At 43.3% G+C, this 144,179-nt stretch overlaps 3 protein-coding genes, 1 long non-coding RNA gene and 1 other non-coding gene across 8 annotated transcripts; 1 reads left to right on the top strand and 4 right to left on the bottom strand.

Moving 5' to 3' along the window:
• Positions 1 to 21,805: 21,805 nt before the first annotated feature.
• On the bottom strand, positions 21,806 to 32,680 carry LOC132210239 (ral guanine nucleotide dissociation stimulator-like). Its single transcript, XM_059649661.1, has 5 exons — positions 32,641 to 32,680; positions 30,668 to 30,883; positions 27,756 to 27,870; positions 24,899 to 25,013; positions 21,806 to 22,086 (listed from the first exon to the last, which is right to left on the bottom strand). The coding sequence occupies exons 1-4, from the start codon at positions 32,677 to 32,679 to the stop codon at positions 24,901 to 24,903; spliced, it is 483 nt and encodes a 160-aa protein (XP_059505644.1). The 5' UTR covers position 32,680; the 3' UTR covers positions 21,806 to 22,086; positions 24,899 to 24,900.
• Positions 32,681 to 32,714: 34 nt separating this feature from the next.
• LOC132210173 (ral guanine nucleotide dissociation stimulator-like 1) lies at positions 32,715 to 45,725 on the bottom strand. 3 transcript variants are annotated; one of them, XM_059649594.1, is made up of 9 exons: positions 45,670 to 45,725; positions 45,283 to 45,472; positions 43,155 to 43,258; positions 42,289 to 42,367; positions 39,664 to 39,750; positions 39,070 to 39,102; positions 35,568 to 35,820; positions 35,299 to 35,358; positions 32,715 to 32,815 (listed from the first exon to the last, which is right to left on the bottom strand). In XM_059649594.1, the coding sequence occupies exons 1-7, from the start codon at positions 45,687 to 45,689 to the stop codon at positions 35,758 to 35,760; spliced, it is 576 nt and encodes a 191-aa protein (XP_059505577.1). In that variant the 5' UTR covers positions 45,690 to 45,725; the 3' UTR covers positions 32,715 to 32,815; positions 35,299 to 35,358; positions 35,568 to 35,757. The 3 variants fall into 3 exon arrangements, with proteins under 3 accessions (XP_059505577.1, XP_059505575.1, XP_059505576.1); XM_059649592.1 differs by lacking the exon at positions 45,670 to 45,725 and having other exon boundaries at positions 35,644 to 35,820; positions 45,283 to 45,607; XM_059649593.1 differs by lacking the exons at positions 35,568 to 35,820; positions 45,670 to 45,725 and having other exon boundaries at positions 45,283 to 45,607.
• Positions 45,726 to 46,339: 614 nt separating this feature from the next.
• Positions 46,340 to 82,487, bottom strand: LOC132210172 (uncharacterized). The gene is made up of 15 exons (XM_059649590.1): positions 82,433 to 82,487; positions 81,001 to 81,074; positions 76,965 to 77,164; positions 73,487 to 73,549; positions 72,003 to 72,083; positions 69,580 to 69,657; positions 67,220 to 67,297; positions 62,786 to 62,848; positions 61,307 to 61,387; positions 58,873 to 58,950; positions 56,515 to 56,592; positions 53,727 to 53,804; positions 48,393 to 48,586; positions 47,643 to 47,770; positions 46,340 to 46,452 (listed from the first exon to the last, which is right to left on the bottom strand). Exons 2-15 carry the CDS (start codon positions 81,001 to 81,003, stop codon positions 46,408 to 46,410), a joined length of 1,248 nt encoding a protein of 415 aa, XP_059505573.1. The 5' UTR covers positions 81,004 to 81,074; positions 82,433 to 82,487; the 3' UTR covers positions 46,340 to 46,407.
• An 8,885-nt stretch (positions 82,488 to 91,372) lies between these two features.
• On the top strand, positions 91,373 to 107,333 carry LOC132210174 (uncharacterized). 2 transcript variants are annotated; one of them, XR_009446411.1, is made up of 4 exons: positions 91,373 to 91,746; positions 95,388 to 95,429; positions 100,517 to 100,613; positions 106,457 to 107,333. It is a non-coding gene; the product is annotated as an uncharacterized LOC132210174 (long non-coding RNA). The 2 variants fall into 2 exon arrangements; XR_009446412.1 differs by lacking the exon at positions 91,373 to 91,746 and having other exon boundaries at positions 95,429 to 95,541.
• A 3,209-nt stretch (positions 107,334 to 110,542) lies between these two features.
• On the bottom strand, positions 110,543 to 110,734 carry LOC132210289 (U2 spliceosomal RNA). Its single transcript, XR_009446516.1, has one exon. It is a non-coding gene; the product is annotated as a U2 spliceosomal RNA (small nuclear RNA).
• Between the last annotated feature and the right edge of the window lie 33,445 nt (positions 110,735 to 144,179).

Raw genomic sequence — 144,179 nt, forward strand, 5'->3', positions numbered from 1 at the left:
AATGAAGGACAACATACCATTTACTTCCCTTGTTGCTGATACTCCGATATGTACTATTTTTGGCAACTTATGATGAAGGACAGGCAGGTCTTTTGGGACAACAACACTTCCCAACCTTGCACCATTTAATCAACGCAAAATGAGATGTACGCTATTGCTGGCCACATCCAAGTTGTTTGAATGCCTTCCAAATTCCTGTGATCCAAACACTGGCACATGTTATGTACGAAAAGTAGCAGCGTTCAGTCTGGAAACGGGCTTGACTCTCTGTATGGTCTCAACGAAACAATTCTCAGTCCATGTAGTGTATTTCCACCTACCCCTCGACTCCAACTTTTGTCACACACCTATGTGCGACCATGTCAAAAGTGTTCTGTAAATTCAAATACACCACTCCCACTGGTTCTCATTAGTGGATGCTTCAACTGTTATATACATATTACTCAGTCGTACATGCACTGGGCAAAGGATCACAACACACAGGAATTGCCAAAACAAATAGGAAAGTATATTTACTTCTGTCGATAATATTGTTTTCTCTACTTTTACATCTCATCATCCATGTGCTCTCTCACTTTTTCCCTCGCTCATAAATGCATTACAGATATTGAGTTAATAAATACTCCATTCTTTCTCCATATATTAGCTCTTAAACCTCCATCTTTCAGTTTAAATATATTGCTCATGTTTGGATGTGACACAATTATAATTGAGAACTAAAACTACAAAGACATGAGGGAGGAACTAATCAAAGTTAACAGGAATACAACCTTAGCAGGGAAGACTGTGAAGCAGCAATGGAAGATATTTCTGCGGATAATTTGGACGCAGATCCGAAATCTGTGGATACTTTAATTAACACAGGTTTACCAAAGATGATTTCCTTTTTCTGAATCTAAGTTGATTCTGGCAAGTCATCTTATGATTCCCCAAGTGTCTAGTTTTCACAGCCCTCATAAAAGATTCCGATATTTTCCTAATAACTGGCATCAAGTCGTCCAAATTTTAGTTTTTTTTTGTTTCCCTCCCATTCCAGATTTTATCTGGGTTACAATAGCTATTTTCCATTCTGCTGGAAACAGAAAATCCACAATCTTAAGAATTGTGAATGGTTGCCAATAATTCTTTCTCGTAGCTACAAGTTTTTAATGACATTTGGACAAGGAAGTGAACAGGAGACAGTGGGAGAGATATGGGCCAAACCCAGGCAGGTGGGACTAGGATAGTTTGGGATTATGTTTGGCATGGACTGGTTGGACTGAAGAGCTGTATGACCTGGTAGCTCTTTCACTCGCTCTATTGCCACGTCCATGTCTACTCTGGAACATAGCACAGAAACGTACCAAGCTTCAGTTCAATTAGCTTTAAGTAATTCCTCTTTATTTATTTCAATCTCCCACAGTTACTCATTTTTACATTCACTCTGCCCTGTGGAATTTCTGGAAGATTTTCTGTATCTTCTTCTGTGAACACAGAGTAATGTATCCCACTCAGCAGTGGGTCAGTGGGGGTGAGGTGAAGAGACAAGGCCTCTGTCACCAAGTGAATACACTGGAGCACTGCACTTAGGAGATGACGGACATGGCACCCACTCCTGCTCGGAGAGTTCTAGAGTCTAAACAGTTCAGTGAAACTGTTATTTGATGGCCATTTACGGGTTATGCTGAAACCAGTGACACAAAGCTGTAACCACCTCATTTTAGAATCAAACTGGCTTCACACTTTGCAACTGGCATAGGTCCAGGTAGAGACAAAAATAAGTACACAATCAAAATATTAGTAACTGCAAGTGTGGCCAGAAGAGAACTGCAACTGGAAAGAAGCAGATTATAGTTTATTCAGAAACAGCGCTGAGGCAGAAATGAAAGCTGGGAATATTATGGGTGATAAAGGGAATATTATGATATAAATCAGCTCAGGACAAAATGGGCCAATTTGTTTGTTTTCCCTCCCACTCCAGCTTTTATTTGGGTCATAACAGTTATTTTCCACTGTGTAGGAAAGTTATGAACACTTATGAACACTTCCTCCTCAGATCTTTGTTAATTGAAGGTGAAAAAAAGCCACGGAATAAGAATTGAGTTTGTTATTGAAAGTGAATATGAAAGTTTCTATCTTTGCCAAATACAGAACTTAGAAATTGAGATGTTGTTCACAAAGTTTTACAGAATAAATGAATGGACAGAGATAGAAAGGCTTACCAGGAACACCAACAAAAGTGAGGATGGGATAGTAACCCGCTTGAATAATCATCAGTACATATTCTATCCGCCATGTTAACCGTATCCAATCGATAGAAAGCCAGTAGAGGCCATCGGATAAACTCCTGTCCATTGTTGGAACATTCCAATCTATTCCTCTCTGATTCTTGTACATTGTTGTAAAGTTCTCACATTCTGATCCATGATTGGAATATCCCAATCTGCTGGTCACAGATTCTGATCTCTCCCTCTCTCTGGAGTTGCTGATCCCAATCGTGTCGAGGATGACACAGCCACTGATACTATGGGATAACGTATTGGAAGAAAGCCCTTATTAACAGAAGAGGGAAATCGTCCAGCGACACAGTTGGAATCCATGGTGACTGTCATTAATTTGAGTCACAGAACAAACAGCTCCAGTTAACCCCTTTCACTCTGACACTTTTAATGTAACAACACTACCTGGTCTGGGTGGGAAGCTGACATTGCCTGCTATTGGTCTTAGTGCCCATCTCCAATTACTCTCACAGTGAGAGAAGAAAAGGAGAAAGGTGATGCTGTCTCTGCACAGGCTCGGTGATTCTGCTGTGTCATCCACATGCGATGCCATATGTAACCGTTTACCTCAGAGCCAATGGACAGTTTGTTACTGCACTGAGCTCTCCTCCACCACAACAACTGCCAATCTAAACACTGTCTCTGGCCACAACTGCCTGGAGAAGGACAGGGTTTTGCTGAACTTTCCTCTCTCTGCTCTGAGAAGGCAACATTTTATCTTTAACACAATACTTTCAATAATTTGCTTCTAAAGTCGCAAAAGTCTTTTTTTTTGCAGGTTATACAGCTTTTGTTTCCTGATTTTTTTGGCCTTAGCCCAAAAGTAAATATTACATTTCCAATTGCTTTGCTTACTGGGAGTAAAGGGTCAGAGACAATATCTATGTGATTGATTAAGGAACAGTAAGGAAGAGGAGACAGTGTGTGTGCAGACTGGGCAGGACTAACGTGATATCGCCCAGTAGGCAATTTCCTCTTCATAGACGGAAAAGAATAAAATGCAGAGAAAGAAACAGAACAAATTTGGCTGAAGGAATGGGGACTGACAGTGCAAACAAAACACAATAGTTTGAAATGGAATGGAGGAGAAATGATTTTATATACACTGTTTAATCAGTGTGCGTGTGCAGATAGATAACATGCATAGATAAATGTTCACATTTGTGCAAGACATTCAGAGTTATTAATGGAGACGTGGTTAATACAATATGATGCAGATGAGATAACAAGGTGTAGAGCTGGATGAACACAGCAGGCCAAACAGCATCAGAGGAGCAGGGAAACTGATGTTTTGGGCTGAGACATTTCATCAGAAATGGAGGAGGGGAAGGTGTCTCTGAAATAAATAGGGAGAGGGGGGAGTTTGATCAAAGATGGATAGAGGAGAAGATAGGTGGAGAGGAGACAGATGAGGCGGGGATGGGGCTAGTAAAGATGAGTGTAGGTAGAGGGGTAGGGAGGGGATAGGTCAGCCCAGGTAGGACGGACAGGTCAAGGGGGCGGGATGAGGTTAGTAGGGAGGGAATGGGGGTGCGGCTTGAGGTGGGAGGAGGGGATAGGAGAGAGGAAGAACAGGTTAGGGAGGCGGGGATGAGCTGGGCTGGTTTTGTGATGCACATGGGGGGAGGGGAGATTTTGAAGCTTGTGATGTCCACGTTGATATCATTGGGCTGCAGCGTTGCCAAGCGGAATATGAATTGCTGTTCCTGCAACCTTCGGGTGGCATCGTTGTGGCACTGCGGGAGGACCAGGATGGACATGTCATCTGTGGAATGCGATGGGGGGGGGGTTGAAATGGTTCACGACTGGGAGGTGCAGTTGTTTATTGCGAACCAAGTGTAGGTGTTCTACAAAGTGGTCCCCAAGCCTCCACTTGATTTCCCTGATGTCAAGGAGGCCACAATGGGTACAGGGGATGCAGTATACCACATTAGCAGATGTACAGGTGGACATCTGCTTGATGCGAAAAGTCTTCTTGGGTGCTGGTGCGGGGGTGAGGGAGAAGGTTTGCGAGCAGTTGTAGCACTTCCTGCGGTTACAGGGAAAAGTGCCGGGTGTGGTTGGGCTGGAGGGGAGCGTGGAGTGGGAAAGGGAGTCACAGAGAGAGTAGTCCCTACAAAAGCAGACAAAGGTGGGGAGGGAAAATTGTCTTTGGTGGTGGGGTCAGATGGCAGATGACAGAAGTGTCGGAAGATGATGCATTGGATCCAGAGATTGGCGGGGTGGTATGTGAGGATGAGGGGGATTCTTTTTTGTTGCAATTGTTGGGACGGGGTGTGAGGGATGAGTTGCAGGAAATGCGGGAGGCGTGGTTGAGGGTGTTCCCGACCACTGCAGGGGGATGTTGCGGTTCTTGAAAAACGAGGACATCTGAGATGTGCAGGAGTGGAATGCATCATCCTGGGAGCAGATGAGGCAGAGGCGAAGGAATTGGGAAAAGGGGATGGCATTTTTGCAGAAGGTGGGTGAGAGGAGGTGTATTCTAACTAGCTGTGGGAGTCAGCAGGCTTGAGATGGATATTGGTTCCTAGGTGGTTGCTGGAGATGGAGACAGAGAGGTGCAGGAGGGTGAGAGAGGTGTTAGAAATCGTCCAGGTTAACTTAAGGTTGGGGTGGAAGGTGTTGGTGAAGTGGATGAGCTGTTCGAGCTAAGCTTAGGAGCATGAGGCAGCTCTGATACAGGCATCAATGTAACAGAGGAAGACGTGGGGTTGAGGGCCAGTGTAGGTATGTAAAAGAGATTGTTCCACATAACCTACAAAGAGACAGGCATAGCTTGGACCCATGCGGGTACCCATGGCCACCCCCTTTGTCTGTAGGAAGTGAGAGGAATTGAAAGAGAAGTTGTTTAGGGTGAGGACGAATTTGGCGAGGCGGATGAGGGTGTTGGTGGAGGGGGACTGGTCAGGCCTGTGGGACAGGATGAAGCGGAGGGCCTTTAGGCCATCTGCATGGGGAATGCAGGTGTGTGGGGACTGGATATCCATGGTGAAAATGAGCTGTTGGGGGCTGGAGAATTGGAAGTTCTAGAGGAGGTGGAGGGTGTGTGTGGTTTCATGGACGTTGGTGGGGAGTTCCTGGACCAAAGGAGAGAAAATGGAGTCCAGGTAGGTGGAGAAACGTTTGGTGGGGCAGGGGCAATTGGAGACAATAGGTCCACCAGGGCAGTCAGGTTTGTGGATGTGGGAAGGAGATAGAAGCAGGCAGCTCGGGGTTGGTGAACAATGAGGTTGGAGGCTGTGTGTGGGAGGTTGTGCATGGTTTTGGAGATGATGTTTTGGTGCTCTGGGGTGGGATCATGATCCAGGGAGCGGTAGGAGGAGGTGTCAGGGAGTCGGTGTCTGGCCTCTGTGATGTCGAGGTCAGTGAGCCATACTAAAACCGCACCTCCTTTGTCCGTGGGTTTTGTGGTGAGTTTGGGGTTGGAGCGGAGGGAGCGGAGGGCTGCCTGTTCTGCAGGGAAGAGGTTGGAGTGGGTGAGAGGGGTGGAGAAGTTGAGGCAACTGATGTCTTGATGGCAACTGGAGATGAAGAGTTCAAGGGAGGGGAGGAACCCTGGAGTGGTGCCCAGGATAGGGGCTTGTGTTGGATGTGGGAGAAGGGGTCAGTAGAGGGAGGGTTAGGTTCACAGTTAAAGAAGTAAGTGTGGAGGTGGAGGCAGCGGAAAATCTGCTCAATGCCCAAACGTAACCGGTATTCATTGATGTGCGGGTGGAGGGGGACATAGTTGAGCCCTGTACTGAGGATTGAACGTTCATCCTCCGTACGGGGAAGGTCTACAGGGATGGTGAAGACTCAACAGGGCTTTGGGTTGTTGTCTCCTCTGGAGCTGCTGTCTGTCGAGGTTGTGGCGGAGCGATGTTGGCTTCGGCTGTGGGCGGATTTGCGTCGGTGGTGGTGGGCAGAGTTGCGTCGGCGTCAGCTGTGGGCGGAGTTGCCTCCACGCCACCGCCCTCACTGCCATCCCAGGCCCCAAGAGGACGTTCCACATCAAGCAGACGTTCAGCTGCACATCTGCCAATGTGGGATACGACATCCGCTGGACCCATTGTGGCTTCCTCTACATTGGGGAAACCAAGCGGAGGCTTGGGGACCGCTTTGCAGAACACCTCCGCTCAGTTCGCAATAATCAACTGCACCTCCCAGTCGCGAACCATTTCAACACCGCCCCCCTTCCATTCCGCAGACGACATGACCGTCCTGGGCCTCCTGCAGTGCCACAACAATGCTACCCGAAGGCTGCAGGAACAGCATCTCATATTCCGCTTGGGAATGCTGCAGCCCAATGGTATCAATGTGGATTTCACAAGCTTCAAAATCTACCCCCGACCACATCGCAAAACCAGCCCAGCTCATCCACGCCTCGCTAAGCTGCTCCTCTCTCACTTATACTCTCCTCCCACCTCAAGCCACATCCCCATTTCCTACCTCCTAACCTCATCCCGCCTCCTTGACTTGTCCATCGTCCCTGGACTGACCTATCTCCTCCCTGCCTCCCCACCTACACTGGCTCCTTCCCCACCTCTTTGACCTGTCTGTCTCCTCTCCACCTATCTTCTCCTCGATCCATCTTCAATCCACCCCCCTCCATCTATTTCAGAACCCCCTTCGCCTCCCCCATTTTTGATGAAGTGTCGAAGCCCGAAACATCAGCTTTTCTGCTCCAAAGATGCTGCTTGGCCTGCTGTGTTCATCCAGCTCTACACCTTGTTATCTCAGATTCTCCAGCATCTGCAGCTCCTGTTGTTTGTGATGCAGACAATGTGGCCTTGTCTTGTTAGTGTCTTGTTAACATTGCACTCAATAGAGAGAACCCATCTCCCTCATTCACACCTTTATTTATTCCCATTGTACATCTGCTTCTCTTTCACCTGAACTAAAAGCCCATTTGTATTTTGCACTGCTCCCCTCACACCCTCTGTTTTCTATCACCCCTCCTCCAGCTCTGTCAAGTTATTAAAAAGTTTGTTTTCAAACCCTTTTCAGACTGAAGAAGGGTCTCGCTGGACTTGAAACTTTAACTCTGTTTCTCCATCTCCACAGATGCATCTAGACGTGCTGAGTTTCTCCAGAAATGAATCGGCACTAATTGAATTTTCAACAAAACAAAGCACCGTGCGTGCTGGAAATCTGAAACAAGAAGCAAAATTGCTGCAGAAACTGGGAGCTTTGAAAAGGCATCACTGGGTCCAACAGATTAACTTTGCTTTCACTCTACAGATGCTGCCAGACCTGCTGAGTTTCTTCAGCAATTTGTGTTTTTGAATAAATTCCAAAAATGTGTGTCAAAGTTTCTCAAAAGCCCTGTCCAACATGGATCACCATACATTGAGAAGTGAGTGACAGCGCAAGGTGCACAAATTAATTGGTTCTGAAACTACATAACGCTGGCATCACTGACAATACAGAGCTCTTAATCATGGCCAGGGAGAGAAACATTCACTTTAAAAACCTTCCTATGGTTTGGTAACAAGTCCTCCAGCCTAACAAGCCCACACCGACCCTCAGAGCATCCCATCCAGACCCAGCCCCCTATTACCCACCTAATCTACACATCGCTCAACACAATGGGCAATTTATCATGGCCGATTCAACTCGTCTGCACATCTTAGGACTGTGGGTGGAAACCGGGCCACCTGGAGGAAACCCACACACAGACACTGGGAGAATATGCAAACTCCACACAGACAGACACCTGCAGGTGGAATTCAGCCTGCATCCTGGGCGCTGTGAAGCAGCAGTGCTAACCACTGAGTCACCGTGCCACCCAAAGATGCCTCTACTGGAGGGGTAAACGTTCAGATGAATATGTTAAAGGGTTTTGAGGAATGTGACAAATTGGTGGTGTGTTATCATGGAGAGAAGAATGAGAATATTAAAATGCAAGTGTTACCACATCAGAAAACAGAGTAGGTCACTGTGTACAATGGGGACTCAGTCTGAACTGGGGGACATTACGTTGCACTTATTGCAGCTCAAAACTGGGCATCCATGTGGTGATGGAAACCACAGCAGCAGCAGCAGCAGCAGAATTGTATTCCACCAGAATCTGTGACTCTTTGTCCCGGATAATCCCTCAGTCTATGATTCCCATGAAGCTGATCAATGGCTCAGTGACGAGTACAGGCAAACATGCCGGGGTCAGAACCATGTGTACCTGAAACTGATGGCAACTGTTATAGATACTGCATTCGACTGCTTGCATTACAGACAGCAGAACGGACACATTACAGACAGGATGGAATGATTGCAAGATCAACAGACCAACTATCCTGCTACAACCAGTCATGAATGGTGATGGGGGCAGCAGGAACTGCCGATGCTGGAGTCTGAGTTAAAATGGTGTGGAATTGGATGAACACAGCAGGCCAGGCAGCATCGGAGGAGCAGGAAAGCTGACATTTCGGGTCTAGATCCTTCTTCAGAAAGGAGGGGAAGAGAGCTCTGAAATAAATAGAGAGAGGGGGAGGTGGCGACAGAATGGAATCAGTGGAGGAGATAGGTGGAGAGAGGACGGGCAGGTCAAGGAGGCGGGGATGAAGCCAGTAAAGGTGAGTGTAGGTGGGGAGGTGTGACGTGGGTTGGTCAGTGAGGAGGAGGGGGCGGGTAGGTGGGAGGGAACATGGACAGGTCAGGGTGGCGGGGATGAGGCTAGTAGAGGTGAGGTGAGTGTCGGTAGGAAATGGGGGTCGGGGTTGGTCAATGAGGGGGGAGCGTAGGTGCTTCACAAAGCAGTCTCCAAGCATCCTTTTGGTTTTCCCGATGTACAGGAGGCCACACCGGGAACAGCGGATACAATAAACCACATTAGCGGATGTACAGGTGAATATCTGTTTAATGTGGAAGGTTTTCTTGGGTCTGGGATAAAGGTGATGGGGGAGGTGTAAGGGCAGGTGTAGCACTTCCCGTGGCTGCAGGGAAAGGTCCCAATGGTGGTCGGGCGAGTGGGGAGTGTGGAGCAGACGAGGGAATCATGGAGAGCGCGGCCCCTCCGCAAGGGAGAAAAGGACGGGGAGGGAAATATATCCTTGGGTGTAGGATCAGATTGTAGATGGTTGAAGTGGTGGAAAATGATGCATCGGATCTGGAATTTGATGGGGTGATACGTGAGGACAAGGGGAATTCTGTCTTTGTTTTTATTGCATGGAGGGGGTGTGAGGGCTGAGGTGTGGGAAACACAAGAGATGTGGTTGAGGTCATTTTCAACCACTGTGGGGGTGAAATTGCACTCCTTGAGAAACAAAGACATCCGGGATGCCCGGGATTGGAACGCCTCATCTTGGGAGCAGATGTGGTGGAGGTGAAGGAATTGGGAATAGGGGATAGCATTCTTGCAGGAAGGCAGGTGAAAAGCAGAATATTATAGGGAGCTGTGGGAGTCGGTGGGCTTAAAATAGATATCAGTTTCCAGGCACTTACCAGATGCAGACAGAGAGGCCCAGGAAGGAGAGAGAGGTATCAGAGATGGTTCAGGTGAGCTTAATGTTGGGTGAGAGGTGTTAGTAAAGTGGATGAACATTTCAATCTCCTTGTGGGAGCACGAGGCAGCGCTAATACAGGCATCGATGTAATGGAGGAATTGGTGGGAATGGGGCCAGTGTAGCTGTGGAAGAGGGACTGTTCCATGTATTCCACAAAGTCGCAGGCATAGCTTGAGTCCATACGGGTACCTATGGCCACCCCTTTCATCCGTAGGAAGTGTGAGGAGTTGAAGGAGAATTTGTTAAGGGTAAGGACAAGTTTGGTTAGGTAGATAACTGGTTGGGCCAGCGGGAGAGGATGAAGCGGAGGGCTTTTAGCCCATCTGCATGGTCAGTTATACAACTCCCTGGAGGAGAGGGTTCCAGAAATATCCCCATCCTAAATAATGGAACAGCCCTGCACATCAGTGCAACTTCAAGGACGTAGTATCCCCACTTTCCTCAGCCAGAAGTATCGAGTTGATGATTCACCTCACCGGCATCATGACGTCCACAAAATCACAGAAGCCAGTCTTCAAACAATTAGATTCGCGGCACATGATACCAAGAGAAAAGATAATGATAAAGTAAAGACACGAAGAAGATAACTGGCCCTGTTGCCGTTCCTGCAATGGGACTGAAGGCTTGTGCTGCACAACAAGCCGTGCCCCTGGGGAAGCTGCTTCATTCCAGCCCCAACTCTGACACCTACCTGGCAATGTGGACAATTACTCAGCTGTGCCCAGTCCCCTAAGAGGAGAATAGTTACAATCTGACCAACTGCCACACCCTCAGTCTCATCAGGGCGGTCGAATTGTTGGAAGTTGTTTTTGACAGAGCTGTCAGGCAGCACAGAAATAACCTGCCCAGTGTGGTTTCTGATAGTTCCCCATGTGGAGATGGTGCTGTTGTGGAAATATCCCTGGATTTCTAATCCAGACCAGGCTAATGCTTTGGTAGCTGGGGGATGTTAAAAACAATTAACAAAATATCTAAATCTCAAATCTGGTGTCAGTAAAAGTGACCTTGAAGCCAATATCGATTGGAAACATCAATTTGCTTCACCAACACACTTTCAGGATGCAAATCTACCACGTTGTGCTAATCTGGCCGAAAAGCCTCTCCAGACACACAGACATGTGATGAACACTTCAATGTTCTCTGGAACAGCCAAGCAAGGGACTCAATTGCATCAAACTGCTCTGATGCCTTAAAGGATAAAATCGGATGGAACACCCAGCCGCGGCATCGGAAAAGGGACAAAGAAACACTGTTGTGTTGAACATACACAGGCCTCCTTCCTGATATCTGACAGCTTGTGAGAACATTTAAAGAGCTTTCCCATGGGTGGCACAGAAATATCGGGAAAGGACAAGGCCATTCAACCCATTTAGTGTTCCACAATCTAGTACATGTCTGAACATCTCTTCAATGCACTTCTCTCACACAGTACACATATCCCTCACTGTGATTAATCATTGGGGAAAAAATATTAATTAGGAACTGTAGTAATTCCTTCATTCGATTGATTTTCCTCCACCACTCAACATAATGACGCTGATACTCTTTCTCATACTTCTGTTCTCTGCCATTTAGTGTCTAGAAATCCATATTTATATTCAGTGCCTGGCTTCTACAGCCTTGTGTGACAGAGTGTTCCCAAAGTTCACCAGTTTCTTTATGTAGACATTAATGCTTATCTTGTTGTACAGTGGCCTGCCTGTACCTAATACTGTGGCCCCTTATTTTAGACGTCCCAGCCAAGGGCATTATTCTCCCTGCTTCCAAACTGTCTCACTCTGAGAGAACTTAATGCATTACACTGAGATGTTCACTCATTTTCCTAAACTTCATGGAATTTCGGCTGATTTGACTCGAACTCAGCTCAAACAATGAGCCTGTCATCCCATAGATCGGTCTGGTCATCCTTCGCTGTGCTCCCTCAATATAAGGTTTATCCTTAATGAGGCAAGGAGACCAAAACTGCACACAACACTGCACAATGTTTGAGATATGGTTTCATCAAGGGCCTGATCTCCAGTAATATAAACAGCCTTCTCACACCATCCCCTGTCTCCTGCCATTAAGACAATTTTGAATGTGACTTGCCAAATTACCATTGATACCATTGCGTTTTACTTTCTTTATCAGTTTCCCTTGTGGGGCTTTGTCAAAAGGCCTTGCTGAAAAACCATATAAGTGATCATCTTGAAAGAAATCAATGAAATTTGTTAGGCATGACTTCCCGCTAATAAAGTCATCCTGACTATCCCTGATCAAACCTTGTCTCTCTAAATGCAGAACATTTTTTTTTTGCTTTCCTATTTTCTCCCACTGTTTCCCTAACACTGATCTGATACTCGCTGGTCTATTATTGCCCAGTCTATCTCTGCACACCTTCCTGTAAAGAGGTACTAGCTGTTCTCCAATCCTCTGATGCCTCCCTGCGGCGATTCTTATAAATCTGGGATAATAAAATGTGAGGCTGGATGAACACAGCAGGCCAAGCAGCATCTCAGGAGCACATGAGATGCTGCTTGGCCTGCTGTGTTCATCCAGCCTCACATTTTATTATCTTGGAATTCTCCAGCATCTGCAGTTCCCATTATCTCTTATAAGTCTGGATCGGGGTTTCCCTCTCCTGTCTTTGACAGCTTCCTCTGTTGCAAATCAGCCAGGTTTGGGGATTTGTACAATTTTGTACCTGCCAAAACCATCAATCACTGCTTGCATCATATATCCATCTGCTAAAGGGCTTCACAGTTCATCTTCTTGAATTCTGTCCCTGAATCCTCCTTCTCCCAATTAAAACAGGTGTGAAATTGTCATCTATCATTGTTCTCCAGCTTCACACACTGATTTTCCCTTTGTTTCTGGTGGGCCCTATTTGTTCCCTGATTATTCCATTCCACTTGATGTGCATGTGGAATATTTTCGGATTCTCCCTCATCTCACCTGCTTGCTGTTCTCCATGCCCCTGTGTTAGTCAGTCCCGTCTGTGTGAATTTTCTCAGTTTCACTGTGATCACTCTCACTCTTTTAAACTTGGAAAACACAGAATGAGTTTTCTGATCAGACAATTTTGCCATCTGTGGGAGTAATCTCGAGAATACCCACTGCATTTCCTCATTGTTCAGTATATTCTTTCTCAGAAAACTGGAACAATACTTCAAGTACCGTCTCACCAACATTCTATGGAACTGCTGCAAGACATCATTATTGCTGTATTCCAATATCCTGCAAATGAAGGGAAACCTAACTTTCACTTTTCAGTTTGCATATGTTCCTCCCTACACCCTTTGCTTCAATTTCCTAACTCACTGTGCGATCTCTTGGAAAATCCTTCTGAATATCCATATGTACCACATCCACTAGTTCTCCATTACCTATGCCTATCAGAGAAATATCTTCAAACAGTTTGAAATGGAAAGCTCATCAATTGTAATTTTCATTTCAGAACTGTCTAATATTGCTGCCTGCGACTTCTTAGTGTTTGCATTAAATTTACAGCTGGAATTTTTGGCTTCCCAGTCAAATTAGGTTTAAATGTATTTTTAAAGAACTGATCATATTGATTTTGAAAATTTCCTATTTCCAGTTTCCCCTCTCTTACAAACTGCAAGAGTTCCCCTCCTGTGATTACATCAATTCCGGCTTTGGAACATTGACAGGCAAAACACAGTTTGAACTGCATTGCAACTTCGAAATGCAGGCATTAAAATAGCTCTGACATATGACCGTAGGTCAATTTCCAAGGATTAACTAGTTGCATTGTACACAAAGTCACTGAGAAACTTTACATTTTCACAAGTTCGTGATTAATCCCAAAGTGCACAATCCCTTCAAGTTTAAGATGATTTGTTTTATTGTTGTGCCTTTAGCTACTTATATTGTCGATCAGAAAGTGAAACCATGGTGGTAGTGTCCTGAATTCTGAGCCTGGAGTACTGCGTTCAAACCCCACCTGCTCCAGAACTGTGTTATGACTTCCCTGAACATTTTAGTTAGGTTTATCAAGAAGTAAGTGGATATCAATATGGTGTCGGAGAAGGACTGAGGTTTGATTCCAGCCTCAGGTGACTGTGTGAAGTTTGCACATTCTCCTCCTGTCTGTGTGGGTTTCCTCTGGGTGCTCCAGTTTCCCCCAAAGATATGCAAGTTAGGTGGTGTGGACATGGGCAACGCAGGTGGTTCAGGGATCTTCAGAATGTCGGTGTACATTCGATGGGCCGAATAGCCTACTTCCAAACTGTATTGAGTTACCTGGTTCACTTGAAGCTTTCTCTGACCAGCCAACACTACAGACCATTAACTGTTTCATTCTGCCAAATTTTCATTGCAAGACTTTACCCGTACAATATTTTAATAGTCTGATGTCATTTTTTATGAGGTGGTGCCATTCCCAAAGGGATTGAAACAGGCTGGGGTTGTTGAACTGGAAAGTTGGAGAGTTGTGGCTTTCCTAGTGGTTGTACATGTGATTCCATTTGTATCCACATCAAATAGACAGAACACTGATCTTCTTAGGACTGGCTCTGGTATATGGCATCGAAAGGTTGCATAAAACCAACACAGATTTACTTATATCTGTCACAAAGAGCCACAGTGTAGTATATACACACAGCCATTTGAAGTTGGATTACTTTTATATTAATGCTTCTAAGTGAAGTTGAGAAGGGAATCTGAATGGGATTTGGACAGTTTATGTGACTTGGTAAGGACACGGCAATTGGAATGTAATGTGAAATTTTCCACTTTGGAATGATGGAAAATGAAAGACAGAGTCTTTCTTAAATAGTGAAAGGTTGAGAAGTGTTGCTGTCTATAAGGACCTGGCTATCTTGAGCCTCACAGTTAGCAGCAGGTACAGCAAGCTGTTGGGAAGATAAACCATTGGCCCTCATCACAATGGGATTTAAGCACAGGACTTGAGGCATCTTGCTGCAACTGTTTCGGGCATTGGTGAGACTGTAGTGTGCACAGTTTTGGGCTCCTTCTCCAACAAAGGATAAGTAGAGACAGTGCAATGAAGGATCAGCAGACTAATTCTTGTGATGGTGTGTGTGTCTTATGAGGATAGATTGAGGAAGCTGACCTCCCTGGGGGAGGTGAAGGCCTAGTGGGTATTATTGCTGAACTATTAACCAACAGTCCCAGGTAATGTTCTGGGGGGCCCAGTTCAAATCCTACCATGCGCCATGGCAGATGGTGGAACTTGATTTCGATAAAAATCTTGAATTGAGGATCTAATGATGTCTACGAATCCATTGTTAATTGTTGGGAAAATGATTCTGGCTCACTAATGTCCTTTGGGGAAGGAAACTGCCATCCTTACCTGGTCTGGCCTTCACGTGACTCCAGACCCACAGCAATGTGGTTGACTCTTTATTGTCCTCTGGACAATTTGGGATGGGCAATAAATGCTGGTCTCACCAGCGATGTCCTCATCCCGTGAATGACCAAAAATAAATATTCTCTCGTGTTTCGATGAATGCTTGGAGATCTCATTGAAACGAATACAAATCTCATGGAGATTGTCAGCATGCATGCAGATAAAATGTTTCTTCTAGCTGGCAAGGCTAAAGGCAGAGGATATAATCTCAGAATAAGAGATGGGCCATTTAAGACCACGGTATGAAGAATTTCTTCACTCAAAGCTTGCTGAATTTTTAGAATTCTATACCACAGTGTGTTACGGAAGCTCAGACATTAAGCACACTCAAGACAAAAATGGAAAGATGTTTGTACACTGATGGCATCAAGGGATAATGGATCTTTACGGTAGACGATGAAACATGCTCTAATTGAATGACAGAGCAGGCTTAGGGGTCTGACTAGCTCACTCGTGTTCCTACATTCTGTTAGAAACTGAAAAGATGTATTTTCCAGTTCTCAGTCTAGTTGACAGTACCACAATTCCCACAGGACCAATTTGGGATTCTAAAGGTAAACATCAGGAGGTCATCCAGGAAACTAAACTGTTTAGAACATGCTGCAGACTCCTGGACTATTAGTTTTTTTTTCCATGCAGTATATTTCAATAGCAACTAACTGTGGACAGGACAGAGACAAACATCGAGGGCCGAAGGGCCTGTACTGTGCTGTAATGTTCCATGTTCTATGTAAACCATGTGGAGCCTGACTTAGCTGCATCGAATCCTATTTACGTTTCAAGCCTTCATCATAAAATATGTTGTTTGCTGCTCCAACTGTTTTAGCTATCTCTGCGGAAATGTACAATATGTGCTGCTACAATGCAATCCTCTTCCAAATTACTTTTGGTTTTCAATTCTCATTCACTACACATAATCACTATAGGGGCCAAACCAACCCTGTGTGAAGAACTGAATATTCTGCTTGTTGTGAATTGCATATTTCAACAGAAATTTAACAGGGATGAAGAATGGCTGTTTCAATAGTTAAGGGTCTGCTGTTGAAAGACTAATGTTTTCCAAGCTGTTTGATCCTACTGGGACAGTATTTTTGTTAATATGTAAAAGTTAATCATGTATTTCACAGGCTAACTCAACCTAAATGAAATTAAAGCAAAATACTACAGAAGCAGGAAATCAGAATGTGGGGAAATTGGGGAAAACAGAAAATGCTGGAAATACTCAGACAACATCTGTGAAGCGACAAAACGAACATTTCAGCTAACATTTCCTTCGCCCTGCTTTGGTCCTAGATGCATTTTCCGATAAAACAGCCTCACCACCTCAGAGCTCAGTCACTGCAAAAATAAACATGCAGCTTTCCTTTTTAGAAAAGGGAATAAGCAATGAGCATCAAACAACATTTTGATGAAAATCTTGTGAGCAAAGCATCATGACCAGGGATTTAGCTAATGCTCTAAACAGAGGTCAGTATGCAGAAGTTATAAGATGCGGAATTCCACCACTAACCTTGAAGAATAATTTCCACTTTATATAAAATATTAAAGTGGTACGGACAGGGAGCCTTGCTGAGTAATTCAGTAATGAGCAGAAACTGGTTGAGTAACATTATCAAACATATTGTGATCATCTGATTTGATAAATACCACAATTTACGTTAATGAACCTGCCATTTGTGTTCTGAAACTATGCTGATGACTGCCAAGCGTGATGCAGCTGAGATTATATCAATACTCTCATGTTGGAACTATTGAGAAAATCCCCCATATCAGCTGCCATGGGTCATCTTCACAACGTAAGCAATTACCTGGTTTCCCTGCAGAACAGGACACATCACATTTGCCACTGCAGCCAAGTTAAATCTTTTGGTGAGGATGTCTGAGCTCAGATTTTTGCAAACATCTATATCAGGCCATGGGAAACATACATTACTGAAAGCAAGTTTGCTTTTAATATTTTCACTTCAGGATTGCACGAAAATCTACTAGTTCCAATAATGAAACGTAGTAATATAAACATTCAACTTAGAGCATTTATGAGAGTCACAGAGTTATACAGCATAGAAATAGACCCTACAGTCCAACTTGTCCGTGCCGACCAAGTTTCCCAAACTGTACTATCCTCATTTGCCTTTATCCCCCTCTGAAGCTTTCCTCTTTGGGTAACTGTCCAAATGTCTTACAAATGTAGAAGCAGAATTCAGCTGTAGTTGTCTGTACCACTTCCTCTGGCAGTTCATTCCACATGCAATCCACCCTCTGTATGAAAATATTGCCCCTCAGGTCCCTGCTGCTTCCCTCATGCAAGTAATATGTTTAGACTTTCAGAAAGCATCAGTAAGATTTTATAAAAAGGATTAAATAGGTTAATACTCAAAATTAGACCTCCGGATTGGGGTTAAATATTGGCACATATTGGGAATTTATTAAAGGGCTTAAATTTGACAGCAGGATTAAACAGTATTGTTTGTTTGGGAGGAAAGAGAGGAGGGGGAATGGGGGAATGGCTCTCTGATGAAGGGTCTAGCCCCGAAACGTCAGCTTTTGTGCTCCTGAGATGCTGCTTGGCCTGCTGTGTTCATCCAGCCTCACATTTTATTATATGGGGGAATGGTGATTTTGGTTTGGGATAACATTATGGCTGTACTTAGCGAGTACTTACGGAGGATTTCTGGGAGTTTGCCCAAGGAAATTATTTGGGTTGAACTATGAAATAAGAAAGGGGTGACCATCTTGTTGGGATTGTACAAAAGTCACCCCCAGTCATCAACGAGAAATTGAGAATATCGAAGGAATTCTCAGATATCTGTGAGAATAATAGGTTTGTAATGGTTGCGGATTTTAACTTTCCAAACATAGGCTGGGCCTGGCACAGTGTTAAGAGGTGGGATGGGAAGGAACTTATTGCATGTGTGAAAGAAAACTTTCTTATTCACGATGTGGATGGATGTACAAGAGGAGAAAAACTTGACCTATTGGGAATAAGGCAGGTGAAATGATTGAGGTCACAGTAAGGGAGTACTTTGGGAAAGTGATCATAATTCTATAGTTTTAAAATAGTTCTGGAAAAGGACAGATTGATCAAAAAATTAAATTGGAAAAAGCCCTATCTTGATGGAATTAGGCAGGAACTTTCAAAAGTTACGAAAACAGAAATCGCTGGTAAAGTTCAGCAGGTGTTGCAGCATCTGTTGAGAGAAATCAGAGTTAACGTTTCAGGTCGAGTGACCCTTCCTAGACTCTGAAGGAGTGTCACTCGATCCGAAACGCAAACACCGCTTTCTCTCCACAGATTCTGTCAGACTTTTCCAGCAATTTCAGCTTTTGTTTCCAATTTAAACATCCGCAGTTTCTTCAGGGTTTTTACTTTCAAAATTTGACTGGGAGAGATTATTTGCAGGTAAAGATTGGGAATCAGGACTCCTTTAAAAAATAGTTAAGGAGAGTCCAGAGACAGTTTGTTGATGGTAATGTGAAGGGTCGGGCTGGGAGGTGCCAGGAATGCCGAATGAATAGAGAAATTGAGGGTCCGGTTAAGAAAAATGAGCCATATATTGGGTTTGGACAGCTGGGATTGAGTGACTCCCTGAACAAGCATAGGGGCAATAAGTATATATTTAGGAGGGAAACCACGAGTGCAAAAAAGGGACATGGAATGGCTTTGGCAAGTGCAGTTAAAGAGCATCCAAAGAGATTCTATAACAATAATAAGGGCAAAACAGTAACGAGGGAGATAGTAGAGTCCTTTAAAGATCAAAAAGGCCGTCTGTGTGTGAAACTGCAGGAGGTGGGTGAGATGCTAAATGAATATTTCACATCAGTATTTCCCCTGGAGAAGGACGTGGAAGCTAGGGAACCTGGGGAAATAAAGAGTGATTTCCTGAAAACAGTCCATATTACAGAGGAAGTGCCGGAGGTTTTAAAATGTATAAAGGTGGATAAGTCCCTGGGACCTATCAAGTGTAACCCAGAACATTGTGGGAAGCTCGGGTAAATTACTGGGCCCTTTGCTGAGGTATTCGTATCATCAAAAACCATGTGCGAGTTGCCAGCAGACTGGAGGTTGGCTAACGCAGTGCCGTTATTTCAGACAGGTGGTAAGAAAAAGCCAGGGAACTATAGACCGGCGAGCCTGACTCCAGTGGTGGAAGTGGGTACAATGACAGTTAAAAGGAATGCGGATGCGTATATAAATAGGAAGGGTTTGGAGGGATATGGGCCAAATGCTGACAAATCGGACTAGATCAGTTTAGGATATTTGGTTGGCAGGGACAATTGGACCAAACGGTCTGTTTCTGTGCTGTAGAGCTCGATGACTCCATGAATACCAGAGACTCTTAAGTCTCAGAACAAATTCCTCCTCGCCTGAGTCTTAGGCTGAGGAGTAGGACCTGTCAACTCTGTCCATTTCTTTTCTGTTTTGTTTTCCCTATTTTGGCTTCTTTCTTCTCGGTGATGCCCTGAATGTCCAGCCTCAGTGTAGGCCTGGCAAGGTGATCCATTGGCTGACATGCCCTCAGCATGGGCCTCTGGCCTTGAGGTGATTCCAGAGCAGTCTCCCGGCCTCGAGAGGCTCAAAGTGAAGCCTGGCATGGTCAGGAGTTAAGGCTCAGACTGGAGGCTCGGTGCCAGCATGAACTGGGTTAAAAGGACTGACATTCTGAAATTTTTACTAATATTTTAAAATTTATTCCTGTGAACTATCACGGTGAATTTCTTGCTTATTGTTCTCCCTTATTCCTCTGATCTATAATCCTGGAACTTTTCTTTCTTTATTTTTCTAATTGTCAATCTGACCAAGAATTTGTACTTAAGAATCTTAACCTGGGTACCTCTGTACCTGAAATGGCCCGATCTGTGACATTTGAGTATATAGGACAATAAAGCTACTTCTCAGATTCAATTCTAACATGGCACCTTTTATTTGGGGACTACGCCCTCTGGACATATAGTCTCCCATGAAGGAAACATCCTTTCCACATTTACCCTGTCAAGCCTCTTAAGAATCCTGTACGATTCACTGAAATCACATGCTCATTTTTTAAAAAGTTCCAGACAGTAGAGTCCCAATCTGTTTAGCCTTTGCTCATAAGGTCATCCCATCACGTTGGAGATCATGTAGTGAACCTTCTTTGAGCTGCCTCCAGTAAAATGATATCCTTTAAATAAGGGAGGAAAAACTGCTGACATAGTCCAAATGTGTCCCACCAGCAAACCTCCCTCATTTTAAGTGGTTGGAATGTAAGACAAGGGCCAACATTCGATTAGTCTTCGTGTTTACCTGCTGCATCTGTGTGCCAACTTCTTGTGTTTTGTGCACAAGGACCTCAACTGCCTTTATTGCAGATTTCTGCTGTTTTTTGCTCCATTTGAATAAAACAACTCTTTTGTTCTTCCTTCCAAAATTAACAACTTTGCATTTTCCCACATTATACTGCATTTGCTTTTTGTCTATTCAGAAATCAATATTTCATTGTGAAATGTGTGTACATCTCTCACAACCCACTTTTCTACTTTTTTTTTTACATTTTCTGCAAATTCGGCCCAGGTACTTACACTTCATTGCCCCAAGTTATTTATATTTTTTGTCAACAGTTGCCGTCCCAGTACTGATCCCTGTGAAACTCCACTGGTCGCAGGTCACCAAGTTGGAAAAGAACCTCTAATCCCTGTTCACTGCTTCCTGGCTGTTAGCCAATTCTCCATCCATGTCAACTTATCACCTCCAACACCATGGTTTTTACTGTAAGGCTTAACCTTTTGTGAGGTACCTTGATGAACGCCTGCTCGAATTCCAAATATAACACATGTACTGGTTCCCCCCTAACTGCTCTGGTTCAGCATTCTTCACAAAACTAATAGTCAGACATGATTTCTCTTTCATGGAGTCATGATGACTCTGTTTAATTAGGTTATTGCTTTCCAAATGCACTGTTATTATTTCCTTAATGATTGATCCCAACACGTTTTCAACGTTAAATGCTTGGCCTAAAGTTACCTGCCTTTTGCCTCCCTCTCTTTTTGAATAGGGGTGTCACATTGGCAGTTTTCCAGATACTTCCCCAGAATCCAAAGATGAGGAAAACTACAACAGTACACTCGCTATTCCTGGAGCTAACTCTTCTATCTGTACCACCAATGCTTGTGCCAGCACGAGTTGCCCCACAGCACTGATGTGACAGTCACTGCAAACACCATTATACAACAGTCTTGCACAGAAACTCTTTGAAAGTGCATCAAGGCAATGTGGCCTTTGCACTGAAGCTTGCATTTTACAAATGGCATGGGGTCAGTGATGCAAGTGAGTAGACGGATATCAGAGGCCATGTTTAATGGAGGCACCTTTCCCACATATTGCAAACAAAGTGTTCCAATCCTGGCAGAGCCATTACTTGTTCAACCAGTTTCTCCATCAGCTAACCCCCAGTGGAGATTTCCTGCGTGGTGACAAGGTACCTGCCTTGCTCTCTAGGATTATGGCTGTCAATTGCCCCAGATACCTGGTTCGTGGAGGTGAGCTCTCAACACAAATTGCTGATAGGAGCTTATATTTAGTGAGGCAGCACTAATTAGATATGAAGTATACTCCATCAGCCCAGAATTTGTCTTCTACTTCAAAAGAATGAAACAAAAGATAGCAATTTAAGTTTTTTAATTTAAAACAAATGTAAGAACATCAAAAACATTTACTGAACACTATTTTTAGAAACGAAACTTAGACAAAGAACTCAGATGATTTCCTCTTTTATCTGTGGCTGGTATTGTTGGCAAAGCCTCGATGTTGAACCATTTTAGTTTTAAAGTGGTTATGTGTAAATGTCGAATTAGTGAATCCTATATCGAGCACCAAGCGATTTGCAGGAGGAGAAGGAAATAAAATACATACAACCTCTCAAAAATCAGGGCAGTGAGCTCTCTAAAGCCCTTCCTCACCAGAGCTCACTTATTCACATCGGGAAGGAGGTTCGAACATTGCCTGTGGAAGAAAGGAATGCCAGAAATGTTAAAGTGCTTGTTGTTCCTGGTGTTAATTTACACATAGTGCAACTGTGAATTTAACAGAGTCTCAAATATTGTTAAAAATTCCTGATATTTTGCTACTTTGAATGGATTATTGTTTTGGATCCATTTGAAAAGTGAATATACATAACCAACGCTGTCCTGCATGTGAGATGTGATTGCATGAAGATGAAAAGGTCAATGAGTGAGTTTCAGATTAGGCTGTTAACCAATGAGACCCACTTGAAACAATGACAGATCTGAGTAATGGAACATGAGCAGATAAACTGGGAACAACAAGTGTATTACAGTATTCATGTCTGAGGTGATCTGGTCCCCTGTGCATCTTTTAAATACCTTTTATCACCAGAACAGTTTGCACTTTACAAATATATATTCTCTTACACATGCGCGCACATCTCACAATATAACAATTCAAAATAAATTCATTATAAAGCTGAGCATTAATTAAAGTCTCAAACAAGTGCGATACCACTGGCAAGAATAAACAATGCTGTTATTTCTTGCATTTGCAGTCAGTTAAAAACATTTCAGTGGGTTTTTAATCCAGAATTAGTTAAAACCACTGGAAACAAAAGGTTGGCTGGAGACTTTAAAGGCCGAGCCAAACAGTCCGGCTGAAGTACTCATCATCCCACCTCACGTTCTGGATAAATGGTTAGTTTGTTAGTTTTGTTTTTCCCTGAGATGGTATGCTTTTTAAAGATATATCCACTCATACACACACTCCCTCACTCTTACACTCTGACAGTTTCATTCGCAGTCTCACACTTACACACACAATTTCTCACTCAGCCTGTTATAGTCACTCACACACACTCAGTCAGTCTGACTCACACTTCACGCAGCCTCACTCACACTCAGTTTCACTCACAAATAATTGACTCATTCACAGACATGGACTGACTCACTTCCGACACACTCTCACACAGTCTCATTCACACTCAGTCTCACACAGTATCACAAGCACAATCTCAGACACTCTCACTCATACAGTGTCACGCTGATTTTGCAGTTTTACTCACAACCTCACAGTCTCACGCACACACATCAGTCTCACACACAGCCTCACTCTGACTTTTTCACTCACACATGGTCTCAGTCTCACACATACAGTCCCATACTGACTTTGCACAGTCTCATTCTCACTTCACACAGTCTCACACACGTAGTTTGACTCACTCCCATACAGACACTCACTCACTGTGTCACACGCACAAACTCAGGCTCAATCACACACATGCTCAATCTTGACTCACACACCAACTCAGTCTCAATCACACAGGCTGTCTCTGACACCGTAGTCAGTCTCATTTTGAGTGCGCAGTCTCACTCGCAGGCAGTCTCACCCTGAGGTTCACACACACAGTATTGCCTGACTTCCCACAATTTCAGTCTCACGCACATTGCCTCTCACACTCACATAGTCTCACTCATACACAATCTCACTCTGAGTTCACAATCTCACTCACACATGGTCTTGTTCAAACTCACTCAATTACACATGCTCTCTCACTCATACATTCTCACACAATCTTATTCAGAGTCCCAACCACACACAGCCCCACCCACACACAGCCCCACTCAGACTCTCTCACTCACACACACATTCTTAGTCACACACATGGTCTCACTCTCACAAATGCATGGTCTCATTCACATACAAATTCCTACTCGCCCTCTCTCTTATCTAACTCTGACTCTCTCTCTCACAGTCTCACTCACACATATGGTCCCACTCACGCACATGCTTTCACTCACAGTCTCACTGACTTCATACAGTCCTACTCTCTCACACGCACTCACAGTATCACTCACACAGTCTCACACTGACTGTCATTCAGTCTGACTCACACACGGTCTTACTCTAACTTCACACAGTCTCACTCTTACACATCAGCTCACTCTGACTCGCACTCAGACGGTCTCACTAATGCATACTGTCTCACTCTGATTTCCCACAGTCTCACACACTCACTCACACACAGTTTCACTCACTCTCACTGACTTGGCACTCACTCACACACATGGTCTGACTCGTACTCTCACAATCTCACTCACATAATCTCACTCTCACACACTTGGTCTCGCTACGTAGCCCGTATAATAATTTTATATTAAATTTCTGTAAAATTGAACATTAAGTAAAAACAGTTAAGGTCTCAAACAAGTGCAATATCACTGGTAGTAATAAACAACTCTATTATTTCTTGTAGTTGCCCTTTGTTGAAGGCATATCAATGGCATTCTCTCCAAATTAGTTTAAACCACAGGAGAAATAAAAATATTGAAGGCAGGAGTGGAGTGCTGAAGAGTTTAAAGGCCAAACCAAACACTTCAGTTGAAGTATTCATCATCCTGCCATTGGCTGAACAAATGGCTGGTTTGCTTTTTAACCAAACAACCATTGAGGAAACCAGGCAACTTCAAACACAATTGGTCAACAAGATTGATACATAAAAGATTCCTTTTCTCATCCAACCAATTGAAACATGACTGTGATGTTCATAGAAGACAGGTGGCAGGGTTCAATATTCCAGCCTTCCAGAAAAAATAGCTGATGTGCAAGATGTTTGAAAAGCACAAACAAGCACTGGACTCAAAAGTTAATGTTAAGTAATTGTCTGAAGTCAAGTCACTCTCTCCAAATTGTCCAATAATTTAAAGTAGAAAACTGCCAAAGTAATTTATTCATATATTGCAGGGTTTTTGATACTGAGCAGAGATTTTAGATCCAATAGAGTCTCATGAAACATTATGTTCCTTACAGCTAAAACTTGCATAGACATGAAGATCTTCTTTCGGTGAATCTCAGGATGAAGTCGTGACTCACTTCCTTGTTCATTGCGTAATACAGGATGGCATGGGCCGGAAGTATGAGCACTGAAAAAGCAGAGGGAAAGCATATTATTATTCAGACGTGTTTTCATCATATTGATTGTGACCAGGTCCAACTGCTTCCTGGATATGGAAATATCAATGGCTGGGAGGAACAGAACGAATGTACTGCAAGGATTCAGAATATATTACAAAACACAAGAGAAAATCTTGGAGTTATACCATCCTTAGGTAAACTCAATAACTGAAAACCATTATACCTGAGACCCATTCTCAGGATGAGCATTGTTGGCCAAGAATAAAATCCATTTCAAACCCCTCGCTGTCCAATGGCACATGCCTTCTTCATGACAGTTTGTACAATTGAGTGGCTTTATTCGGCCACATATGAGGCTGTGAAGAGTCAGCATACAGTAGCCCAGGTAAAGATGTCAGATTTTTCTTACTACAGAACAATGCAAAACCCCAATTGATTCACGAATGACCCAGCAGCTACATGTCACTTCTGCTGGATACCAGCATCAAACACAAAAAGGTGCAGTGTGATCAATGCGAAAACTCTGAGAAAAGCTATCCTCTCCTTCAGCATTAGATTGGACTCTTGGAACTAACACCACCGAGGGCACCTGAATCAAACACGAGTTAGTGACACAGCCTATGACCATTTTCTGAGGGCTATGATGGATGCAGAATATATTCCAGCTTTGTCAGTGAGGCTTGCATCCAGGGGATTGATTTTTCTTTTCTGTGAAAACTGAGAGGGATAGCATGCTGCAGAGGCATTGGGACCTTTCATTTTCATCAGGCATTCTGCTCAACACAGCCTGGATGGCACGTTTTAAACCACAGCAGAATTAAACCCATGAGTCCTCATTTCTACTTTTCACCAGGAAATTGTGGGGGGAGGGTTGCTACAGATTAGCAACTTGGCAGCAGCGACCCCACCCATATTTCTGGTCTCTCAGCCACAGGCCAAAAGAGGGGAAGAACTGATTAATTTCAGCAACAGAAAACAGTTATTTTGGAATAACCAGTTAAAATAAGAATGAACAAAGCAATGTGAGTAATTCAGGATTTAATGCCACAAACAACTCCTATGTGCATTTTTCACTCAATATTTGAGTAGCTTTGAAAAAGGGCTACTGGACTCGAAACACTAACCCTGATTTCTCTCTACAAGTGCTGTGACACCTGCTGTGCTTTTCCAGCAGTTTCTGATTTCCAGCATTTGCGGTTCTTTGCTCTGATTTGGCTTTGGGGAATCAGATGGAATAATTTGTTTTTATTAGGTGCAGATATTAGTTGTTTATTGGCTTTATATTCCTCAGAGTTGAATCCTGCTGAACACAGTTGGGTATGTTCAATTCTACAAATTTAGATATCTTCAGCTTTTTGGTGAAATCAGAAGAAAATATCAATTCCCTTACAGTGGTTATGCCATTCAGAAACTGATTTAACTTAAATTGAAGATAACAGAGTGTGAAGCTGGATGAACACAGCAGGCCCAGCAGCATCTCAGGAGCACAAAAGCTGACGTTTTGGGCCTCGACCCTTCATCAGAGAGGGGGATGCGGTAAAGGTTCTGGAATAAATAGGGAGCGGGGGGAGGCGGACTGAAGATGGAGAGAAAAGAAGACGGGGGAGAGGAGAGTATAGGTGGGCAGGTAGGGAGGGGATAGGTCAGTCCAGGGAAGACGGACAGGTCAAGGAGGTGGGATAAAGTTAGTAGGTAGGAAATGGAGGTGTGGCTTGGGGTGGGAGGAAGGGATGGCTGAGACAGGCTGGGCTGGTATTGGGATGCAGTGGAGGGAGGGGAAGAGCTGGGCTGGTTTTGTGATGCAGTGGGGGTAGGGGACAAACTGGGCTGGTTTTGGGATGCGGTGGGGGAAGGGGAGATTTTGAAGCTGGTGAAGTCCACATTGATACCATTGGGCTGCAGGGTTCCCAAGCGGAATATGAGTTGCTGTTCCTGCAACCTTCAGGTGGCATCATTGTGGCACTGCAGGAGGCCTATGATGGACATGTCATTTAAAGAATGGGAGGGGGAGTTGAAATGGTTCGCGACTGGGAGGTGCAGTTGTTTATTGCGAACCGAGCGGAGGTGTTCTGCAAAGTGGTCCCCAAGCCTCCGCTTGGTTTCCCCAATGTAGAGGGAGCCACACCGGGTACAATGGATACAGTATACCACCCGAAGGTTGCAGGAACAGCAACTCATATCCCGCTTGGGAACCCTGCAGTCCAATGGTATCAATGTGGACTTCACCTGCTTCAAAATCTCCCCTTCCCCCACCGCATCCCAAAACCAGCCCAGTTCGTCCCATCCCCCCACTGCATCACACAACCAGTACAGCTCTTCCCCTCCCCCACTGCATCCCAAAACGAGCCCAGCCTGTCTCTGCCTCCCTAACCTGTTCTTCCTCTCACCCATCCCTTCCTCCCACCCCAAGCCGCACCTCCATTTCCTACCTACTAACCTCATATCACCTCCTTGACCTGTACGTCTTCCCTGGACTGACCTATCCCCTCCCTACCTATACTCTCCTCTCCACCTATCTTCTTTTCTTTCCATCTTCGGTCCGCCTCCCCCCTCTCCCTATTTATTCCAGAACCCTCACCCCATCCCCGTCTCTGATGAAGGGTCTAGGCCCGAAACGTCAGCACTTGTGCTCCTGAGATGCTGCTTGGCCTGCCTTGTTCATCCAGCTTCACACTTTATTATCTTGGATTCTCCAGCATCTACAGTTCCCATTATCTCTAACTTAAATTGAAGCAATTTCCACTGCTCACCTTTATTTGATTCAATGATCTGTGCGAGATCAAAGTCCTGAGGACGCTCGGGTTCAAATTTGAGCACGGTCATGGCTTTGTGGAAGATTTCGGAAACCCGATCTTGATTAGTCACCTAATTAAAGCAATATTCACTTTTCATTAATGCATTAGACACACACACACACACACACACACACACACACACACACGCACACACGCACACACCACACACGCACACACGCACACAATGTAAAGCCTCAATTTCCAAAGGGCTTCTCAACACAGCTGCTTTCACCCAGAAGACTAATCGGAACATTACACCAAAATCTGTAAAAGTTACATTAACAAAATAATAACTGGAAGGACAGTTGTTGTTAAACCTGCTGTCGATGCTCCATAACGCATAAACTGTGAACAGTAAAGGTTGGAATTTGATTGGAAACAGAGCCCAATGCTCAAGTTTACCTATACAGTCAGTTTGAAGCAAGTAACTCGTTACGAAATTCATAATTTAAATAAGCCAATTCCAACCCCTCCCACCCAAAACCCCCATCCCATTTGCCTGCTTTTAACATTTATTGTCATTACAGCAAATGGCTCAATGTTGTTTATGAAGTCTGACATTTCCTAATGCTGTGCTTATTCGTATAAAATGATTCATAAAATTGTTTTCACAGTTTGGGACATTTAGCAATTTGCGATTCAAAGACAGTGCAAAAAAATAATATTCAATCAATTTAAACTGTGCAGGAATAATATTTGATAGGCAGGACATTGAAAAGACACATTTTGGGCAATTGTCTGCTTTTGTTGAATTCTATGTTAAATTTGGAGATTACTTTTCTCAACTCAAGTTTGAGCAATGACCTGGAAATTGAAATAAACTAGAAAATTTGCTGTTTCTTCTGGAGAACTGCAACGTTTTCTGGTTGAGTAGACTCAAACTTAATTCTGCTTTAATTGCATTATAGTTCATGGCTAAAAAAATTACTTTTGCCATGCACTCAAAAGCAAAGACCATAATTAATATATTAATGAACAACAAATCTGAAAAATATAACAGAAGTTGTGGAAGTAACTTCCTGAAGAAATGGCAGATGTAGGCACAATTACAATGTTTAAATGACATTTGGATAAGTACATAAATAGGAAAAGTTTGGAGGGATATTTTGTTCCGTATGTCTCTACAATTCTGTAAGTGGCAGAGTCAAATATTACACAATTAGAGATTACATTAACTACATTATTTTTCTGAAGAAGGGTCTAGGCCCGAAACATCAGCCTTCCTGCTCCTCTGACGCTGCTTGGCCTGCTGTGTTCATCCAGCTCTACACCTTGTTATTTTACATTAACTAACATCCCCTGAAGTGATCTTTTTTGAATAACCAATACCTTTCCCACTCAGTACGCTCACACTGTAAATGATTAATCAATGATTTTAGTGATTAGTTGGTAATACACTGGATTTTCTATGTTTGATGAAGTGACACACAAGTGTGCAAGCAAAATGGAAGCCTGTGGAATGAAACGGGCAGTGGCGGTATGGACACAAAATTGGGTCAGGATGAGAATACAGAATCATGAAGAACAGTCATTTGCTCAGGCTATCTAAAGTAAATGGTGGAAACTGTTTACTGGTCCTTCTGACACTATGTACCAAGGACAAAATCTAAGGTCATTGGTGGGGAGCAAAAGCAAAAAAAAAGAATTCTGCTTTTTCCAACCACAATATCCGAATAGGTGGTTAAAGCAGATTAAATTATATTCATAAGACGACTGAATAATTACATGGAGCAAAATTTGCAGGGCAGGGGTAAAAAGGGCAATGGTGGTGGTGGTGGTGGTGGTGGGGGAGGTGGGTGGCAAATTTAGCTCCTTATTATTGAGATTTAGCACAGACACAATCAGCCAAAGTTTTTTTTTTGCTTTGTAATAACATTCCACAATTCTCTAGTTGGCCTCTCATGACTGTGTTTGTTGGCAAAAATTTGTTGCACTTTCATCAGGAGACATTTTCGTCATTTTGGTTGAGAATTTAGTTTTCTGTGTTTCATAGATGTCCAATTTAAATAGCCTGTTTGCCATTTGCTTATCCAAATTCTACCTCAGATCTTAGGCTGGTTCTGCCCCATCTCCAACTCACTTACAAGCTAACAAATATTCTCTTTACCAGAGTAAAGAGGCACTGTTTGTTTAACAATATTTAAGTACCAGAAGCAATTTCTCACACATTACCCTGACATCTGTGGAGCCACAGTCAAAGAGTATGACTGATCCTTTGAAGGAAAATAAATGATCAAACAAAACAATCGATGTGCTTTCCAATTTGGCCAACATTCCTTTGGCTTTCCTGAACTCGCCAGCAGGTAATTATTCTATTTTGGATTGCACTCTTCTCTATCCCATTTTTGATGTGCTTTCTTCCATGCACCAGGCTTTTAAATTTCACATGAGCCAAAGTCAGGAAAGAAATATTCAATGGCTCTGCTAATATTACTCGATTCGTTGACAGATGGACCAAAGTGCCTGTGGTCAGCTAACTGAAGATCTGGTACCTCCTTGCTGATTTATTGTACAGTTAATGACGCACATTAATTTGTGATTTTTCCTCTTCAATAGTTATCAGCCAGTCCCCAAAATGGGGCAACAGAGTGCTGCACCTTGCCATGTACACTTAAAGGAGAAATGCAAGGAAAATGTGTTCAGGCCTAAAACCTAAACATTGCTAGTGCATTACAAAACAGGATCAAAATGATGGTCAAAGCACTCCTATTGACCAAAAAAGACTTCAGCAATGTGGAAAATGCACACTGAATATGACTGCATGGCAACAAATAATTGGGATAAAAAAATCCTCTTGCGATACTGACAGAAAGCAATGGCAATTATTTGGACCGAGCATGACGAGAGCAACCAGTCCAGGGACTTACCAAAATCGTTTTGAATTCTTGTGCTCTGTCCTCCTTTAATCTGACTCGGATGAGGCAGCTTTTCTCATTCTGGCGGTTGTCCCTCTGACGTGTTGCACACCAGCAGCTGCCCAAACCCGCACGCCTACGAGACTTGGCTATGTCGTAATTTGTTTTTGCAGGTGCACCACTGTTGGATAAACCTCCAGAGGAGGCAGTATCCACGGATTTTAATGACTGTGGAATAATTATTTTGTTTAAGAAGACGTTTGTCAATTGTTGCATATTAGAAACTTCCCCCTTTCCAGTTATATTTATTATTACACAAAATATGCTGTCCTGCTGCCCACAAAGGTGAAGGCATTCTGCGCAGGACAGCTTAATTGCAAGAACATGATGTTGTACATGAATTCTGGGTCGTTGCTGTCTTGTGAAATATTTTACTTGCAGTTCTTTCCTCTACCACTCTCGAACACTTCTGAGGAATTATACTCCCGTTTGTGTTTACTAGCTGTTCAGTCAACGTCAACAATTCAGTACTTAGCATGCCCATAAATTACTAATTAGTTTCCTTCAGCACAATAACATTGTGGTCATTTCACTTGACCATGTAAACTGGTGCTTCAATTCGAGGTTTGTCAGATAAACCCTTTGGGGTTTCAGTTTGCACTCAGTATGTGAACATGCCTACATAAATATTTATTTGCCCACTTCACCCTGCTATGCACAGAAATCTTGAATCCAACTACACTGTTTGAAGTTAAAACACATTTATGAAGTGTGGGTGACTGCGAATGGGCCAACCAGTGCATTGTGCAGGTCAGAATGTGTGCGGCACAGCACCACTGGCAGAAAGAAAGACAGACAGCAACAGCAAACCACATACAGCAGAGAACTAAAGAAACCAGAAGTGAAATCATCCAAGTCACTGCAGCTCTCAGTTTATGATTAATAGACAGGAAGTCACAACACTAAACAGGAGAATCCATAAAAAGGAAGAGGGTATTTTGAAACAAAAAAATACCACTCCAAAACACCCAAATGTGACCTAATAATACTTAGCCCAATTCTTAGAGAAATACATTATGAAAATATCCCTGGGACAAGTCCTAGACATATTCTATAAACAATAACCATAACACAATTTTGATAATCTCCCAAGATACAATGGTCTTCAGCAGAGAACGTACTAATCAACAGCTCAAAGCCCGAATATTGATGAAAAACAAAACGTGCAGTCACGAGGACTCCATGCAGAGACTTGCATTACTTTGTTGCAATTGCTGGATCAAGACCTGTCCAACATACTCTAAATACTGTTTTTGTGGACTGGGCGCTTCAAGCTGCAACAGATGTACCCCATGCACTAAAATTTACTGTGTAGAAATTAAAGATGCTGTGAACAATTAAAGATGAAATATTTTGGCTATTAGTATAAAATCATATAAAATATCTAAGCAAAACAAAGCCAACAGCACAACGAAAAAAAAACCAAAAAAATCAGCTCTCACTTTGTGAACGAATAATATCTTTTCTGGAATCAAATGCTTCAGTAACCAGCACAAAGGTTGAATTTTGATGGGAGAGGCACAGCTGTCTTGCCTTCGTTCTGAAAGCAAGTGACCCAACTTTGGCAAGTGGGACCTGGGATGGAAAATTGCTGGCAGCAGCCAGTTATGAAGATGCTTGGTGGAACGGCATTCACGTTAAGGATTTCAGTCTGGCTGAAACATCAAAATGGCTATTCGGCTAATAGCTCTTAAAAGAAAGGCGAAGGAGATTGGCTAGGCAGCCATCCAGCTCCAGTGGCTGGGACGGTATCACTGAGTACCCTTGTATCCTCTTGACTGCCAAAGTGTAGTCAGGATAATAGACGGCAGGAAGGCAGAAGAAAGGAAGGAAAGAAAGAAGAAAAAAAGTGTCTGGACATTATTAGACAAACCAGAGTCTCCGAGAACAACATATTTTACGTGATGAGTGCCTCACTGTCTCACCTTTTCTGACGCTTTTTGCGAAGTGCTCGGCTCTTCCATTTCCAAGTGGCTGGAATCGGATAAAATGCTGGCTTCGGTAATGCTGTCGTCCGAATCCTCATTCTGAAGGGTTGCTCGCTGCTCAGAGCTTTTAGTTGGAGCGCTGTGTACTTTAACACCACTCCTTGAAAACAGGCTGCACAAGGGAAAGGGGACACAACAAAAATATGGAAATGTCATTGCATTCTAGACAAACTGTCAAAAAAATTAAACTAGAATGAAGGTATATTGATGATGAGAGTACCAGGAGTTTGATGTGTGCCACATTTGACCTGTGAGAAATTAATAGTGGCACACTCATACCGAGAGCTCGCATTACTAGTATTGAACATTGTTACATTGCCGAATAGTTAGGGAGTATATGAATAGGTTATAATGTTTGCATATTTGAATGGCACAAGAATCTGGGCTTTTTGCAATGTTATTCAACCTGCTATCAACCTCAATCTTATGAAAGGCAAAATGTGGATTTGAATACCCACAGGGTGGAAAATTTCCCCCAACCTGGCCACATGCTAATGTGTATATAATTTCTTCCTGAAAGCTGCAGTTTATTAAAAATAAAACGTAAAACAAAATAACACCATTGATAATTGATAGAAAACTGTGCACAACACTTTGTAAGGTACGACAGTGAACTCTGAATGTGGCCTTCAGTATATTGGTACTGCAAACGTTAGGATTTCTATCCAGCAATTTGCATTTATATTGCATGATTAACATAGAAAATTTTCCAAAACTCCCAAAAGAAGTACAGCAGATGGCATGATAAAAAATTCCCACACTGAAAATCCTGATTGTTGGTATATTAGGCATTAAATAGTACAGGGAGCAAGAGCAGATGGCTGCTGAAATGTGAGATTGCACACTAATGCTGCAATGTTGAATGCCTGCACTTCGAGAATCACAATTAAACCACGGAAGCCTAAATCACATCCATGTAACATCCACACTCATGTAAAGAGAAGATATCCCAGGAAGTGAATAAGTGTTTCCCTTCTCTTTCTTGGTTTCTATATAACAATAATCACATGTCACACTCCAGATCACTGCAAGGCACAACACAGCAACAAGGCACGGTTTTTTCTCTGAAACTCTATTTGGGTAGGTGGGGGAAAAATCTGACTTTGCTGAGTTCTGGTCAGTCCTTACCTATTGAACAGAAATATAAGATAATATCCCCAACTCAGGAAAAATTACCAAAAACAACTTTGAAGTCTTTACACATGTATGCACGACAACAAACACATACTTTCATGTCAACTTCCACATGGAAATATATTTGAGTTTTATAGACAATAGACAATAGGTGCTCGAGTCGGCCATTCGGCCCTTTGAGCCAGCACCACCATTCATTATGATCATGGCTGATCATCCACAATCAATATCCTGTTCCTGCCTTATCCCCATAACCCTTGATTTCACTATCTTTAAGAGCTCTGTCTATCTCTTTCTTGAAAGCATCCAGAGAGGTGGCCTCCACTGCCTTCTGGGGCAGGGCATTCCATATATCCACCACTCTCTGGGTGAAGAAGTTTTTCCTCAACTCTGTTCTAAATGGCCTTCCCCTTATTTTTAAACTATGTCCTCTGGTCCTGGAAACACCCATCAGCGGAAACATGCTTCCCGCCTCCACAGTGTCCAATCCCTTAATAATCTTATACGTCTCAATCAGATCCCCTCTCATCCTTCTAAACTCAAGTGTACACAAGTCCAGTCGCTCCAATCTTTCAACGTATGATAGTCCCGCCATTCCGGGAATTGATCTTGTGAACCTACGCTGCACTCCCTCAATAGCCAGAATGTCCTTCCTCAAATTGGGAGACCAAAACTGCACACAATACTCCAGGTGCGGTCTCACCAGGGCCCTGTACAGCTGCAGAAGGACCTCTTTGCTCTTATACTCAATTCCTCTTGTGATGAAGGCCAGCATGCTATTAGCTTTCTTCACTGCCTGCTGTACCTACATGCTTGCTTTCATTGTCTGACGTACAAGAACACCTAGATCTCGTTGTGCTTCCCCTTTACCTAACTTGACTCCACTGAGATAGAAATTTTGAGGTGGAGCTTCAAATGTGAGAAGCACGGCTGATAATTTTTCAACAGAAGATATTTCTGCTGCCTGCTGACCCACAAAGTGGAACACAAATCTGATTTTTCACTCAAAATTGTTAAACCTTGCTAGTTTTCATTATGCAGGCCCACAAATATGCAAATTTAATTCACTGTAACACCTTTTTGGCTTACTTGTCTCTCAAACAAATTTATTCCGGCGAAATTTAGCCATGGTGCAGAAACTTCTCAGTGGATAAATGAGAATCGCTAGGCAATACCAAGCTCATCACAGGTCCACATTCTACAATCATGGTCATAGCAAAGAATCTCTATCAATCAGTCTACACGAGACACATGCACAAGGTGAGAATAACAGCACTACTCCTTGCATCGTCTCAAATTACTCAACCAGTTACTAAAAAATCTCACTCCAATGAAGCAATAATGACCACACATCAGATGTCTCTATTTGTCAAGGAACAGATGTACTTATCTTTCTGTCCATTCATCCAGGTAATAAAGGAAATAATGAGATATTTGCGGTGCTTAACATGGGATACTTACCAGCTGAGGCGTTTAAACACACTCTTTTTGGGCTTTGGCGGTTTCTCGAGTTCAGAGGAGCTGCAGGGTGGCAGATAAACATTTTCAGACAAGATTCATTTAAAAAGAATCAGATGCCTTTGTTCAATATTTTTATTATTAATGGCAAAATCAATCATTTACATAGAATTGAAATTGCATGAATGATAATTTTGTTTGCAAAAGGCACGTGTTTTCAGGCAGGAGAACACTGAACATTACTTTGACTAATGAGCGACAAAAGTTCTCACTGTAGGCACATCGATCTTTTCTGCTTTTTGAACAGGAGATCAAGACAATAAGAGTTCTGAAGAAATGTCACCAGACCTGAAAGAAAACTCTGCTTTCTTTTCACAGATGCTGCCAGACCCGCTGAATTTTTTCAGCAATTTCTCTTTGTGTTTTTGATTCCCAGCATCTGCGATTCCTTTGGGTAATTTTTTACCAAGACGATAACCCCCTCTTTTTGCAGAACACGTGGAATTGAACAAAATGCTCGAACTTCTACAGCAGGTACAGAAAAAATTAACAAGGACTGGGCTTGAAAAAAGTCAACTGGAAAACATGAGAATCAAACTTCCAGTGCCGAAGGTGATACAATAGGATGTAAAGTTATACAGGAGTTTCTCCGGGCCTCATCCACACTGTCATGTGAATGTACAGGCAATGTCAAGCAATGAAGGGTGGTCATGAATCAGTCACTTCAGGTGACTAAAACAGCACATGCCACATCTCGGAGATAGTAAAATGAAGGAGTATATCTCTTGACCAGACTTTCTGTTGCTGATATTTTCAGACAATCTGTCCGAAAATCAACCATACTATCCCAGACGTCCAAAAGAACTTTAAATATAACTTATGATCCATGGAAACTGAATTTTGGTAACATTTTGTAATTACTGTTACAATAAATACCATGTTTGAAGTTGGCCCAATACTGACTGTGCCACTGATTGAATTGACGATAATGCCAGGTGCTTGCTGCACATGGTCATCCGTAGCCTGAGGATGGGCTTAATCGTGAGCTTTGTTTTTCAAAGCAGGAATGTAAATTGATACAACAGGTACATTTTAAATAATTACTTCTGCCCACCAATTTATGAAGAAGCCAACTGTTTTCAAAAAATGTAATTATTACAAAGCCTGCTCTGTCAAAACAAAAAATTAGTTTCAGTGATCTATAATCTGGTTCCTTCATCAACTCTGGTCCAGCAATGGCAAAGTGGTTTTTTTTCAGTTGGAGATTATTTTTGGTTGCATTATTAAAAATATACTGTGGCTATTTTGAGATGAGGGAATGATGTTTTTAGGCAACCATTGAAAGATACTTTAAAATGCTGACCAATTGTGTAGGGTTATTGTTAATTTTATGTTAGTAATAGGATTATGTATTTGAAAAGAAATTGGAAGGAAATGAAACATTTCTCAAAACTGGTACAATTTACATCTGGATTTGTAGATGCACTCACAATAGGAGCTCTTGGACATGTTGCTAAAATTGGTCACTCATCAAGTTTTTTGCATTTTCCTGCAATCATTGGCTTAGTGGTAGTATACTCTGCACTATTATATACCAATGAAACGCATTTTGATGCAACACAACAGAATTGATTCATTGAGCAACTGACTTTATCCTCATAGGTCAGAATTCATTGTCAAAACTTTGAAACCAAGGAAAAGGAAGACAATAAACAATCTGGCAGCTCACTAGCATTAAACAGCAATTATAACTAGAGAAGATTTCACACACAACCCTTAACTGTTTTACCTGCACACTCCTACAATACCAGTTACGTACTCGCTATCCTCACTTAAGTATTGTTGCATAAAGAACAAGTCTAGAAAATTCTCGTTTGGACGAAGGGTGTATGATGAGCAAGCAAACTGCAGGGATTTGATACCCAAAATTATTTCATATTCCTGAAAGAACATAAATAAATAATGAGCTGTTAAGGCAAGTTTAAACTGCTATAATTGTTCCTGCTAAATCCGAGTCCATGGTATTTTGAACAGCATCAATAACTTTATTCAAAGTGCACAGTACATCATGTCACAAAAATATTTCTGCTTTGGAAATAAATGACACAAATGTGACTTTTCAAGGATAAATTTCTGTACAGATTATCCTGGATGGTTTCAGGACACTAATTCCCAAAACAGTGCTTCAAAGATGGATTATTTTTAAAAAAGATTCACTTAAGAACCATAAGCTGATTGAGGGTGAAGACAAGAAATGTTATGAAAGATCATTCATCCAAGCAAAAGGAAGTCTGCCAAGTACAAAATAAGTGGCTGATCTATAGTAACTGATACCAAGACAGACGGTGAAAATGTTGAGTTAATTTTTCAAGGTTGCACCACCATGAAATTGAATGGACCATGAGCAGCTCGAAGTTACTGGACTATTTTCTTTCAACCACAGTGGCTTCTTGGTTGAATCTTGTCACAATTTGACATGTAAAAAGGGGCAGACCTTTCTAAGTCAAACGCTGACAACATGTTACTGCCAAGTTGTAAAGTGCCAGCCAGTTTTCAACAGGTCAGTGAAAAGAAACACTTCGCTACATCCACATCAGCCACGACAAATGGCGGGCCATTTGACAGATTGCATTCCGAGCTGGTGAATTGGAGTCACACAGCGTTGGATGCCTATTTTGCCACCCAGCTGATTTTACATCACATGGCCCAGTTTGGCAAATTCAGCATCAGCTGATTCTGATCGGAACCAATTCTATTCATAGGGACCTCAAGTTACAGCTCTGTAAGCAAGAATTCATTGTTTGCCATAAGGTCAAATTCCTCTCAAATTCATATTGTCAGGTTGCCTGCTGAATGTTGCAGTACAAGGTGAAAATAGAATCTGAGTGGGTTTCCTCTGGGTGCTCTGGTTTCCTCCCAAGGTCCAAAGATGTTAGGTGGATTGCCCATGCTAAATTGCCCGTAGTGCCCAGGGATATTTAGCTTCAGTGAGTTAGACATGGGGAATGGGTCTGGGTGGGACCCTCTTCAGAGTGGCCCTATGAACTTGTTGGGCTGCATGGTCTGTTTCCACACTATAGGGATTTGATGATACCCTCAACAGTAGCCATGACAACAGGGATGTTTGAGAATTTGGTATTACCAAATTCAGAGATACGGAGCAAAACATACTGCCCAGTCAGTGAAAATCCAAACAGGTGCACTCCCTCAATTTCTGACATCCCATGACGAAATGATGCCTTTCATATGAAGGAAAATACTAATATGGAGAGATTGTTTATCCAGTGTCTTCAATAATGAAATAACTTCCATGACACTAAGATTATTTGAACAACATCTTCATTCACATAACGCCTAGCAAATCCTGTACATGGCTGTGACTGTTCAAAGGTAAATTGCAGCACATTAGCAGCGCAAAAGCAGGCTATTTGACTGAACTGCTCCATGCTGATCTATACACCTCTCCCACCTTGCTTCAAACTCTAAATATGCCGTTGTGTCCTTTCTGACATCTAACTTTCTCTCAAATACATCTGTGCTCATCCTCTCAACGAGTCCTGGTAGCAGCAGCTTCTGCATTCTGGCTGCTCTGAGCAACAAAGCATCTCCTTAATTCTTTATTGGATTTATTAGTGACCATATACATTTAGGATGCTGTTGGGGACTCCCCCTACACCCCCATCAAGCAAATAAAGCAGCACAAGATTGAAAAGCATGCTTTTCCCCTTTCATACAATTCCAAACATTTTGTACAGTGCAATTTTCAGTACTAACTTTTTGTCTCTTGTCAAAGTTGATCAAGCCATTCTGTAAGAGATAGACAAGGACAAAGAAAATTAATTCAAATGTACAAAGGTCAAACAGTACTACAAGATTATGAAATTTAAAAGATCAGAAGTAAAATACAAGCTCTGTAAACTTGGTTCCATTTTAGTATATCGTCAAAGGCCAATCACAAATGATCTGTCATACCACCAGGTCATATCTTGGCCGCTACATAGAGCCCTTTGCTCCAGTCAAGTAGATCAGTACCAAGCTGAAGACATTCTCAGCTGTTCAACTGCTCAATAGGCAGTGACATCCAGGTAACCAATTTACCTGTACAGAATAAAAATGATGTGCAATTTATCCAACCTTTTGAAAAACTAAACCCGTATTCAATTAACTGCAAAGTGATTTGCATGTTCCTTTGTTTACAAGTTGTTTGATTCACAGCACAAAGCATCAAATTATTCTGATTGGGATTATTAATCAAACTCATTCATTTTTTTATTGCTTTGATTCTCATCTACAAGCAGCTTGCAATGAAACCATAATAATAGCGCTCATCAGCAAATAAGGAATCCAAATCTTGTAAGAGAGACTTACTGAATGGTAATTCGGGAAAGCCGAATCCAGCGCTGAAAATTCTGTCAAGAAAGTTCCCAGGTACGGCACAATTCCCTGAACGATATCCTACAAAAAGAGAGGTGAATTTGTTTAATCCATTGTGAACTCATTGTCCTATTTCTCAAAATTACTACTCCATGTCTTATTTATTCCCTTGATCATACAACTAAATCTATTTAGAATCAAAATTTAGGACTCAAAATTTTAGACAGTTATACAGTGGAATGCAAAGTTAGATCTATAAAGGCCAGGCAAGTTCAACGTTTGATCCCTCATCTGTGAACTGGAAACCAAACTCAATATTTGTGTAACCTCATCATTTGGAGATTGGAAATTTTCTACGTAATGTGCAATTTCGCTTGAAGATAAAAACAATTTACCTCACCAGATCTCCAAAACTTTGTCTCAACAAGTTTAAACGTCATTTTTTTCTAAACTCAAGAATATAATTCTTCTCAATGTCTTTTCATTACACACCTCTCTTACCCGAAGAAATAATTTAATGGTCTCAGATGGTGGGTTGGTTCAGAACCTAAGAGCCTAGGAGATACATCGAATTGGCAAATTGGAGCCAAAATTGGGTTTGTGGCAGGAAGTAAATGTGATTTTTGAAGGGCTTTTCGGTAACTTGATGCTTTCATCCAGCAGCATACCACAGGGTACAGTAATAGTTCTTACTGTGCGTACATTAATGTTGAAGACACGAAAGCTCCAAGTATGAACAGCCGGTTCACAGATGACACAAGAATTGGACGGTTGTAAACAGCAAAAAGCCTTAGTCTCTCGGGTTACACATATGGGCTGGTTAGAAGGCTTGAACAGAGGCAAATAGAATTCAATCCAGAAATGTGTGAGGTGAAGCATTTTGGGGGTCTAATAGGTCAGGAGAATATATGTTCAATGAGATAATAAGGTGTGGAGCTGGATGAACACAGCAGGCCAGGCAGCTTCAGAGGAGCAGGAAAGTTGATGTTTTGGGTCTGGATGACAGAGGATCAGAAGGACTTTGGTGTGTGCATAAACATATTCTTGAAGGCAGGAGGACCTGTGGATAAGTTGGTAAAATATTGGATACTTGCCTGAATATAACAGCAAAGGGGTAATGATGGAACTGTAAATAACATTAGTTGAGCCACAGCTGGAACAATGTGTGCCTCAAAACGAAGGCATTTTGCTACTTACTACCGCTCCAATTCTTGTGTCATCTGTGAACCTGCTGTTCACACTTGGAGCTTTTGTGTCTTGAACATTAATGTACACACAGCAAGAACTATTACGGTGCCCTGCACCACTGCCAAAGCACATTTGTGTAAGATGCTGAAAGATTCGCAAACCATGCACTGTAATTCACTGCATAATCTGGGAGAAAGCTTTATGGAAGTTATACAACTGTCCAATCATGAACTCACATTTTCCCCTGTATACTTACAGAATTTTGCACCACAAAAACAATCATCATGCAGAGCACACATTTTTGATTATAAAAGCAAACCTACTTTTAGATTCAATCTAGATCAGAAAAATATGTTGAAATTCTGTACAGTGCACCAATCACAACACACAATAAACAAAGTGTGACAGCAGGGCAGTAGAAATTCTGGGGCAAACATCTGGAAAGCAATGTAAAAAGATCGTTCACTGCAACTAGAACATTGAGCAGTTTGAAAAATGGAGTGTCTGTCAAACTGACAACATGCTAGCATGATTACTGCATTTCTCCCTCTTCAAATACCAGCTTAAAAGTGTTTCAATTCCATCTAAGAATGATTTAGAGAATAAGAAAACGTTGACTATTTTCTGAGCTGGACAACTAGTTTGGTAAAGTGGCACCAAAATATTTATATCTGACCAATTATTTTGTTATTTTGTCAAATTCAGGAGCAAAATGAGTGGACAAAGAGCACGATAAAAGGAGTGAGGAGGAATGGCTAGAAACTTGTCAGTTTTCGTCCAAGCTAGTTGAAACTAGATAGTTGATGTCTGAAATACTGAACAAAGAGATATGAATATCTCTCCATTCCTACGCAGCAAATAGTTCTTACTGCAGAGAACAATAAAAGGAAGACATGGTAATTGAGCAAAAAACACTTATGAGAACCAGTTAAATCTCTTAGTGTTTTGCCTTGGCTTTTATTAATTACAAGGCCCTTGAAGTGTACAAAGCAAAAGATAAAGAAATTGGCACATATCGCACTTTAGACATTGCTTCAGTTCAAATTTCCAAGATAATGAACACTGAGAAAGGTAATCTATGAAGGCTGCATCATTGCATCATAGACATTGCTTCAGTTCAAATTTCCAAGATAATGAACACTGAGAAAGATAATCTATGAAGGCTGCATCACTGCAATATAACCAAATTAGATGTCGATTAAAATGTTAACTCCAATATCATCAGCAATTATAAGAATCATGACAAAACAATCTTGGAAGACTTGAGCCAAGCCAGACCACCTGGATTGCAATACATATACTCCTGTTGCAGTATTGATTGACAGAATCTGTATGCATTCAGTCACCAACTGAGTTCATTGCAGATATTTTACTAGAAACTATTGATCATGCCCTGAATATAGTCACACTGGGCCAAGTGCAACACCTTACCTCCATCAGCAGCTCTCTACTTGCAATAAAGTTATCTTCTTCATTGTTTGAAAGGTCTTCAAATGTTATCTTACTGCTCCTAGTCAAGAGAATGAGACAAATTACTCTTGACAGAATAGAGTCAAGATAACAAACAGCTGATACGGAATCTGACAAATGAGCAAGTAATACAGAGAGTGAACGGCAGTGAAGCATTTTTACAATAAGTACAGGTATTTTCACCAAATTGTTCAGAAATGTTTTGGCAATCTCTGGGGCAGGTAGAACTTGAACCCTGATTGTTTCAACCCAGGGATGGGGATACTGCCATTGTGCCGCAAAAGCTCTTGAGTGCAGTCGTTTTCGTGAATCTCATTGCAGCAAGAGAGATTTCATTCCCAAGCTGCCTACAAAAAACAACCATGATCAAATGGTCTGAGGCACACGAACATAAACTACAGGTGTGCACTTCAAAGTGTTATAGAGTGCTTTCTTGGGAGATTAAAATAATTGTTGTCTTTGTATTTTAGCATCCCATACAAACCTCCGCCTTATATCACCCCATCACAGCATATCCACAGGAAACTGTGTTACGTTACATCCAACAGCAGATCAGTTTTGGAACACGATAGTTAAATATTTCAAGTTGCCAAACAGTTTTCTTTTTCCACTTAAACAAATTAACTCTTCGCTCCTTCGTGAAAGAATGAAAGATTCTGCCAATTAGCCAATTGTTAGGATTGCACTGTAGTGCCTCTGGTAATCCTGTTAATGCACCGAGCGTGTGAAGATCACTTGTGCAAGTAAACCTGGAGGTCAAACCTGCAATTTCCTACCTCATATTTATTAAATAAATATTAGAAGGCTCTTTCTGAACAATGACTTACTTTGACACGGCTGCCCAAGTCTTCTTCAAATTGAACACACTATTCGATTGCAATGCCGTGGTAATTGCATGCACTGACGAGAAATTCTGCAAAGTCCTACATTCCTGTCAGAGTAAAAAAGCCGTGAGTTCTGTGGAAAAAGCAGTGACTCCCCATTACCCAACGCCTCAGACTTTTTAAAAAGGTTCTATCAGAAAAATGTTAGCTGAGAAAATAACAGCATTAACAAACAAACTTTTTGAGGGAAAGAATTCCATGATTCTTGGCAACTCAAACCTTGATATTAGTTTTGTATCCCTCTGAGACAACCTTTTCAGTTCACTTGCTGACAGCCTGTGACTGATTAGATATGATTACTGACACCAAAGGGGAGCTTAAAATGAGTAGGATTGAGACATGGACATCTGAGTGGTAGAAGTAGCGAAGGTAGGGGGCTGGACGCGGGGTAATCATCTTTGTTATATCCATCACATTTAGCTCATAAATGAATGATAGGTTGTATTATCTGACAGAATAGGAGGGCAGGACCAGTCACGTGAGATACTCATTCGAGGGAAAACAGACAAATCAGGAAATTGGGTCTACTTTTATGAATCACTACGTTATTGATACTGAGTTAACTAATCTTACCTAGATTAGCAGCTGAATGTCCTTCATCTGTTTCCACCCCCCCCCCCCCGCCAACCTGTTGGAGGCAGGGAGAAAACTGGATCAAATCAAACCTCCCAAATGTGTACTTTGGGGTGTGGTGGAGATGAGGAGGAAGCCTGCGAGTGTTTGTTATCAGGTCTCAAAGCCACTTCTGCTTGGGGAGGAAGGCCAGGGAGGGGCAGGGTGATCACACCATTTGGGATTTCTTTGAAGGTGCGTCAATTGGCATAATCATAAGAGCCTTATCTGATTAAGGCCAGCAGGTAGGTTCTCCAGCCCAGAGTCTTCCGGCTTCAGGGAAATAAAGCTGCTGCAGTAAAATGGAAGTAACGGAGGGCACTTCAACATGGAAGCCACTCCTTGCCAACTATTGTAAAAACGCAAAATCAGAACTAGAAAAGTCAGCCAAGTGATCAAAGTAAGGTGGTGATTCCTCTTCAGAATAGCCTTTGATAGCACCAGTGTATATGTCAGCAACTCTTTCATCCATGTCTACTACTGGGAGTCAACCTACATTCGGTTGAACTGCTCCATATTGTAAAACTGGAGACAGACTTTCAAATCCCCATCAAGGTCCCATTAATGCCTCAAGACTCTAAACGAGTCAAAACTGATGCAGGCAGTGTTGCCAAGACCCAAACCAGACTTCTCTAAATTAGCTGGCAACAGAATTATTGTGAACTTTCATTTCAAACCTTACGAATGAATGAATATTTTGTTGTCACGTGTATACGGGAAAATACATTGAAAGTACAGTTTTGTTGCAAAATCCAGTGCAATTTTGGATTATAAAATCAGTAAGAATCAATTACTTCCTTTACTTAATTAGTTAATTACTCGGTTCCTATCCTGATCCTTTCCAAATATACGAGTGGGAATGCCACATGTTGGCGACAAGTACAAACCTGGCATCAGATCTGACAGCCCTTCCTCACTCTTGTCCCGATTGCTGACTAACATGCTGAGACAAATTCCTTTGGCAAACACATAAGAAACAGACAACCAGGCAAGTTACTGGAGGGCCATCATGTGGGCACACAGAATGCAGAACATTGGGAATAAAATGTACACTGTTTCGTAAACTGACTACAGCTTGGAAGGGAGGCAAATAACACTATGTAATGCCCAATAACTAACTTCATTTTTGAAGGGCCAGTAAAAATCTGAAATCAGTTTGCCTTTTTTATCCACATAAATATTTTTGATTAGAAAAAATACATTAATATTTCAATGCAACTGTAAACTGAGGCAAGAACTATTAGCAGCCAGCACTACAGAAATTATGAATGCTAGGATTTTCCATGAAGCATTCAACTCTTATTCAGAAAAGTATTCTGCTCGCCAATTCAAGAGGCTTTCAAACCTTGGACATATCAACACATAGTGTTCATGGCTTGCTCTCTTCCACCATGGTTGTTTCATGCACTGTGGACTTTAACATGTCACAAAGGCTAAAAACCAATAATGAATAGTGTACCTGGGCAACATCAACCCATTTCTCAATGATTTTAGCCGTGTGCCGTGGTTTCAGCTGTTGAGGTCTTAATATGGTGCTGGTGACACATTTTGTAACATTATTGAACTGTGTAATGGTGGCCTGGACGGTTGATACCAGATGCTGTTTTGCTTCCTTCCCTCGTTGAGACCAGATGGACCCTAAACATTGGCTGGGCACAAGTTTCCGAAAAAGATCCCGATCAAAAATAAAAAGGAAACAAAGGTTAAAGGTGTCAGTCATGCCATGTTTTAAGCAATGAACGACAAACAAGATTTGTCCATCCATGGGTACATTCGTCCTGCTAGTTTGCAATTGTACATTAAAACTGCATGCTATATTGTCAACGACTGGCTACATAATACTCACATTGATGCACAAGGGCACATTGGCTATTCAGACAGATCAAAACCCTCGAATTTTCAGTCATCTGCTTCCTATTTGTAGGTTAGATTTAAAATCACCAGTTATCTCCACCCAACTCCGACTGTTGGCTCCACGCACACCATCAATGCACGGCTCTGCTGGCAATAGTCACTGCTACAGATGCTCAGCCCTGGTGGCCCACAGGCTAGACAGGCTGGGCATCAGTATAGCGGCCCTGCATCATGTCTACTTCTCGCACCAAGGCAGGTTGACAGAACACAATGGCAGCCTGGCCCTCTGTTGGTTCAACAGATCTCAATGTCGACACTTCCCCACTGTTGGTTTCATGCTGAACACGAATATTGCCAAACGTCCAAGCTTGTCAACTGGCCATTCAGGTTGCATAATGTCCTTCTGTCTCCCTCTTCAAGATGAGCAACTCCCATCAACAATTATGCCCCAACAGTGAAAGTCAACACAACCGGCAAATAGTTCCTTCAGATCCCCGTAAACTCATTCAGAATGGAGAAATTTGTCAGTCTCATCACTTTCAAAGCCAGAGTTGGCTGTGACAGGTTGGAATAGAATGGAATGCTCAGAAACCATCCAGTGGGAAACTGTTGCATGTTTCTGCAAGCATGGTGGGCTCTCACTTTTAACAGTCTGATCACGTCACAATGATGTCATCGATCATTTTCGGCAAGGAATAGCTTAGGCTAACCCTGCTGCCTCGACAGTAAACTACAAAATAAAACTCCTGCTGTTTAATGCTTCAGCCCCCTGGACCTGTGCGGTAAAGGAAAAAAAAAGAACTGGCAATGAGGATCAAAAAAACCGCTTTGAGATTCATCAGGTCAAACCACTGATTTGAAAAAAGACTCACAGCCCTCACTGCAGATCTCTATGATTCAACAAAAGAAAAGCAGCTATATTCCTCGACAGACACCCAATGAGGTTGCTTCCCACCAAAAATGGCTGTTGTCATCATTATGTCACATGATTAGACTCTAAGTGCCAGTCGGTATATACATACACATATGCAACAGAAACTGCAGTGAAAACAGACAGTTACCTTTGGAACTCTGTGCAGAAAAGCAGCTGCCCCTTAACAAACTGAGATAACAAAGTGTGGAGCTGGAGGAACACAGCAGGCCAAGCAGCATCTTAGGAGCAACTGTGCTCACCCAGCTCTGCACTTTGTTATCTCGGGTTCTTCAGCATCTGCAGTTCCCATTACCTCTTATCCCATAACCAAAACCTACTTTTGACAAAGTGGTCACTTCCAGATGAGATCGCTGCACCCCTGTTCTGAACACTAACATATGCTTGGGATTTTTGAGACCTAGAGGACTACTTACATTCTAGAGTCACACCCAATGCTGACATACAGACCACTGAACTTCCACTTCAAGCCTAAGCCTATGATCAGACTTTGACATAACTCAAATTTTGATTCAGCAACTACGAGTCTCATTTTTTAGAGGTAGACATCAAGCCACCTTGCAGACGAGACTGGAATACCCCGTGGCTGATTCCACTCCAGAAGATTCTGGGAAAACAACAAAATTGCCATACTGGATACTTCAAACAAAATCAGTGGACTCTTGAAGAAACAGTGACTGTTATGATGAAACAATTAAACTTTTACCCTGAAATACTATTCATTTTGTAAAGGTTCAACACGAAGTTACAAAGGATTTTCAGTGCTCTCTCGGGTCACTTATTTCACATGACGTTCATTCAAAACAAATGACAAGTGCTGAAGTTTTAGTTGGCAGGTATTTCAAGCGAGATACTGAAGTTACACGTCAAACAACACATTTTAACATCTTGGAAGACTGCATTTTGAAGGGAATTCAGTTATAACGACTGGTGGAGCAGTAATAGCATTAAACAATACAGAGAGATTCAGATGCCTACTGCTGACTGAAATATCTTATTCAGAATGACTGGGCCCCAGATTCCTGTTTACTCACAGCATCCATAAAAGTTAGCTGCTCTGCAATGAAGCGTGATGGGTAGGACAGGAGCTTTTCATCAACTTGTTCGATGGTTTGGTCGTGTTCTTCTCCAATATAGAATCTAACTCTTCTACGGTAGCCTTCTGTGCAAGTGAAGATAGACATTTATTTTGTGCCCAAAGTTCACATTGCTCTAAAATATCTCACAAACTTCTGACTAGAAGTCATGCATTGGTTTACAATAGTTATCTAATATTCATACTTCTAAATCTAGATTTGGTGAAATTAAATATTGCACTGAAATCCTCTTGTTGGGTGCATCTCAATTGCAAAAGAAATCGTATTTAATGACAGATTCCCATCCCAATTTCTAGCTTTAGGAAATCTTCCGAATCACAATCTATTGTTTCACAATAACTTGCAAACTTATTACATCAGATTATAAAATAAAATGTCATTGACGGCAACAGTTCAAAAGGAAATTGTCCAGAAAGTCGCATTACATGCTGCTGGGTCTTATCGGACCATATTAAAGTATCAATTCTATGCAGAATTTGGTCTTGTACATCATGTAGTACAGGGGTAATCACTGAGCAATAATTTTAATTAACTTCGTTTACCCAAAAATTTGGAAGTAATTTTGAAGCTTGTCAAAGGAAACTAAAATGAACTAAATCCTGAGACAGAGGGGCAAGCCGCACACAAACTTGTAAGGAGGCACCCTGAATTAAAACCACATTTTTGCAACATAATTATAAATCTTACTGAACATCTCTTTCTCTGCTGTTTCCTCCGCCAAAAACCGACTCAGGAGTTTCTGGGCCCGATGTTCAGCATCTGACCCCGGCACTGTCTGGTTCAAGTAGGAAAGTACCTTCCGGAGACAAGAGTAAGTTGGAACTTGACGAAAGTCTTCGGCAGACTCCTCCAGCCAGATTTCGAGAATTTCAGGTATAGCACTGGAAATAAAGTCAGAGTTTATATCTGTTCATCGGGGAAGCAAAACATGTGGAAAAAAAGCTTCTAATTCTACAAATGTAAATGCAATAGATTAAAGTTGGAATACGGGGTCATCGAGCTCACACAGGAGATGAGCTGCCATCTTGAACTGCTGCAGTGCACATGACAATGGTGATCCTGCTGTGCCATCAGAGGGGGGCTGTGTGGCACTTTGACCCAATGATGAAGAAATGACTGTCCAAGTTCGAATTACGCTGGCCACGGATGGAAACTGCAAGTTGGCCATGTTTCCAAGTTTTCTTCTATGTAGATTGCACAAGTAAGCTTAAGGCTCACGTATAAAGTGATTTCACATGTGTCTGAGGTTACTTATTACACCAGCAGGACCTCTTGGTGTTTAGAGTTTGCTAGTAAAGAGAAAGTGAGCTTTAACAAAAAATCTTCTTTATAAAAGTCAAATGGGACAAATCAGATGAACAAAGAAAAACACAAGGATAATGATGATTTGTTTGTCTTTGTTCTGGGAGTTGCATTGCCAGTACTTGGATACCTCGGTAACATGGATAAATTGGGTCCAGCTGAGGATGAATAATGAAATACTCCAACATAGTCAGCTTTCAATTCACTTATTTTAACTGCCTGGCTAATACTGAGAGGCCACGTAGCATTATTTCACAGGTAAATCAATGGTTACTTTTTTGCAACAAGATGTCAGAGGCACAGCGAAGTCATCACACCACTGAAATCAAACCCTTTGCACAGAAAAACTCTCCAGGGCACCTCACAGCAGATTAACCAGACAAAAACTGACAAAGGAGGAGATATTCAAACAGGTGTCCAAACATTTGGTCACAGTGACTCTTCATGAGTTTCTTAAAGGCGAGAGATGGTGATGTCTCGAGGAAGGAACTATACATCTGCAGGAAGTAGCACTAACGGTGGTGGGCTGATGAAAAAAATAAGAAGTACACAGCACACTGGACGTGGCAAAACAGAAATGTACCAGGCAAAGTTTGGGACCTAAAATAATTCCAGACAAAAGCAAAATAAGAAAATGAAAGGATGTGAACACAAGAATTGAAAGTTTTTTTTGAAAAAAAATCTAAAGTTCAGACATTAGGCAACCGAGAGACAACGTGGGCCAGCAAACATCAGAATGATGAGTCTTGTTGTGAATTGGGAGATGGACTGAGTTGCAGCTATGGTCTATGATGCAATAGGCAGAAGAAACCTTTGACGTTCCAAAGACTCCAAAAAGTAAACAGTTGTTTGATTAGCATCCCCAATTTACATGGAATATTTTACACTGAAAGTGCTGTTCTAGTTTTTAATTTGGAATTTCCTTATCTGCAGCCCTACACTGAAACAGTTGATCACTTATTTGAGTCCGTTCATAATAGATCATTACTGCACAGAAATTATATGATGTGAAACATTACACACAGACATTGGGGCTTCACTCAGACCTTACCAGCTCCATTCCTGTTAAACAGTGGTTGGTGTAGGAAGTGCTAGGCAGCCATAGTGCCATATGCAGCCTCTTGTTGTTTGAGAAAGATATACAACTTAGAAATAGTTTACACTGGAGGGGCTATTTTGACTTCATCTGCTTTCAGGTCAGTTGACACAGGTCATACTCTTTTGCAATGATTCAAAAACACAGCTGGCCCACACTGTTAAGGTGCTGAATGATATTAACTAGTGAACATGGCAAATTATGAAATGAAGTGACTCATTTTTGGAAATGTCAAGAGATTGTTTTTCAGTGAGGTCAGAAGAATTATGAAAAGCTTGATAAAAGGTGAAGTTTTTAATCAGCTTTTTAAAAAATGGAGAAATACTGTGCATTTCAGATTTTAGAGTCTAAACAGCTGAAGCCATAGCTGGTAACAACAGGACAAACATAATCTGGGATAGGCAAAAAAGTGAAACTGGACAGGAAAAAAGAGAAACGTCTGAAGTGGACACAAGGAAATTGCAGAGATGGAGAGACAAGGCTGTGGAAATGTTCTTTGTTATGTCACCTCTCGGAAACAGTGACTAACTGAAACACACTGGTAACGTGACCTAAGGAATTTGCCTGGGCTCATTTGGTCCTGAATCTTTCAGAAATGCTTCGATCACATTACAAACACTCGAACAGTAACCCTCCAAAAATATATAGAAAGAAAAATCAATTCAAAAGATCACAAAACCAAAAAATTCCATATCCTACTGAAAGCCTTCGTGGCTGGGAAATAAGTTGCTGAGCTAAAGAGCCTCCACCCTGCTGACAAGATGGTAGAACTTAATTAGTACTGTGCAGAGTCCACAATTTGTCCCAAAACACTTTTCTGTCGTCCCACTAGAATTAAAGTCTCTGTTTCCAATAGATTCATTAACAAGTTACTACATCCCGACCGAGTAATCTGAAACCTCTAATCAGCTGCAGTGTACAACATCATTTCATTTAATTACTCATTATCATCCTTCCACCATCTAAAAGGATCATTTCCTAAAGCGAGCACAACATAAACTTAGATTGCAATGGCACTGGAGAGAAGTGTATTCTTAAAGTATTAGAGTATTCCAGAATTTAAATAATTATGTACAGGTGCACTTTTGTCTTTCTTTTCAATTCTGGCCACTTGCGCATCTGAGATTAATTGTTTCATCGATGACAACTTCACTGGATATATTCCTGCCTCTTCTGCCCTCACTCAAGATGTTCCTTTAAAACCATGTTTTGACCATGCTCTTACTCAACCTCCGAAATATCTGTGTTTTCTTCAATGTCAAACTGACAGGTTGTAAGCTGCTATCCTGTAGAAAACAAAAATGATAATTTTCTACTTTACTCAACCCAAAAAACTTGAATTCAAAAGGAGATTAACATACCAAATAACATGCCAAACCAGCACATTACTTTCATGAGGATTACACTGTCCTCAATCGGGGATCAGGATAATTTAGGTTCCTTCATACACTTCATCCCTATATGTTTCTTCAGACATTAGTACAGGAATATTGTGAAATTAATCAGGACCAATTTGGTATCCACATTTAGCTGTGTTCATCCAAACATGAATAGCTAGGTGTTGGAGAAAAATGTCCAGACAACCACTAATCCCTGTGGCTTAGATTTCTAAAACTTTGTTTCATTTACCCAAAAAGACAACTGCGTGGGTTAGAGTGAATAGCAATGCACAAGGCATCCCAACTGTGTTCTGAGTTAGTAGGTACTGCTGATGCTGGAGTCTGAAGATAACAAGGTGTGGAACTGGATGAACATAGCAGGCTAGGGGCTCAGGAAAGCTGGCATTTCAGGTCTGGAACGTTCTTTAGAAAATTTCTGGTGGAGGGCCCAGACCCGAAACATCTGTTTTCCTGCTCCTCTGATGCTGCCTGGCCAACTGTGTCCTATTTGTTTGATTAACAAGAGGGATTTTTCCTTTGCTGCATTTTTCATAAATTGTTTGAGCTTTCTTTCAAACTTCAGTGCAGCCCAGTTGTGAACGCTTGCTATTGCATCTGAAGTAAAAATATTCCCTGAAAATCCTCACTCCCTCAAATTGACCATTTTTCTCAATGCAATACTGCAAAAAATTGCCTTTGTATTTGCTCACAAGTAATTTATCTGTGCTGGGCCCTTCAGGCATTGGCTTTCTTGATTATAAAAATGACAAACAATATCAACTCAAGAAAACAAAATAAATGAATAAGCAAACCATGTACAAAAGAAAATAAATCACTGTATATATAAAGATAAGAATTTCAAACTTTAAAGTCCCAAAGTCCAGTCCAGCACTCAAATCTATTGGATAAATGTTCTTTCGTCTTAATCAAAAAGCACAGAGTTTAATCGAATGGCCAGACAAACCAGAATAATCCCATCTTTAACCCCATGCTGCCAAAGTGACATGCAGGGCAGCATGGTGGCTCAGTGGTTAGCACTGCCACCTCACAGCTTCAGGGTCCCGGGTTTGATTCCAGCCTTGGGTGACTGTCTGTGAGGAGTTTGCACATTCTCCCCATGTCTGAGTGAGTTTCCTCCAAGTGATCCAGTTTCTTCCCACAGTCCAAAGATGTGCAGGCTGGGTGGATCAGCCGTGTGCTAAATTGCCCTTCGTGTTCGGGGAATGGGTCTGAGTGGGATGCTTCAAGGGACAGTGTGGACCTGTTGGGCCGAAGGGCCTGTTTACACACTGTAGGTAATCTAATCTTATTCAGAGCAGTAAAACAACCTCAGCAATCTGGTATAGCTCAAAAATAACTAGAATTCCAGCTAGAGATGCATTTATGCGATGCTTTCTACAGTCAAATATCTTTGAAAGCACTTAGTTGACAAACTTCAAACATGAAAAATGATTTCACGAGATTATTTGGATTTCATAGATTCAGGAAGTATTAATTCAAGGTCGATTATGTGCAAAACGTACAACAGCAGCATGGAGTCGGAGGGCTACCAAAGTCAGGACACCACAAACAAACCACTTGCCAAGTATCTTACTGCTCTAGATAGCGGTATAATTCGGTTTCAACTATTCACAGGAAGTTTGCAGGATAACTTCTAATAAAGTGGTGTGAAGAGGAAAACCATTCCTGCAATAATGCATCATTATCACAAACTAGACTAATGACAATCTGAGATAAACAACCACAAAAGCGTGATAATGTAGGACAAACAATTCCAAAAGACAAAGAATTTTGGATGATTTACACTGACAAATATTTACAAGCCAATCTCTAGGAATAATGCAATCATTGGACATGCAAGACAAGCAGCTTCTTTAATGCAAAAACAGAGTTAACATTTTGGGTCCAGCGACCCTCCCTCAGAACTGGAAGGGTCACCCAGACCTGAAACATTAACTCCGTTCTTACCTTCACAGATGTTGCCAGAAATGCTGAGCTTTTCCAACAACTTTGTTTTTGTCCCTGAACTGCAGTGTCCGTGATTCTTTCAGTAATTGTTTAGCTTCTTGAATGTCATTGTTATGGGTTGGAGTGCTGTTTGCCATCCTGTTCTGGGTGCCTCATATCTTCATGACAAAGGCTCTACATTATTTTACAGGTCTTTCTGGCTCTCCAGCAATTCTTCTCACATTCTTAAATTTCACATTGAAAATACAATTTCACTACATGTCAAATCAAACTTACATTTTCATTAGTGTTTCCTTTTCTGCAGGACTGAAATTATATTCTTCTAGAAAGTTTGATCTGTTGAAGTCTATGCTTCTGCAATTGATCATAAACCACAAAAGAAAAAGCAAATTAAAATGGTGTTTAGGTCTACAATTGGTTGCCAGCCGTAAAATAAAAAAATGAAGTCTCAAAATTCAGCATCCCAAGCTGTGATCAGCTAACTTTATGAAACAAGGTCACACTCTAAATGTAAAACTGCATCAAATAGTGAATACGTTCTTTAAATTTCCTCAGGAAGTTTACCAGAAATGCCCTTGAGGGCCAAAGCAGCTCGCCAGCAGTGGTGGTGGCTGGTGGTAACAGGGGAAAGGAGCAGGTGCAAGGAGTGAAGCCACTTCTTCAATAGCTTACATTTGCTATTAGTCCATAAATTTCAGTCTGAGATAAACTCAACACCTTCACATGCAACTGCTGCTTGTGCTTTGTATTGCTTGTTCCTCAGAATTAGGGAGAGAATATGCAAAGAACTCAGAAGCTGTTTCTTCATCAATGTGCCATGATCTGGAATGATATCCGTGTTTTTGTTTCTGTGGTATGTCTGACAGAGTCATACAGCATGGAAACATCTCTGCCTTCATGAAGAGATTTCTGATTATCCAACCTATGGCCACCAGCTCTCCAGCCATTCCCTTTACACACTACTGTATTGCAAATGAAGCATAACATGGTCACATTTTGGATCAAATTCACTTCTTGACTGTCGCTCCCTTCTCCGGTGAACTGAAATTCTGAATTTCATCAGAATTCGGAGTGTTCAGACTCGACGCTTTCACAGCTGCAACTGAACATGAAGAACAATTTAAAATACCTCAAGCAAACCCTTTCATCTTCGGTTAAATCCATTAATATACCCATGAAAATTGAAGATTCCTAATTACAAGCCTCCATCAGATGGCTTTATTAAACAGGTTACACACCAGATGGTGAAGATTTCTGAGTCAGCATAAAATGTGAGCCCATATGCTCCCCAAGTATTCTTGCTTGAGACTGGGATTACAGTTCCAGTGATGCTGTCCCACCAATAAAATGAATCTAGTTGCTGGATTTATCCACACACTTTTGAACATAAACATAGTACATGTTGTAATCCTCCAGTCCTCTGATACCACCCCTGCATTCAAACAGCATTAGGTTGTTGTGCAAAGTGCCACTGCAGCCTCAAGCTATTTTTTTCTTTCTCAGTATCCTCAGTTGTCTACAATTCACTTCCTTCTGAGTTACCAGCACCAAGGACAACCAGCCATTCTAATCAAAGCAGAAATTGCTGTAAAAGCTCAGTGGCTCAAATTACTCAAAAATGTTAACTCTGCTTTCTCGCCACAGATGCTGCCAGACTTGCTTAGCTTTTCCAGCAATTTCCATTTTCGTTTCAGTTTTCCAGCATCTGCAGTTGTTTTATTTTCACATTTCTAAAATGCTGTCCAACCTCAGCTCATCCTTGTCTCAACTATTTACTTTTCATCGTGAATTGGACATCAACTTCTTCTGAATAGTATCTCAGCCAGGCCCTTACATCTGTGAAGATTAAACAGTGGATTTATGATCATTAGCCCCACTTTTGCGACCCTTTCACTGCTCACAATGGAGGACGACATTCGGATTCCCTGTTAACATTAGCTGCCAGCATCATTTAGTTCAACACTTCCCTTCTGAACTACTTATAATTAACTCGGTACACATTGGGGTCATCAATAATCCTCATCATTTGTACCATTTGCCACTCTTTCCTGCTTGTGGGAACATTCTGACACTGTCACTAAACAACATCCTGCTGTAAGACAGACTATTGTTTCATTGCATTTTTCCCTGAACTTGTGTTCAAACTTACTTGCTGCAAACGCCTTCTTGTTCCTTTTGAAGTTGGACCTCCTCCAAATCAAAATTATTCTGGATTGTTCCTTCCTCTTTTCTGGAGCCAAAATAAATATCTTATGATATGGTGCTTCCTGAAATGATCCATGTCTGATATTTGATCGATAGTGTGTGTGTATGTGTGTGCACAATAATTATAGAAGTGGTAGTGCAGGTTGAAGATATCATCAGGATTCTGAACTTTAAAAATTGGAGCATTGTATGAAAAACAAATATGTTCTGACTAATCATGATTAAACAAAAGCCTCCTGATTTCCCCTCAACTCTGGTATTTACCAACCACACTTCAGGAAGGATTTGAGAGGGTGCACAAAACATTCACAAAAAATATTACCAGAGATGACAAACTAGACAGCCCTGTGGAGAGGCTGAAGAAGCTCGGGCTGCTCTTGGAGAAGACTAAGAAGTGATTTTAAAAGTGTTCAAAATTATAAGGGATTTGGTTGGAATGGATAAGAACAAAATCGGTTCCTTGTGACAGAAGGTTTAAGAAGAAAAGGACACTGATTTAAGATGATCAGCAAAAAGAACCAATGGTGACAAGGATTTTTTTTAAAAATAGCATCATTAGAAACTGGAAAGCTCTGCCTAATAGTGTGGTGGATGCAGCTTCAATTGAGGTCTTCAAAAGTGAACTACAATTTTCGAAAGGAGAGGTTTCGCAGTATTACACAGTAAAAGGACTTAGGAGTGAACGTAGGCAAGTCGCTCTTTGAGAGCTGGTACAAACATTATCAAATCATTGTCTCTGGGCTATTACCATTTGATGGCTGTACAACACTGCACAAACTGCTAGCTCCCCAGCTATTTCCTACCGCTTTGTCATATTCTGAATAATGATTCACTTTGTCATGCATGCAGTTAAACTTACTTAGCAATTATTTCGCTGGATCCTGAAGAACCACAACTTCCATTTTCCTCACCATTTGCACTGTCAACATTTCCAGAACTGCAATTGATCAAAGAGGACAAATTAAGTCATTTAGAATAGGCAAACTCATCCAGAATTAAATCCAACTCAATTCAACACAAAAAAATCACAGTCTTGAGAGAGGGTTCTTTTGACTTCCACAGGATGCCCACAGGTCTTCATATTGAGGCAGTGCTGGGGTGGGGGTTGGAAGAGACAGAGCAGGGCGATAAGGAGAGAAAACCATTTCTTCAGGATTTCACCCTTGTTGAAAGCCGTTCCTGCGCTGTGCAAGAACTTGATACTGAAAGACAAGGAAAATTCAATCTACCATTGAAAAGCTTTGAAAGCTTTATGCTAATTCAACATTATCCCATCTCTCAAAGTAAGCCAAACATTGCAGAAGCAGTCAAGCAGTTGCTTCATGTGATTGCTATTGTCTGGATTGGTGCTCACTGCACTGCCAATTGGGGTATCTTCCTGAGGCAACCCTGACATAATCTTACAGCAAATCCCAACAGTTTCCTTTCACAGTATTAGATCCCAAATACCATACAACAGGATTAATCTGACGTCACATCAAATTTACTTGTCAATTACTCTTTCAGTTTCTGACAAACTTAGGTTTCTACCCACCACACAGTGTGACATGTCAACATTTTCACAGCTGCAACTGGTCACAAAACACCAAATAAATCATTTTACTTGTGCATATTATCATAATGTTAATTTCTGGCACTCTTATCAACATTGGGATTTTTGGCTGAGAGGGGGAATGAGTCGGTAGATGAGGTGTAAAGATGTCAAATAAAGAACCTCTGCACTGGGACAGACAATAAACATCCCAAAAGAGAGGATTTAAGTTTAACTTCCTCATCTCTGAAAAAGAAACACAAGCTCTTTACAGACTATTGACAATTCAACTCTCACAAGCACAGCTTGTAACTCAAAGTTTGATTCGGAGCACTCATGTAGGAATTTGTCATTGCTCAAATTCACTGAAGCTTAATGTCAGATTAGTCACCAGTGGCTGTTTTGCTGAAAAAAAAATCATTTTTCTATCCTGCCCCTTTAACAGTTCTGAGTTTAGTTAAAGATCTGGACAGAATAAGCTCAGGATTAATTCCAGGTCTCTGACTTGGGAAAGTGCCTGACTCCATGAATGCACATGGCAAATGGCCAAATTAGATAATTCAAAATGCAAATTATTCAATGGCAATATTGTATGGGAGAAATACCAAGGCTCGGACACGGGGAGCAGGTCACATTCTTAATTGACGACATATTTCTTCAAATGTTACGGACATTTGGAGGACACTTCAATGAACTTGGAGGAAGTTTGTGGTGAGGGTGCAGCTGAAGCAGGAAGGAGGAACACAGAGAAGTGCTGAGGTGGGGTAGAGGAGATTAACTCATTTCATTAGCATTTTTACCAGAGCCACATTGTCCAGAAATATAACCTCAATATTGATCTGAAAACAATTTCCCACCTAAGTGTTTTGGATGCTTCAATGGTGATGCTATCATTTCAGACAACTGTCTCTGTTATAAATTATCGAGGGAGGCAGCCCAGCAGACACTTTATTATGACTGCTATCGTCTGGAGTGGCACTCATCATATTGCACTAAAAATTTTGAAGAAATCAATGGTTCCCCATCATTCTCTTTTCACACTGCTGCATTCCAAATGAAGCAGAATTAAAACACATCAAAATTATTTCCGATCAACCTTGCTTCCTCATGGTTACACAGATGCCTGGCAAACTTTGATTCCCACCCACCCGACAATCTATACGGCCAAAATATCCGCAGCTGCACGTGCTCATGAAGCACAAATTAAGAAAAGGATTTGCATCTACAACTGACTTATAAACACTGAAAATAAATTTTGAAGCCCAAAATGCTCAGTATTTCAAGTCCTCATTCGGTTAAAGTCCAGATGAATGACTACACTGGATGGTTTGCTTTCCAAATTTTCAGAGAAAATATGTAGGTCACTCCAGTTACATAGGCTGGTGCATTTGAGGGGAGGTGGGAGGTTTCGCAGTTTAGCATTGTTGCAAGTTAGACCACCAAGGTCTGGATGTTGAGGGCCAATCAAATTTTCACTGAACATTTTTGAATGTTTTCTATAGATCAAAGGCTGAAATGTGTCATTGATTTAATTACTGGCAATGGCCTCAGAGGGAATAAAGCTGTTTCTTTAATGTGATTTTTATCGTCTCGAATGGCGACATAATCTTTCAAGAGCTACTATATTCACAGCAGTTTCTTTTCATGTTATGTATTACAAATGAAGCACAGAAGGATGAAACTTACTTTGAAATTTCTGCAGTCGCTTTCGGTGAACTTGGTTCTCCAACTTTATCAGAGTTTGGGCTGTCAAAGGTTTTGGACCTGCAATTCATTAAGACCATAAGACCATCAGACATTGGAGCAGAAATTAGGCCATTCGGCCCATTGAGTCAGTTCTGCCATTCAGTCATGGGTGATAAGTTCCTCAACACCATTCTCCTGCTTTCTCCCCATAACCCTTAATCCCCTCGATAATCTGTCTCAGTTTTAAATGTACTCAATGACCTCGCCCCCACAGCCTTCTGTGGCAGTGACTTTCACAGATTCAACACTCTCTGGCTGAAAAAGTTTCTCCAAATCTCCATTTGAAAAGATCTCCTCTTTATTCTAAATGTGGGCCCTTGGGTCCTAGTCTCTCCTAACAATGAAAGCATCTTCCCAACATCCACTCTGTCCAGGCCATTCAGTATTCTGAAAGTTTCAATTAGATACCCCTCATCCATCTAATCTCCAATGAGTGTAGTCTCACAGTCCTCAAACGTTCCTCATATTTTAAGCTTTCCATTCCCTGGACCTTTCTCATGAACCTCCTCTGAACCCGTTCCAGGGACAGTGCATACTTCCTGAGATACGGGGCCCAAGTCTGTACACAGTACTCCAAGTATGGCCTGACCAGAGCCTCATAAAGCCTCAGAGGTACAGCCCTGCTGTTACATTCAAGTCCTTTCAAAATAAATGCCAACATTACATTTGCCTTCCTGACTGTATAAGGCAAAAATTAAAGACATTGTAAACAAGCACTTGCACCCAGAAAAGGCTTCCTTACAAAACGAACATTGAAAAATTTCATGTGGAATCCATAAGACCGTAAGTTTTGGGGGCAGGAAAAGCTCATTCGGCCTACTGAGTCTGTTTTGCCATTTGATTCTGGCTGAGATCTTTCTCAAGCCCAATTTCCAGCCTTCTTCTCGAAACTTTGATCCTCTTATTAATCAAGAACGCTTCTCTCTCTCTATCTTAAATAGACCTAATGACTTGGCCTCCATGGCTTTCTGCAATGTTTTCCTCAGATTAGCCACTCCTTGACTGAAGAAATTCTTTCTGACCTGAGTTCTAATGGTTGGTCTCTTCACTCCATGACTGTGCCCGCATGTCCTAATCTCTCCTACTCGTGGAAGCATCTTCTCCGTTCCACGTGCAATCCTTCCAGGCCTCTCAGTATGCTGTAATTTTCAATGAAATTCCCTCCCATCCTTCTAAACTCCATCCTGTACAGAACCAAAACCCTCAACCACTCTTCAAATGAGAAGCCCTCTCAAGTTTTCAAGTACTTATCAACTGGATTTGTTAAACAGGCAACATTTCTGATGTGTATAACTACAATAGATCGTGATTTGTTTTTCCCCTCCAAGCTTTAACTGGTGGTATACAAGTGATTGTGACTGAGTCTGGAAGAGTAGCTGGGGGGAAGCTGCAAGGAAGAAGGAATTTCACCTTTCACACAAGTTTTCAGAACACCACGGTCTGTTTATTTTTGGGCAATGGGGGGAGGTGGGGCATGTAATAACACTGGAAAGCAGAGAGTTAGAGAGTCAAGTTTTTCAATACGTTTACCTGCATTGCATAGTCCAATGTTTGGAAAAGAAACATTCCATTAAAGATCGTGTGTAATGCATGCCCAATTATTCACTGGCAATTAAATTGGAGGTGAGAGGATTAGGAAAATGGCAGGGAGGGGGTTTGCCACCAACACATTGCAAAGCTATATTGACATGGGCCAGTTCTCTTTGACACCTGGACTCTCCTTGACTTCTAAGGACTGCCTCCCTCATTTCCCTGATGGCGCCCACCTACACAACCTCAGTGACAATCAGCATTAACAGTTGGGCTGAGAAAGATGCTGATCTGCCATCCCTTTCTCTGGACCAGCAGCTGTCAAAACTGAGCCAAACCGTCAACTGGTGAGTAACGCCGGCAGCAATCTCTGTATTGGTTCCCGCTGGAATCGGCCAAGGCCTCCAGGTTTCAGATCCAGCAGAAGGCCTGCAGCATGAACCACAAGCTTCCATCTAAAATTTCTTTTTACAACACTAGGAACAGAGCAAATATTAGAACAACAGCCAACTGTTTCTTTAATGTAAAAGAACAAACTACGGACGCAGACAATCTGAAAGAAAGGCAGAAGTTGCTGGAGAAACTCTACAGGTTTTGCAGCATCTGCAGACAGAAAACAGAGTTCAAGTTGAGCCAAGCGACACTTCTTCAGAGATGCAAAGTTCTCAACAGGGGAACCTCAACTCAAAGCGCCCACTCTGCTTTCTCTCCACAGATGCTGCTCAGTTTTGGGAGATAGCCTCTCCGTAATGTTCCTGAAAATGCCAGACCTCCAGCAGTTGCCCTTCACATAGTTGTGTTCTGATTAAAGCATCATTTCCTCACACATTGGATCAATACTTACTTTCTGATCTCTGCAACTGTCTCTGGAGGAATTGGATTTTCAAGCTCCTCACAGCTCGGAATGTTAGCATTGTTCCCACTGCTGAAATTAGTTGTGAAGAATGTCATTTTAAATAAATCCTTGTACCCAGTAATTCTTAGCTCATCGGCAGTTTCCTTTGTATTCCTTGTACTCTGAAGAAAGCAAAACCTTAACCACTTATTGTATTCAAATTTACTCTTTCATGACAGATTTTAGAGTGCACGGTCTCCCAACTACCTTGTAGTTTGCACTGTCAGGTGATCTGCAAATGGTCCTAAAAGGGTTTTCAAGTAAATTTGAGCAAACATCCACATCAACAAGAAAATTATCTTCATACACCTGAAAGACATTGAGTCGGCATTTCGTGCCATTGACAGCTAATTTTCGAACAACGGGTCAAGACGCAACTACAGAATATGGTGATTGGTCTCCCCGAAACCCTCAACGATAGTTTGCAGGATAAGACCGTGAGACTGGAGTGTGGAAGTAAAGAGAGAGAGAGAGAGAGAGAGGGATGCAACAAATCCATTTCTTCAACATTTTATATTTGTTGCAAAGTCTAAAAATATCTCAAACAAAGAGCTCCAGGCCCAAATATAGAAAGGCAACCAACTTTCCAGTGAAGAACTTCAGACAGCGTCTCTACATACAGGACTGAATGTCCCAAGTCAACTGGCCTTGGCCTGAGACATGACATTCTTGGCAAAGTGCAGGGGAATTCAGGAGGAAAGCTGAACTCTCTTTTGCACCATTATACTGTATTGTCAGCGGTGGGCAAAGTAGCTGGTTTCATGACTCACTGGGCATGAATCACGTCACCAGCTGACAGCCACTTGTGTCTGTCTGTCTCTCTGGTAAATATTAGAGTTCCTCAGCTCCTGCAGTGGACATTGGCCTGCAAATCTCTTTTGTATAAGCTCGGCAATGCCAACTGTAATGACAGCAAAGAAAAGATTGCAGCTCTGCCTCTATTTCATCCTTTTGTCAACTGTTTTTATGAAAAAGATCACCCTCCAGGTTTAGTGTGTTCATGGACAGCAGTAGGTTTTTCTTCAAAACCTTCACAGGAGATTTGAAAGACAGCACAGGCAGACTGAGGGGAGGGGAGGAGGTCGGAACCTCAATTCTTCGACATGTTGTATCCTTAATTTAGAGTTCAGCTATCTAAATGTTTGGCGACAAATGGAGATCTGAATAGTGAATGGATACGCAATTTTTCACTGAACACTTCTGGATCTTTTCTGTTGATACAACTTTTCTTTTTAAATAAACAAAATCTGTGTAGATTTTTGATACAATCAAACAACTTTGTTCATGTGACTGCTGCTGTCTAGTGTTTGCTGCATTGCTGTGGGAGGAAGGCCCTCCACAGATCTTACAGGAAGTGCCAGCAGGTTTTTTAACATTGTTGTATTTTGGATGAAACTTAATTAAGTCACACATTAGACTAAAGCTTACTTTGTGCTCACTGAATCGATTACTGGAATCTCTTCTGCCTCTGAGGTGTCAAAGCTTCCATATCTGCAATTGGTCAGACAGCACAAACTAAGTGATTTTAAACAAGCTTGAATCTGCAATTTGCATTCAGCCGCTGAAAAACATCTGAACTTTCACGGTTTCGGCATTTGAAGCCTTGATTACCAAGTTTGTTAAAACTTTGCATTGAAACTCCAATTTGGCATTTTACAGCATACCTGCCTCATCCCCTGCCACAGAGAAGAGTAAAACATTCAATGTGGTTTTGTCTCATCTGATCGTAATTTCAAATCTACATTCCTGCCTCTCCTAATGACCTTTCACCCCTTCTCTCTCAACAAGTATCTGTTTATCTTTGCATTTACAATATTCCAGTGCTCTGCTTTTACCATCATTACAGGAAGAAAACTTAAAAGAATATCCACATTTTGAGATTTTTTAAAAATCACTGTTTTAAATTGACAACCACTGAATTTTAGACACTCACCCTTCATTCTAGGCTCTTCTGTAAAAGGAAACATTGTCTCCATATCTACCCTGTACAAATGCTCAGGTTTTTTTCTTTCAATCACATTGTACCTTCCTCCCTAAACATCGACTGATGCAAGACTTGCCTATGCAAATTTTCCTTGTGAGGCAAGTCACTTAGTCTCTTTATTATTCTGATAAACCTGTTCTGAACTGCCTCTCATATATTTACGTCCATCCTTAAAAAAGACTGACCAATACAAAGAATATCATTCACGATATGGGCTCACCAGTGATCCCTACTTTAGTGCTGAAATTCCTTCATGATAACATGAAAACATTTATTTGCTTTCCTAATTACTTAATGTATCTGTACATAAGCAATTTGTGATTCATGCATGAGGATACCCAGAATCCACTCTAAATCAGAGCTATGCAATCTCCTTCAATAATAAAAACTGCTATTCTTCCTTCCAAAATGGACTTCAAATTTCCCCATGTACTATTGTCTTTTGTCAGATCTTTGACTACTTGCTCAACCTCTCTTTCTCTGCAGTATTCCAACCTTCTCTGAGGTTATTTTTTTAATGCATCTTTGTCTCTTCAGCAAATCTGTCAGTCATAAATTCATTCCTTCGTAAGTCATCGACTGTTTGTCAATACTTGGAAAACTTGGGCAGAAACAGATTATTAAAATTATATTGAAATTATGTGATCCAAACAATTTTGAGCTCCAGTTAATTCTCTGTCTCAAATAAACACCTAAGTAAATGAGAACACTCATGCAAAAAGGGATGAATTCCTTGGATCGAATTACAGAAAACCAAAATAACTGTAGCATTGAGTCAGCCTGTTTCTCCCTTTCACTACGGATATAGGAAAATCCTGAAATGTGGGTTGTGTGTAAGGTGAATGGATACTATTAGCATCCATTGAATTATGATGATCTTTTAGCCGAATTAAAATGGTTGACTCACACACTAATCTTAAACACAACATCTGTCCAATTGGTAAAATGGATTTGAACTTTCAAATGGCATGGAAGCCATTTTGTTGTTGACTTTTTAAAAACTCCAAGAATCTCCCTGCAGATGGAGACTTTCACCAAAAGACAATGGACAAGTTAGAGATCTAAGCAGCCAAAGTAATAAACAGCTACACTGTGAAAGGAGGAGTTAGTAAATATAACAGATGATTGTCTTAACCAGAGCTATCTCACAGTTTAATGAGAACCAACCTCCTCAAATTTCAACAAACCACATTTTGCTGAGATTCCTTGGTTTTACAAATTTTTTGCTTGACCTTTAAAAGAATACCATCATCAAAGATGACTACAGGCACAGCACAAAAGCAAATAAGAAAGTAATAACCTGCAAAGAATCTTTATGCACTATTGAACCTCTGAGAGATAATGTGAGACACATGAGTGAGCTGTCATGTTTAAAATTCGAGGGCAAGTATGGGTCATCTTTTTCTTTAAAATTCAAAAGCTTATTGGTGGAATTATTCTGCTGGAACATTTATTTACTTGGGCAAAGAAAGAGAATATTTTGGCCACAGGCAAAAAGAGAAACCCAAATTCCCTTTTGAAAGGTCCAGCTGGATCGATTTCTGGAATCCACTGGGTTCATGAAAGCCAGCTCATTAGCTTACTGCTTTGAAGAAAAATCTAATCACCGCTGGTTATTTGCTGATCTTCTCAAATTTTATAAGCATAGCGCATTTGTGAAACTTTTCATCCCTGGAGTGTTCCTGTAATGTCAGAGGCACATCAATAGAAGGTCAACAGTGGTGAGAATCGCTTTGTTCCTGAACTAAGTTTTGATCAGTTACCCCCAAAAAAATTTGTGAATTGCATAAACTGTTAAATACTCACCAACATTTAGAAAAATAATGTATTAAAAAAAACTGAGGTGACAAGAGGTGACATCTTCTAATGCCATTTGAAAAACATTTCACCCACTATTACAGAATTGCGGTACTCCTGCATATTTCAGTTGTAAACAGACATTCATTTGACCAACATTTCAGTTTTGCAAAAAGGCTCCTCATACTGCATTCAGCTTCCAAACTTTGATTGTTTTGCCCAACACAGACTGACAGAAATTGACAGACTTTTTTCAATGACAATAACAATTTTCCATTCACTGCATGCAGTAACTTATACATCCCAAACATTGTTTCAGGAAGCTCCAAACTACATAAAAAGTATGGAAGGAAGTCAACATCACTGTTTATCTTTAATACCAAAGTCTAGTCGTCATCCTAACTCATTCACCGCATTTTTTAAACTTTGTGTTGTACTGGATCAAAATCACTTCATTATTGCGAAAAATTAATCAGAAATACGTGGCCACCTTCTTCTGCATGATGTTTTGTGAGTATGTTTTATTCACTTCTGTCCCAAACCACTAGCGGGGTGCTCAATCATGATTTGTGCCACCATTTGGGATCAGGGATATTGGAAGGGGATAGGGGCACAAAACAAGAGAACCGAAGGACTGCTTTGCCTTGTCGTAAACAAACAAGTTCATCACAGGATGTTGTCAAGGATTCCTGCAGGAAATGGGGGGGCTCAAAATAGTTAGAAGTTCATCTTCGAGAAAATAAAATCTAATGTAAATGTCGGGGAAGCAGAATGAACGTCACACACTGGGATTTCCACAACTCTTTTTTCATTTTGAAAATTAGAACAGTTGTGTATTGCCCGTGAAATCATTCTGACTGCATTAATATGGCACATTTTTTTGTGGGAACTTTAAATCTCTTACACATGCAAATCCACATTTAGCAAGAGATTACTGAATGCTGCAAGGCACCTGAAAATGTTTGCCAGTCTCCTTTCCTTCCACACTTCCCTTCTGAAGTACCTATATTTAACTCTGTACACATTGGGGTCATCAATAATCCTCATCATTTGTACCATTTGCTACTCTCTCCTGCTTGTGGGAACATTCTGAGACTGTCACTAAACAACCTCCTGCTGTAAGACAGACTGCTGTTTCATGTCAGTAAATGCCTGAACTTGTGTTCAAATTTACTTGCAGCAAACACCTTGCTCCTTTTGAAGTTGGACCTCCTCCAAATCAAAATTATTCTGGATTGTTCCTTCCTCTCTTCTGGAGCCAAAATAAATATCTTATGACATGGTGCTTCCTGAAATGATCCATGTCTGATATTCGATATATAGTGTGTGTGTATGTGTGCGCTCGAATTATAGAAGTGGTAGTGCAGGTTGAAGATATCATCAGGATTCTGAACTTTAAAAATTGGAGCATTGTATGAAAAACAAATAAGTTCTGACAAATGTTTATTTAAAAATACTCCCGATTTGCCTTCAACTCTGGTATTTACCAACCACACCTCAGGAAGGGATTTGAGAGGATGCACAAAACATTCACAAAAAATATTACCATAGATGACAAACTAGACAGCCCTGTGGAGAGCCTGAAGAAGCACAGGCTGCTCTTGGAGAAGACTAAAAAGTGGTTTTAAAAGTGTTCAAAATCATGAGGGATTTGGTTAGAATGGATAAGAACAATTGGTTCCTTGTGACAGAAGGCTTAAGAAGAAAAGGACACTGATTTAAGATGATCAGCAAGAAGAACCAATGGTGACAAGGATTTTTTTATTAAATAGCCTATTTAGGAACTGGAAAGCTCTACCTAATAGTGTGGTGGATGCAGCTTCAAATGGGGTCTTCAAAAGTGAGCTACAAATTTCGAAAGGAGACGTTTCACAGTGTTACACAGTAAAGGGATTTAGGACTGAACATCGGCAAGTCCCTCTTTGAGAGCTGGTACAAACATTATCAAATCATTGTCTCTGGGCTATAACCATTCGATGGCTGTACAACACTGCACAAACCGCTAGCTCCCCAGCTATTTCCTACCGCTTTGTCATATTCTGAATAATGATTCACTTTGTCATGCATGCAATTAAACTTACTCAGCAATTATTTCACTGGATCCTGAAGAACCACAACTTCCATTTTCCTCACCATTTGCACTGTCAACATTTCCAGAACTGCAATTGATCAAAGAGGACAAATTAAGTCATTTGGAATAGGCAAACTCATCCAGAATTAAATCCAACCCAATTCAACACAAAAAGTCACAGTCTTGAGAGATGGATTGTTTTGACTTCCACAGGATGCCCACAGGTCTTCATATTGAGGCAGTGCTGGGGTGGGGGTTGGAAGAGACAGAGCAGGGCAAAAACGAGAGAAAGCCATTTCTTCAGTATTTCACCCTTGTTGAAAGTTGTTTCTGGGCTATGCAAGAACTAAATACTGAAAGACAAGCAAAATTCAATCTACCACTGAAAAGCTTTGAAAGCCTTATGCTAATTCAACATTATCTCACCTCCCAAAATAAGCCAAACATTGCAGAAGCAGTCAAGCAGTTGCTTCATGTGATTGCTATTGTCTGGACTGGTGCTCACTGCACTGCCAATTGGGGTATCTTCCTGAAGCAACCCTGACATAATCTTACAGCAAATCCCAACAGTTTCCTTTCACAGTATTAGATCCCAAATACTGTACAACAGGTTTAATCTGACGTCACATCAAATTTACTTGTCAATTACTCTTTCAGTTTCTGACAAACGTAGGATTCCACCCACTACACAGTGTGACATGTCAACATTTTCACAGCTGCAACTGGTCACAAAACGCCAAATAAATCATTTTAATTGTGCATGTGATCACAATTTTAATTTCTGGCACTCTTATCAACATTGGGGTTTTTGGCTGTGAGGGGGAGCCAGTGGGTAGATGAGGTGTAAAGATGTCAAATAAAGAACCTCTGCACTGGGACAGACAATAAACATCCCAAAAGAGAGGATTTAAGTTGAACTTCCTCATCTCTGACAAAGAAACTCAAGCTCTTTACAGACTATTGACAATTCAACCCTCACAAGCACAGCTTGTAACTCAAAGTTTGATTCGGAGCACTGATGTAGGAATTTGTCATTGCTCAAATTCACTGAAGCTTAATGTCAGATTAGTCACCATTGGCTGTTTTGCTGAAAAATTAATTTTATTCATTTTTCTTTCCTGCTCCTTTAATAATTCTGAGTTTAGTTAAAGATTTGGACAGAATAAGCTCAGGATTAATTCCAGGTCTCTGACTTAGGAAAGTGCCTGACTCCATGGATACACATGGCAGATGGCCAGATTAGATAATTAAAAACACAAATTATTCAATGGCAATATTGTATGGGAGAAATACCAAGGCTCGGACACCGGGAGCAGGTCACATTCTTAATTGTAGGAATATTTATTCAAATGTCACGGAAGTTTGGACGACACTTCAATGAACTTGGAGGAAGTTTGTGGGGAGGGTGCAGCTGAAGCAGGACGGAGGAACACAGAGAAGTGCTGAGGTGGGGTAGAGGAGATTAACCCATTTCTTTAGTATTTTTACCAGAGCCACGTTGTCCAGAAATATAACCTCAATATTGATCTGAAAACAATTTCCCATCTCAGTGTTTTGGATGCTTCAGCGGTGATGCTATCATTTAAGGCAACTGTCTCTGTTATAAATTTTCCAGGGAGGCAGTCCAGCAGACACTTTATATGACTGCTATAGTCTGCAGTGGCATTCATTACATTGCAACAAAAAATTTGAAATCAATGATTCGCCATAATTCCCTTTTCACACTGCTGCATTCCAAATGAAGCAGAATTAAAACACATCAAAATTATTTCCGATCAACCTTGCTTCCTCATGGTTACACAGATGCCTGGCAAACTTTGATTCCCACCCACCCGACAATCGATATGGCCAAAATATCTGCAGCTGCAAGTGCTCATGAAGCACAAATTAAGGAAAGGATTTGCATCTACAACTGACTTATAAACATTGAAAATAAATACTGAATCCCAAAATGCTCTGTATTTCAAGTCCCCATTTGGTCAAAGTCCAGACGAATGACTACACTAGATGGTTTGCTTTCCAAATTTTCAGAGAAAATATGTAGGTCACTCCAGCTACATAGGCTGGTGCATTTGAGGGGAGGTGGGTGGTTTCACAGTTTAGCATTGTTGCAAGTTAGACCACCAAGATCTGGATGTTGAGGGCCAACCAATTTTTCACTGAACATTTTTGAGTGTTTTCTGTGGATCAAAGGCTGAAATGTGTCATTGATTTAATTACTGGCAATGGCCGCAGAGGGAGTAAAGCTGTTTCTTTAATGTGATTTTTATCATCTCGAATGGTGACATAATCTTTCAGGAGCTACTATATTCACAGCAATTTCTTTTCATATTATGTATTATGAATGAAGCACAGAAGGATGAAACTTACTTTGAGATTTCTGCAGTCGCTTTTGGTGAACTTGGTTCTTCATCTTTCTCAGAGTTTGGGCCATCAAAGGTTTTGGACCTGCAATTCATTAAGACCATAAGACCATCAGACATAGGAGCAGAAATTAGGCCATTCAGCCCATTGAATCTGTTCTGCCATTCAGTCATGGGTGATAAGTTCCTCAACATCATTCTCCTGCTTTCTCCCCATAGCCCTTGATCCCCTTGATAATCAGGAACCTATCTGTCTCAGTTTTAAATGTCCTGGCCTCCACAGCCTTCTGTGGCAGTGAATTTCAGAGATTCAACACTCTCTGGCTGAAGATGTTTCTCCAAATCTCCAATTGAAAAGGTCTCCTCTTTATTCTAAGGCCGTGCCCTCGGGTCTTCGTCTCTCCTATCAATGGAAGCATCTTCCCAACATCCACTCTGTCCAGGCCATTCAGTATTCTGAAAGTTTCAATTAGATCACCCCTCATCCTTCTAAACTCCAATGAATATAGTTCTGGATTCCTCAAACATTGCCTATATGTTTCGCTTTCCATTCCTGGGACAACTGTCGTGAATCTCCTCTGAACCCATTCCAGGGACAGTACATCCTTCCTGAGATATAGGACACAAATCTGCACGCAGCACTCCAAGTATGACCTGACCAGAGCCTTACAAAGCCTCAGAGGTACAGCCCTGTTTTTACATTCAAAATAAATGCCAACATTGCATTTGCCTTCCTGACTATATAAGGCAAAAATTGAAGACATTGTAAACAAGCACTTGCTCCCAGAAATGGCTTACTCCCAAAATGAACATTGAAGTATTTAGTGTGGATCCATAAGACTATAAGATATAGGGGCAGAATTAGCTCATTCGACCTGCTGAGTCTGCGTTGCCATTCAATTCTGACTGTGATGTTTCTCAAGCCCAATTGCCAGCCTTCTTCTGGTACCCTTGATCCTCTTATTAATCAAGAACCCTTCTCTCTAGATATCTTAAATAGACCTAATGACTTGGCCTCGATGGCTTTCTGCAATGTTTTCCACAGATGAGCAACTCCCTGACTGAAGAAATTCTTTCTTACCTTAGTTCTAAAGGTTGGTCTCTTCACTGTGCGACTGCGCCGGCATGTCCTAATCTCTCCTACTAGTGGAAATATCTTCTCCATTCCATATGCAATCCTTCCAGGTCTCTCAGTATTCTGAAAGTTTCAATGACATTCCCTCCCATCCTTCTAAACTCCATCCTAAACTGAACCAAAACCCTCAACCACTCTTCAGATGACAAGCTCTCCCAAGTTCTCAAGTGCTTATCAACTGGGTTTGTTAAACAGGCAACATTTCTGATGTATGTAACTACAACAGATCGAGATTTGTTTTTCACCTCCAAGCATTAAAAGGTGGTTTGCAAGTGACAGGACTTGAGTCTGGAATAGAAGCTGGGGAAGTTGCAAGGAAGAAGGAATTTCAACTTTCACACATGTTTTCAAAATACCACGGTCTGTATTTTTTTGGGCGATGGGGGGAGGTGTTGCATGTAATAACATTGGAAATAGAGTTAGAGAGTCAAATTTGTCAATATATTTACCGGCAGTGCACAGTCCAATGTTTGGAAAAGAAATATTCCATTAAAGACTGTGTGTTAATGCATGCCCAATCATTCGCTGGCATTTAAATGGGAGGCGGGAGGATTAGGAAAATGGCAGGGAGGGAGTTTGCCACCTACACATTGCAAAGCTATGTGACATGGACCAGTTCTCTTTGACACCTGGACTCTCCTTGACTTCGAAGGACTGCCTCCCTCATTTCCCTGATGGCGTCCACATACACAACCTCAGTGAAAATCAGCATTAACAGTTGGGCTGAGAAAGATGCTGATCTGCCATCTCCTTCTCTGGACCAGCAGCTGTCAAAACTGAGCCAAACCGTCAACTGGTGAGTAACGCCAGCAGCAATCTCTGTATTGGTTCCCGCTGGAATCGGCCAAGGCCTCCAGGTTTCAGATCCAGCAGAAGGCCTGCAGCAAGAACCACAAGCTTCCATCTAAAATTTCTTTTTACAACACTAAGAACAGAGCAAGTATTAGAACAACAGCCAACTGTTTCTTTAATGTCAAAAAAAACAAACTACGGACGCAGACAATCTGAAAGAAAGGCAGATGTTTCTGGAGAAAGTCTACAGGTTTTGCAGCATCTGCAGACAGAAAACAGAGTTCAAGTTGAGCCAAGCGACACTTCTTCAGAGATGTGAAGTTCTGATCAGGGGAACCTCAACTCAAAGCGTCCACTCTGCTTTCTCTCCCCAGATGCTGCTAAGTTTCAGGAGAAAGTCTCTAAATAATGCTCCTGAAAATGGTGTCCCTCCAGCAGTTGCCCTTCACATTTTTGTATTCTGATTAAAGCATCATTTCCTCACACATTGGATCAATACTTACTTTCTGATCTCTGTAACTGTCTCTGTAGGCACTGGATTTTCAAGCTCCTCACAGCTCGGAATGTTATCATTGTTTCCGCTGCTGAAATTAGTTGTGAAGAATGTCATTTTAAACAAACATTTGCACCCAGTAATTGTTCACACATCGGCAGTTTCCTTTGTATTCCTTGTACTCTGAATAAAGCAAAACCTTAACTGCTTGTTGTATTCAAATTTATTCTTTCATGATAGATTTTAGAGTGCATGGTTTCCCATCTACCTTGTTGTTTGCACTGTCAGATATTCTGCAAATGGTCATAAAAGCGCTATCAAGTAAATTTAAGCGAACATCTACATCCACAATAAAATTATCGTCATACACCTGAAAGACATTGAGTCCGTAATTTGAGCCATTGACAGCTAATTTTGTAACAACAGGTCTAGACGCAACTACAGAATATGGTGATTTGTCTCCACAAAGCCCTTAACTGCAGTTTGCAGGATAAGACCGTGAGACTGGGGTGTGGCAGTAAAGAAAGAGAGAGAGAGAGAGAGAGAAGGAGAGAGAGACAGACGGATGTATCAGATCCATTTCTTCATCATTTTATATTTGTTGCAAAGTCGAATAATATCTCAAACAAAGAGCTCCAGGCCCAAATATAGAAAGGCAACCAACTTTCCGATGAAATACTTCAGATAGTGTCTCGACATACAGGGCTGCATTTCCCAAGTCAACTGGCCTTGGCCTGAGACATGACATTCTTGGTAAAGTGGAGGGGAGTTCATGTGGAAAGCTGAATTTCTCTTCTGCACCATTATACTGTATTGTCAGCGGTGGGCAAAGTAGCTGGTTTCATGACTCACTGGGCATGAAGTAAGTCACCAGCTAAAAGCCACTTGTGTCTGTCTGTCTTGCAAATATGAGAGTTCCACAACTCCCACAGTGGACATTGGCCTGCAAATCTCTTTTGTGTAAGCTCAGCAATACCAACCTTAATGACAGCAAAGAAAAGATTGCAGCTCTGCCTCTATTTCATTCTTTGGTCAACTGTTTTTATAAAATAGATCACCCTCCAGATGTACTGGGAGTAGGTTTTTCTTCAAAACCTTCACAGGAGATTTGAAAGACAGCACAGGCAGACTGAGGGGAGGGGAGGAGGTAGGAACCTAAATTCTTCAACATGTTGTATCCTTAATTCAGAGTTCAGCTATCTAAATGTTTGGCGACAAATAGAGATCTGAATAGTGAATGGATGAGCAATTTTTCACTGAACACTTTTGGATCTTTTCTGTTGATACAACTTTTCTTTTTAAACAAACAAAATCTGTGTAGATTTTTGATACAATCAAGCAACTTTGTTAGTGTGACTGCTGCTGTCTAGTGTTTGCTGCATTCCTGTGGGAGGAAGGCCCTCCACAGATCTTACAGGAAGTGCCAGCAGGTTTTTTAACATAGTTGTATTTTGGATGAAATTTAATTAAGTCACACATTAGACTAAAGCTTACTTTGTGCTCACTGAATCGATTACTGGAATCTCTTCTGCCTCTGAGGTGCCAAAGCTTCCATATCTGCAATTGGTCAGACAGCACAAACTAAGTGATTTTAAACAAGCTTGAATCTACAATTTGCATTCAGCCACTGAAAAACATCTGAAGGGTCAGGATTTCGGCATTTGAAGCCTTGATTACCGAGTTTGTTAATACTTTGCATTGAAACTCCAATTTGGCACTTTACAGCATACCTGCCTCATCCCCTGCCACAGAGAAGAGTAAAGCATTCAATGTGGTTCAATGTTTTTTTAAAAAATCACTGTTTTAAATTAACAACCACTGCCCTTTAGACACTCGCCCTTCATTCTAGTCTCTTCTACAGGAGGAAACATTGTCTCCTTGTCTACCCTGTCCAAATCGTCAGGTTTTTTTTGTTTCAAACACATTGCCTCTTCCTTCCCTAAACACCAACTGATGCAAGCCTTGCCTGTGCAAATTTTCCTTGTAAGACAAGTCACTTAGTCTTGGTGTTATTCTGGGAAACCTGCTCTGAACTGTGTCTAATATATTTACTTGCATCCTTGAAATACACTGACCAGTACAAAGAAAATCATTCAAGATATTGGATAACCAGTGATCCCTAATTTTGTGCTTAAATTCCCTCATGATAATATGAAAACATTTAATTGTTTTCCAAATTACTTAATGTGTCTGTACATGATCATTTTGTGATTCATGCACGAGGATACCCAGATTCCACTCTATCTCAGAGCAATGCAATCTCCCTCAATAAAAACAAAACTGCTATTCTTTCTGCCAAAATGGACTTCAAATTTACCCATATACAACTCTATTTGTCAGATCGTTGACTACTTGCTAAACTTATATTTCTCTGCAGTATTCCAAAGTCCTCTAAGGTTAATTTTTTAGCCCATCTTTGTCACGTCACCAAATCTGTCAGTCATAAATTCATTCCTTCAGAAGTCATGGACTGGTCGTCAACACTTGGAAAACTTGGGCAGGAACAGATTTTTTAAATTATACTCATACGATACGATCCTAACCATTTTGAACTCAAGTTAATTCTCACGTATAAAAGCACACGTAAAAAGGGATGAATTCCCTGGATCTAATTACAGAACACCAAAATAACTGTAGCAACTAGTCAGACTGTTTCTCCCTTTCACCACGGATAAAGGAAAATTTTGAAATGTAGGGTGCCTGTAAGGTGAACGGATGCTATAAACATCCGTTGAATTATGATGATCTTTTAGCCAAATTAAAATGGTTGGCTCAAACACTGATCTTCAACACAAAATCTGTCCAGTTGGTAAAATGGGTTTGAACTTTTGAATGGCATGGAAGCCACTTTGTTGTTGACTTTTTAAAAACTCCAAGAATCTCCCTGCAGATGGAGACTTTCACCAATAGACAATGGACAAGTTAGAGATCTAAGCAGCCAAAGTAATAAACAGCTACATTGTGAAAGGAGGAGACAGTAAATATAACAGATGATTGTCTTAACCACAGCTACCTTAGAGTTTAATGAGAACCAAACTCCTCAAATTTCAACAAGTTTGCTGAGATTCCTTGGTTTTATGAAATCTTCACTTTACCTTTAAAAGAATACCATCATCTAAGATGACCACCGGCCTAACACAAAAGCAAATAAGAAAGGAATAACCTGCGAAGAATCGTTGTCCACTATCTCACCTCGGAGAGATAACGTGAGACACATAAGTGAGCTGTGATGTTTCAAATTCTACGGCAAGTATGGGTCATCTTTTTTTAAAAACTCAGAAGCTTAATGCTGGAATTATTCTGCTGGAACATTTATTTACTTGGGCAAAGAAAGAGAATATTTTGGCAACAGGCAAAAAGAGAAACCCAAATTCCCTTTTGAAAGGTCCAGCTGGGTCGATTTCTGCAACCCATTGGGTTCATGAAAGCCAGCTCATTAGCTGACTGCTTTGAAGAAAAATCTAATAATCTCTGGTTATTTGCTGATTTTCTCCAATTTTTTAACCACAGCACATTTGGGAAACTTTTCCTACCCAGGGATATCCCTCTAATGTCAGAGGTACATCAATTGAAGGTCAGCAGTGATGAGAATCGCTTTGTCTCCGAACTGAGTTTTTATAAGTTACCCCAAAACACCATTTGTGAAGTACATAAACTGTTCAATCCTCACCCAACATGCAAAAAACTAATGTATAAAAACTGAGGTGACAAGAGAAACCATCACTGATGTCATTTGAAAAACATTTCACCTATTATTACAGAATTGCGGTATTCCTGCATATTTCAGTTGGAAGCAGACATTCATTTGACCAACATTTCAGTTTTGCAATGAAGGTTCCTCACCTTGAACTCAGCTTCCAAACTTTGATTGTTATGCCCAACACAGACTTACAGACAATTGATCAGAGATAATGGGAACTGCAGATGCTGGAGAATCCGAGATAACAAAGTGTGGAGCTGGATGAACACAGCAGGCCAAGCAGCATCTTCGAGCACAAAAGCTGGGTCTAGGCCTGACATGTCAGCGTGTGTGCTCCTAAGATGCTGCTTAGCCTGCTGTGTTCATCCAGCTCCACACTTTGTTATTACAGACAATTGATAGGCTTCTTTCAATTAAAATAACATTTTTCCATTCACTACATGCAGAAACTTAAACATTCCAAACATAGTTGTAGGAAGCTCCAAACTACATAAAAAGCATTGAAGGAAGTCAACGTCACTGTTTATCTTTAATACCAAGGTCTAGACATTGTCCTAACACATTCACCACACTTTTTAATCGTTGTATTGTACTGGTTCTCGATCGCTTCATTATTGCGAAAAAATAATCAAAAATACATTGGCACCTGTCTCAGCATTATGTTTTGTGAGTATGTTTTATTCACTTCTGTCCCAAATCACGAATGCGGAGCTTAAACATGATTTGTGCCACCATTTGGGATCAGGGATATTGGAAGGGGATGGGGGCACAAAAAAGGAGAACTGAAGGACTGCTTTGCCTTGTTGTAAACAAACAAGCTCATCAGTCCCACTGCAGACTCTCTTTATGAAGGACTTCAAGTCTAATTACTTTTAATCAAGTTATTCAAACTTATTATGACACATGACATAGGAGATAGAATTTGAATCTGGACCTTTTAGGCAGAAGGTGTAGGATAAAACCATCTGTGTGGAGGATAAAATCCTCCAGAACACTTTAAAAAATGTGGACTTTTCTGATGAAACTGGATGAAAGTTGAAGCCCAAATTTGCAGAGCTTAACGTCCAAGGGATTGGGGTGCAGGTAAGTTCGTGTCTTCAATGAACAAAAAATCGTCTCCCTTACTGAGGGTTGGATGGAGATTCTCAGTTTTACATATGGCTAGTTTCAGCGATTCATTGCCAGAAGGATTAATAACAAAAATTACTCGCAGAACATACTTTTCTATCATTACCATTAAACAAAGGAGATGCTCATTAGATTTATGCTCACTTGTCCAGGAGGATGTACAACACACTTTCAGCAGTGGTATATGCTTTGTATGTCGAAAAGAATGTGCGGATGTAGAAACGCTCCTTGTTCATGAGAGCGATTACAAAATTTTCGACGAGTCTTTTTGAGGTCTCAGAGTTAAGAATTTGAACGTTGGAGGTATCGACAGTGAGATGGGATGGAAGCTCATCTCCTGATGCCTACAGAGAATACAAATTTAAAAAGTAAATGTGATGCAGGAACAACGTTTATTTGTATCGATCTCTGACATGGTAGAAATATTTCAAAATGCTTCACATTTACATAATCATTTAAAAATCGCTCCAAGATTCATGAAGCTAAAACTAGGGCAGGTCACCAAAAGCTTGGTCAGAAAGATTGGTTTTGAGGACAAAGAGGAGATGTTTTGGAACAGTGTCCCAGAACTGGGTAGCTGAACACACCAATGACAGAATAAAGAAGATCAAGCATGCAGGCAAGATCAAAGTGGCCGGAATTAGAAGTGCAAAGATATGAGCATTGAAGGGTTGGAGGGGAATACCATTGATGGGGAGATACAATATGTTCAATCCAATGATAAAGCAGCTGGTCACTTCATGTATTGCTTGAACCATTCAAAAAAAACACAAAGTTAAAGTCAAAACATCACAGAAACATTGCCAGCTAGATTCATGCAAAACAGCAATTTGAGCCTTGGAGTTATTTTGTATCGATCTCAAGAATATTAAACCATCATTTTAAGTAAATAAACATTTAATATTAAATCCCTTCAGCTGACTACCCACTATTTCTCAATTTCTACTTTAATCCAGTCATCAGACGGGCCAGAAAGTTTCCACAACAGACTAAATGTGGAATTATGTGCAGCAACTTCTGTCTACAGCTCGAGGCCACAGCAAGCAACAGGAAACATGACAGTCTGGCTTCAATCCTGTTTGAATTCTCTGCTAACAATATCACTGACTTCACATTTCTGAACAATATTGTTTTGAGGAATCTAATTACTCTTGAAAGCAAGCTTACATAACTGGAAGGAAAGCAGAGAGGTGTAAAATGTTTGCTGACTTGGCGGAAAATAGAAGGAGGGAGAAACTGAAGAAAAAGGAAATCTCTGTTTTATTTTGTTCCACAACTCGTGCCATGCAAGGTTTCTTCCAATGTGCTGCCTAAGGGTTATCATACTTGATGCTGTGGAGTGTGCAAAAGAAATTAAGAACTCTCACAAAGAACTTCATAGTTCAAATCACATCAAGCACCCCTATATCAAATTCAGTTTCCTTCATGTCAGCAGATGAATATACCTTTGGGATTGGGCAGGGGTCAGGGTGGAGCATGTCAGCAAAGGAGGGAATTGGAGCACTCTTGAAGAAGCCTGATTTGAAATTTGAAATCCAATGTGAACCTCTCAACTTTGCCAGAGTAGCTGGCCGGTTCTGTCAGAATTATGAATCGTCTGTATTCACAGGAAATGTATTTCCAAGACTTGTTCCAAGTAATAGAAAATTGTACAAAATGTGTTTCAATTAAATGAAGTTGCCGTTTTAAGAACTTTACCCCACACAAGTATAAAAAAGTATGACTGCAGAAAAGCATAACCTTCAAACAAAGATAACAAAGTGTGGAACTGGATGAACACAGCAGGCCAGGCAGCATCTTTGGAGCACAAAAGCTGACGTTTCGGGCCTAGACCCTCCATCAGAAAAGGGGGAGGGGGAGAGGGTTCTGAAATAAATGGGGAGAGAGGGGGAGGCGGATCAAAGATGGGTAGATGAGAATATAGGTGGAGAGGAGACAGACAAGTTTCGAGGCAGGAATGGAGCCAGTAGAGGTGATTGTAGGTGGGGAGGTAGGGAGGGGATAGGTCAGGCTGGGGAGGTCGAATAGGTCAAGGGGGTGGGATGAGGTTAGACAGAAGAAAATGGGTGTGTTGCTTGGGGTGGGAGGAGGGGATAGGTGAGAGGAAGAACAGGTTAGGGAGGCGGGGACCAGGTGGGCTGGTATTGGGATGCGGTAGGGGAAGGGGAGATTTTGAAGCTCAAATTGTTTATGTGTCATCATATTTTGATCCAGTAAGACAAATAACATTAAAAATAAATTGATGTTTTATGACCATGATGACAATCTCAGTAAGAGAAATTATGTAATGTCCATCTTTAAATATTAAAAGAGCAAAACTATTGAATGTTTGCAATACATGACTAAAATAAAGGCTACCAGCTGTCAATACATTGCCTTCAGCATTTTTAATGGTGAAATTTCTGTTCCTTTCTCTCACCCGACTACTCATTCCTTCCATCTGTTCTGCTGTTGTGGTAAAAGGCTATCAGCTCCCCGACTCAAATTTACTTCATAATCATTCTTCCCGCTCCTTTCCTTCCCATTCATTGCACGGTGTAACAGAAGAAAGGGCAGGATATCTATGGAAGGATGTGCCCTCCAGTGTTCTAAGTTTTCACAATGCCAGCAAAAAGCAAACAAAAATACTATCGAGCGCAGTAAATCACGGTCCCTCAACGCACAGTTTTTGCGGCAATAAATCAAAACTGGTGTGTTTTCTCAGTATATTGTACACATGCAGTCAGCAAGCAATCAACAGGCATGGAGGAAATCTCTCAAGCAGATATTAATATATCAATAAAAGCAGGATGGAAGAGTTGAAGTTAATTATGCAGCGGAGAGAATCAACTGAAATGTGCACATTCAGGTTTCAAATATTAAGTGGAGTTCCACATGAACATTGTTTTATTTTCCTCTCGTAGTCAAAATGCCACAACACACTAGCTTGCCTGACAGATGACATGTTCTTTTCTTGTTTCGAATTCAGGAATTGGTTTGCAAATCTGGTTCAAATTTGGACTTTGTTCACTGAAGGTTGCCAGGCACAGCATGTGGCAGAGCAGTGGAAAGTGGCCAGTGATTGAAACACCATCTAATGCCCACTCTTAACCCCTATTAACACACTCCAGTTTGTGGCTATAAGTTAGTTCTAGTCATGATGATTGTTAATAATTTATGAAAAACATGACAGTTATTTTCACCACCCCCACTACACTACATCAAGGGACACAATTCCTCTTCATGACTATATCGTTGCTCTATGTTCATCATGGATGTAAATTGGGTGACTATTCTATCTCAGTCTTAAATTGAAAAGAAGAATTTGCACATGTCGCTTCCTTAATTAATACCAATTAGAAAAGTTTGAACAGATCTCTATCCTAGTACACAGCATACTTTTGTTACTCCATTTGTCTTACAGTTTGCTTGCTGAATATCTCAGAACTTAAACTATATTTTGAGAATTCACAGGAATAAGGTCTCTTGAGCTTGCTCCATTGTATCACATCATGATGCATTTCTCTCTTAACTCCATTTATCCATTTACCGTGAATACACTAGCATAACATAAATGGCAGTCTTGAAGTTGTGAATGAACCCAACAGAGTCCAACTTCAGAACCTCCAATGGACAACATTTTTTGGAAAAACGTCTGTCGCCAGATTTCACACCCATCGGACGTAGCTCGGATTTGAAAAGTGCAGCAATAGATATTTCCTGACATAAACAGTCAGTGATTATCACAAAAAAACCCAGCTTGTCTGTTCCAAAGTGACCCACCTTCGAAAAAATAGTCACCATTATCACACCACATCATTGGGCTGTGCTCACATGAGCAAGAGAGAGAGAGACAGCTGGTGATTGTTTAACCAGCATGTCAGGCACGGGGAGAAGTTGATAAGGACAAACCCTCATGGTCAACACAAATGTTTATTTACTCTTTCAATATCACCTTGCTCTTCCTTAGAACAATTGAAACTTTAAAAGGCCAAGTGAGCAGATGAGAGCATCAGCCTTCAAACATTTCAGCTCCCTCAAAATAAAACGGGACAAATCTGTGACCAAATATATAAAACATCTTGCACATCGTGGAAGAATGTGCGAGTGAGTGAGTGTTGGATGGTACATAGGAATATGAAGAATAAGTAATCAGGGGATTGGAATTTGTTGTGTGTGAAAAAGCAAGGATAGTACATACCATTTTTATTCTGAGTAGTATGACGGAAATCTGACTGCTTCGGCAAGCTGACTGACCGGAAACAACAGTCAAATCTATAAGATAAATGAAAACATCATGAGAGACCAAACCAAATTCAACATGTAAAGAGAAAGACTGCCATAAAAAAATTAAATACTGGACCAAAAAAGATAAAATGCTGACTTCAGTGTAGTTACATGTGTCCATGATCTGTTTGATCTTCTGATATCATGTTGCTCTTGCTCAGAAAACACAACTTTAAAATCCTAACTGAGCCAACATGGACGTCAGGATTCAGACTTTTTAGGCCACTCAAAATAAAAATTAACAAAGCTTTCACATCAATTATGAATAAAAATCACTCTACACACCCTGGAAGCACTGTCTCAGAATCTAAAGGGAGTAACCCAGAGTCAAAGCAAGGGAGGCTGCCTTCATGCAGGATAGGTTCACCAAGAGCAGTCTCTGGCATTAATACAGGGTAATGGGCTCTGCCAGATGGACACCCAAGGCAGTCAGCTTCTCAGAGTCCACACATCTGCAGTCCAGTGAGTGGGACACAGTCAGCCCAGTGGGAGACCGAACCCGGTGTGGGGAGTGGGGAGAAAACAGCTGGGAAACTGTAGAGACATCAGTTAGATGTCGGGTCACCTATTGCTCAGTCTGTCAAGGTCGCAAAAGGGGGCTGCCACATCAGTCCTCATTGTGCTCAGTGATATTACACTGAGAACTGTCTGACTCCAGGGTCAGGCTGCTGTCATTGATGCAAGGCTGACAACTACTACTTTTCACAGGTGTCATGGGCCGCTGCTGTTTTAATCTCGTCGGATACGGGAGGCACGGTGGCTCAGCGATTAGCACTGCAGCCTCACAGTGCCAGGAACCCGGGCTCGATTCCAGGCTCAGGCTGACTGTGTGGAGTTTGCATATTCTCCCCGTGTCTGCATGGGTTTCGCCTGCGTGCTCCCACAGTCCAAAGATGTGTCGGCTAGGTGGATTGGCCATGCTAATTTGCCCGTAGTGTTGAGGGGTGTGTGGGTGAATGGAAGATGGGTCTGGGTGGGATGCTTCAAGGGGCGGTTTGGACTTGTTGGGCTGAAGGGCCTGTTTCCACACCGTAGGGAATGTAATCTAATTTAATATGTCACTGATGAATATGAGCAAATGGAACAAAGCAGCAGGAATATTTCCAAGATAACAAAGTGTGGGGCTGGATGAACACAGCAGGCCAAGCTGCTGCAGTTCCCTGCTGTGTTCATCCAGCTCCACACTTTGTTATCCTGGATTCTCCAGCATCTGCAGTTCCCATTGTCTCTAAAGGCAAATTTCCATGTGAGGTCTGGAATAAGTGAGTCGATGCCTGACTGAACACAGGGAGACAAGGAACTGGATTGAAGCTTGTGCTTTGTGAAAAATTAATGATAACTCATACCTTTCAGAATCAAAGTGGGTTGGAGTCTGAGGAATGAGAAAGGTGAAGTATCGTCAAACCTAAAAGACAAATGAAAACACCATAAAAGTAAAAACCAAATTCAACATGAAAAGAGAAAGTACAATCACACTTAAATACTAGACCAAAAAATATGCTGACTTCAGCCTCATTACATATGTCAAATATTCATTTGCGCCTTCACTGTCTACTTGGTCTTCCTTCAACAATTTAACATTTTAACTTGTCAACTGAGCAGCCAGGACATCACCCTTCAGATACTTCAGTTCAAAATGAAACTCAACAAAGCTTTTCTCTAATCCAACACCTTGAACATCTGGAATGATTTCCCAAAGGGCCTTTTTCATCTAAATACTATTTTTTGGCTGCTGTAATGTAGGAAAGGCACTGGTTAATGTGCAGAAAGCACGTTTTCATGAATAACAATTGGTAATGATTAGCTTTTCCATTGAAACAACATTCACTGAGGGATAAATAGTAGATGATTTATACGGGAGAATTCCATTCTTGTTTTTTTTGCGAATTGTTGTGATAATGGGATCTTGTGGTCATCCGAGATGAACATTTTTCCTGCTAATATCACCTTCAGCAAAGACCAGAAGAAACATTTTGCTCCATCAAAGAGCGGACACAAAAATGTGGCCAATATAATTTTGGTTTTGGCAAGTACTGGAACCATTGCGACCCACAACATACACGCATTAATTCAATCGGGTTACCCCAAATTCACATCGTTTTTCCAGTTTTCCCGTCTTTGAAATTCGTACTAAAATCCAATTTCTTTACAAATAGTGCCCAGTATATATTGAATTCAAATTACCTCAAAACTCTTCTCACAACCAACAGTGATACCACGAAGGTATTGCTCCTTTCCCTCCGCTTCAATTAGTGTTAGTTCTAATTACACTGATGAGGGAAAGAAAAGAAATAAGCGATGCGCACTTGAAACTGCAGAGCTACAATACTGCAATGTTCACCTCACGTTGTCTCAACATGAAGTGAGGACACACAGCAGTTACTGTTTATTCTTGTTTGTGTTTATGACATCACAGGCAAACCATTGTGATGTCAGTGGGCTTATTCTTTTTTAAAGAAAACCTTCCTGAGAAAGAACACAAAACCTGTTCGAGCAGTTACCTGCTGTTTTCCACTTCATCTCCATGTGCGCGGTTGTCATGTCGGGAGGGCTTGTTTGTAAACGCGGGCATCATGTCATGGATGCAGTTTCCCATCTCCGCCATCTTCCCTGAACAGCCTTCCTGGTATATTGCCCATGGAGGTGAAGGCACCAGGAGGCCTGCCCACATGTGACCAATATGTCTATTAATTTATTTGGTGGCCAGACTGGCTGGTCAGCTGTCAAGAGGATGGATGGTCTCATCTGTCCTGAAAGTCCATGAAAAACATCCCTGAGGTTAACTTAACCTTTATATTCACCTTCGAATCCTTTGCACTCCTCTCATCACAGTCACAACAACACTTACTGTTATGTCCTGCATGTTCACCAACTCTCTATTCATGCTCATACATTACCTTCAGTTCCAGAGCCCTTATCTTATCTATTAGCCACCAGTGTGACACCCTACAAAATGCCTCTTGGGAATCCAAGTGTTATGCAGCTGTTGGTTTCCTCTTTGCGACCTCACTTGTTTGACTATCAAAAAGGAATGAAATTGTCAAACATGCATGGCCCCAGGGTGACCTTGAACTTACCTGCAACTGCCCTGTCTCCATCATGGAATGTCTTCTTCTGGATTGACCATGTTGATTTAATCAGATGATACGATTTTTGTTTTAAAAGCATTGCTGAAACATACTTAATGAAGAGACATTATTAAGCACTTTCCCAACTGATTGAAGTAATGTTAACTGGCTTTATTCCTTATTTTTGTTCCTCCTTCTTTCTTACATAGCAGCGTTACAACTGCTAATTTCTACTGAACTCAGACTTTTCCAGAATCCAGGATGTTTTGGTAAATCAGAAACCAAAATATCTACGATGTCTGAAGCTGGGCTCCAGGGGTATTCAGTTTCTTGGAAGGACTGACAAGAAGGAGGAGGTAGGTCAGCATTGCTGGTTACGGAATAAAATTAATATGGTAATGACAATGGATATTAGTTCTGGTGAAATGGAGTCTGGGTACAGTTTAGAAACATCAAGGGACAGAAATTGACAGTGGTCGATGTATATACACCCCAGTTAACTCGTGTGGTAATTTTAGCAGAAGGCACTAAACAGGAAATTGAAGACACCAGCAGAAAGGGAGAGCTCTAACTATGATGAAAGGTCACTGACTTCAAGAGTCAGGTGACTTCAGTCTGCATAAAGATTGGGCAAAGCAAATCAGTTATCATTGCATACAGGAGGAATTCCTGACGTACTTTTTAAATTCATTCACGGGATGAGGGCATCACTGGCTAGGGTAATATTTATTACACATTCCTAAATGTCCAGAGAGCAGTTAAGAGTCAACCACATTGCTGTGGGTCAGGAGTTACATGTAAGCAAGAATGGCAGTTTACTTCCCTTAAAGGACAACAGATTCATGCTCATCATTAGACGCTTAATTCCAGGTTTGTATTGAATTCAAATTCCGCCGTCTGCTGCAACGGGATTCAAACACAAGTCCCCAAAGTACTATCTGGGTCTCTGGATTAAGTGTCCAGTGATAACAACCTCAGGCCATTGTCTCCCCAATGAAGTGTGTGCTGTGCGGGTTTCTGGGTCAACACTTTGAGGAACCAACAAGCAAAACTGAAGTTTGAGGTGGGAAGACTGTGTCCATGCCCCCTCGGGGAAGTGACCCTCATTTTCACCCACAGAAGGAAACTAACAAGGACACCTTCCACCGAGAGTGCCAGAGGCTTTCGGAGAGAGCAACCCCCAGAAAGCAGAAGTTCACTCACTTGGCTCTATTGTCCCATTCCAGACTCCAAAACTAGAACCTATTCACAGCAACAAATGGAAGTATTTGATGGATGCCCTGGGTTTGTGCTCCTCCCCCATTGCTCACCTACAGTTTTCCTGCTTCACCTTGTACTTCCAGCCAAACATCACTGATGTCAGCTGCTTCCTGCCATTCCAAATGCTGCTCCTCAAGTGGAAGGACAAACAGCAATGTGGAAATTCAAACATATTTCCGGCCTGTGGAGGAAATGATACTGTTATAATTTCAGATAATTTTTAAAGGGCTCTTTTTGACCATTGAAGCAGGGGATGCACAAACACTATCACAGGCTCGAACTCACAACCACTTGTTTCTGAGACCAGTGCTCTGACCACTGAGCTGTGGGGCCAGGCACAGAGACAGGGAAAGAGGGTCTCATGTATTGGAAATAACAAAAGAATAGATAACTGGAGACTGTTATATATCAAGACGTAACAAAACCGAAACAGAGCAGAGGGGCATCATGTGCAGAAGGTTGGGAGAATGCAAGGCCGAATCAGACAGTGTCCTGAGTGCCATAAACTGATCTTTCCTGCTGGTCCAGAGATTACGATTCAGTGCCTTTACTGTCGTAGCCTGTTCATGGTTATCATTTAAAGTAATAAATCTGAAATACTGACTGATCTTGAGAAGGAGAATTATGTCATTGATCAGTCAAAATCGATTCACTCCATGTTACAGTTCCACAGCAGCAATGCCAGCTGAAACTGCCTGATGTGCAATCAGTTTAAAACAAGAATAGAGGGGAGGTCAGGAAAAGTGAAGTGCCATGGTAGTTTGTGAGAGGTGACTGGAGGCCAAGTGGAGCCAGGTTCAATGTGGGTGTTGAAGACCAGTCTTCACTGTTACCCTGGCATACAGATCACATTGGATCAATCACACAAGGATCCTCCTTTGTGTGTTGTCCTTTGCACATCACAACTCGGGTCAGTGCCTTGAGGGGCTCGGATAATTTTAATTTTGAACATCAGCCGGCAGCAAAATGACATGACAAACTTTCCCTAATATCAGTACACCCGGATAATGAAGGCCATCAGTTTAACTGGGACAACATAACCGTAGTAGTGCAATCCAAACATAGCCACACATGGGAATTCCTAGAGGCATGGTTCTCAATCCATAATGCAGTCGGCAAACAAATAGAATTGGACCCCATATGCAACCCATACAGAACAGAATGCGAAATGACAGAAGTTGCCGGAACAGACCGGGCAGTATAAATTTCAAGTGGAGGAGAACAACATCGCTTCTTCGGAAGTCTCACTCATGACGTTACCTTGCGTGGTGACGAAAAGTCTGAACGAAAACAAGCCAGCTGGGCGAGCAAGTTTACAACTTTACTTGTTATCTTTACCGTTTGATGTGTGGCTCAGTGTCAGTCTTATACACACAGTGTTCTAGCCGCTTCTCCTGCTGTACACAAGGTTTCCCAGCAAAAGGCAGCTTTGTGTGGAACACATGCAGTTTCTCCTGACAATGGGTACTGTTGCCATGAGCTGGGATATGAAATATACAATGAGCTGAAGTAGCCCCACACTCAAGTTACTCATTTACCTTTAAATTTCAATTTTCAATTTCCAAAACCCAGCAATCCATTCACTTAAGCTGCTGGGAACCTGACAAAAACAGCGTTGGCCAGACATTCCTCTTCGGGAGTGTCTGTCAATTTGCAAGGGTAGAAAAGCTGTCAACTTCACTCGAGTGAGAGAGGATACAATATTCCAAACTTCCAATTCAAAATCAGATGCCGTATCAATTACACCACTGGCTCCACACGTCTTGCTGCAGCTTTCATCCTGTCGATTGCGATGTAATCAGGGATACTGGCGGAAAACCCATTTGCAAGGTGAATATCCTGCAAAATAATCACCGTCACTGCTGCACTTCAACGTTCTCCACTTTGTGAAGTGGTGAATGTCACTGGCAAACGAAACACATTAGCCCTCACATGCCTGCTTCACTGTCACCTGTTTCTTTGCCACCTGTTTCTCTGCTGGAACTTGCCATTGCTTTGTTCACAGCCACTGCAAAGTTCTGCCTTGCATTTTTTAAAATTAAATTATCTCCTCCCAACTTAGAAACATCCCCTAGTCTTGAAATCTCCCATCCTTGGGAAATGACGACCACAATTCATACTATCTACATGTCTCATTATTTTATGAACTTCTAACAGGCCGCCTCTCAACCTCCTAAGCACCAGCAAGAAAAGTCAAAGTCTATCCAACCTTTCTTTATAAATCAAAGATTCCATACCAGGCAACATCCTGGTAAACCTCTTCTTAACGCTCGCCAGCTTCATGATATGCCTCCTGTAATTGTGTGACAGAAACCGCACATTGTATTCCAGAAGAGGTCTCATCAACATCCTGTGCAACCTCAATATGACTTCCCAACTCCTAAACTGAAACAATTGAGCAATGAAGGCTGCCGTGCCAAAAGACTGTTTAACCACTGTCTAAATGGGATGGAAACTTCAAATAATCATGTACCTGGATCCCCTAAGTCCATGAGTAGGCACCTTAACAGTGAGAGAAAGTCTGAGGGAGGATGAGGAATAGTTTTGAATTTCTTTGACCTCACATCTGAAGAAATTTATTGTACACATGCAGCTGAATAAGTTCAACAATTCATACTCCGTGAAGAACTATAAATGAACCTGAAGATTTTTCAATTAAAAAGTAAAGTTAGACCCTCTCGAGTCAGAAGGAAGCCATCGCTGTTCTGTTTCTGAACTTCTCTCACCCAACAGGTTCTGCAACATGTCCATATGAAGATGGATAAGGGAGAACCAGTGGATGTAGTGTACCTGGACTTTCAGAAAGCCTTTGATAAAGTCCCACATAGGAGATTGGTGAATAAAATTAGGGCACATGGTACTGGGGGCAAAATACTGAGTTGGATTGAAAATTGGCTGGCTGACAGGAAGCAAAATGTAGTGATAAACGCGTCCCTTTCAGAATGGCAGGCAGTGACCAGTGGGGTACCACAAGGTTCAGTGCTGGGACCGCAGCTGTTTACGATATATATTAATGATATAGACGAAGGCATTAGAAGTAATATTAGCAAATTTGCTGATGACACAAAATTGGGTGGCAGTGTGAAATGTGAGGAGGATGTTATGAGAATACAGGGTGAGTTGGACAAGCTAGGTGAGTGGACGGATACGTGGCAGATGCAGTTTAATGTGGATAAACGTGTGGTTATACACTTTGGTGGCAAGAACAGGAAGGCAGATTACTATCTCAATGCAGTCAAGTTCGGTAAAAGGGAAGTACAACGAGATCTAGGTGTTCTTGTACATCAGTCAATGAAAGCAAGCATGCACATACAGCAAGCAGTGAAGAAAGCTAATAGCATGCTGGCCTCATAACAAGAGGAATTGAATACAGGAGCAAAGAGGACCTTCTGCAGCTGTACAGGGCCCTGGTGAGACCGCACCTGGAGTATTGTGTGCTGCTTTGGTCTCCAAATTTGAGGAAGGACATTCTGGCTATTCAGGGAGTGCAGCGTAGGTTCACGAGGTCAATTCCTGGAATGGCGTCCGGGACTATCATATGTTGAAAGATTGGAGCGACTGGGCTTGTATACACTTGAGTTTAGAAGGATGAGAGGGGATCTGATTGAGGCGTATAAGATTATTAAGGGATTGGACACTCTGGAGGCAGGAAGCATGTTTCCGCTGATGGGTGAGTCCAGAACAGAAGACACAGTTTAAAAATAAGGGGTAGGCTATTTAGAGCAGAGTTGAGGAAAAACTTCTTCACCCAGAGAGCGATGGATATATGGAATGCACTGCCCCAGAAGGCAGTGGAGGCCAACTCTCTGGATACTTTCAAGAAAGAGATAGATAGAGCACTTAAAGATAGTGGAATCAAGGGTTATGAGGATAAGGCAGGAACAGGATACTGATTGTGGATGATCAGCCATGAAAGTAATGAATGGTGGTGCTGGCTCGAAGGGTCGAATGGCCTACTCCAGCACCTATTGTCTATTCATTCACCATATCCAGATACACGAACGTTGGATCACTCTCCAAAGGTATCAGTAACTATTGCCAATCCTCAGTTACATCTGGAGAACTTGATGTTTGACCTTTCTGAACCAGTGCAGGTCATGTGGTGAAGTCGCACTTGCAATGCTATTAGGTAAGGAGTTACCAAATGATCGTGAAGGATTAGTGATGTTTTCCAAAAGAACAATTTAAATGTTTTCACATTTTTGATTCAATCCAATGATCTGACATATTACACAAGGTTGTCACAAAACAATATTTGATACCAGGTACTTATTAGGACAAGTGACCCAAAACTGGCCAAAGAAGTAGGTTTCAAGGAATATCCTGAACAAACAAGGGGACTTTGAAAACCAGGGATGTTTAGGGAGTAAATTCAAGAGCTTGTGGCCTTAGGAACTGAAAACATAAAAAAGGTGGGAGTTAAAACCAGAAATCCACAGGAGGTTGGAAGTCAGGGAGAACAAATGTCTTGAAGGAAAAAGCAAAAGGACAGTAGATGCTTGAAAGTTGTAACACAAGCAGAAATTGATGTAAAACTCAGCTTATCTGGCAGTGCTTGTGGAGAGAGAGAGCAGCATTACTGTTTTGTGTCCAGTGACCCTTCTTCAGATATATCTCAGAGGGGTTTGCAGCTGGACGGACTATCAAACGAAAAAGTGGTGTGATACCAAAATTTCAAAATAAGGATATGAATTTCAAAACCTTGGTGCTTTGCCACTGAGAAAATGTTTATGTTAGTGAGCACAGAATGGCAAAACTTGAAGATGTTAAAATCGGTGAAAATAAACACATGGGCAGCAGATTTTTGGATCAGTTCAAGATTTCAGGGAAGTAGTATTAAGAAGCCGGCCGGGAGTGTGTTTGGGGAGTTAAGTCGAGAGGTAGCAAAGGAATGGATGAGAGTTTCAGCAGCAGATGACCTGAGATGCTGTTGAGGTTGAAATTGTATGTGGTCTTTGTGATAATGAGTGTGGGGGTGAGTAATGTGGTTAGAAGCTCATCTTGGGGTGAAATATTGCACCCTGACTGTGACCAGTGTGTTACCTGCCAGTTACCAGGGGCAGGGATGGAGTCAGTGGCGAGGGAGTAGAATTTTGCTCCCAGCCTGGATTGACATTTTTCATTGTCTATTTAAATGTGATCTATACCCCTTTTCAAACAAGAACGGACTTGGCAGCAGAACTAATTGGTGAACCAACTGTCAGCTTTATTGAGACAAAGTGTGGAGTTTATCTGTTATGAAGTAAACTACAGTGACAAACTCAGACAGCTACTTACAGTTGAATGTGGATTATACTGCTTAAGTCAATAACTAGGCAGTAGAGCAGTGAAACAACTTATTGGAGTTTCTGCAGCCGCGGTCTTCAAACTTTTTCTTGTGTTGGGCTTTTATCTTCTGATTCTCGTTGCTTTCCATTGCACAGACCTTTCTTGAGAATCTCTTTTCTGCTTGTTCTTTTTTGATTAACCTCCCTCTCTGCCCAATCACAGTTCATATGAACAACACTCACCCCACTTCACCACGTGGTGTTCTTCATATTCATAATTATTCTCTTTACATCTTACCTGAGGACTGCTAGACCTGTATTTATTACCCTTATTTCACCGCTATTTCTCTATTGGCTGACAGAGCGGTATCAAGAGTATCTTTAGCTTTGAGCTGCCGGAAGCCTTTTCAATCGCGACTTATTAAAAAATAACAAAAGAACTGGGATGTTGTCAATCAGGAACAAAAACAAAGTTGCTCGAAAAGCTCAGCAGGTCTGGCAGCATCTGTGAAGGTAAAAAGACAGATCCAGTTTTCAGTCTCATTCGTCTCAAAATGCAACATTGCGACGACGTTCATTTGCTTCCAACAATAACACAAAGCACTGCGCATGCTCCAGCTCACAGTGAAGTCTGGCTGATTGATGTCAGTGCGCGACCAATAGGAGTACAGGTGTATAGAGATAATGGGAACTGCAGATGCTGGAGATTCCAAGATAATAAAATGTGAGGCTGGATGAACACAGCAGGCCAAGCAGCATCTCAGGAGCACAAAAGCTGACGTTTCGGGCCTAGACCCTTCATCAGAGAGTACAGGTGTGCCGTGCATGACCGGACGGATGTCGCCCAATCGGAATGAAGGGAGGGCGGGATCAGTGAAAACCACGTGATCATCCACGAGTGCGGTGCAGAGTCGCTGAGATAACCGGAACTGCAGATGCTGGAGAATCCGAGATAACACGGTGTGCAGCTGGATGTACACAGCAGGTCAAGCAGCATCAGAGGAGCAGGAAAGCTGATGTTTCGGGCCTAGATCCTTCGCTGAGACCAAGATTTGTGCAATTGAGGTAAGAGCAGGCCACAGTAAAGAAAGCAAAACGGTAGAAAGCTGGAGGGAAGTGATATTCGTATGGGTTTGGAAGTTTTACAAACAGTTAGTGCACGTCGGAAAACACACCCATTTGAAACTCCCAGACTCACGTTTGCAGAAAACAAATCAACGCCTCAGATGGCGATAGGCCCGTGTGACCGTCACCATCTTTATTGGGGGCAGTGATCCGCTGGGCGCATGCGCGACAGCTTTGAAACTTTAAAAGGGCCGGGGGTGAAGCTGGAGGAACACAACAGGACAGGCAGCATCAGAGAAACAGGAAAACTGACGTATTCGGGCCCACACCCTTCAGAAATGGGGGAGGGGAAGGGGATGCTGAAACAAACAGGGAGAGAGTGGGAGACAAGTGGAGAGGAGACAGACAAGTTAAAGAGGTGGGGATGGAGCAGGTAAAGGTGAGTGTAGGTGGGGAGGGGATGGGTCAGTCTATGGAGGACCAACAAGTCAAAGGGGTGGGATGAGGTTAGCAAGTAGGAAATGGGGGTGTGGCTTGAGATGGGAGGAGGGGATAGGTGAGAGGAAGAGCAGGTTAGGGAGGTGGGGATGAGTAATTGTTTATTGCGAACTGAGTGTAGGTGTTCTGTAAAGTGGTCCCCAAGCCTCTGCTTGGTTTCCCTGATGTAGAGGAGGCCAGAACGGGTGCAGCGGTGCAGTATACCACATTAGCACCTGCCTACCCCATACAGATGGCCTCAAAGCCCTACGCTATTTCCTGTCCTGCAGGTCTGACCAGTTCCCCTCCACTGACCCCATTATGTGCTTCGGTGAACTCGTCCCACTGCCTACAGACAAAGGGGGTGGCCATGGGTACCTGCATGGGCCCAAGCTTTGCCTGCCTCTTTGTTGGAACAATCCCTCTTCCGTACCTCTTCCTCCAGTACATGGATGACTGTATCGGCGCTGCCTCGTGCTCCTATGAGGAGCTCGAACAGTTCGCCCACTTCACCAACACCTTCCACCCCAACGTTAAGTTCACCTGGACCATCTCTAACCACCTCTCTCACCTTCCTGGTCCTCTATTTCCATCTTGGGGAACAATCTCAAAACCGATATATATTTCAAGCCCACTGACTCCCACAGCTACCTAGAATACACCTCCTCCCACCTGTCAAGTTTGTTTTCGGAGACCCTCACGGACGTGCTGCAATAACAAGACACTGACCTGTTTAGAAAAACGCCAATCATTTTCTTACCAAGCAAGTACAAGCTGTGAAGAATCACTGTACTCAACCCGGCACACAGTGCAAAGTCTCACAAGGAGTTCTCCCCGGACAGTCCCTGCTTTTTATACTTTACAAAAGACATGATACAGAAAACGATTTCACAACCTCCAATGACATGATACATAAAACAATTACTACAACAGACAAAAACAGGATACCAAGCAATTATTACATCGACAACATAAAAGACCAGGATATAGTATCGATTGCTTGTGAAGTAGCTGCTCATAGCAGGTGGTGATTTTGAGTTGTTGTCCGGGACAGATTGTGATTTCAAGTTGCCAGTGTGTCTGGCTAGGACAAAGTCAGTGCCCTGGCCCCTTAGTCAGCGACAGAAGTTACATGCTTTAGAGGTTTCACACCTTTACAAAATTTCCCCACCTAACCCTATTTGATACAGATTGATTCTAATTTCAGTTCAGTCAGGAAACTTAAGACAGTGTCTGCATGCCGATGTGTGAGAAGATAAGGAGTTACAAAAGCTTTACACTGAATTCCTAGCTGGGCAGGAAGCTTCAGGGCAGTGTCTGCATACCGATGTGAGTAGATAAAAGACTTTACTTCTATAAATCAAAGTCTCTGTATAGGAATCAAATGCAGATGAAAGACTTTGATTTCTATACTTCTTTAAATTAATGGGATGTTATCACATTAACATCTCACACCCACCCACCGTCCTGCAAAAATGCCATCTCCTATTCCCAATTGCTTCACCTCTGCTGCATCTGCTCCCAGGATTCCACTCCCGTACATCTATGATGTCCTTGTTTTTCAAGGACCGCAACTCCACTCCCCACCTCCCCACCGGAGTGGTCAAGAACACCCTTGACCGTGTCTCCTGCATTTTTCTACAACTCCTCCCTCGCACCCTGTCCCTGCAATAACAACTGAAAAAGAATCCCCCTCATCCTCACATACCACTCCACCAATCTCCGGATCGAACACGTCATCCTCTGACACTTCCGCCATCAGCAATCCGACCTCACCATCAAAGACATTTTTCCCTCCCCACCCTTGCTTGCCTTCCGGAGAGACCAGTCTCTCCGTGACTCCCTTGTCCGCTCCACACTGCCCTCCAACCCCACTACTCCCAGCACCTTCCCCTGCAACCAAAGGAAGTGCTACACTTGCCTCCACACCTCCTATCTCTTCTACCCCCGCCCCCCCCATCCCAGGCCCCAAGAAGACTTTCTACATCGAGCAGATGTTCACCTGCACATCTGCTAATGTGGTATACTGCATCCCCTCTACCCGTTGTGGCCTCCTCTACATTGCAGAAACCAAGCGGAGGCTTGGGGACTGCTTTGCAGAACACCTACGCTCAGTTCGCAAGAAACAACTGCACCTCCCGGTCGCGAACCATTTCAACTCCCCATCCCATTCCTCAGATGACATGTCCATCCTGGGCCACCTGCAGTGCCACAATGATGCCACCCAAGGGTTGCAGGAACAGCAACACATATTCTGCCTGGGAACCCTGCAGCCCAATGGTGTCCATGTGGATTTCAGAAGCCTCAAAATCTCCCCTCCCCCCAACTGCATCCCAAAACTAGCCCAGCTTGTCCCTGCCTCCCTAACCTGTTCTTCCTCTCTCCTATCGCCTCCTCCCACCTCAAGCTGCACCCCTATTTCCTGCTTACTAACTTCATCCCACCCCCTTGACCTGTCTGTCCTGCCTGGACTGACCTATCACCTCCCTACCTCCCCACCTCTCCTCATCTTTACCTGCTCCATGCCCGCCTCTTTAACTTGTCTGTCTCCTCTCCAAATATCTTTTCTCTCCATTTTTGATCTGTCTCCCCCTCTCTCCCTATTTCGTTCAGAATCCTCTTCCCCTCCCCCATTTCTGATGAAGTGTCCAGGCCCAAAACGTCAGCTTTCCTGCTCCGAAGATGCTCCTTGGCCTGCTGTGTTCATCCAGCTCCACACCTTGTTATCTTGGATTCTCCAGCATCTGCAGTTCCTATTATCTCTTATCCAAGAGAAATGTTTGTTTCTTATGGATTTTTTTTCCCAGACTGTTGGATCATAGCAGCTCACACTGCTCTTGCTCACTTCTGTGCTCCCTGATCACCTTTGTTGGTGTCTAATCTCTTCAGTCTGTAATGATGGATAGATTTGATCTCTGTAGTATTTTACTGTAATTTCCTTGTACCTTTTTTGTAAATAAATTTTCCACTGCTGCCCACCCCCTGACCATGTGCTGCTCTCTTAGCAGATTAATTTTTGAATGGTATCTTTCACAGTCAGGAAATATTTTCCCAGAAAGAGAGTGTATTTTTCTTCCATTTCAGACCACCAAATTCTACAGCGTTTTTATCTGTGTCATTCATTTTGCACTTCTGCAACATTTACTGTGTTTCTCCTTCCACAGATACCAGCGATCGTTGCCAAAGCCCTGTTACCTGTGGAGAAGGTGATGTTTAACTTTCGTGTGCTGCTGCAGTTTGTATGATAAAGGTGCTCTCACAATGCTCCATTTGAGAAGTTACAGATCATTCATCTAGCGATACTGAAGAGCTAATGGTGTATGTCCAAATCAACAAACTATTTGTATTTTTATCATGTTTTATAATTTCACAAAAATATTATCAACAAACTTTTGACATAAGGCCATATTAGGTCAGGTGACCAAAAAGTTACCAAATCTACAGGTTTTCCTGACTCTCTCAAGGAAAGCAAACCTAAGAGGTTTATCAGGGGAATTCCAGATCACGTTTTCTGGCAACTGTAGAAACAGCCTCCAATAGTGAAGGGATGATTAAACGCATTGTTGGAGTCTGGAACTAAATGAGTTATCGAAGTCTTGAAGGTTGTTTGGTGCAGGGAGATGGGGCTCATCACAGCCAGGAATTAAATCAAGGGTGAGAATTTTAAATTGTTGCTTATAAATAGGAGCCTTTGTGGGCCAGGGAGCACAGCAGTGATGGTGAACAGGTCTTGGTACAAATGAACTTGTGTGCAGCAGAATTTTAGGTATTCTTGAGGTTGCAGGGATGTTGAATGTGGGAGGCCAACTGGCAGTGAATTTGGGTAGTTAAGCCTAGAGATAACACAGGAATAGATGAGAGGTTCAGCAGATGAGCTGATACTAAGGTGTCACTGTCAGATCACTTCCACTGAAGTGAAAATAAGTGGTTTTTGTGCAGGGCTCTGCTGTTTACCCTCACCTCACCTCAGGAATTCAGCTGTTTGTGAATTTGTGGATCAAGTCTGTAATAAGATCAGGAACCGAGTGCCCACCATGGCCCAAACTGGGTGTCACTGAGCAGGTTACTGCTGAGTAAGTGCTGCTTAATACTGCTGTGACAACACCTTCTATCACTTTACTGATGATAGAGAGTAGATTGCTTGAGGGGAAATTGGTCGGGTTCGATTTTCAATGTTTTTGTGCTGATCAGACCTGGGCAGTTTCACAAATTGTCAATAGATGCCAGCGCTGTAGCAGGACTGAAATAGTTTGGCTTGGATGCTAGCAAGCTGTAGAGCACTAGTCATCGCTACTATTGTCAGAGTGTTGCCAGGGCCCATAACCTTTGCACTGTTCATTCATTTCTTTAATATTATGTGAAATGAATCAAATTGGATGAAAACTCACATCTCTGATGTTGAGGACCTCTGGAGAAGGCTGAGATGGATCATCCAGTTGGCACTTCTGGCTGAAGATTGCTGCAGACTTGTCTTTTGCATGGATAGGTTGGGCTCCTGTGTCGGGTAAAGATGGGGATTTTTGGCATTCTTCCTCCAGTGAGTTGTTTAATTGTCCATCACCGTTCACGACTGGGTGTGGCAGAACTGCAGAGCTTGCATCTGATCTATTGGTTATGGGGTGGCTGAGCTCTAACTCTTGCTGCTTATGCTATTTGGCATGCAGATAGTCCTGTTTGGTGGTTTTACCAGGTTGGCACCTTATTTTTTAGGTATGCCTGGTGCTGCCCTTGGTGTGCCCTCCAATACTCTCCGTTTAACCAGTGTTGGTCCCCTGGATCAATGGCAATGGCTGTCTGTAGAATATGCTGGGCCATGAGGTTACAGATTGTGCTGGAGAAGGTCTGCTACTGTTGCAGTCTCTCTCAAAGCCTCATAGATATCTGGTTTTGAGCTCCTGTGTCTGTTCCAAGTCTGTCCCTTTTCGCCGAAGTTAGTGCCACCCAACGCAATGGGGGGGTATTCTCAAGTTTAAGATGAGGCTTTGTCTCCACAGGACTGTGTGTTGGTTGCTGTTAACAATCCTGTCATGGACAGATGCCTCTGCAGCTGGGAAATTGGTGATGATGAGATCAGCTATATTTTCCCCGTTTGGTGCGTCAGCACCTGCTGCAGTCCCAGCCAAGCAGCTTTGTCCTTCAGGACCCGACCAGCCTGATTGGTAATCCTCCTGCAAACTACTCCTGATGTGGACATCGAGTGTGAATAGCACTAAGTGTACTCACAGTGCTTTCTCCAAGTGCTGTTCAACATGATGGAGTTTTTTGTTTCTTAAAATTCCCTCTTGGGATGTGGAAATCGCTGGCTGGACCAGCGTTTATTACCTGGAAGGCAGTTAAGAGTCAAGCACATCACTATGGGTTTGGAGTCACATGTCATCCAGACCAGGTAAGGATGGCACATTTCCGGAAAGGGCATAAGTGAACCAGATGGGTCTTTCCTGATAATTGGCAATGGTTTCATGGTCATCATGAGAATCTTAGTTCCAGATCATTATTTAATTCATGTTTCACCATCTGCCATGGCAGGATGCGAACCCAGGTCCCCAGAATGTTACCTGGGTCTCTGGATTAATAATCTAGTGATAATACTACTGCTGATTTATCAACCAAGGGAGGATGGTACATGGTAATCAGCAGGAGCCGTGAGACTTCCAGGCGTCAGAGTCAAAGTTGAGTACTCCCAGGTCAAATAATCTGGTCAGAATAGCACTGTGCTGTCACGTCTGCTGGGACAGGGCTTCACTAAGGACAATGATAGTGGTGTGTGTCATTGTTTGCCAGGTATGTTTCCATGAGTCTGACACTGTTCCTTGACTCGTCTTTGAAGCGGCTCTCCAAATTTTGCCACTAGCCCCCAGATATTATTAAGCAGGAGTTTGGGGGGCCGATAGGGCTGATTCTGCAGTTGTCTTTCCTAGTTCCCTGGTAGATGCCAAATGGGCCACCCAGCTTCATTCCTTTGTTGAAACTTTGCAGTGATTTGCAACTGAGTGGCTTGCTGAGGTTGGCAAATTTCTTTCCCCGAAGGACATTAGATTTTTTTTTCACTCTGTCATCAGCAATTGTTGCCATGGCAACCAGTTGATTCTTCCAGTTTTTTTATTGAATTCAAATTCCACCATCTGCTGAGATAGGATTTGAACCTGGACTTCTGTTGTACATTTTAACATTCTGGATAAAAGTTAGTCATCAGTTTTGTTCACTCATTTTTAAATATCACTAACACAGGCATTGTTTCTTTGCAAAACACTGTCCATCATCCTGTCTCCTCCATCCTCTGCTCCAACAGCAAGTGAAGGAGACACATGCAGTTTCTATGTCACTAAGATTGAGACAATCCAATCAGCTGCCTCTGCTGCTTCCCTCTCTTCCACAAGCCCACCAAACCAAATTGCCTAGCATGTTGCTCCTCGTTTTAGGCTTAAACTTGCATCTTTGTCCAGTTTCATGTCAAGCCTTATCAGAGCTCATCTTAACCCTTTGCCCTATTCTCACTAAACTACAAATATTCCAACTCTTATTTCTCCTCCTCCTCCTCTTCCCCCATGCCAATTCACAGATATTGTTACTTGTTCTGTCTGTTTCTCTTTTCTGGTTATGTCCTTCTCACCCATTCTGTTTAAAACCAATGTTCGACCTCACCGTCATTGGAAAATCCCACTCCATCTCCACTCTCTCTTTCCTGTCTGAAATCCATGTAGTAAATGTCCCTCAAGGATCTATCCTTGGCCCATGCTGTTTCTCACCAACATACTTCCAGGAGGTGAGATCTTTCACATGTATTCTACAATGTTCAGATCTAACTCGTCTCCATCACTTTGCTCCACTGTTACTCAATTATAAAACTGCTTATCATGCTTCCACTACTTGATTAGCTGAAATTTCCTCCAATAACACTTTGTGATAGTAAAACACATTGCCTTCAGTTATTATTACAAATTATTTTTCCTTACTATTGTACTGAATCCATCCCTCTCATTGGGAACTGTCTGAGGCTGAACTGCACCCTTCTCAATAATGCTCTCATATCTGGTCTCAAGATGAACATCTTACCGTACATTTCAATCACAAATACCAGAAATTTAAATCTCTAAAATGCTCCTTCTCTCCACCTCTCTCCAGCTCATTCGCGACTGAAACCCCTTACCCATGTCTGTGTTGCCTTAAGCTTGACAATTCCAAAAGAGAACCCTCTCTTCTCTGCCTTATCAAGAATCTGCTCCCACGATGAGAAATATTTCCTCAGCATTTATCCTGTTAACTCCCTTGAGAATCCTCTATTTTTAATTAGAACATCTCTCATTCTTCAAAAAAATCTAGTTAGTATATTCCATACCTGTTTAGTCTTAGCTTAAAACATAATCCCTCCAAACCAATGATCATCTTAGTTCATCTTCTTTGAAATGCCTCCAGTGAAGTTATATACTTGCTCGAATAAGTGGACCAAAAAAGCTGCTCGCATTCTTCCAGATGTGGTCTTGCCAGCAAGTTGTACATTTGTCCTAAGACATGTATTCCAAACTCTTCTACTGCAAACACCTTGACATAAGGATAACATCCCATGACCCTTCCCGATTACCTGTTGCAACTGTGTGCTCGCTTCATGCTTCCTGCACAATTATTCCTGAATCCCTTTTGTGTTGCAGTTTTCCACAGTTTTTACATTTTTAAATAACACTGTTCTTTGGTCATGTCCTCAAAAAATAGCAACTTCACGTTTTCCCAAATTATACTCCATTTGCCGACTTATTGCCCATTTATCAATATCTCTCCATAAACTCTAACCCTCATGGAACTTGACTGTTATCCCTTTTTATGAGATCCTCCCTCATTCTTCTCATCTTTTTGTTGGGAGCACTGGGCAACATGACACATATGTAATTGCTGCCTTTTTAAGGGGCGTTTTTTCAAATGACTAGGAGAAGCTGACTGCCCATTTCTCAGAATCGAGACAACTTGTTCATCAAGTTGCATTGGGCCGGAAAAGCTGATGTCTCATTGTGGCAGTGCAGCAGCACAGAAGGAAAGAAAAGGAAGCAAATCCTGCTGCCTGCATCTCACTAAATCTTGGCCATTCTTTGCCTTGTGTCAAACACCTGTTGTTCTGTTCAGTGACATGAAGCCCCAATGTGGAAATTCCTAGAAACCCAAATAGAAATCCCTCGAATCAGCTGCTGACTCCCACAAGGAATAATGTGCAGCAGGAACAATGCACAGTTACCCTCGGCCAGGAGGAGGGGATGTTGTGGATTTCTACTCTGACAGTGATGGATTTTCTGAATTTGTGTTACAGGATATTACAAGTGGACTTTCAGGTAGGAAGCTCAATTGTAACACCAAACTCTGACAGAATTACTCAATTCATCAGGACCTGGATATTCCCATTGTGTGTGAGTATTGTGTTCCTGCTCATTCCCATTTGCCATGTAAAATTTCTCTCTCATTACTCCATTCTCTCAATAGATCTTTCCTACAACTTTCAATATATGTCCTGTAGTCCTTTTTTATGGCCAGTTGAGTGTACGTTTTACCATTCTAATGTTTATCTTTTGTAAACACCTCCTATCAAAGGTCCCCTCAAAATCCTTTGTTACAAGGAGATCAATCTCAGTTTCCCCAAGCACCTGATTACCGAATGACAGTTTGCTTCTTGTGTGTAAGGCACTCATCCACTTTTCACTTCCACTTACCTGCATGAGTACAGCCCCAACAATATTAAAGGAAGTTAACATCCTCCAGATGAAGCAGTGTCGGAGTGGTGTCCCATCCACCACATTCAACATTCCCCTCTACACCACTGAGGCAAAGTGGCATCACTGTGTGCCTAAGGTGAAGTCACCATTATCCTACCTGACCATAGGGCTGGTTTAACCTGAAGATTACCACACCCCAGGCAAGGGGAGAGGTTGTGAAGGAGAGTCCATCTATTGTCGATGGATATTCTCAATATGTACCAGCAATGCCTAAGTCACATGAAATTAAACTTTAAAAAAAAACCCTATCCATGCAACTAAAAACCCTCTTCGTACAAACCATTCTGTTAAATCTCCTCTCTCCCCTATCAGGGACCCTCCCATCCTTCACAGTGTGTGGGGGATCTTTGGTTTGCACAGACTCAGCTCGTCTCTGTTCCTGTCTGTGATGTCATCATGCTGTGACAATGGCACTGAGCCTCACTGTCTGTGAGGGTGGTAGGCACCGAGATCCTCATAGCGTTTAAGGCATATTTAGATGCACACTTGTGATGCCAACACAGACAAGTGTATGGGCCAAGTGCTGGAAAATTAGATTAGAATAGTTAGGGTGTGGTTTTTAACCAGCCCAGGCTGTATGGGCCACAAAGCCTTTTTCTGTACTGTAGACCTCCGAGACTCTTCACATAGGAAGATGCCCAGCAATATTTCAAGTTATTTCAGAAAATGAGATATTAGACTAAATGACTGACTGATTGGTCAGTGTTTTCGGGAGAAAAGTGAGGTATAGAGGTAAAGCGGTTGACTTCAATTCTGGGGCCTGAAGCCCAGGAAATTGAAAGTGCCGCCATCATGTGGATGAATAAAAATAAGGATTGTATTAGAGGAAAGAAATATCGTTCTTGTGTCACTGATCTGTGAGGCTGGATGATATGAGAGACAGGAAGGGTTCTGAGACTGGAGAAGACTACAAAAATAGAGAAAAGTGAGCTTGGAGGAGATTACAGAAATGGGGAAGATTGTGAGGCTGGAGGAGACCAGACAGAGGGAGTTTGTGACGGTAAAGACAATTAGAGAGCTAAAGAAGTTTGTGGGCTGGAGCAGATGACAGATAAGGTGGTCTGTGAGACTGGAGGAATCTAGATAGATGGTGTGAGTTGAGGCTGGAGGGGGATTCCAACGATAGGCAGGTCATGAGGCTGGAGAGGGATTCCACAGATGTGAAGGGTGTTGAGACTCGAGAATGATGCCTGCAACAATGCAGGTAGTGAGGCTTGAGGGCATGATCTGGAGGGTGGTGAGGTCTGAGGTATGATTCCTGCAGTAGGGAGGGTAGTGAGGCTCCAGGGTGGATTATCATCATAACAGCACAGTGGTGTACTTCCAGGAGATGGAGTGCAGCAGTAATAGAAAGTACCACTTTCTCCAAATCGAATAAAAGTGGAAATCAATATTAGCCTGTGCAGCAAAGGCCACATCCCATAAGTCAATTAAAATTGATGGGTAAAATAGTATCAGAGATAATGGGAACTGCAGATGCTGGAGATTCCAAGATAATAAAATGTGAGGCTGGATGAACACAGCAGGCCAAGCAGCATCTCAGGAGCACAAAAGCTGACGTTTCGGGCCTAGACCCTTCATCAGAGAGCTCTCTGATGAAGGGTCTAGGCCCGAAACGTCAGCTTTTGTGCTCCTGAGATGCTGCTTGGCCTGCTGTGTTCATCCAGCCTCACATTTTATTATCTTAAAATTGATGGGTCTCTGGTTTGGAGAGAGTGAACAGAAGCTCGGGTAATTCTCCATGGAGAACCGTGGAGTACAACATTCAGATAATTGGCAAAAAATGCAGGGTGAAAATGTGAAGAGTGTTTGACTCAGCAAGTTCCCAGGATCTGGAACAGTCTGAATGGCAGCTGGATGCAGATTTAGCAGTTATTCTCAAAAAAGAGTTGGGATTTAACTTTTCAAGGAATGATGGGCAAATGGTGGGGGAATTGTTTCAGTTTTGCAGCACCTCCCAGAGTGAGAGTAAAGCCTTTGACACGATTCCACATGGTAGACTGATGCATAAAGTTGGATCACATGTGATTCAGGAAGAGCTTGCTAATTGGAAGCGGAATTGGCTCAGTTGGAGGAGAGACGGTGGTGCTGGAGGATTTTTCAGAGTGGAGTTCTGTGACCAGCATGTTCCACAGCATTTGGCACAGGGTCCACTTTTGTTTCTCATTTATATTAATGATTTGGATGAGAATTTAAGGGACAAGATTAGTAAGTTTGCAGATGATACTAGAATTAGTGGTATGAAATGTTGGTATAGTGGTCAGTGAAGGTTATCGAAGATGACAGCAAGATCTTGATCAATTATGTCAATGGGTTGAGGAGTGGAGGATCAAGTTCAATTTGAATAAATGTGAGACATTGTATTTTGGTGAAATGAACAGGGTAGGACTTGCACAATTGATGGTTGCACCCAGGGTAGTGTTGTGGAACAGAGAAATGCTGAGATTCAAGTGCATAATTCTTTGAAGTTTATGTAGACAAGTAGACAGAGTGATTAATAAGTTGTTTAGCTCACTTGCTTTCATTGCTCAGACCTTAGAGTCTCAGAGTTGGGATGTTATGTTGAGGTTGTACAGGACATTGTTTTGGCTTCATTTGAGGTATTGTGTGCAGCTCTGGTCGCCCTGTTACAGGAAGGACATTATTATTAAACTGGAGACAATTCAGAATAGACTTGCTGGGATGTTGCCAGGAATGGAGGGCTTGATTATCAAATAGATGGCCAAAGCTGGCACTTTTCTCACTGCAGCATAATGGGTTAACGAGTGGCCTTGGAGGTTCATAAAATCATGAGGGCACAGATTATGCAAATAGCAAGGGTTTATTCACAAGGTTGGCTGATTTCAAGACAAGCGGACATGTGTGTAAGGTGAGAGGAGAAAGACATATTTAAAAAGACATGAGGGAAACTTTTATTTTTACGGAGTTGTCCATGTGTGGAACAAACTTTCAGAGGAAGTGGCAGATACAGGTACAGCCACGTTGTTTAAAAGACATTTGAATTAGGACATAGACAAGAGAGGTTTAGAGGAGTATATGCCAGATGCAGGCAGATGTGATCAGTTTAAAATAAAACTTATTTATTTAATATACATTTCAAAATTCTAAATTGGAGTAAGGCCAACTTTGACATTGTTGGGCAAGAACTTGCAAAAGATGATCCAGAGAGGTAATATGCAGGTCAAGGAATGCTTGGAACGTGGGAGGTCTTCAAAACTAAAATAAGGAGAGCCCAGACACAATATGTTCCTGTTCATGTGAAGGGCAAGGCTGGTAAATGTAGGGGATACTGGCTGACTGGAGAAATTGAGGCTGTGGTCAAGAAAAAGGCGGCAGCACATGTCGGGTATTGACAGCAGGAATTAGGTCAATCCCTCGAAGTACAAGGGCAGTAGGAGTATACTTGAGAAATCAGGACGGCAAAAAGGAGACATGAGCTATCTTTGGCAAATCAAGTTAAGGGGAGTCCCAAGAGATTCTGAAACTTCATTTGGGACAAAAAAGCAACTAGGGAGAAAATAGGGCCCCTTTAAAGATCAACAAGGCTGTCTGTGTGGAACTGCAGGCTGAGATCGTGAATGAGTATTTCGCATTAGTATTTACTGCAGAGAAGGATATGGAAGTGAGAGAGCTTGGAAACATTAAATAGTGAGTCGTGAGAAGTGTCTATATTACAGAGATCTAGGTGCCGGATGTCTTAAAATGCATAAAGGTGGATAGGTTCCTGGCACCTGATCAGGTGTTACCCACAAACTCTGGGAGAAGCTGGGGAAGTAATTGCTGGCCCCTTGCTGAGGTATTTGTATCACTGACACTAGTGAAGTGCCAGAAGGCCGGGTGGCTAATGTGGTGTCATTCTTTAAGGAAAAGCCATGGGACCATCGACCGTTGAGCCTGATGTCAGTGGTGGGTAAGTTGCTGGTGGGGATTCTGAGGGACAGGATTTGCATGTGTTTAGAGAAGCAAAGACTGATTAGGGGTAGTCAACATAGCTTTGTGAGTAGGAAATCTTGTCTCACTAACTTGATTGAGTTTTTTGAAGAAGTGACAAAGAAGATTGAAGAAGGCAAAGCAGTGGACATTGTCTATTATGGACTTCAGCAAGGCATTCACCAAAGCTCCACATGACGGATTGGTTAGCAAGATTAGATCAAATGGAACCCAGGGAGAGTTAGCTATTTGAAACAAAATTGGCTTGAAGGTAGGAGACAAGATCATGGTCAGCTGGGGGAGAGTAGATTCAGTCTAGATGACTATGAACAGCAGTGTGCTGCAAGGATCGGTGCTGGGTCCACTGCTTTTTTTTAATCATTGATGCAAATCATGCGGAATGAATATTGGAGGAATGGTTAGTAAGTTTGCAGATGACACTAAAATTGTTGTTGTAGTAGACAGCAAAGGCGTTTACTTTCCAAGCACAATGGGAACATAATCACATGGGTTGATGTGCCAAGGCGTGATAGAAATAAGTTTAGTTCAGATAAATGTGAGCGATTTGCATTATGGTAATGCAAATCAGCGCAGGACTTAAACAGTTAATGATGAGGCCCTGGGGACTGTTATGCAACACGGACTCCTTGGGGTGCATGTGCACAGTTCCTTGAAGGTGGATTGCAGGTACAGAAGGTAGTGAAGATGATATTTGCTATGCTTGCATTTATAGGTCAGTGCGTTGAGCGTAGGAGTTGGGAGGTCAATGTTATAGGCTGAACAAGGCATTGATTATGCTGCTTTTGGAATACTGTGTTCAGTTCTGGTCTCCCTGCTATAGGAATGATGCTGTTAAACTTGGCAGGGTGCAGAAAAGATTTACAAGGATGTTGCAAGAGGTGGAATTTTGAGCTGTAGGGAGAAGTTGAATATGCTGGGTCTATTTTCCCTGGAGCATTGAAGGCTGAGGGGAGACCTTATTAGAGGTTGTTAAAATTATGGTGGGCGTAGGGTGAATGGCCAAGATTGTTTTCCCAGGTTAGGGGAGACTAGAGCTAATAACATTGGCTTAAGCTGAGAGGGAAAGTCTTAAAAGGGAACCAAAAGAACTGCAGATGCCTTAAATCTGGAAAAAAAAACAAATTTGCTGGAAAAGCCTAGCAGGTTTGGCAGCATCTGTGGAGGAGAGAAGAGTTTTGGGTTCTGAGGAAGGGTCACCGGTCCTGAAATGTTAACTTTTTTTCCTCCTTAACAGATGCTACAGGCCTGCTGAGCTTTTCCAGCGAATTTGTTTTTTTTTTAAAAGGGAAAGTGGGTGGCGCCTGTGTAGAATGAGCTGCCAGAGGAACTGGTGGAAGCTGGTACAGTTATCCATCCAGATACCTTTTAAATGTTGTATGTGAATAGGAAGGGTGTAGCAGAATATAGGTCAAATGCTTGCAAATGGGATTAGATTAATTTGGGATATCTAGTCAGCGTGGACAACTGGGACCAAAGGGATTGTTTTGTGCTGTAGAATGCTGATGAAGCATTTTTTGTTTTCATTTCAGATTTCCACAATTTTACTTCTGCACTATTCTTCGTCTTTCAGAGGGATCGAAAGGTTGAGTTACAGATCTATACAATGACTGTCCTTCCTCGCTGGCTCCCCCACCTCTCTCTTTTGGTAGTTTTATGCAAACACTGACTGGATCCCTTACCTGGAGGATATTTATGAATGAATTTGTTCTAATGGTGATCCAGCATTTTCCCCAAGTATCGCTCCACACATGCCCAGAGAATTTCTCAGTTTCACAATCTGTGTCCTTCTGGTTTCTTACTCGCTACACTTAACTTTCTGTTTGAAAGTATAGTCTGCAGTTGGAGAATTTAAACAGGTCCACATCCAGGTCTGACGGTCACTTTGTTTATCACAACCCAATTATCTCAGGATTTTGAACATTGAAGGAAAACGCAGCACTCACATTGGGGAGAAATGCACATGGTGTGTGTGTTGAAGAGTCTGTGAAGATTCATCTGAAATGTCCGAACACCAGTGCAGTGACACTGGGAGACAGTGTGGAAATGTGCAGATTGCAGGAAGGAATTTCTTCATCCATCCCAGCTAGAAACTGACCACCAGAGTCACACTGGAGAGAGACCATTGACGTGTTCTGCATGAGGGAAAGGCTTTGCTGATTCGAATTCCCCGCTGATACACCAGCGAGTTCACTCTGGGGAGAGACCTTTCATGAGCTCTGAGTGTGGGAAGGGATTCATTGTCATCCAAACTGTTAACACACCAGCGAGTTCACAGACAACCACAGTTGAAGAACTTTGCTGTCACTCTCACTATCAAATGAACCATGGTTTTGGGCTGTTTGTACAGATGTTACCGATCCCTGCTCAATTAAAGGTGCTGGTATTGTGAATAAAATGTCACACTAACAGTTGTGTAAGGTAGAGCTTGGAAATAGTCACGTTGTCACAACACGTCGACACATTCGCACTGACTAAAGACTATCCACCTGCACGATATGTGAAAAGGGACTTGCTGGTTCATCAGGACTGGTTAACTACCAGCAAATTTCTGAATAAGTTGATTGGTTTGAATATAGCTAACAGTAGAATCAAAAATATCATCAGTGATAATGGGAACTGCAGATGCTGGAGAATCCAAGACAACGAAGTGTGGAGCTGGATGAACGCAGCAGGCCAAGCAGCATCTCGGGAGCATAAAAGCTGACTTTTCGGGCCTAGAGAAGGGTCAAGGCCTGAAACGTCAGCTTTTGTGCTCCTGAGATGCTGCTTGACCTGTTGTGTTCATCCAGCTCCACACATTGTTATAGTAGATTCAAAAACCATGTGTTTTGGGCTTGTTGCTGGAGATCATAGAATCCCTCCAGTGTGGGAGCAGACCATTTAGCCCATCATGTCCGCACTGACCTGTCAAAGAGTGTCTTACCCAGACACTGTCTGCGTGAGTTTCCTCCAGATGCTCTGGTTTCCTCCCACTGTCCAAAACTGTGCAAATTATGTAGATTGACTATGCTAAATTGCCCATAGTATCTTGTGTGCAAAATGCAGGCATAGGGTAGGGTGTGAGACTGGGTGGGATGCTCTTTGCAGGGTTGATATTGACTGAATGGCCATCTTCCACACTGTGTAGGAATTCTGTGATGATCTCGATGGCCCTTTATTTGTTGGATAGGTCTGCACACCTTTACAATGACGGATTCTGTTGCTCTCCACAGACATTTGTTTATTGGAAACAATGTAATCTTTCATTTTGTGGATAAAAATCAAAGGAAAGTTTTAAATCCAAACATAGGATTGGGCTGAGTCATGTCCTATAATCCCTGATTGCATTTTCCCAGTCGGCTATGAAGCCTGGTGTCCGCTGTGACTCTGCCTGGGGGCATTGCAGTCTCTTCAGCTCTTTACCTGGTGTCCATAGCAGCGATGGATCTCATGATGGAAACATAAACCAAGACATTGTATGATTTCTAGTACATATTTTCTATTTAGTCTTCTGGCCTTCACTTCCCTAGAGGCTGAGATACTGTTCTGGGGACCTAGGTGTGAATCCATCTGGAAATAAGAATTTGATGATGACTGTGAATCCATTGTCTTTGTTGGAAAAAACCCATCTGTTCACCAACGGCCTTCAGGGAAGGAAACTGCCATTCCTATCCAGTGATGTGATCATCCCATGAATGAATTTTTTTTAAAAAATGTAAAAAAAACACCTGCAAATACGTTTAACTCTGTCTGAATTTATTTGACAGCTGATGGTTCAAACTGCTTGATGGTCACTTTCTCTTTTGATCAAGTTGTGGCCATTTCGTGGTTGAAACCATAGTAATTCTCGTACAAATAGTGCATGCTCTGACATGCCACTTATGAACCAGACATCCACGTTGACCATATCCTGAGGCTGTGTACCATGAAAGCGAAATTTTTCACCATGTTATCTACTTCTGCTGCTGTTTCAGGGAGCTATGGACTTGAACCTCCCAAACTCCCGAAAACCTTGAGCATTTCATCAAACTGACTTCCAATGGCAGGAATGGACAGGGTCAGTTTGGATTGATGAACATAATTCAGGCTCAACAAGTCTATTGTAGCATTTTGAGAATGTAATTAGTAGTGAGTGTGGCCACCTCTCTGTACTGTAGTGATACAGATTCCCTGATCCTGATTGCCCCAATGGCTGACTGACACTGTCAAAGTCCCTGGGCTGATATCAAATGATTCCTTGGACATGCTGTGTCAGGATCCCCTGACTGAATCCTGTCTCCCTTGCCCTGACTGAGAACTGTTTCCCTGAGACTTGTAGACGTGACCATTTGGTTGAAAAAAATGCATTAGTTGCCACAGCTGCTGACCAGCCCTTGACTGAGTGCTGGTAATAACGATGCTAAGCTGCCTGACTTATGCCTGTGATAAGCAACCAGGCAAGACAGGAGCACTGTGGGACATTAGGTTCTAGTTGAGACATCAAAGTGCAAAAATGCCAGGGAAAGGCAGAGATATTGTGCCAGGCCCTGAGCAGAACATGCCTCAGGTGCTGAAAAGCATGTAGAGTTCTGACAGCAACAATGTACTTTGTGGGCAGGCAATTCTGCATCTTGACGTAGCATTTTTATTTCACTCTGGCTCATTTTGCTAGATCTGCAAATATCTATTGGTCTGGCTAATGTGAGAAATGGCTTTCGGCGTAATATGCCACTGACTTGGTCATTCACAGTTGTGCCCCACATCAGTGAGTCAGTAATCTGATTAAACTCACAGGCCTCGACTTGCGAAAAATAAAGCAGCCACATGCACATCTGTTTGATTGGTTGCTTTTGCACTCAAATGAAAAATGTGCATTGTATACACCATATCCTTTCCTGGCTCACAGTGTTCCCAAAATCTCTCATTCAATACATCCAAGTCATCATCATCAATTTCAAAATTAGAGAATACTTCGATAGCATTTTTTTCTGAAATGCTATTTGTAATGAGGTAGTGTTGGCAGGTGATTTTCTTTTACTTCTGATGCCATGTATGAATATTCAGGGATGGTGTTGGTGGGAAGGTGCAGCGTGTACCAGGGATGAGGCAATAATATTCAGAGCAAGTGCTGAACATGCAGAAAAGGAGAGATTAACGTTTACCTTGGAACAAGCATATTTAGAAAAAGTTGGGTGAAAGTACTGAGAGAAAGCATTTTAGTGGCACGGTGGCTCAGGGGTTAGCACTGCTGCCTCACAGCACTCGGACCCGGGTTCGATTCCAGCCTTGGGCGACTGCCTGTGTAGAGTTTGCACATTCTCCCCATGTCTGTGTGAGTTTACTCCCACAGTCCAAAGATGTGCAGGTTAGGTGGATTGGCTGTGCTAAATTGCCTGTTGTATTCAGGGAGGGGTACATTAGGAGGGTTATAGATCTGGCTGGGATGCTGTGAGGTTTGGTGTGGACTTGTTGGGCTGAAGGGCCTGTTTCCACACTGTAGGAATTCCATGATTATGGTTCCAGAGCATAGAGCATTGAGCATATCCCAGCATATCAAGGATAGTAGGAACTTCAAATGCTGGAGAATCTGAGATAACAAGGTGTTTAGACCTAGGATTTTTCAAGTTTTGATCAGTCTGCTTTTAAAATTGGTTTAATAAGACTTCATCATTCCTGGGAACACTGCAATACCACAATAATGCATGGAGAAAGTTCGTATTCCAACTCCCTGCTCCAAAAATCAGTTTAATATAGGGTCCTTAGGCAAAGGACATATCAGATATTAAAGCTGATAGGGACAAATGCTTTTTCTGTGGTGTTGTCTTCACACCAAAACCACTAAAAGCAAGGCCATGTTTCCACACATGAGATAGCCACCAACTGTGAACACTTGGTATAATAAACACTTGATCCTATTTTCCACCAGCCTGACTGTGTGCAAAGACTTGCAAATCACTGCTGACAGTTTTTACTGTTGTTCCCAAACTCCTGGGTTTCTTAACCAGGGCAAAGAAGTCAGTTTGCACCAGTGCTTTTTCATCACTTTTCTAGAAAACATCTTCGTAGTGAATGTAGATCATCGAAAATGTACCAATCAGATGAGGTAGGGCAGAGCTGACGTCACCAACAAGCCTCATCAACCAGCTCCATGACTAGCAGCGGGTCAGTGAGATTGTAGCAACAATCGGCAGAGAACGGCACGCTCAGAGAATGTCCCAGCACAGAGGAAGGTGCTTCAGCCTGTCACTCTCTGCATCAGCTGTCTGTACGGGTAACTTCACCAGTCCTTCCCAATGCCCTGTAAATCTCTCATCATTCAACTCTCTCCTGAGGGCCATGAATAATTCTGCTTCCAGCGCCCTCTCAGGCAGTGCACAGCCCGCAGGAACCACTCGCTGAAGATGGTGGGTCCACCTCCCTTGATAAATGTGACTCTTTGTTACAAAAAAAAGGCGAATCACTATCCCCTCCCTCCAAATCCATCCCACCCCGTCTGTTTCTTTGGAATGTGTAACTGCCTGCAGTGTCAATGTGCCTGCAGTTGCTAAAAGGGTCTGATTTTTGTGCCATTCTATTCTGTGCACTAAGCAAACTGAACTGTTAGCAATGCATAAAAATGCCTGCCTCTTCCCAAATCAAATCAAATACTTGAAACAAATTCTAATTCTGATCAAGTAATATCCCTGTCAGGAAGTACTGGGTCACAGTTACAAACAGAATTTCTTAGACTAATCCATCTGACCTGGAATATATGAACTCTGGTCCCCAAACCACTCCAACATCCCTAACGTCACTCCCCGCCCTTCATGGAAATGAGCAGCGTGATGCTGCTGGATATTAAGTTCAGTACATTGAAAAGTCACAAATGGTTTGGCTTCGACTCCAAACATTCCAATTACAATCTGGTAATTTAGAATTGCAAATTAAGATCCAAGAGCTGCAGAGATATAAAGGATGGAAACAGACTGATTGCTGCAACTTGTCTATTCGAACCAGATATCCTAAGTTATTTTAGTCCCATTTGCCAACATTTGGCCCCTATCCCTCTGTCCCCTTCCTATTCATTTACCAATCCTGATGCTGTTTAAGAGCTGGGATTGTACCACCTCCTCCATACATGCAGCATTCTCTACATGTAAAACTGTCCCTCAGGTCCCTTTTAAACCTTTCGCCTGTCAACTTAAACCATGCTCTCAGGTTTGGATTCCTTTCCTTGAGAAAAAGATATTGACAATTCACCCCATCCAAGCCCCTCATGATTTTATAAACCTCTGTAAGGTCACGCCTCAGCCTATGACGTTACAGGGAATCAGCTCCGGCCTATTCAGCCACCTCTTCCTGTCGCTCAAACTATTCAATCCAAGCACCACTCTTGTAAATGTTTTTTTTTTCCTGAAACCTTTCAGTTAAACAATTTTCCTGTAGCAGGGATATTATAACTGAATGCAGTATTCAAAAAGTGGCAATGTTCTGTACACCTGCATTATAACGTCCAAACTCCGATACTCAATACATTGATCAATAACAGCAAGCATGCCAAATGCCTTCTTCACCACCCTGTCTAACTGTGGCTCCGCTTTCAAGGAATTTTGCATCCGCACCCCAATGTCTCTGTTTGGTGACACTCCCCAAGGCCTTACCATTAACTTGTAAGTCCTGCCCTAGTTTGCCTTACCAAATTGCATCACATCACATTTATCTGAACTCTATCTGTCACTCATAGGCCCATCTGATCAAGGTCCCGTTGTACTCTGAGATAACATTCTTCACTATCCACAACAACATGAATTTTGGGGCCATCGGCAAACTTACTAACCATCCCTCCTATGCTTCCATCTAAATCATTTATATAAAGTTATGGCTAAGCAGTGTCCCAGCACTGATTCTTGTGACATACCACAGGTCACAAGTCTCCAGTCTGAAATATAATACTCCGCCATCACTCTGTGCCTCCTGCCTTCAAGCCAGTCTTGGATCCAAACCATTAGCTTCCACTGGATTCCATGTGATCTAACCAGTCTACCATGAGGAACCTTTTCAAACACCTTTCCAAAGTGCATCCAAACAATTTTTACCCGCTCTGTCTTCACCAACCTTCTTTGTCACCTCTGCAAAATCCTCATGTAAGTGGGACATGATTTACATCACACCAACACCAGAGTCAGATGACTGGGAACAGTATGTGAAGCAAAATGTGTACATGAGATAACAAAATGTGGAGCTGGATGAATACAGCAGGCCAAACAGCCCACAGCCTCCACAGCCAGCAGCCCCAGAGGAGACAGCCACGCTGAGCCCTGCCGAATTTTCACCATCCCCCAGACCTCCCACTGACTGAGGTCAAACGGTTAGTCCTCAGTAAGGGGCTCACCTTTGTCCTCATTCACCCACACATCCACGAATGACAGTCACGTTAGGACATTGAGCAGTTTTTCTGCCACCTTTGCCTCTCCAGCTATCTTCTCCTCAATCCATCTTTGATCCGCCTCTCCCTCACTCCCTATTTATATCAGAACCCTCTCCCCATTCCGCTTTTCTGATGAAGGGTCCAAGCCCGAAACGTCAGCTTTTGTGCTCCTAAGATGTTGCTTCGCCTGCTGTGTTCATCCAGCTCCACACTTTGTTATCTCGGATTCTCCAGCATCTGCAGTTCCTATTATCTCTGATACAAAATGTGTACATGACTGGTTGAAAATAATGAAATAATTTCATTGTCTTCAACTTTAAAATCAAATGCTGGAGTCTGCAGCTCAAAAGATATCAGAGCCACTGGGATCAGAGGAAACCCACAGTTCATGAAATGCCCAGGATTCAGGGTGATGTCACTGAGCAATTGCCCGTGTGTGATAACATCACCCACTTGAACACAGAGCATTCGGGTCTGCACAAACAGGTGGTGTGCACCAAGGAAGTGAGGGTCTGTGGAGTGATTGAAAGGAGATTGATCAGAATGATTCAGGAACTGAGGGATATTAATTGTAAGGTCAGGTTGGTGAAACTGAAGATGTTCTGCACAAAGCGAAGGAGACTGATGATCTTTGACAAAGATGTCTCGTTCTATGATACTCCCAAACATCCCAGATGTCCTCTTTTTTCAAAAACCGCAACTTCCCCTCCACAGTGATCAAAAATACCCTCGACCATGTCTCCCGCATTTCCCGCAACTCATCCCTCACACCCCCTATTCGCAATAATAACCAAAATTGAATACCCATTATCCTTACATACCACATGACCAACCTCCAAATCCAACGCATCTTCGTCTGACATTTCTGCCATCTGCAATCCGACCCCACCACCAAAGACCGAAGCAAGTGCCATGCCTGCCCCTATATCTCCCCCTTCACCCCCATCCCAGGCCCGAGGAAGACTTTTCACATCAAACAGATGTTCACCTGCACATCTGTCAATGTTATACACTGTATCCGCTGTTCCCGTTGTGGCCTCCTCTACATTGAGGAAACTATACGGAGGCTTGGGGACCGCTTTGTGGAACACCTATCCTCTGTTCGCAGCAAACAACTACACCTCCCAGTTGCGAACCATTTCAATTTCCAACCCCCCCAACTCCTCGGATGGCATGTCCATCCTGGGCCTCCTGCATTGCCACAATGATGCCACCCGAAAGATGCAGGAACAGCATCTCATATTTCGCTTGGGAACCCTGCAGCCCAAGGGTATCAATGTGGATTTCACAAGCTTCAAAATCTCCCTTCCCTCGACCACATGCCAAAACCAGCCCAGCTAGTCTCTGCCTCCCTAACCATTCCTCCCTTCTCAAGCCCCACCCCCATCCCCTATCCACTATCCTCACGCAACACCCTCCCAACCTATCCATCCTCCCTGGACTGACCTATCTCCCCTTAACTCCACACCTACAGTCACCTTCACTGGTTTGAACCCCAACTCTTTGACCTGTCTGTCTCCTTTCACCCTATCTTCTCCTTTATCCATCTTCTATCCGCCTCCCTGTCTCCCTATTTATTTCAGAATCCCTTTCCTCTCACCCATTTTTGAATAAGGGTCCCGACCTGAAACGTCAAAATTTCCTGCTCCCCTGAATCTGCTTGGCCTGCTGTGTTCATCCAGCTTCACACCGTGTTATCTCGGATGCTTGGAGACTGCTTTGTGGAGCACCTACACTACCCACTCACCGACCAACCCCCACGCCCTCTTCCCACCTACACTAACCTCACCTCTACTAGTCTCATTCCTGCCTCCTCGACCTGTCCGTCTTCCCTCCCACTACTCGCCCCTCCCTCCTCACTGACCAACCCCCGTCAAATCTCCCTACCTGCCTCACCTTTACTGGCTTTATCCCCAACTCCTTGACCTGTCCATCCTCTCTCCACCTATCTGCTCCACTATCTACCTTCTGTCACTGCCTCCCCCTCTCTCTATTTCAGAGCTCTGTTCTCCTACTTCTTTTCTGAAGGAGGGTTCAGACCTGAAACATCAGCTTTCCTGCTCCTCTGATGCTGCCTGGCCTGCTGTGTTCATCCAACTCCACAGCTTGTTATCTCAGCCTTCAGCATCAGCAGTTCCTTTTGCCCCCGTCACCATTCATGACTGGTTGTAGCAGGATAGTTGCAATCCTTCCACTCTGTCTGTAATGCGTTAGTTCTGCTGTTTGTAATGCAAGCAGTTGAATGCAGTAGCAATAATGGGTTGGCATCAGTTTCAGGTACGCATGGTTCTGACCCCGGCATGTTTGCCTGCACTCGTCACTGAACCATTGATCAGCTTCATGGGAATCATAGACTGAGGGATTATCCGGGACAAAGAGTCACAGATTCTGGTGGAATACAATTCTGCTTCTGCTGCTGCTGCTGTGGTTTCCATCACGACATGGATGCCCATTTTTGAGCTGCAATAAGTGCAATGTAATGTTCCCCAGTTCAGACTGAGTCCCCATTGCCCTTGTACGCAGTGACCTACTCTATTTTCTGATGTGGTAACACTTACATTTTAATATTCTCATTCTACTGACAGTCTCTCCATGGTGTCACATCTCCAACTTGTCACATTGCTCAAAACCCTTTAACATATTCATCTGAACCTTTTCCTTTCCAGTAAGGACATCTTTGGGTGGCACAGTGGCTCAGTGGTTAACACTGCTGCCTCACAGCCCCTGTGATGTCGGCTCAATTCTACCCTCAGATGACTGTGTGGAGTTTGCATGTTCTCCCGTGTTTGTGTGGGTTTCCTCCAGGTGGTCCACTTTCCACCCACAGACCTAAGCTGTGCAGGCTCAGTGAATTGCCCATGCTAAAGTGCCCATTGTGTGGATTAGGTGAGTAATAGGGGGCTGGATCTGGATGGCATGCTGTGAGGGTCGGTGTGGATTTGTTAGGCTGGAGGGCTTGTTTCCACACTGTAGGAAGGTTTTTAAAGTGAATGTTTCTCACCCTGACCATGATTAAGAGCTCTGTACTGTCAGTGAGGCTAGAGTTGTGTAGTTTCAGAACCAAGTAATTTTTTCACCTTGCACTGTCACTCACTTCTCAGTGTTTGGTGATCCATGTTGGACAGGGTGTTTGAGCAACTTTGACACACGTTTTTGGGATTTATTCAAAAACACAAATTGCTGAAGAAACTCAGCAGGTCTGGCAGCGTCTGTAGAGTGAAAGCAAAGTTCAGCTGTTGGACCCAGTGATGCCTTTTCAAAGCTTCCAGTTCTGCAGCAATTTTTCATTTTTCAGATTTCCAGCATGCACGGTTCTTTGTTTTGTTGAAAATTCAGTCAGTGCCGATTCATTTCTGGAGAAATTCAGCAGGTCGAGATGCATCTGTGGAGACAGAGAAACAGGGTTCAGGCTTTAAGTCCAGCAAGACCCTTCTTCAGAACTGAACAGGTTCGGGAAATGGCCTTTTTAATACCTTACGAGAGGTGGAGGAGGGCTAACAGAAAACAGAGGGTGTTGGGGTGCGGTGCAAAATACAAATCGGCTTTTAATTGTGTTGAAAGAGAAGCAGATGTACAATGGGAGGAAATAAAGTTATGAATGGGGGAGATGGGTTCCCTCAACTGAATGCAATGTTAACAAGACACAAACAAGACAAGGTCACATCGTCTGTGCCATATTGTGTTCATCATATCTTCATTAATAACCCTGAGTGTGTTGAGCATATGTGAACAATCTTATATGTCTCCACACATACGCTGATTAAACAGTGTATATAAAATCATTTCTCCTCCGTTCCGTTGCAACCTATCGTGTTTTGTTCACCTTGTCAGTCACCATTCCTTCAGCCAAATTTATTCTGTCTCTTTCTCTGCATTTTATTTTATTCCATCTTAGAAGAAGAAATTGCCTACTGGGCTATATCAAGTTCATCCTGTCCAGGCTGCACAGCCACTGTGCCCTCTTCCTTACTGTTTCTTAATCAATCACATAGATATTGTCTCTGACCCTTTACTCCCAATAAGCAAAGCTATTGGAAATGTAATGTTTACTTTTGGGCTCAGGCTAAAAAAAATTGGTCAGGAAAGGCTGTATAAACTGCAAAAAAATTGTTTGCAACTTTAGAAGCAAATTATTGAAAATATTGTGTTAAAGATAAAATGTTGCCTTATTAGGGCAGTGAGAGGAAAGTTCAGTGAAACCCACATTTCCTGTCTTTCTCCAGGTTGTTGTGGCCAGAGACAGTGTTTAGATTGGCAGTTGTTGTGATGGAGGAGATTTCGGTGAAATAACAACCTCTCATTTGGCTCTCAGGAAAATGGTTACATACGTCATCACATGTGGATAACACGGCAGAATCATCGAGCCTGTGCAGAGAAAGTATCAACTTTCTCCTCTGTCTCTATCATTGTGAGAGGAATTGGAGATGGGCATTGAGTCCAATAGCAGGCAATGTCACCCAAACCAGGTAGTGTTGTTACATTAAAAGTGTCAGAGTGGAAGGGGTTAATGGGAGCTGTTTGTTCAGTGACTTGAATTAATGTCAGTCTCCATGGATACTAACTGTGTCACTGGAGGGTTTCCCTCTTCTATTAATAAGGGGTTTCTCCCAATGCGTTATCCCACAGTATCTGTGGCTGTGTCATCCTCAACACAATTGGGATCAGCAGCTCCAGAGATGTGGAGAGATCAGAATCTGTGACCAGCAGATTGGGATGTTCCAAATTATGGACCAGAATCTCAGAACCACAGCCGGGAATGTGACAATAATGTGCCAGCATCTGAGAGGAATAGATTGGAATGTTCCAACAATGGACAGGGGTTTATCCTCTGGCCTTTACTATCTTTCTATCAATTGGGCACCATTAACATTGTGGATAGAAGCTGTACTGATGGTTATTCAAGCGGGTTACTATCCCATCCTCGCTATTGTTGGTGTTCCCGGTAAGTCTCTCTATCTCTGTCCATTCATTTATTCTGTAAGCCTTTGTGACCAGCGACTCAATTTCTGAGCTCTGTAGTTGGCAAAGAAGGAAACTATTGTATTCACTTTCAATTACAAACTCAATTCTTATTCGAGGGTTTTTTTCACCTTCACTTACAAACCCCCAAGGAAGAATAAAAGTGTTCATAACCACCGTTGGCCCATTTTGTCCTGAGCTGATTTATATCACAGTATTCCCTTTATCACCAATAATATTCCCAGTCTTCACTTCTGCCTCAGTGCTGTTTATGATTAAATCATAATCTGCTCCTTTCCAGTCGCATTTCTCTTCTGGCCACACTTGCAGTTACTAAAATTTTGATTGTGTACTTATTCTTATCTCTCCCTCGACCTATGCCAGTTGTAAAGTGTGGAGCGAGTTTGATTCTAAAATGAGGTGGTCACAGCTTTGTGTCAGTGGTTTCAGCATAACCCGTCGATGGCCATCAAATGACAGTTTCATTGAACTGTTTAGATTCTAGAACTTTCCAAGTAGCAGTGGTGCCATGTCCATCATCTCCTAAGTGCAGTGCTCTGATGTGTTCACTTGTTGACAGAGGCCGTCTCTCTTCACCCCAACCCCCACTGACCCATTGCTGAGTGAATACATTAATTCTGTCTCCACAGAATAAGATATAGGAAATCTTCCAGAAATTCTACAGGACAGTGACTGTGAAAATGAGAAACTGTGGGAGATTAGAATTAATAAAGAGGAATTGCTCAAAACTAATTGAACTGAAGTTTGGTACTTTGCTCTGGTATGTCCCAGAGAATACATGGAGGTGGGAATAAAGCTTGTGAAAGAGTTACAGGGTCAGACAGCTCTTCAGTCCAACCAGTCCATGTCAAACATAATCCCAAACTATCCTAGTCCCATCTGCCTGGGCTTGGCCCATATCTCTCCGACTGTTTCCTGTTCATGAACTTGTCCAAATGTCATTTAAAACTTGTAACTACGAGAAAGAATTATTGATTACCATTCAAAATTCTTCAGATTCTGGAATTGCCAGTTGGAAGTAACTGTTGTAACGCACATAAAAAAAACTGGACTGAGAGGGAAATCAAAATAAAAATACATTTTGGACAGCTTGATATCTGTTATGAGGAAAATATGGAACCTTTTTTGAGGGCTTTAAAAACTAGACACTTGGGAAATCATGATATGACTTGGCAGAGTCAACTTAGATTCAGGAAATGGAAGTTATCTTTGGTAAACCTGTGCAGTTTATGTTAATTGAAACATCCAAAAATTTCAGATGTGTGTCCAAATTATCCCCGGAAATGTCTTCCATTGCTACTCCACCATCTTCCCTAAGATTCTATTCCTATTAACTCTAGCCAGTTCCTTCCTCATGATGTTTTTTTTAGTTTCATTACTCAATTGTCATCATGTCACATCCAAATGCACACAATACATTTAAACTGAAAGAGGGAGCTTTGAGAGATAAAACATGGAGAAAGATTGGAGTATTCATTCACTTTATTTATGTCATGTATGTATGAGATAGCGAGAAAGAGAGAGAGAGAATATGGGTGATGAGATGTAAAAATAGAGAAAACTAGATTATCGACTGAAGTTGATGTACTTTCCTATTTGTTTTGGCAATTCCTGTGTGTTGTGATCCTTTGTCCACTGCATGTACGACTGAGTAATATGTATATAATAGTTGAAGCATCCACACATGAGAACCAGTGGGAGTGGTGTATTTGAATTTACAGAATACTTTTGATATGGTTGCACAGAGGTGAGTGAATAAAATTAGAGTTGAGAGGTAAGGTGGAACATACTACATGGATTGAGAATTGTTTAGTTGAGACATTACAGAGAATGGAGCCCTTTTCCAGGCTGAATGCTGCTACATTTGGGGTATCACATGAATCAGTGTTTGGACCACAGTAATTTTAAAGGCATACAAACAATTTGAATGTGGCCAGCAACAGCATACATCTCATTTTGTAATGATTAGATGATGTGAGGTTGGGATGTGTTGTGGTCATGAAAGGGCCTGTATGTCCTTGATCATAGGTCACCAAAATTAGTACATGCAGGGGTATCAGTCATGTGGGAAGTAAATGGTATGTTGTCCTTCATTGTAAGATGATTCATGTACATGAATAGAACCATATGTCTGCACATGTACAGCCTTGATGAAAGAGTATTTATGGGCACTGTGCACAGGCTTGATCTCTTTTGTAATGAAAGAACTCCTTGCCACAGACACGGTACAAATGGTCATCACCAGTCTAATCCCTGAGATGATGGTACCATGAGGAGCGAGTGAAGAAAGTGAGTGTTTAATATGTTGTGCTGTGAGAGAATCAGAGATTACTGCATTAAAACTACAAAGTTGGTGATGAACTCTTATATCCACAAAAGAAATTGATAGGGTGAGAAATCCCATACGTGACCCATGTAAATACATGTGGATTTTACATGTAAAATGACATAGAGCCCCACAGTGATTCAGAGAGAAGCGCAGGCTCTGAATGAACTCTCCCCACATTAATCTGTGACCCTACACTGAACGCCATGTTGTTCACAATCCTGACAGCAGCCATAATACCCTCTTTGTGACATTACCCAGACCAACCAGATTCTGATCTCCATAGAGAATGCAAGCATGTCTTTTCAGAGGATGCCACTTGTGATTTTGCACAAAGCATTAGGCTTCCCACCACACAACTGTAAAGCTGCATTAAAGTACTGCATGTGTACCATGAACAATGGAGGCACGTTGAACAGCGTGAAGCACACTATCTGTACAGCCTAGCTCCATTTGCTTGTCATGTTACCTCAGTCTGTTTTCATGTAAGTGACTGTAGGGTCTCAATGGCCTTCTCCTTTCAATATGTAGGGGCTCAAGGGGCTGTAGAGCAGGGCCAAATGCTGAATTGATCCACCCTGGGTTCCTAAGGAACAGTTGGATGTGTGAACTCATGTGACATTGCTGTAACTGTGAGAGATTATTTTATTTTGGTTTCTTTTAAGAGAAGGATTGAACGAGAGGCACAAAGCTGTCCAGTTAAGACCATTGAGTAAACAGTCTTGAGAGGCCTTGGGTTTTTGTTTTAATGCAGCCTGAATGAGTGTGACGAGCTCGCACGGATCAGAATTTCTGAGTTTTGCTTTTCAGTTGCATCAGAAGCTACTGGTGTCTCAATGGAGTTGGAAGCTTCAGTGAATGTCTCCTGGCTGCAGAATTTTCTTTGGATGATTGGTTCCTCATCCTGAATTGGAGAACTGCATGTGAGAACCTGTGAATGAATTTTATTTCTTACCAAAGTGTCTGTTTATGGGCTGTTACTATGCTGGAACAGCTAATTAGTAATATTTGCTGTAGCTATTATACTATTAGGTTATCCACCAGAGCGAGGTTATTCTAAATTCCTCTTTTTTGGTTCTACTTTGACTACAGTGTTTAAATAAATCATGTTTTGTTTAACATCTGTCAACTATTTCATTAACGTATCTCTGAATAAATGTCAACAGAAATGCACCACAGGCCTCTGGGGAAGAGATTTCCCACTCCAAATGCCCTTTTAGAATTTCTTCTCGTCCACCTGATGGAATCAGAAAGTCACACAACGCAGAAACTGATTATTTTCCTCCACTGACTTGATATGTAATCTGATCTATTCCCAATTGCAAATATTTGGTCCATATCCCCCTCAACTTTTCCTATTCATGTACCAATCCAGATACTTTTTTAGCTGTGTAATTGCACACACCTTCACCACTTCTGACAGCACTTTCTGATCACACATCTCTCTCTGCGTGAAAACTTTGCCCTAAGTTCCCTTCTAGGTCGTTCCCCTTTCACATTCAACCTTAGCACTTTAATTTTGGCCTCCCCTCTCCTGGGAAACAGACCTTGGTTATTCAGACTATTCATGTCCCTCATGATCTTATAAACATCTGTCATGTCACCCTTCAGCCTCCAGCACTCCAGGGGAAAACACTTCAAACTGTTCAGCCTCTCCTGACAGTTCAAACCCTCCTGTCCTTGAACATCCTTGTAAATCTGTTTTTTCTGTGCCTCTCAAGGTTAACAATATCCTTCCTTTAGCAGAGCCAACCGATATGTGCACAGTATTCTTAAAGTGGCCTCATCAATGTCCTGTACAGGAGCAACATGCCATCCCAACCCCTATACCCAATGCTCTGACTGATTAGGGCAGTCATGACAAATGTGTCCTTCCCTACCCTGTCTCACATGCTACTCCACATTCAAGGAACTATGTGTGTGCACTAAAGGTCTCTTTATTCAGCAACAGTCCCCAGGGCCCCAGCATTGACTGTATAATGATAGAAAGCAGTGAACTCAGAGCTGATACTTGCGGCACACCGCTGGTCACTGGTCTCCAGTCTGTAAAACAATCCTCTGCATTCAAGCCAATTTTGAATTCAATTGGCTAGCTACTCGTCTGGATCCCACGTGAGCCACCATTACTAATCTGTTTACAATTCCGAACGTTACCGAACACCTTCCTGAAGCCCATATAGAAAATGTCTACCACACAGCCTTCATCAACCTTCTTTATCACCTCTTCAAAATAATCAAGTTAGTGAGACACGATTTTCACTGCACAAAGCCATGCTTACTATCCCTAATCAATACTTACTTTTCCAACTGCTTGTAAACCCTATCCCTCAGAATCCCCTCCAACAACTTACCCAGCACTCATGTCAGCCTCTCTGGTCTATGGTTCCCTGGCTTGGCTGGTCACTGTTTCCTTTTCCAGTCCCACTCCTCCACTGGTCACAGCAAATTTTATCTGTAACCAGGTTGGTGATGTGGCCGATGATATAGGGCTCAGACTGCGTCAGGGTCGGTGTAAGGAGCAAGTCAGGCAGTTTTCTTTAATCTGCGAAAACAACATATTTATGATCAAAACAAATTTACTCAAACTATGATGGAATGAAGAATGACATATGCAGTTCACACACACACACACACACACACACACACACACACACACGCACGTATATTTGATGACAAGCTGAAATATTAATTTGAAAGAACTTTGTCCATGTAACAGTTGAACTCATGATAAAAGGAAGAATGTGAGAGATTGTCCCAACTATTATTCTGCTTTCAAAATTTATTCTGCTCGCACAGGTTGTTGGCAATGGGATTATTTCCTGGAACTGTTAGATTTGGCTGAATTCCCTTTGCTACAGGCAGTGGGAGATTCCAATTAATCCTCATCATGAGTCCTCCATGAGTGGTAAAGATGATTGGTGCATTTTCAGCTCTCATACATTGATGTGATGAGGAACAAGGAAATAGAGAGGGAGCGATAGGCTGTTGCTTTTCAGGCAGGTTACTTTTTCCCCTCTGAGTTGAATCGCACAATAACGCTAGCCAACCCCCAAACTGGAACGTGTGAGGTCTCCTTGAACATTGTCTCCATTATATGCTTACATCACATTCCCTGCTCCATGTAGTTGTATCATTGCTGCTGTAATACACAGAGCAACATATGATCGCACTCGTTATAAAGGTATGTTTATATGTGCCTGCATAATTTAAAAATATCATGTTTAATATATGTTTAATACATATATAATTTGTGTTAACAAGAATGTGTCTTATTCCGAAAGAAATACAAAAATTACTGGGAAAGCTCAGCAGCCTGGCGGCATCCATGAAGAGAAATGAGAATTAATGTTTTGGGTTCAGTGGTCCTTCCTCAGAACCTGTTTTATTTTTAAAATTATTTCCCCAGTTTTATTCTCCCGTACAAGAGGAAATATCAGTCAGGTCTTCACCATTTACACTCACCTCAAGTTCTTGCATAGTCAAGAGCATTTCTCGTTGTCAGGCCTAAACTGTTAATCCTCCAGAAACTGAATGTCTTCATCACAGGACGGTATATACAAGTTAGCCAGGAAGGAGCTGAAGAAAAGGCTTAGGAGAGCTATGATGGGGCATGAGAAACGTTTGGTGGATAGCATCAAGGAAAACCCCAAGGCTTTTTTACACGTATGTGCAGAACAAGAGAATGAACAGAGAAAGGGTAGGGCCAATCAAGAATTGTAAAGGGAATTTGTGCACAGATCCTAAAGAGATAGGAGGGGTCCTTAATGAATACTTTTCTTCAGTATTCACACCTGAGAGGGACCTCGTTGTAGAGGAGGACGTTGTGAAATAGGTAGGCTAGAGGGGGTGGATGTTAGTAAAGAAGATGTACTACGAATTCTGAGGAAGTTGAAGGTAGATACGTCATCCAGCCCTGATGGGATTTATCCAAGGATTCTGTGGGAAGTGAAGGACAAGATCGCAGGGCCTGTGGCGATGATCTTTTCATCCTCACTCTCCACGGTTATATTGCTGGAAGATTGGAAAGAGGCAAACATCATTCCTTTGTTCAAAAAAGGCAACAGGAATAACCCCAGAAATTATAGAACGCTCAGTCTTACTTCAGTGCTGGGCAAATTATTGGAAAGGGCTCTGAGAGATAGAATTTATGATCACTTGGACAGGCACAGTTTGATTCGTGATGTGCAGCATGGATTTGTAATGGTTAGATCATTCCTCACAAACCTTACTGAATTCTTTGAAGAGGTGACCAAACACGTGGATGAAGGTGGAGCAGTGGATGTGGTATATGCGGATTTGACCCAGGCCTTTGATAAGGTTCCCCAGGGTAGGCTCATGCAGAAGGTAAGGAGACATGGGATATGGGGAAATGTGGCAGATTGGCTGACCCTTCTAGGACAAACGGTGGTAGTGGACGGGAAATATTCAACATGGTGCTCTGTTATGAGTGGTGTACCACAAGGATCTGTTCAGGGTCCTCTTCTATTTGTGATTTTTGTAAATGATTTGGATGAACGAGTGGAATGATGGATTAGTAAGTTTGTGGATGATATAAAGGTGGGTAACTGTGGACTGTGTGGACGGCTGCTCTAGGTTACAAAGGGACATTGATAGAATGCAGAGTTGGGCTGAGAAGTGGTAAATGGAGTTTAACCCTAAAACGTGTGAGGTGATTCATTTCTGAAGGACAAACTTGAAAGCAGAATACAGGGTTAATGGAAAGATTCTTGGCAGTGCAGACGAGCAGAGGTTCATGCTCAAAGTTCCCTGAAAGCAGGTGGATAGAGTTGTTAAGAAGGCTTATGGTATTTTAGCTTTCATTAATAGAGGGATTGAGTTCAAGAGCCGTGAAGTTATGCTCGAGCTGTACCAAAGCTTGGTTCAGCCACATCTGGAGTATTGTGTTCAATTCTGATCACCTCATTACAGGAAAGATCTGGAAGCATTGTAAAAGGTGCAGAGGAAATTTTCCAGGATGTTGCCTGGAATGGAGGGAAGCTCTTCTGAGGAAAGGTTGAGAGATCTAGGGCTTTCCTCTCTAGAATGACAAAGGATGAGAGGTGACTTGATAGAAGTGTACAAAACGATCGGAGGTATAGATAGAGTGGAGAGCCAGAGACTTTTCCTGGGGTGGAGGTAGCTTTAATGAGGGGACAAATTTTTAATGTGAGTGGAAGTAGATATAGTGGAGACGTCAGAGGTAGGTTCTTTACTCAGAGAGTGGTAGAGGTGTGGAATGCATTGCCGGAGAGGGTAGTGGAGTCAGCCTCATTAGGGACATTTAAGTGGCGATGAGGCATGTAACAATGTGATAGTATAAGGTAGAGGTGGAGGTTAGATAGACCTTAGGTTTAGGGTAAAGGTCTGGCACAACATTGTGGGCCTAAGAACCGGAACTGTGCTGTACTGTTCTGTTCTATATAGAGACCCATCTTTGAAAAGTTTCAAAGGCCATCGTTTTTTTTTTATTAGTTTAGGGCATGATACCTACAGACAGTGCATTGGGTAGAATCTCAGCAATGTCCTGTAGAAATGCAGGGAAATATGCCTAAGATCATACCCAGCACCCTTTGCAGGAAACAGCACCATTCCATTTCCTTTCCAAATCACTTGTGACATCTTCAGATTAACTTTATCTGATTTATGTACCAGGACCCACAACTCCCTCTTTCACACGCAAGCTCTGTGTTCTCCCTCCAGTTAAATAATTTACCGCCGTTTTACCCTTTCCCCAAAACACAAACTTCCCATAACCCACACTGTACTGTTTTATTTGCAATGCTGAAAGTTTGCTCATTATCATCCCCTGTCTACAGCCCGTTATAGATGCTCCGCCTCCACTTGACATCTTATTGAATGACTGTCCTGGTGTACTAGCAAATTGAGCTCCAATCTTGTCAGACCTTCGTCCAAATCGTTAACCTAGATTGTGAACTGGTGATGACCTCACACATCCCCGAGGAATTCCAGTCATTGCAGCTTTCCAAACTGAAAATAAATAATTATCTCTACTCTGCATTTCCTGTTAGCAAACCAGGGCTCGCTGTGTAGCAGCCGAGAAAGGTTGCAGGGCCTCTACTGCAGTGTTTAACTGGTAGACGAGGTGTATTTGAGCTCAGCAACACACCATTAGGGCTATTTGTTGTCGGATCATCATGTAGAGGTTGTGCTGTCAATGATTCCGATTCTTGAGTGTTTAAAGAACAAGCACAGAACATAGACTGACATTTGAGTAGAATGCTACACGGTCAAGAATGCTGTCTTTCAGATGCAGCAATAAATCTTGTCTGCACTCTCAGTCAGGTGCTCAATTTTCCCCGGACACATATTGAGGAAGAGGGAAGATTTCCTATCAGTTTGGTTAACATTCGCCCCTTTACAAACACCACAAATACAGATAATCTTAATAATTAATTTCATTTCTGGCTGTAGGTGCTGTGTGAAAAATTTGCCACAATAAAATAGAACAAAGTCTTTGATGAGTGACCTTACAGACATTTGCAAAGTCATAAGGGGCACAGATGTAAACAGCCAAAGTCTTTTCCCCGGGATGGGGGAGTCCAAAACGAGGGGGCCCAGCTTTAAGAGGAGAGAGGGGAAATCTTTAAAAGGGACTTATGGGGCAACATTTTCATGCAGAGGGTGGTGTGTTTATGGCATGAACTGCCAGAGGAAGTGGTGGAGGCTTTTACAATTACAACATTTAAAATTATCAGGATGGGTATATGTTTTGGAACAGTTTAAAGATGTATGAACCAAATGCTGCCAAAGGGGCCTGGATTTCTTTGGGATATCTGTACGGCATGGACGAGTTGGACCAAACAGTCTGTTTGGATGCTGTATATCTCGATGTCTCTCTGAATCCATGTTTGAGTGCTCCATTTGTGTAGCTCCTGAGAGGGAAAGAATGATCCCCTAGCTCATTATAACTTCCTTTCCCCCTGCAACAGCTTTGAGGGCTGGAGTGAGAGAACAACACACAGGATAGGAACTGCAGTTGGCCGTTCAGACCCTCGAGCCTGCTGCTCAATTTAGAAAGCTCATGGCTGATCTGTTTGTGGCTGAACACCTCTTTCCTGTTTACTCCCAATAATAGACCCTCTTGTCCATTAAATGTCGGTTGAGCTCTGCCTTGAATATCTTCACTAACCCAGTCTTCACTGTTCCCCGAGGATGAGAACACCACAGACAACACAATATTAAAGAGAAAGATAAATTCTTATCTCAATCTTAATCGGGAGAACCCTTAAAGTGGGTTACATCACAGCAAGTTACCTCCTCTTTAAAGAGCAGAACACTTGGGAGCAGATGTAGGCCATTCATCCCCTCAAACCTATTCCATATTCCAATTGACTCTGTTCAGTAAAGTGTTTATCAATCTCAGCCATCACTGTTCTCTTGGGAAAACATTTCCGATACCTTCAGACCAGACAGCATAAGACGTTGGAGCAGAATTAGCCATATGGCCATCAAGTTTGCACTGCTGTTTGATTATGCTTGACAGGTTTCTCAAAAAAATAGTTATCTCGCCTTCTCACCATAACCCTTCATCTGCTTATTAATTGAAGGGCATCTGTCTCTCTCTTAAAGACCTGGCTGTGTGTGTGTGTGTGTGTGTGTGTGTGTGTGTGTGTGTGTGTGTGTGTGTGTGTGTGTGTGTGTTTCTGCTTTATGGCAGGAGACAGGGTGTTCATGGAGGATTGTCCTTCATACTGGAAGCCTGTGATTAGCGGTGATCCACAGGGATTGGTGTTGGATTTGCATGTGTTTTTCATTTAAATAAATGATTTAGATGAAAATTATAGAAGGTATGGTTAGCAAGTTTATGGATGACAGTGAGACTATTTGAGCCGTAGACAGGGAAGGTTATCCAAGATTACAAAGAGATCCTGATCATGTGGATGAATGAATCATAAAAATGTACAGTATGGGAACAAATCATTTGGCCCAACATGTCCATGCTGACCAGATATCTGAAATTAATCTTGTCCCATTTCCCAGTGTTTGGCCTATATTCCTCTGAACCCTTCCAATGTATATAACCATCCACGTACCTTTAAAATGGTGTTTTCACAAGCCTCCAGCATGTGATCTGGCATTCATTCTTATGTTTCTTAAATCTTTCCCCTTGCAACTTAAACCTGTCCCTTCTAATGTTTGACTCCCCATACTCTGGGAAAAAGACCCTGACTATTCATTCTATCCATGCCCTTCATGATTTTATAAACATATATAAGGTGCACATTTTGCTCCAATCAACACGAATGGCTGTGCTTTCTGTTATCCCGGGCCTGAATTCTGAAATTCAACACTGATACCGCTTCCTTCTCCATCAAGTCACATTTCTGGAAAAAGCATAACCAACTTTTTCAGACATTTTATGAAAAACATCTGTGGGATTTGATTCTAGACCTTTGGGCCCAAAGGTGGAGACATTACCACCACACTGCGATGGCCCCTGAATCTGCAACCTTACTCTCCTGTATATTTGCTCATCAACCTGTTCTGACAGGCTGTGACACACCTCTGCGACTGGCAGGAGTTGGATCCAGAACTTCTGGCCCAGAGCTAGTGACATTGCCACAGGTTCAAGGATGGAAATCGAATCCAGAGCTCTGGCACAGAGGCATTTTATCCATTACACAAGACCTAAGTCATGCCCAGATTTTGAGTCACATTTTGCCTGCCAACTGAGTTTGAGTTTATCAAATTCTGGTTAACTTTACTGAAGTACACAGGGAAGATTTTTCAGTGTTGACCAAATGCAAAGTACTTGCCTCAACTATAGCATGTTGGGTGCATGTGCTGTGCCATTGAGATAAACTAATAACATCTTGAATTGCTTGGCTGTGATTTCCAACCTTAATGGTTATTATCTGAAACCCTCCCTCGACTGACACCTTCTCTCCCTCCTCCTGGACACCACCCCAAGGCGTCTTACTCTCCCTGACCTCTTAATTTCCAACTGCCATTGAGACATCAAACACCTCAACCTCTCCAGCCTCTCACCCACTCCAACCTCTCCCCCACAGAGCATGCAGCCCTTTGCTCCCTCCGCTCCAAGTCTGACCTCGGTATAAAACACACGGACAAGGGAGGTGCAGTTGTAATATGGTGCACTGACCTCTCCATCGCTGACGCCAGGACCAGCTCTCTGAAACCTCATCCTACCATCCCCAGGATCATGACCCCACCCCGACCACCAAAACATCATCCCCAAGACCATCCAAAACCTCATCACTTCAGGTGGCCTGCCACCCACAGTCTCCAACTTCATCGTTCCCCAACCCCACACCACCCGCTTCTATCTCCTTCCCAAAATCCACAAACCTGACTGACCTAGTCGACCAATTGTCTCTGCCTGCTCCAGCCCCACCGAAGTTGTCTCCACCCTTGTAGACTCAACTTTCTCCCCCTTGGTCTGGGAACTCCCTACCAACGTCTGTGACACCACCCACGCCTTCCACTGCCTCCAAAACATCCGAATCCCTGGTCCCCAACACCTCATCTTCAGAATGGATGCCCAATCCCTACATACTTGCAGTCCCCATGCAGACGGCCTGCAGACCCTCTGCTCCGTCATGTCCCGCAGGCCCGACCAGCCCCCCGCCACTGACAACCTTGTCCATTTAGTTGAACTCATCCTCAACCTTAACAACTTCTCCTTCAATTCTCCCACTTCTGACAGACAAAGGGGGTGGCCATGGGTAGCCGCATGGGCCCAAGCTATGCCTGCCTCTTTGTAGGGTACGTGGAACAGTCCCTCTTCTGAAGCTACACTGGCCCCAAACCCCATCTCTTCCTCCGTTACATTGATGACTGTATCGGCGCAGCCTCATGCTCCCACGAAGAACTTGAACAGTTCATCCACTTCACCAACTCCATCCGCTCCAACCTTAAGTTTATCTGGACCATCTCTGACAACTTTCTCTCCATCCAGGACCTCTCTGTTTCCATCTCTGGCAACCACCTGGAAACCAATATCCATTTCAAGCCTACTGACTCCTACAGCTACCTAGAATACACCTCCTCCCACCCACCTTCGTTGCAAAAATGCCATCCCCTATTCCCAATTCCTTCACCTCCGCCGCATCTGCTCCCGAGATGAGGCATTCCACTCCCGTACATCTCAGATATCCTCGTTTTTCAAGGGCTGCAACTTCCCCTCCAAGTGGTCGAAAACCCCGTCGACAGGACCTCCCGTGTTTCCCACAACTCATCCCTCACACCCCCTCCCCGCAATAACAACAAAAACAGAATCCCCCTTCTCCTCACATTCCACACCACGAACATCCAGACCCATTGCATCATCCTCCGGCACTTCCGCCACCTGCCATCAGACCCCGCTACCAAATCTGCTTTCCGGAGGGACCACGCTCCCCATGACTCCCTTGTCCGCTTCACACTCCCCACCAGCCAAACCATCCCTGGCACTTTTCCCTGCAACCGCAGGAAGTGCTACAGATGCCCCCACACCTCCCCACTCACCCCCATCCTAGGCCCCAAGAAGACTTTTCACATCAAGCAGATGTTCACCTGCACATCTGCCAATGTGGTATATGGTATCCCCTGTTCCTGATGGGGCCTCCTCTACGTTGGGAAACCAAGCAGAGGCTCAGAGACCACTTTGTGGAACACCTACGCTCGGTCTGCAACAAACGATAGCACCTCCCAGTCGCAAACCACTTCAACTCCCCCTCCCACTCTTTGGATGACATGTCCATCCTGGGCCTCCTCCAGTGCCACAGTGATGCCACCTGAAGGCTGCAGGAACAGCACCTCATATTTCGCTTGGGAACCCTGCAGCCTAATGGTATCAATGTGGACTTCATAAGCTTCAAAATCTCCCCTCACGCTATTGCATCCCAAAGCCAGCCCAGCTCATCCCTGCCCCCATAACCTGTCTGCCCTTTCTCCCACCTATCAACTACTCCCACCTCAAATCCTAACCCCACCTCATACCTACCGGCCTCATCTCCGTCTCCTTGAACTGTCCTTCTCCTCTCCACCTATCTGATCCTTTATCTATCTTCCATCTGACTTCCCCTCTTGCTCTATTTATTCGAGAATCGCCTTCACCTCTCCCATTTCTGAAGAAGGGCCCAGACCTGAAACATCAGCTTTCCTGCTCTTCTGATGCTGCTTGGCCTGCTGTGTCCATCCAGCTCTAAACCTTATTATCTCCGATTCTCCAGTATTGGCAGTTCCGACTATGTCTGTAAACTGCAATATTAGCGAAATAAATTCTGCGCTATGAAGAATCTCGATTAGACATTACTGAACACCAGACACGACAAAAGAGCATAATTTCCAACCCCAAAAGATCATATTGCAGATCACTATTTCCCACCACTAAGGTGTGACTGCCCTCCCCTAAAACCATTAAATGTTACACAGCAACAAGTTATATTCTAGGATCAAAAACAAAGTTGCTGGAAAAGCTCAGCAGGTCTGGCAGCATCTGTGAAGGAAAAAAAAACAGAGTTAATGTTTGGGGTCCAGTGACCCTTCCTCAGAAGTTATGGCCACTGGGAAAATGTCAGTTTGTCTGCTGAAAATAGGGAGGTTGGTGGGGTAGAGAGTAAACGTGATGCTGGGGCCCAGAGAGAGAGAAAGAAGTTGGACAGACAAAAGAGTTAATAAATATCAGGCTGGAAGGGTGAGTACTTGTTAATAGGGACTGTTCGTGACTAACAACAGGGAGTGTGTAATGGCAGTCTGTGTGGTAACAAGACCTGGTGTGTGCGGTGGGGTCTGGGACATGGGAGAGTTTAGGCCCTAAAATTATTGAACTCAATATTGAGTCTGGAGGGCTGTAGGGTCCCAAGCAGAAAATGAGGTGTTGTTCCTCGCAGCTTGTGTTGGACTTCGCTGGAACACTGCAGCAAGCCAGAGACAGAGGTGTTGGCCAGGGAGCAGGATGGTGCATTAAAGTGGCAGGCAACAGGAAGATCAGGGTCTTTTCTTGGGAGCAAAATGTAGATGTTCTACAAAGCGGTCGCCAAGTCTATGTTTCATTTCCCCAATGTAGAGGAGACCACATTGTGAGCAGCAAATGCAGCAGACTAGATTCTGGGAAGTGCAGGTGAAGTGTTGCTTCACCTGGAAGGTATGTTTGTGCCCTTGGATACTGGAGACGGAGGGAGTAAATGGGCAGGTGTTGCATCTTCATTGGTTCCAGGGGAAGGTGCCCTAGGGCTGTGGGGAAGTTGGGGGTTTGGACCAGGGTGTCGCAGAGGTAACGGCCCTGCAGAAGGCATACAAGTGAGGGGAGGGGAATATGTGTCTGGTGGTGGCATCTCACTGAAAGTGGCAGAAATGGTGTCTGATGATCTTCTGGATGTGGATGCTGTTGGGATGGTCGTTGAGGAGAGGGGGAACCCTATCGCTGTTGTGGGAGGAAGGAGAAGGAGTGAGGGCAGAAGTGTGGGAGATGGGTCGGACCTGGTTGAGGGCCCTGTCCACAAAGGAGCTGAGGAATCCTCGATTGAGGAAGGAGGTAGACATGTTGGAGGCTCCCTTGTTGAAGCTGGCCTCATCTGAACATATCCGACGGAGACGGGGGCCCTGAGAGAATGGGATGGTGTCTTTACAGGAAGTGGGATTGAGGATGTATAGTCCAGGTAGCTGTGGGAGTCTGTCGGTTTGTAATGGACATTAGTGCCCAGTCTATCCCCAGGAATGGAAACAGAAGTGTTAAAGAAGGGAAGGGAAGGGACAGAGGTAGACCAGATGAAAGTGAAGGCAGGGTGGAAATTGGAAGCAAAATATTTGAAGTTTTCTAATTCCAGATGAGAGAGTGAAGCAGTACCGATCATATCATTGATGCATTGGAGAAAGATTAGTGGGTGGAGGCTAGAATAGGACTGGAAAAAGTTCCACATACCCCATGAAGAGGCAGGTATAGCTTTGGCCCATCTGAGTACCCATGGCAACCCCTCTTTCCTGAAGAAAAAGAGTGTCCTCATTTGATCTGCAGTCCATCCCCCATCTGGATCCTCCTGCCCGCACAAGGCAAACCAAGCACAGAGGCTTTGTGAAAATAAAGACCGGAGTTTTTAGGCCTTCTGGAGATGGGAGGGCCTTTCAAAACATGTCAGGGTTGTTGAGGGCTGGGAATGACACTCACTGGGCTGTGGTGGGGCAGATTGTGTTTAATTTGCATAAATGTGAGACATTGCCTTTGGTGAAACAAACAAGGGCAGGGCTTATCCAATTTAAATTAGGGCCTTTGGTAGTGTTGCAGAAAGAGACTCGGCCGTCAGATATAATTCTTCGAAGTTTGAGTCACACATAGACAGTCTGGTTAAGAAGGTGTTCAGTTTGCGACCTGCTATGCTCAGACCTTTGAGTTTGGGAGGTGGGGTGTCATTTTCATGTTGTACTGGATGTAGGTGAGGCATCTTCTGGAGTACTGTGTCCAGTTCTGGTCGCGCTGTTATAGGAAGGATAATATTAATCTGGAGAGGGTTTAGCAGAGATTTACCGGGATGTCGCTGGGAATTGATAGTTTGAGTTATAAGGAGAGGCTGGACAGGCTGGGACTTTTCTCAGTTGTGCATCGGAGATTGAGGATTTTCCTGATTGAGGTTTACAAAGCTTGAGGGGCACAGATAATTTGAAAGTCAGTAATCTTTTCTTGGGGGTGGAGGATTTCAAGATGATGGGGATATTTAAATTTTTGCGGAACAAATATCTTAAAAGACATGAGGAAAAATTATTTTACAGAGAGTTGTTTGTGTATGGAACAAACTTCCAGACAAAATGCTGAATGTGCCGACAGTTACAACATTTAAAAGACATTTAGACAAGTACATGAAGAAGAAATCAGTTTGGATGGTATTGCGAGCAGCTGCCCTCCCAGGCCCACTCCGAATAAATCCCTGATGGTTCCCATCATCTGCCGCTGCCTGTGCAGTGGCGTGTGGAGACCAGCAGAGGGGGGCATTGCATCACATCAAACAGCACAGAGACTGTCAAACCTGTGCCACACAGAGACACACAGAAACACACACAAATACACCGATACTTACACAAATAAGGGGAAACTATCAAAATTTATCTGTCTCTGTGGTTTGTCAATATTTCATTCACTCCATCTGGTGTGTGTCAGGATTTCTGTTATTCTGTGGACAGCATTTCATTGTTTGAGTCACTCGATGAGAGTACATCAGTATTTGCTCACTCCAGTGAGTGTGACAGTATTTCAGTTGTTCCATGGGGACTGTGACTCTGTGAGATTTTTAATGCTTGATTATTGATGATGTAAGGACAAGTTGTGTGTGAGTATGTTGTGAGCCCACCCTCCTGCCCACCGAGACCGTGGGGATTCCATTTGTACCGGCTCGATATAAAAGGGAGATGGCACCAGGGGCACGGTTTCTAAGCTGTGCCAGGTGGAAATGGAACTGACAGTGGGGTTAAAGTGAGAATTACCCTTCACCGAATATTGCTCCTTACTCGGTCGGTGGGACGTGTATATTTTGGAATCTCCACATGGGTCGTGCTGGTTCTCTCCAGCTCATTCCAGGGTTCTCCCCATGCGGTGGAGGAAGGTGGGCGAGGGAACTGATGTTGGGTACACCAACTCCCTCCTTGGCCCTTTCTGTCCTATTCCAGGCTGTTTCTCCTGGAATGAGGGAAAGGGAGGGAGGGAATGAAAGTGAATGTTCGTGGCCCTGCTGCTAGTGATGGTGTAGGTGAGGGGGAAATGGTGAGGTGTCCGGATTGAATCAGTCCACAGTGTTGGATCCATGCAGTGTTTTCAGTGTAGGGGAGTAGCGGAGGTGTGTGTGTGTGTGTGTGTGTGTGTGTGTGTGTGCGTGAGAGAGAGAGAGAGAGAGAGAGAGAGAGAGAGAGACAGTGTGTGATGGAGCAGAGAGTATACGGTGATACTTATCCTGACAGAGCGAGAAAAGTTATTATTGCCTGTCCTGGACATTTCTTCAGACTGCAGGTACTGCACTGAGCTGGGTGTGAGCTCAGGCCATGCTGGTGTGGACTCGTCTGGGAAGAGAATGGTCCTCCTTTGTACTAGGCCACCAACGAGCACTTCTGTGTCCCTTTCAACAAATCTTGGTGCAATTGCCCCTTATCTGTCAGGCTCGGGGTAAACTGCAGGCTGGCTCCGAACTGAGAAAGGTCAACTGTGTGCCCATTGGCTTTTTAAAGTTGGCACCTGCGCCAGGGGTTAATGGGATACCTGGGCCATCCAGGCGATGGGAACTATTACCAGCCATGATGGTTGGGACAATCAGACTGGCATTGAATAGGAGGAATGGCATGTGCTGGGGTAGGTAGATAATGAGGGGAGTTTGATGAGATAACATCAGAAAACTAGCTCAGCCTCCTGCAGACTGTCCCTCTGTCAGACTCAATTAAAATGTCACTGAGACAAATTATTGTTAGATTCAGCCCAATGAGCCAAAGACTGTGCTCACCACACTCTCAGTCACAAATGCAGAACAAATGTTCATTAAAAACTCTCCATCATATGAAATCACAGCAATATCCTGTTTACACATCTTTCCTGAAAAGCTGACCCATGTTGCAAGATGCGATCAAAATGTCCACATGCCAGCATTCAAAAACTTGTGAACGCATCCTTCCGTGACATAATTTCTCCATCGCCCCCTCTCTGTCTTTTTATCCAATCCATCCCATCTGTACCTGACATTATTTGTGAACAGTTGGATGTCAGTTAATTGAACAAAAGATAAGATCCCGATGGAAGAGGTCTCATTCCAGGGAGAGGGAGACACCGTTTCAAAATCCCCTCAGGCAGTTAAAGGGGTGAGTACATTTTCCCTGTGTTCATGTTTCTTCACAACCGAAAATTGACCACAATTTAGACTAAAAGGCAGAAATTTCCTCTGTTTGTCTTCAAGGAACTGGGATAGAATCCATCAGGAAGGCAGCATCTTCACACTCCGTATCAGGAACTGTAAAGAAGTGGCTTCTGCCTGCTCTCGAGCGATCGAGTGTGTAGGAGTGTTCCAGAAACCATCTGTTCTCATGGATGTGCGTTGGTGTCTTTCGGGAGGGAGAGTTTCTTGTCTTTTATGTTACATTTATTGTTAAAAAAATGAGACATTACTATTTGTTATTTCAACTTCAATTTTTTGTATAAATCAGTGATAAGTTTGAAAATGTCACTGGGCCCGCAATCAAACTGGTAACCTTGCCTCCAGGCTGATGTATAATTCATTTGTTTTCCTTCCTCACAGTTAACGTTGTGACGATCTATGTCCTGCTTTATAAAGATTGTGGATTGTCTCCATGTGTCAGACGTTACCTGGGGGCCATGGCAGTGGCGGATCTACTGGTCATTATCCTCGACCTGATATTGAGACACATTCCCATTGTTTATCCGGAACAGTTTTATTTCCTGCGGTACATCCCCGTGTGTAATATCCACGCCGTCCTGCTTTATGCAGCCACTGACTGTTCTGTCTGGTTCACCGTCACTTTCACCTTAGATCGATTTGTGGCCATTTGTTGCCAGAAGCTGAAAAGTAAATATTGCAGTGAGAAAACGGCGGCTGTGGTTCTGGGAACAGTGACTGTGCTGAGCTGTTTAAAGAACATTTTCTGGAATTTTATGCTCACAGCTCGCTATCGGCTAAAGAACGCCCCCTGGTTTTGTGATGTAACAGACGGTGTTTATGAGTCTCTTGCCTGGGTCCCAATCGAGTTCCTCCACCACATTCTAACCCCGACTCTCCCATTTCTCCTGATTCTGCTGCTCAATGTTTTCACCGTCAGACACATTTTAGTGACCAGCAGAGCCCGCAGGAGACTCCGGGCTCACACCAATGGGGACGGTCAGTGTGACACAGAAATGAGGAAACGAAAAAAATCCATCATTTTACTGTTTGTGATCTCGGCCAATTTCATCCTGTTATGGTCAATGTTAATGGTGTATTCCATATGGTACCGGATGTGGTGGATTGGGTATAAATCTCTGTTTTTAGGTGAGTTTGTGCAGGAACTGGGCTTCATGCTGCAGCTCCTCGGTTGCTGCACAAACACCGCGATTTATGCCGTGACCCAGACTAAGTTCAGGCAGCAGCTGAAGAATGTGCTGAAATATCCCTTTACCCAAATTCATCAATCAATCAAATTCACTCATTAATCAATCCATCCAGGATTTTCTCATTTCAGTTCCATGTTTCAGCAATGAAGCAGCCTGTCGCTATGGTAACAGACTGAGGGTAGTGGTGGTTTATCCAACCTTATCCCACAGGGGGTCACAGGGAAACATGTCAATGTTTCTCTCAACTCACAGGCCAAAGTGAAAAGGCACCATTCCACTGACTGCATCCATAGCTTCAATATGTAATTAACCTTCATTAAAAAGTGCCAAGCAGCTCAGCAAACTATATTGTTGCTTGTCTCTGTGTTGAAGAAGCTCAGCTGGAGAGACGCAGACTCAACCCAAAGGGAACGAGAGGATTTCGGTACTGAGCTCAGGAGTTGGGTTTAACTCACTCTGACCTTGCATTCACCTCTGGGATATCTCTGTCTCTTTCTCTCCAGTCCCTTCTCACTCTCTCTTCCTCTCTAGCCCACATTTCTCTATGGTTTCCATCCTTCTCTCAATTCCCTTCATTCTCTCTTTCCACCCAGCCTCTCCAAACCACTCCCTCCCTCTCTCCCTGCATCCTGTTCTCGCTCGCTCCCCCTCGAATGAGCACAACCCTTTTTCTCACCCTCTGCCTGTGTGAACCCCATCGCAGACTCTGTATTTTTCCCTTTGACCCCACCTCTCCCTCATCCCCGATCACACTCTTTCCCTCACTCCAACCCCCTGCCCCTCTCTATCTCTCTCCCCATCCCCCTCTGTACACTTGTCTCTCTCCTACACGCCCCCACTGACTCTCACCTCTCCCTCTGCCTCTGTTTCCTTGCCTCTAACTCTCTATCACTGAGCCACTTTCTCTGTCTCTGTCTCTCTCTGTCTCTGTCTCTGTCTCTGTCTCTCTCTCTCTCCCTCTCTCTGCCCCCTCCCTCTTATCCTCCACTCTCCTTTCAAGTCCCTCACTTTTCTCTGTCACCCTCTGACTCCATGTCCCCTTGTCCTCCTATCCGCCAGACCTGTCTCTGGCTCCCTGACCCCCGTCCCCCTGAACCCCAGCCCCTGCCCCTGTCGCTCTCTCTCTCCCTCTCTCCCTGTCGCTCACTCCCTTCCTCCCTGTCACTCAGTGCATCACTCCCTCACCATTGCTCCTTCCCAATCTCACACTCCCTCCTCTTCCATCGATCCCTCGCTCCTTCCCTCCTCATTCCACAGCCCCTCACTCCCTGTCCATCCCTCCCCATCCCTCCCACTCTCCCTCCCCAATTCCCTTGCTTCATCTCCTCCCCGCCCCTCCCTGCCTTGTTTCCTTTCTCGCTCCCTCCCTCCCCATCCATCGCTCCCTCATGCCCTCTGTCCCCCTGTCACTCGGTCCATTCCTCACCATTTCTCTGTCCCTCCCTCCCCTGCCCCGTGCAGCCTCCCTCTCATTCACTCCCTATCTCCCTCCCCATCCCTCACTCCCCAAATCCACATCCTTCGCTCCCCGGCCCTTGCTCCCTTGCTCCCTCTCCGTCTCGTCCCATCCCTAGCCCCCACACTCCCCGTCCATTCCTTCCACTCCATCCCCAGCTCCCTCCATCCCTATCCCTTGCTCTGTCCCTTGCTCACTTGCTCCCTTGCTCCCTCCCCGTCCATCGCTCCCTCACAGTCATTCGTTCCCTCCCCATCTCTCACTCCCTCACTCAATCCCTCTCTGCATCTCACTCCCCATCCCTCACTGCCTCGATGCCCGACTCTCCCTCCCTGTCCCTTACACCCTCGCTTGATCCCTACCCCCCCGACCCTGTCCTTCGCTCCCTCACTCCCTGTCCCTCCTCTCTGTTCCTCACTGACTCAATTCCCGTCCCTCGCTCCCTCGCTTCCCATGCATCCAACCCCATCCATTGTGCCCTGCATCCCCATCCAACCCTCGCTAACTACCTGCCTCCCCCATCAGTCACTCCCTCCCTCACTGTCCCTCACCCCCGTGCTCTCCATCCCTCGCTACCTCCCCAACCCCCATTCCGAACCCATCTGTCACTCACTCCCTTTCCCTTCTCACTCCCTGGCTGTTGATCCATCCCATCCCCCACTCCCTCCCTGTCCCTCGCTCCCTTGTTCACTCCCTCCTTCCCTTGCACCGTGCCCTCCCCGTCCCTCTCGCCCTTGCTTCCTTTCTCACTCCCTCCTTCATCTCCATCCCTCCCTGTCCCTTGCTCTGTCCCTTGCTCACTTGCTTCCTCGTTCCCTCCCCATCCATCACTCCCTCCCCATCTCTCACTCTCTCTCTGTCTCTTGCTCACTCCCTCCCTGTACCTCATTCCCCAAGCCTCGCTGACTCGCTCGCCGACTCTCCCTCCCATCCCTTGCCCCCTCCCTCACTCTCTGCCGAGGTCACATTCTGTCACTTGCCCCCCGACCTTTCTCCCTTGCTCCTTCCCACCCTGTCCCTTCCATCCCTCACTCCCTCCCCGTCCATCGGTCCCTCATCATCTGTCGTTCACTCCCTGTCCCTCATACCCTCTCTGTCCCTCACTCCCTTCCAGTCCCTTGCTCAGTCCCTCCCCATCCCTCACTCTCTCACTACCTTTCCCTCACCGCCTCCCCATGCCTTGCTCCCTCGTGTCCTCCCTGTCCCTCACTCCCTCCCTGCTGCTCTCCCCATCTCTCCCGCCCCATTTCTCCCGACTTCGCTCCCTCCTGTCCCTCACTCCCATCCCTCAATCCCTTGTTCCTTTCCCTCCCTCCCGATCCCTTCCCACATCCCCTCTCCCATCCCTCACTCACTATTTCCACCCATCCCTTGCTCCCTCGGTTGCTGCCTCCCTGTCTCTCACTCCATGTCCCACAATCTCCTTCCCTAGTGCCATCGCTCCTCAACTGTCCGTCCCCATCCCTCACGCCCACTTCCCTCGCTCCTCCTCTGTACTTCGCTCCCTCCATTGCATACCTCTCTGTGTCTTTGTCCCTCCCACCCATCCTTCCCTCCTACCTCCCACCCTGTTCCTCGCACCCTCCCTGTCCCTCGCTCCCTAATCCTTCCCATGCTTCCTCGCTGTCCCTCACTCCCTCACTGTCCCTTGCTCCCTTTCCATCCCCCGTTCACTCCCTGTCTGTCCTTCCCGACACAACCCTCACTCCCTCCCCATCACTCGCTCCCTCGATGCCCATTGCTACTTCCCCATCCCTCGCTCCCGCCCCTTCCCTTGTTTCCTCTACTTCCCTTGCTTCCTTCCCGTCCCTTGTTCTCCAGCCGCCCATTGCTCCCTCCCTAGCTCCCTCTCAGTCCCTTGCTCCCTACCTGACTCCCACTCCATCCCTTGCTCCTTCCCACCCCGTCCCTCACTCTCTCACTCCCTCCCCATCCATCATTCCCTCGCCTGCTCCCTGTTCTTCATTCCTTCCATGTCCATCTCTCCACTCCCATCCCTTGCTCCCACCCATCCCTCCCTCCATGCTCCCTCTCTCCGTTTTCCCTCGTTCCCTTGTTCCCCATCTATCCCTCCATGTCCCTCACTACCTCCCCATCCCTCACTTCCTCAATGTCCTTCACTCCCTCCCTGTCCCTCGCTCCCTCACTGTACTTTGCTCCATCCCTCCCCGTCCCTCGTTCCATCGCCATCACTTGCTTCCTCACTTTTTCTCATTCACTCCCAGTCTGTTGCTCCCTACCCTTCCTTCACCGATTCCCCGTCCCTCGCTCCGTGCATGTCCATCGTTACCTTCCTGTCCCTTGCTCCCACCTCGTCTGTCACTCCTTCCGTGTCCCTTGCTCCCTCCCTATCCCTTGATCCCTCGCCTTCCCTTGCTCCCTACCTGTCTCCCAGTCTCCCACCACCCCTCGCTCCATCCCTCTCTCTGACCCCGTCCCTTGCTCCCTCTCTGTCTCTTGCTCCCTGCCTCAATCCCACTCAATCCCTTGCTCCCTCCCACCATGCCCCTCTCTCGCTCACTCCCTCCCTGGCCATCATCCCTCGCTCACTCCCGGTCTCTCACTCCTTCCATGTCCATCCCTCCCACCCCATCCCTCACTCCCTCCCTATTCCTCACTCAGTCACCTGTCCTTGCTGCCTCTCAGTCCCTCTCTCCCTTGCCATCCCTTGCTCCCTCCCTGTCCCTCACTGCCTCCAACCATCTCCCTCACTCCATCCCTGTTGCTCCCTCAATCGGTCCCTTCCCATTGCTCCCTCCCTCGCTGCCTCCCCATCTGCATCTCCCTCCCAATACCTAGTTCCACACCCTATGCATCCCTCACTCCCTATCACTCACTTCCCAGCCCTCCATCGCTCATTCCCCATCCCTCCCTTGCTTTGTCTACCCGTCTCTTGCTCTCTCCCTCTCCCTGTACCTCCCCATTTCTCGCTCGCTCCCTCGCTCCCTCCTTGTCACTTGCTCCCTCACTCCTTGTCTCTCGCTCGCTCCCTCCCTTCCCCATCACTCGCTCACTCTTCCCCATCCCTCGCTACCTCGCTCCCTCCTCTTTCCTTCATTCCCTCTCTCACTCCCCATCTCTCCCTTCATGTTCCTCGCTACCTCCCCATCCCTCACTCCCTCCCCATCTTCTGCTCTCTCTATGTCCCTCGCTCCCTCCCTATCCGTCGCTCCCTCCCTGCTCCCCTCTCCCTCCATGTCCATCGTTCCCTACCCATCCCTCGCTTCCTCCCTCGCTCCCTCACCATCCCTCTTTCGCTCACGCTCTCCCCCTGCCCCCTTGTCCCTCGCTCACTCCCTCCCTGTGCCATGCTACCTCCCTCCCCATCACTCCCTACCTCCTTCCCAATCCTCCATCTTGTGCTCCCGTCCTGTCTTTCACTCCCTCACTCCCCAACTCGCTTCCTCCCTCCTTGTGCTGTGCTCCCTCCCTCCTTGTCTCTCAATCGCTTCCTCCCCATCCATTACTAACCTCCCCTTCCCTCACTCCTTTCCTGTCCCTCACTCCCTTGCTATCACTCGCTCCCTCCCTCCTTGTCCCTTGCTCTCTTCCTTCTTGTCTCTCACGCAGTCCCTCTCTGTCCATCACTCCCTCACTCCCTCCTCCTTCCCTTTCCCCATAACTTGCTCACTTCTTCTGCATCCGTTCCCACTCACTCCCTCCCCTTTCCTACATTCCCGCCCTTGTTCGCTCACTCCACGTCTCTCCCTCCACTTCCCTTGCTTCCTCGACGTCCCTCGTTCACTCACGGTCCATCAATCCCTACACATCCCGCACTCCATCCCCGTTCCTCGCTCTCTCCATGTCCATCACTACCTCCCCATCCCTCACTCCCTCTATGTCCATCACTCCCTCCCTGTCTCTCGCTCCCTAACTCTTCCTATACTCCCTCCCTGTCCTTTGCTCCCTTGCAGGCCTCGCTGCCTCGCCATCCCTCATTCACTCCCTGTCCGTTGCTCCCCACCCAACCATTACTCTCTCCATCGCTCCCGCGATGCCCATTGCTACCTCCCCATCCCTCAGTCCCTCCCCTCCCCTCTTTCCTTCCACTTCCCTAGCTCCCTTCCTGTCCCCTGCTCCCCAGCTGCCCATCTCTCCCTCCCTCGCTCCCTCTCCATCCATTGCTCCCTACATCACTCCCACTCCATCCCTTGCTCCCTCCCACCCCGTCCCTCACTTTCTCACTCCCTCCCCATCCATCTCTCCCTCGCCCACTCCCTGTCCTTCACTCCTTCAATGCCCATCTCTCCATCCCCATCCCTTGCTCCCTCCCCGTCCCTCCCTCAATGTTTGTCGCTACACCCTCATCCTTCGCTCCCTCCCCTTCCCTTGATCCCACCCTCTAACTAACTTCCTCATGCTCTCCCCGTCCTTCACACCCTCCCTGTCCCTTGTTCCCTCCCTGTCCCTTGCTCCCTGGCCGTCCCTTGCTCCTCGCCGACCCTCGTTCACTCCTCATCCGTCACTCCCTAACCATCCCGCACTTCCTCCCCGTCCCGCGCTCCCTCCCTGCCCCTCACACCACAATTCCCCATACGTCACTCCCCATCCTTGCTCCCTCACTTCCTGTCTCACCCTTTACGTCCCTCGCACTCTTCCCATCACTCATTGTTCCCCTGCTCCCCATCGCTCCCTCCCCGGCTCCTCGCCCCTCCCTCCCTATCCCTCCGCCCCTTCCCTCCCCAACCCGCCCAGCCCCTTGCTCCCTCGCTCCCTCCCTGTCGCTCCCTGTCACTCTCTCTCTCCAAATCCCTCACTCCTTCAATCGTTCCATGCCTGTCCATCACTCCCTCGCTCCATCCACGTTCTTCCCTCCCTCTCCATCCCTCACTCCCTCACTGTCCCTCCCTGTCCCACGATCCCTGCCCCCATCCCTCTCCCTGTCCCCTTCCGCTCCGTCCCTCACTGCCTATCCTTGCTCGTCTCCCTCCCAGTCCCTTGCTTCCTCCCTCTCCTTCCCACCCTGTCCCCCTCCCTGACGCTTCCTGCCCCCCTCCTGCCCCTACACCCCGCCCTATCCCTTTCACTCAATCACTTTAACTGTCCCTCACTCACTCCCTGCCCATCCTTGTCCCTGCCCCGCTTCAACG

This window comes from Stegostoma tigrinum, chromosome 11, assembly GCF_030684315.1.
Source record: "Stegostoma tigrinum isolate sSteTig4 chromosome 11, sSteTig4.hap1, whole genome shotgun sequence".
Classification (NCBI taxonomy): Eukaryota; Metazoa; Chordata; class Chondrichthyes; order Orectolobiformes; family Stegostomatidae; genus Stegostoma; species Stegostoma tigrinum.

Coding starts and splice junctions, on each gene's coding strand:
- LOC132210172 (XM_059649590.1), bottom strand. Junction 67,298..69,579: donor GCGACTGCAGAAATCTCAAA/GTAAGTTTCATC, acceptor GATCAATTGCAG/TTCTGGAAATGTTGACAGTG. Junction 56,593..58,872: donor GCGACTGCAGAAATTTCAAA/GTAAGTTTCATC, acceptor GATCAATTGCAG/TTCTGGAAATGTTGACAGTG.
- LOC132210173 (XM_059649592.1), bottom strand. CDS start 45,588: ATGGATGGACAAATCTTGTTTGTCGTTCATTGCTTAAAACATGGCATG. Junction 43,259..45,282: donor AATGGGTTGATGTTGCCCAG/GTACACTATTCA, acceptor TTACTCTGACAG/GAATGTAGGACTTTGCAGAA. Junction 39,751..42,288: donor GTAGAGAGCTGCTGATGGAG/GTAAGGTGTTGC, acceptor CTCTTTTTGTAG/GATATCGTTCAGGGAATTGT.
- LOC132210239 (XM_059649661.1), bottom strand. CDS start 32,679: ATGGAAGAGCCGAGCACTTCGCAAAAAGCGTCAGAAAAG. Junction 30,884..32,640: donor CGCAAAAAGCGTCAGAAAAG/GTGAGACAGTGA, acceptor ATTATTCCACAG/TCATTAAAATCCGTGGATAC. Junction 25,014..27,755: donor GATCATTGAATCAAATAAAG/GTGAGCAGTGGA, acceptor CTGCTTTTTCAG/TGCTCATACTTCCGGCCCAT.